This window comes from Centroberyx gerrardi, chromosome 11 (assembly GCF_048128805.1).
Source record: "Centroberyx gerrardi isolate f3 chromosome 11, fCenGer3.hap1.cur.20231027, whole genome shotgun sequence".
Lineage (NCBI taxonomy): Eukaryota > Metazoa > Chordata > Actinopteri > Beryciformes > Berycidae > Centroberyx > Centroberyx gerrardi.
The window spans coordinates 12,576,866-12,687,916 of NC_136007.1; the positions used below are offsets into that span (position 1 = coordinate 12,576,866).

Here is a 111,051-nt window from a genome sequence, read left to right on the forward strand (position 1 = left end):
GGGGGGGGCCTCTTTAATCTGCCCACCTGTCCCACACTGAATGGTAAATATACACAGGGATTTGCCCTGAGATCCGCTTGAAAGGCTTTTCGCTGGAGACTAATACTGGGATACAAGTTGTATGTGTGAATATTGTATATTGTGTGTATTACTGTGTTTGAATAAGTGTCCTTGGTGGTTTGTATGGTTGTTGGGTGGTGCTACTGTAGGAGAGAGTGGCAGTTTTCCTACGCTCGTCATGGTTTAAGTGTCCTCCACTGGGCTGAGAAAATAATGTGTCATCATCTCACGTTTATTTTTCTGAGTCCCTTTTCCATCTGCCTGTCATAGAAGCAGCACAGAGTCGATGTTCAGTACTTGTATCTCTGTCTGCTCTGGGTGTGTAAATGCTTGTTTGTTCTATTTCTGTGAGCTATGAGTGAGAGTTGTTTTTGCATTTTATGTGTCTCTCTGTTTGTTTATGTATAATATGTGCTTATTGGTCTCAGCTCTGCTCAGGTTTGTCTAACTAAACTGCCTTTCAACATCCTGCAGCCTGTTGAACCTGTTCAGCTCACAAACCCACAGGCCTTACATAGACACACTCAGGCCTTCAGAGTGTTTGTGTGCAACATCTGCTACTCAACACACTGCTACTACCAGTAAAACTTTGTGGCTGTCTGCATTACAAAATGATCAATTATTGTCTTTTTACAATCTGTAGACACAGGAGACACAAACATAAAGAGTTGACATTGTGACACGCCAGCAAAAATACAAAAAAGAAGTTTGGTTGACCTAAAAATATGTTGTTATAATCGGAATACACTAAGTGAGACAAGTGAGCACCATACAACAGTGTTTATTTTGTGTTTATGTCTTGTAAACATGTGATTCCTGGAACTGAGAATATACTGTGTAAAAACAATCATGTCAAGTATTCTCTGATTGATTTATGTCATGGAACACAGCAGTTTAACAGGTTTCTCCAGCCTAAGAATAATATGTGTGTGTGTGTGTGTGTGTGTGTGTGTGTGTGTACAGGTGAAGACGATTAGTGTGGAGGCGGCTGATGGATCTGTGTGTGTGGATCGGTGTGTGTGTGTGTCACTCCAGCCAGTCCATCTCAAGGCCATTAAAATAACATGAGCTTTTATCTGTTATGGGGCCTTTACTGTACACCAACCTATCTAGCTGTACATCTCTTCCCATTAAGGTTGAGAGTGTGTGCGTGTGTGTGTGTATGTGTGTGTGTGTGTGTTAGTGTGTGTGTGTGTGTGTGTGTGCCCATGGTTCATAAACAAAATTCTCTTCTGCCTCTCCTCCTCATCATCTCTTACGTGTGTGCCAATGTATACAGATAACATAGGACTTTCTTTCTTTCTTTCTTTCTTTCTTACTTCTTTCTTTCTTTCTTTCTTTCTTTCTTACTTCTTTCTTTCTTTATTTCTTTCTGTCTTTCAGAAACACTTTGGAATGGAGCACATGACTTGAAGAACATAATAAACCTGTAAAGGGATACTGTAAATGAATAAAGAACCACTGTAAAAAAGGCCAGTTGTCATTGTAACACTCAGTGAGGCTCGTATGTGTTGCTGACCTGCACCTGACATAATCACAGTTTCCATTGTTGTGAATTTGTCCCAACCCTATTCGCTTCGGCAGTAGCAGTTTGCACCGTCAGACAGAGTTGGCACATGCACGCACACACACACACACACACACACACACACGTAGGCACACAGTCACAGTAATGCTCTACCAGGGTGTGGACACACAGCTGTGTTATTAGAGCAAACCACAGGCAGTGCCAGCCTCCGCGTACCTGAGTCAGCCTCCACCTCTCTCTCCCTCTCTCTGTCTCTCTATCCCTTCCTTCTTCACCTCCCTCTCTTTCCCTCTCCCTCTTTCCATTCTGTCCTTCCCTCTCTCATGGTGACTAGGCAGGTAGAAAGTGGGTGGGTTTATCGGCGGCAGCTTACAATACATCATAATGCAGGGATGACAGCGATCATGAGGCTGTCAGGCAGGTAGTGAGACCGTCGCTGAAGCCGGTCGTCATCTGTGATTAGATGAACTGTGGTGGTCGCTAAAGCTCAAAAAACAAAAACAACAGGATTGCGACAGGGAAACGGACTGCGGATGTAAGCTGTTTCCCTTTCAATGGCAGCCGCAGCCACAGTCAAATAGCCTCATCCAGCTCATTCAGTTCACTGTCTTCATTACATCATTCAAAGAGCCGGTTATGAACTACCTGCCGAATAGTTGGATTACGTGTTGTTTTTGTGGTGCGCAGTTCTCAGTAGCCATTGTTTTTCAGGTGGTCGCTAGATTGGTGTTTGTTTCAGGATGCCGTGTTAAGTCATTTGAGGTGAGTGTTGTGTTGCAGCACTTTTTTTTTTTTTTTTTTTTGTTTTTCGCAGAAACGGTGCCGGGTAGATTCGTCAACACCAAGTGTTCGCAGAGCTGTAATGAAAAACACACAGATAGAGGGCTAACCAAATCCAAGCCTGACTCACCAACACAGACAGGAACATAATCTCCAGGGTTACACAAGGCTAAGCTCAGTAAATCAACAGACTTCCCTGGTTCCACTCCACATTTCACACATTGCAAAACTCCACTCACTGGTGGACAGTGGATGCACACTATGAACCTGTGAGGCCATGAGTCCGGCTTTTGACATTTGATCGATGTCATTCTTTACTTCCCTTTTCCCTCAGTCTCTTTCTGCTTATCTACTGTATACTACCCAGTGATAATACAAATCTAATTCAAATCTAATTAAATATATACATATAAACATTAACTTTATAATAAATTGTAATAAAACCAGTTTGTAATCAAAGATATGACCTATTCCAAAAACTGTGTGTATGTAGGCCTGTGTGCGTGTGCGTGTGTGTGTGTGTGTGTGTGTGTGTTCCCTCCGCTGTCGGCGCCTCACTTCCTGCTTTGGTTTCCATCAGCTGAAATTCATTGGCGTAAAGCCAAGGGCGGATAGTGTGTGCAAGCACGCACACACACACACACACACACACACAAAGTAGATTAGGCACCAACGACCTAAAATTATGAGGATTTATTTAGAGCTTAACCAAAGAAACTAGATTTTTAAGTTGACCTAATGAAATTACTCCTAGTGAAATAGATCTGAAATGAAATGATCACTTCTCATGATGAAGCAGAAAGTGCAGGAAATGGACCGTCCAATCAACCGGCAGTAAATCAGTTACAGGAACCGCCTGGAACATTACTCAGCTAGATATACACACCCTTTGACTCGCATCTCGCTCTCATCGCTCATCTCATCTTACTTCATCTCATATCACTTCATCTCATTGTACTTCATCTCATCTCATTTCATTTTGCTTCATCTCATTTTATTGTACTTCATCTCATCTAAACTCATTTTACTTCATTTCATCTCATTTCATTTTACTTCATCTCATCTCATCTCATCTTACTGCATTCTCATTTCATATCACTTCATCTCATCCAATTTTATTTAATCTCATCTCATTTTACAGACTAACTCACTGTCTCAGAGCTAATTATACAGAGTTGTGACAAATGTATCTACAGATGAAATTATTGGTCTTTGGTTCCCATGGCTCCCACTGCTCAACCTGATTGATTGCCTCATTCAGTCTTTCCAGTCTCAACATGTACAGAGGTGAGAGATGGAGACGGCAGCAAATTAAAGCTACTAATTTCACTTACAATCTTGTGCTTTTTACTTTATAAATAGCAACTTAAAATGCCCACAGATATCTATTTCTCTTTATATTCACATCCTGTTTTCTCTCCCTCTTCCCCATCTCTTTCCCTGCTTTCATCTCTCTCCACCTCCGCAACCTCTCCCTGTACGCCATATTCCAAGTATCCAGTCGTGTAAAAAGGATATAAAAGGCTGGAAGGAGGTGTGTAGTAGTTTATCTCTCTTTTTGCAATCTCCTGTGGGTAATTCCTCACTATTGACAATAGTCAGCAACACCTTTGACATTTAAATTTCAATGTTTCAGTGTCAGCCTTGATTTGTTTCTCTGCAACACACATACACACACATAGGCTACACACACACACACACATACACTCACTTATCCAGCAGAAACTGCCGGAAGGGCTCAGTGGAGAGTGTAACTGACAAAGATATTGATCACAAATCAATACACGGATGTTTAACACTGCTGTTAATGTCACATTTCCTCTTTTTCTCTTTCCCTCGCTCATTTGCTCCCAGTCTGTCCTCCAATTTGCCAATGCTAATCACAGCACCTCCACTCTACTCAAAATGTTTATGCCATTAACTGAAAAACTATATATACAGTATTCCATCAGTGCATATTATACATTTGTAAGCTCCTTTGTCGACAGATATGGGGCAAGAGGCTGTACCATGCCCATCTGATCCTGACAGCATGGCACCTAGGAAACACTTTGCAATGCTTGTTTTTCATTTGACGTGTCTATCAACATTTGACTGAACAGATGCATTCATCAAATGTTTAATGCGTGTCTGCTGACGTCAAAACCTCAATCTCAACTTCAAAAGAAATGTAGAAAAATTTATAAAATGTAATTACTGTCTAGTTTTCTCTGTATCCGTCTCTGTACAGATCCAAACTCAGCCATCCAGGCCTCGTATTCATCCAGGTCTGCAGCAGAGTTAGACTCAGAGCTTCATGAGGATAATGGTGAGGTTCTCCATGGTTACTGATATCTGCAGTAGCTACAACTTCAGTCAGAGCAAAGATTTCTGGGGGCTCAAGCCCTGGATATAATACATAGCCGTCATGCATGCAAAACAAAGAGTTAGTAGGGACATAGTGCAAGAAACTGTTGGCAAGAAAATGTAGTAAAAATTCACACAACAGATTGGTCAAAAACATAAACATCTTGCTCCCAACATGAGCCAAATAACCGACGCAAAACTTGGAGCTGCTGGACTGACAACAAACCACTCAGATCTGTTGTTTACTGGTAAAGAATGAGCTCATACACCTGGAAGGGTTTTATTTAATATAGCGCTAAATGTTTTAATAAAAGATGCCCATATCTCAGTAAAATCACCCTTGTTATGGACACTTTATTAGTTAGTCTTCCAGTCACTGTTACAGTAATAGAGCCAGTCCAGGATTTGTGTCAGTCTTTGTTGTCTTGTTTTGCCTGATGGCAGAGACTTGTTCATGCTCACTAATCTAGACTGAACTGTTCAAGATTATAGGAACAATATGTCTATTCTGTATTTGGGTGTATTTCCCTTAAACTTGTCTCTCTCGCCTTTATTTGACTTTACATTACATTAAACAGCGCATCCCACAACAGAAGACATTACATGGTCAGTGTTGCGGAACATGAAGTCTGCCAGCGCCTGTCTTTCTGTCTCCCCATCTCTCCATTACACTGTTCACTCTCCGTAGATTATGTGTTGTGCATAGGCAAGGGATGCATTTGGCCACAAGACAAGATAGTTAGTGCCAAACACACATACTTTCTCCTACAGAAAGTAACACACACACACACACACACACAAAAACAAGATGACTCATGAGATACAGTCATGAGTACATGATGACAAACTTAATTTCGCAAGAACTCAACGTTTGTGTAGCCGCCTACTCAAACTATGCACACTTTGCTCACTTAAAAAAACAAAAACATGCAAACACACACACACACACTTGTTCTCATTGTCTCTCACATACGCAAGCATGCATGTGCGCACACACACACACACCCATACACTGATTGTCGATCTTCACAATGATGAGGGCCAGGTCGAGATCAACAGGCACCTCCACCTCCTCAAACAGACTTTTTTCGTTTAACTTTCCTGTCCCTGGAGGGTCAACCATCAATACATCAGTGGGATAGAGACAGAGGCAACAAAAATGTTATACAAGGTTATAAAGACTCATACACAGCGGTAGAAATGAAGAGTTTGGTTCTAAAATGACTTATCCACCATTTGAAAAGAGTGAAAATGTTTGATAGCACAAAACCTAAACAGATTCTGGGACTCTGTAAAGGACCAGTTGGTTGACATGATGGCAATGATGAGATTTTTACAGACTGGATGCTCTAAATTTTAGAGATATACTACAATGAAAGTCCGGTTATGGTTTTTACCCAAACTGTAGCTTTATTTTACTGTATAACATTTTGGAAAAGCACTCTTAAAAGACACACAAATGCATGACTGGACATAAACTGTTAGTGTGTTCTTCTAGAAAATCACAGAAAGCCTGTGACTGTTAGTCAGCAGCACATACACTTAAGGTAGGCGTCTCCTTGACAACAGCATCACCCACTGGAGGAAGAGGTTCATAACAGGAAACAGCAGGGAGATCAGAGGAGAATTGTCCTTAAATGACTGCTGCTATCAGTTTGGCATGCAGTCCTTATGAAATAATTTACTCATACATGCCTCTCACAAACGAAAGCCATTGTGCCTGTGAAGACCCAGTGTAAGTGTTGACACTCATGCTCTGGGCCGGAGGGAATCGGCCCTCACATGATTCGTTAAGAGGCGGGCTGGTACTGAGAGGACGCACCTGATTGGTCACTGAGTTTGAATCATGCTGACATTCGGAGGCAGACAGCAGCATGACTGAACAGGCTCTTTAATTATAGATACTGATGACGTAAACACACAGACACACACACACACAAACACACACACATAAACACACACACACACACACACACAAAATCCCCCAACAGTCACATACTATTCTTTCTCCCTTTATTTTTCAGTGTTTGATTCTGTGTTTTGTTTGTGTATGCAAGAGTGATACGATTGTAACCACCAGAGGCAACAGATGCCTTGAGGAAATCAGGTATTTACACAGGGACAACATCAAACACCCCTTAGCATCCTCTAGAGGAACAATCACATCCCTCGCATCCCTACACTCACATACACACACTCATACACACACACACACACACACATAGACAAGCTATGCTAGGAAGTTTAGCCTGAGTATCAAACACAAGCATGTTTCTAAGAATGCCTGTGTCTGTGTACATGTGCATGTGTGTGTGTGTGTGTGTGTGTGTGTGTGTGTGTGTGTGTGTGTGTTTTGCTACCATACCAGCATACACTTGTGTTGTGCATCCACTTCACTGTCACATCCTAAGCTGTGTAACTCCTTCAGCTCTCTGTCTCCTTCTCCCTCTTCAGCCCCTTTCTTTCCTCGGGAAAGGCACAAGCAAACAAACAAACAAGCAATTACAAAAACAAACATTTTAATGGCTTTGACTTGAGTGCATACTCGTAGCGAACATGGCAATGTTTCATGTTAACAGCCAGCCGGTGCTTCCCCACCATTGGAAGGGAAGCACCGGCTGGCAACCACTGTTGGGACACTAAACAGAAATAGGGCTCCTATACACAGACACACACATACACACAAAGTAAAAGGACACAAATTGATATCATGAGGATGCGCCTACAGACAGGCACTAACCAGCAAATTTGCCAAGGAAAACAGCTTATTGAATCACAATACAGCACGTCTCTGCTGTAGAAAAATGCAATTAATCGAACCATTGTGCCAGTCTTCTGCAGAGCCTTGATATGTTCACTTCAGTGAACACAAACCCAAAGTGAACAGGCTTACAATGCGGTTTTCATGCCGTACACCAGATGCAACCCAAGGCTCTCTGTTATGCCTTTCCTGAAGAGTACTTTTGTTCCACAGATTTGCTGTTGAGTATCGGTGACTATAACCAGGGCTGGAACTACTATAAGATTCATAGATTGAACCCTTGCGCATTTGACTGACACATTTCTAGGCTCTCAGGTTTGGGAATCCAACAGGGGTCAACATTTAGCTGAATTAGGGGAAAAATTGGGGGGAACCATACTGTACTAAGCTGAGAAATTTAATAACAGCTGCTCAAGTGCAGTGTCAGCTGTCATGGTCTGCCCCTGTCTGCCATGATTTTGCCCCTTTCAGCTCTAGTGTCTGCCCTCTTGGCCCTAGCCCTTGTGTCTGCCATGGTCTGCCCCTGTGTCCTGGTCACCACCCCTTTCACTCCCCAGTCCTGCCATCCTCCTGCCAGCCACTAGATGCCCTTGGTCTTTCCTCCCTTCTCTGCTCCTTCCCTCCACACCTGCCTGTAATCAGCTCATCACCGGTCTCCTCACCTGCTTCCTATCAGCCACAGTATTTATCCCCAGTTTGCCATCCACTCTCCGCTGGATCATACATGCTGTTCATGCAAAGACTCAGCTACCATTCTGCCTGCCAGCCAGACTCCAGCCTCTGTCTCCAGTCCTCCTGCCTCGTCTGCTTCCCTCATCGGATCAGTTCAGCTCCCTGCTCTTTGGAACCTGCTCTGCCTGGCTCTCCTCAGTACTTTCCCTGTCCTGCCTTGGCCCAGCTTCGCGCCTTATCCTCAGCTCCAGGGCTCCGACTGCCTGCCCGGGTCCTTGCTCCAGCTTCCAGCTACCAGCTACCAGTACAGTAAATAAACTGTCTTTTGAACTGTGCTCCAGCCCCTTGTGTCTGTGTCTGCATTTTGGGTCCTCACCACACCTCACCGTAACAGTCAGCAACCTTAGATATGGGATATGTTACAATGAAAGAAAAAAAAGTAATGGAAATACAATTTCAAAGCATAGAAATGTGGATAAAAAATGATAAAAGTAATGAATATAATTAGCACCTACAGTAGACGGGCTTACGCTCTTAATACATGTGCAATCATATTGCTTTGTGAGTAATACTTAAATTATCAAAGTAAGGTGTTTTTTGATATCTTATTAATGCCCTTCATTTATTTTCCATTTGTATACATCACTTGTGCTTTGAATTGTGGACCATTTCTTTGGTAAAGTCTGCAAACTTACAGACGCTGAAATTCTGTATTGTGAGACAAAAATGGCTGCAGGGAAGATCCTATAGTTTCTGGTTTTGACATGAGACAGTCCTTCTCCCTCCTGGATTTAGTGCAGTTGCTCCCCAAGGTTAATATCTTCAGTTAAGTTCATCAGTATGTGAGTATCAAATAATTATTTGTCATTGATCCAGGTTCCTTTATTCATAATGTAGAACCTACACATTTGTGACAATGTACAGATGGCAGTAATAGGGGATGCAGAGATCAACATCAACCTTCATTTGATGCTAATTGTAGTTCAACTAATGATTTTCAAATAGAATTATAATCTTGCTGAGGTTTAATTTACTAATGGCCTGCTGAACGAGAAAATACTGGCCTAAATGATGGTGGAGAGGATGACGTGTTAGACATGGCTTTAATATTGTTGTCATTGCAATGAATGCTGCTGGTCAGAACATACCTGTATAATCTACATCTTTCCATACTTCCATTCTTTGCAGAGAGAACCGCCAGGGTCCAGAGAAGAAGGACTGATTGATAACACGTCACCCTGTAAACAGAACTGGCATCTAAAACATGGCTGGGATCTTCTGGGGGACTGACAGGGTTGTGACCTGTCCAATAAAGGCAAAAAAAGTAAAAAAAAAATAAAATAAATCTGCTTTATTTGATGGAATACAGTGAAGAAAAACAGAGATAATGGTTTGGAGAAAAAATGAAGATGACATATAACAGAGGTTGGGTTTGAATTGATGAGGCCCCTAGCACATGGTACTGTATGTGCTGTGCCCATCATGCCAGCAGGACACCAGGCACCAGGATGTACAGTAAGATTGTTAGTAAATTTTATCATTTTGTCATTAATTGGGGAGGAGAAGTGGTTAAGGGGAGGAAGCCTTGCACCATAAACACCAAACAGACCACTCATAATGGGAATGTCTTCATTTCAACAGTTTGTGAAGGGCAGTGGGTTCCCTGTGAGCACTGCATGATACACAGACATGAAGACAGCAATTGGGTTACAAAATTATGGATTCAGTCTTGATATAGAACATAGGAATCAAAATATAGAGTGCACTACTACTTAACTAAGCTAAAGTGCATTACTGTAGTGCACAGACGCTTGATGACTGTAGGTTCAAGACCCAGTTTCAGCTTAGATTAAAAAATAATAAGTAGCAGAAGTGTGTTTAACATTTTAAACACAGCTATATGAGACAAGGCCAAGAAAGAGAAAGTGGAAGCCAGTCTATCTGAATTTCATGAACACAAAGCCTCTCTCTCTCTCTCTCTGTCTCACACACACACATACACATACACACACACACACACACACACACACACACACACACAGACACAAATATGTAAATAAATGCAATCACAATGGCCACAGACAGAACAGGAATAATTTGCCATTTTACTTTCCTTGAACCAAATAACTCATAGATCTCTTGATCCAGCTATTTCAATATGAACTGCAAAACCGTTACACAATATACTGTAGATGCCAAATTGACACCAAGAAACTATAGTAAGCAAGGAGATTAAACTTTTGTCATTCATTCCTGGGTTTTTCCTGGCCTTTGAAGAGGTTTAAGTGGTAAAGTTGCAGGCATGGTGGATTTTACATGGGGATGGGAGATTGAAGACTCAAAGACTGTACAATCTCTGTGCAGAATAAAGCAGAATAAAATGCCCCTTCTGAAGCACTAATGCAATAAAAAGTCACAACATTAAATTATTCAGGAGACATATGTAAAAAGAAAAGAATATAGTAGTGTTTTGCATGAATTTTTAAGGTTCACATTTTCCTCTAGGTGGTGATAAAAACACCGGTGGGACATCTAAGGATTCGTGACCAATGAATGCAGGCAAAAATACATCAAAATCTATCTTGTTACAAAGCACAAATAGTCTTCCACAAATTTGTCAAAATAAACAAAATGCTGGCATGTAGAGATGTATTTCATTGTAATACATGAGCACCCCATCTGCACATCCAATCACACTTGGGTCCTGGGATGTGTAGTGGAGTATATGACATCCCTTAAACATCTTCATCTCCCTTGGAGTCTGATTTGTGTACAACTACATGTGTTCTACTGGTCTGAGCAGAGGCCTTATGACCAGTGATGTAATGATAAAAAGGTGGGTAAACTCCAATTATCAATAAGGCAATAAACCACCAATGTAAAGAAAAATCAATCAGATTTAAGAAATGCTTTTTTACACTTTTGACAATATGAATTTAATGTCATAAAGATTTATATTACCCAAAACAGGTGGGTATACTCTATCCGGCAAATAAAAAACTAGGTAAATCCACTACATCCCTGCTTATGATGCAGCCCACTGGTTCTATATCTTATATTTCCTTCCTGCTTTTTATTTTATTTTATTTTTTATCTCACCCACCTACTATCACTGCTTTGGGCTATGCAAGTACCAAATGTTTTTATAAAATTCCTTATCTTTGAGAGTTTTTGTGTTACAAAAGAATCACAAAATAGCAGTTAAATGTGCATTTCAAATACTCCATATATTGGAAATGCTACTCATCTCTGATGACCAAGTTTGTCATCCATACTAGTGCAGTTGCAGCCACGTGACCACTAGATGTCGCCCCGAGACCAGCGATGGCGTGCAGTGTGTACAGTGGACACCAGGTGGCTGGGATTAACAGGCTTTGGAGTCCTAGCTAAACCTGCTGCTGTATGTGCGCGCTCCTGTCCTATACAGGCCCATACAGTCACTGATCAACAGCTGAGGGTTCAGGGCAGCCACTATGCAGTACAACTGTTTCAGGATTGTTTCCCTTCCCTGCCACCACCACCACCATCACCATGATCCCCTGCAATGTGAGAGAGGAATCTCTGCTGGCCAAATCAGAAACCTAAACCTAAATATAAACATTCTCCATTTTAACAGTTTCATTCAATCCACCGTTGCTGCAATTAGACCATAACAGCACAGTATTTTTGTACACAGAACAGTTGTGAATGCTAATGAGTGTAACATATTCACCCAGACAGCCTCTTGATGATAGCGGTATGTCTGCCTGCCTTAAACCCAGAATGACTTCCAATATGCAGCCTAATGTTTTTCATAAACAATGACAGCAGTGGCCCAACTGCAGAAGTAGACTACACACAACCATGATAGGAAATCCCAAGGTCAGGGGTTTGGGGAAAAGAATCACTTGTCTCGGGAGAGAACATTTACCCACTCCATTCAAATGTACTGAGCAAAATAACCGGGATCATCTGGAGTGTAAGGAAATTATTATCAGGAATAGCAGGGTGCTGTGACACCTTCAGCGGCCGGCTGGGGTTTTTTATCATAGCAGTGCAGAGGTCAGCTGTTGCCTATCCTCTGGCCTACTGGATATCAAGGCTTACTCAGTAGTAGTCCAAGGCTAAGCAGGCAGAAGTGTAACAGCTACACAGCAAGTAGAGACGTGCAGCACAGAAGCAGACACAGTCCACACACTTTACACCACAGATCACAGCCATGCCCATGCTACTCAACGCATCTCTGTGAGTGCTATGTATAATATAGTATCTTCAAGTGCAGTCATGTGTATGTTCAAACCGAGAGGTGGTAACCCCCCTCTGAATAAGCTCTGTCCCATGGGAAAGACTGTGTTGTGTGTTAAGAGCACGGTGTGTGTGTGTATCTTTTAGCTGCGGTGATTTGTAGCACTGTGTGTGTATACAGCAGTCGTACGCCATATTCTTATGTCACTGGGTTTTTCAAAGCACATAATCCTTCTTATATAAATGGTCTCTTTTTTTCATCCTGGATGGGACATAGAGAGAGAGAGAGAGAGAGAGAGAGAGAGAGAGAGAGAGAGAGAGAGAGTGAGTGTGTGTGTGTGTGTGTGTAAGCGAGAGATGAAGCAGCTGTATCTAAATAAAACAGGAAGAAGAGTCAGTGATGCATGTTGGCGCGCGGAGCAGACAATGATGTTACAACTTAGTCTACCTCCGCCAGCCGGGCAAGAAGCTTCAGCACACATCTTGTTTGCATACCACCGCAGAACATAACACACAGGCTACATACAGGCATAGTTGTGATGAGTCATAATTCACCTCATAAGGACAGCTCATCAAGGCTCGGCCATTAGATGTTTTCCTAGTCTATTTTAATTTCTCTCAACACCATAAACGCCAAGTCAATTGTAGTTTAATGACAGCAATGCGAGCAGATGCACAGGACAGAAATACAAAAATGGATGCCTCAACTGTCTTAGGTGTTTCACAATTATTGAGCAAGGTTTGTCTGAGTCACATCTCGGTTCATTTCCAAGCCAATAGCACACACTGCACGATACAGGGTAATCTATTTTAATTGGGTTTCCTCTCCTGTCAGTCACATTGATTTTAACTGTACGGTGGCAACATTAATGCTGACGACTTTACTGAGCACGAGATCCCAGTGCAGACAACAGACTTTTGTTCTGCTGTTCCTACTAGTCTGCAGTAGTCTCAGTACAAAAGCCACAAATGGAATAAATGTGTATTAGTGTGTACATCACTTCCCAATTGCATTAGTGACAACGTGGCCTGCCTTTGAACACGACATGCTGTTGGTCTTGATTCAGAGGAATTTTGTTCTTATTAATGTTCACTGTGAACAAATTGATCTGATCCAACCAAAAACTTGGGATCCATTTCATCTTCAACAATCCATTTGAGGTTTTTCCTTACACACAATACAAAACGGATATATTAAAAAAATGTTTATTGACATCAGAAGCAATTTAAATTTCAACAATAAACAAGGCAATTTTTCTTATTTTTGCAATTACAGTGGTACTCAAAGAACAGTAAAACAACTGTGATACGTCAATTTTGATAACATGTCATTTAAAATAAAAACACACAGGAAAGGAAAGAAAAAAACACTCAGATCCAACTCAGGAAGGTTTTATGTGCTGTGCACCTCTAGCTAGGGTAAATACTGTAAGCCCACCCCTTTACACTGTACCAGGCGGGATAGTGGTCTAGGATCTACCACTGGAAAAATAAGACTGGCAGAAAGATACAGACACGATACTTTTGTAGTGTTAACTATACAAAAAGGAGAAAAAAACTGTACAGCATAAAAACAACTGATATACACAGCCTTAATTTTTTTTTTACTTTTTTTTCCCGGATACTAACTTATTTTCTTTCAGTAAGTGAAGTGTGTACAGGGGGGTTAAATGCTTTATAAACAAGAAAATGAGCACTGTATGTCACTCGCCATCTACTCGTCATCATCATCATCATCGTCATCCTCCTCGTCGTCATCTTCATCGTCGTCGTCATCATCATCGTCGTCCTTCTTCTCCACCACCTTGGGCGGGGCTTTTGCAGGTGCTCCGGCACCCACCTTACCCTTAGCGCGATATGCTGCGATGTCCTGTGATGAAGGAATTAAAGAAATTAAGTAGAAATTAGATAATTAGAAAACACTGTCCACATTAACATTTCCAACAACAAGTCTATCTAAACAACAGAAAGCAACACAACTTGAACTATTCTACATTCCCTTGCAGCATTCTTAGAGTTGCGTCAATACAACAAGTACCGGTTGAGCGTCTTCAAGGTAAGAGAACAGGTCAAGGTTTCTTTACCTTCTCATATTTCTCTTTCAGTTTAGCGGCCTTCTTCTCAAAGGGCTGCTTGTCCTCTGCCGCGGTGCTGTTCCACATCTCGCCCAGCTTCTTGGCAACATCTCCGATGGACAAGCCAGGGCTCTCACCTTTGACCTTGGGGCGGAACTCTGCGCAGAAAATGAAGAAGGCAGATCTGGAAAAAAAGAAGAGGGTGGGAAAAAAAGAATGAGCTTGTCATTTATGCAACGTGACATGTTTCATTTTGTGTCTTCGCGACATGACTCAGCTGCTTATGATTCAGATGTATTTTGTCCTGTAGACAGCCTCTCGCATTAGAGACAGGACTCTATCAAATGTTGAGTGTTGACAGGCAGTACTCACGGAGGTCTCTTGGGGGCATTGGGGTCCTTGAACCTCTTCTTTTTGTCTCCCTTGGGTGGAATATAGTTCTTCATCTCCCTCTCATAGCGAGCCTTGTCCTGCTTGGCCAGGTCCTCAAACTTGCCCTTCTCTTTGGCAGACATAGTCTGAAAACAGACAGAGGAACAAACTGGCAATTTGTACATTTGGTGGCAACACTGTTTGTTTCTTCCTGATGGAGGCGTTTGTTTTGAGTTTTTCCTTATTCCCATTGAGGGTCTGTGGTTGGGGGGTTTGATTTTCATTTATGCATTTCATAATATGGGAGTTTGAGACTGTAACTGGGCTATACAGATAAACTTGACTAATACCATGTATCTGAGTCATCTTGATTTACGCCAACTAGTGGTAAGTTTAGTTAACAATAATGTTACACAATGACATTGTCCAATTCCAATTCTTGAGGAACAAAATGATTATTCTGAATGTAAGAGAAACTAAAAGTTAACAGGATCTCCATGTCGATCCTTTTTTTCCTACCTTCCACCGCTCGGAGCACTTCTTGGAAAACTCCGCAAAGTTAACCGAAGCATCAGGGTGTTTCTTCTTGTGCTCCTCCCGACAGGTCTGCACAAAATAGGCATAAGAGGACATCTTCCCCCTCGGCTTGGTTGGATCTTTCCCCATCTTGATGGCAGTATCTAAAAACAAACATCGTTATTTCAATTAAGGGTTAGTTGATTAATTACATTAGCATTCTACATTATCATAATTACTGTACTGTTAGGTCTTCTTTGGGACTGGAGAGTAGGTGGATAACTGGCTGTGTGTGTGTGTGTGGGGCTAATGTACACTTAGGCTAAATGAAATGCATAAAGAAATCCATTTAAAAAAACAAATTCTGAAAAAAAAAAAGTTGTCAAACTTGCCCATGTACAGTAAATAAAATAAAAAAAGGTGGGTCAGCTATGTATTTTCAGAAATTATTTCCTTAAAAGACCATATTCCTGTATATCTGAAATAATTTTCAATACTTACCACTATGTGTACTACAAATTTAAGTTAATTTTATTTCTATTTATGTCAGCCTACAAGGGTGGGCAGATTTACTTTACTGTACTTTAACTACATCTCTGCCCATGTAACATGCCCTTATTATTCTATAGTGAGCACGTCATGTATTTCTCTCTATTGACTACCAATGGATTATAGCACTACTTATGTGATCCGCCCTCCCTGCTGTCAAACTACACTAAGTCAGGATCTGTAAATGCAGCCCACTAGAATAAACACGCCCGGTTCTGGTAGGGAATGATACGATGAAAATGACTTTATTTATTTATACTCATCGACACAATGCGTCTTGTGGCCTTTACATAAAACTCAGTAGTCCGTTGTCAATCCCTATTATAACGGTTTAAATAGGCTAAACCCATCGCTACGGATTTAATAAGGAAGTCATAATTACATATGTAATCTATTTTCCTTATAGCCACACGATCCGGTCCGCATCGCTTTCAAAAGAAACTGTGAAAGTTTCTAAAGTTCAAGTGCAGAGCATAAACCTTAGCCCTCTGTGGGACTACAACGGCGGACTTGGTAAAAAATGACTTGTCTTTGCAAAAATCCCCCGAAACCTGAACTGCAACAAATAACAGGCCTATCACGAATTCCCCATTACTGTTCATGTTTTCGTAAACGACTAGATTACACACAAAAAAAGACACACGTCAGTCATAAATGTGTTTATTTGGGAAAAAACACTTAAAACTGCCATTTGGTGTAATCAAACCTTCATATATCATTAATACTTTCTTTTCTTTCATTTCAGAAACAATTCTACATGATTTGCAAAAATCATCAAAATTGCGAAAATTTTCTATACATTTTCCTATTAACGTTAAATGCTACTGTAACTCCAAGTAGTCTGTCGACCGAAGTAGTAGTAATGGCGCATAGGCTCTCGTTGAGGAAAAGGAGGTCAACAACGACGGCAATATTTCTTCTTCCATTTTGTGAGAAAGCCTTCTTCATGAAAGAAAGTCCCCCTCAAATGTCTCCTCCCGCCTCCCAGTTCGCTTTGTAACACGACAAATATATCTAGAAAGCCGGCGATCTTGACAAAATATTCCCCCCGATTGATTCCTATTGCACTAGCCGCCTTGTATAGTAATACATTGGGTCTGTACTGTGTCTATGAGCGGGGTGTACTACTGACTTGGTTCCTATGAGCTCCTAATGGCCGCTTGTCTTCATCCACTAACATGGAGAATATGGCTCCTTCTCTTTGTGTCAACGCACAGCCATTGCACTGCATGCAATAGAGGGCAGAGCGACCGCGGCGACCACCTCATTTCAAACCGCGATTTAAACACTTTAAAATCATCGGAAAAATACCACGAAGGTGTCGTTGGAATCACGAAAGATTGAATTTTCTTTCGCCGTCATTACATTTTATAGTTGCGCGTTTGTTTCTCAAGAAAACATGGTTAGAAAAAGTTGAACTGAACTGCGCCTCTATGACTGGCTCCCCTATTTGCCTCGCTGCCTTGTTTCCTATGCGAATACAGTCAGCCATTACAGTAAAGCGCAGATCCTGAGGTAATTTTTTCACCATTTTATGAGGCGGTTTGTGAGAAATAAATACATGCCTGTACGTATTTTGAGACGGTGTTTCTTTTTCTGTGGTTTTCTATAAATTTTATATTTGTATCCAAATTCCCATGCTTCCCAGCCTTCACATGACATGCATTCAGCCTCGCAATGCACTGCAATGCCAATGGCTAGCTAACAGTCTTCTACCATTGTCGCTAACCGTGTTGAGCGCTGTACCCAGTTGTCCGCTAGACATTCCTTAATTTTTACACGATTTCTACCGTGTGATTCGTCGTAATTTTGTAAAAATGACATGGTTGTAATATACAAAATTATTCATATTTAACGAATTCAATGGTTTTCGTCGAGTTTAGTCGGAGTTAATATTTTTTCTTCTTTTTACAAAGCGTCTGGTCCACACTCCCAGGCAGAGTAATGTAACGTTACCTGGTTAGCGTTAGCTAATTTTTTTGTTGTTTTTTTTTGACGTTTTTACACGATGAATTTTTTGGAAACTGAAAAGGGTTTCACATTCGACCATAGCCGACATGTAGCCAAGATATTTATGAATGTTATCGTCATTTTCATCCTTACCGACACTTAAAATTTTCATGTGTGTGATACTTACCTAGGGTCTATCGCTGGATCTCAATGCTCTGCAATGGCTGTATGAGGGAACACTAGCGATACGCAGTGTCTTCAGTCCTCGACTCTCTAACATTACTCTCGGCGGGGCTCGCACGCTATTGGCTGGCGCACCGTCTAACGCCCCTCTGATTGGACAGCGGCTTTTCATTGTCCTAATATAAGACGATGTTCCATTGGTTGTCTTTTGTGAAACGTCACCGAACTTTTAGGAGGCGCGTGGATACAAAAATATTTCTGTCCGAGCACGCTGGAGCTAGTAGTAGTGTAGTGTGTTTGCCATAGTATTGAATTCACTATGTTGAGCACAGTGTACAGTAGGCAAGTTAAATGAATGAGACATCGCGGAGCGCGTGTAGTCAGTGAACAAGACAGTTGTAAAATGTGACGCTATTGTGTTGGTAGGCGATTCAGCACTTCACCAATCAGCACTATTGTCCATTCGCCCCAATCGACGTTAACTTTATTTGCAAATTATGCATTTGAAAATACATGATGACAACGTCGCGTTTTCAAATGTAAAAACATAAGCAGTGGTTGCTGAGTCCCATTTTAGGGTGGATATGACATTTTAAAGGATTTGGCAATCAGTTAGATTCAAAACATATTAGTAGCCTATATTAGTCAAGGGTGTGTGTTTTTCTTTTTTTATCAGCGTATGCCTTGTTTTTCCATTTCGTAGCCGAGTAATAAGAAAAACACATTACATTGACAAGCCAACAGTGTGATTTTTTCCTACAAGTAGACCTCTTAATAAGTTTTAGCATGCACTCATTCAGCACTGTGGCTCTGTGGGCTTTATGCTTGTCTTGTCTCAGCCTATCCAGACAAATACTGCAGACCTAGGTTCAGATCTTGCTAAATGCATTTTATAAACTACACGTATGCCTCAATAGCGATCATTAATCTTTTTATCAACACAGCAACAGTTTTTTTTCTCATTTAGTGTAGGCTGCTGTGATTATGGCGGTCATTAGAGAGATGATAATGATGATGGAGCGCTCATCCCCAATTAAAACGCACAGGCTGACAGAGATCCATAGGCTACTGTTGACAATTCAATGGATAAAGCAACCTTCAATTAGATGTGAGGAATTTGACAATAACGTACAGAGAAGGATTAAGGCACAGTAGCACGGTACAATCTGTATAGCTGCGTGTTGCAGCGCTAATGCTTTCCATCCCTAATTGGCCAATTGGAGGGACCATATGCAAAAAAACGTATATGATCGACTTACACCAGAAGCTTTTCGCTCTGTAGTTAGACACATTATCATGTGCAATTAAAAGGCAAGGGGGCTACATTTTAAAGAAAGAAAGAAAAACGGACCATAATGGGGAATCTATACGAATCCATACAACCTATTGTCAGTAGCCTTTATATAAACAGATAAGGGAGACCCGTGGGGATGTTCATGAATAGGCTATGGATTTTTTTTGGGATGTTAGAAGTTGTATTTAAGGTCTAGTTTCATCAGTTGTTGCCTTTTATCCTCTCTAATTGCGTTGAATCTAGATTATTTTACACTGATTGTCATACAGAATAGCAAACATAGCACATAAAAACTTTAACTGTGTTTCATATTTTCCCCTCCTGATTGACACAGGTTTAACACTCAATAAACTCACCTTTTGATGTTTTCGTCTAAAATATTGCATTCCAGTACAACTCATTTCACAGTGTTAAGTTGTCGAAACACAAACTTGCAGTGAACGGTAGCCTATACGCAGCCTACTCAAATTTTCGGGTCTTCTATAGGTTTAACTCAAGAGCAGCTCCACGGGTACAGGCAGCCTACTTGTGTGTTCTATAAATGAGCCCCAGTGACCATAAGAGTGAACTGCTATATGTTCAACATCCAGTAATTATAGAGGCAGGTGCATGTAGGCCCACCATGCTCTACATCCATGGCCGGATAACTGAATGAAGTTTGACAATCATACTTACTTATATCATCACTGAATGATATCGCTTAATTTTTATAGAATTATATAGAAATTAAGGCAAGATGGCCCACACAAAAATTACTTGCTTATTTTTTATTTATTTTTTTCAAAAGGTGTGTGTGTGTGTGTCGAAGTGGGGGGTGGAGGGGTGGGGGGCGGTAATGAACATGTCATCATGGTGAAATTAAGAAAAGGCTAATTTCAAGGTTTGCTAATGCAGGTATTAAAATGCATATATTGGAAATTGTTGTGTTTCGATTACGTCCCCGAGACATGCATAATCATATATTTCCTGAAGGAATAGTTAGTATGTGTGCTCCTGTGTTGCAGCTAATATAGAAACAAAGAAAAATGGCTGACACAGAGTTTATCCCTATCCCTGAATTAAGACTGGGAAGGCTAAACTGATTCCAAATGCCAATCACAACCCAGACTCAAGCCACATGTCTGCCTGTGATGCTGTCTCTGTCTCATTTTGCATCAGGAGATGCAATGGCAGAAAGCTATCCTGCACATGAGGCTAGAAGGCGACCAGTTTATGCATTCTAATGAGCGCTCCCTGGGAAAAATATGCAAATTCATTTTGTCATCAAGAGGAAAATAGAGGACAGGAGAGCAGCAGATACAGGAGGGGCTTAAGGGAGGAGGGCGCATGCAGGAGGAGGGATTGGGTGGTGTAAAAGGCAGACATAGGAAGAAGTGTGCGTGTGTGTGTGTGTGTGTGTGTGTGCGGGGGGGGGGGGGGGGGGGGGGGGGGGGGGGTACAATAGCAGGAGAGGCAAGCAGGAGGAGGGAGAGCCGGGCTGTTGTAGAGAGGGGGACATGTGTGGGCGTTCTTCACCCCCCCCCCCCCCACCCCCCCACCCCATCACCACCACCAAACAACTCCACCCTTTTTACTTCTTTCAAAGGCAAAAATAATAATAATAGTCAGTCAGGCTTTATTTACAATGCACGAACTATGAGCATAGACTGGAAGGAGAGGCTTGCATTTAATGTCTAAAAAGTCTAGCTGTGTTTCTTTTTGCTTACTGTCGCAACGGTAAGTAGATTTTGCACTTTGTTTTAATATATTTTAATCTGATTTCCCGTTCTAAATAATGGCACGCCATGTTTATGCTTAATTTTTATTTTTTACATTGGGCCTTATTAAAGGCCTAAGTGTTTTGATCTGATTAAATGCGAGTTTTCCCAATAATACCGGCCACGTTCATAATGTATTACCTCTGGCTTCCTGGGCAATACCATAGCCTACTAACATGAACAATAAGTTGCAGAAATGCTGCTGCAGTTTACTTGAGTTACCAAGTGGAGGCAGTAGCCTGCGGAACACATGTTTTCCGACAAAGGGGGAAGAAAAAGGCTGCTGCACAACCGCCGGCGAGCGGAAAAAGAACGTTTGTGACACGAACTAGAAGAGGGATGCACATGGAAATAAACCGCGAGTGGAAATTCATAAATAGAGCTGTATTTGGATGCATTTCGCCGATCGAACTCATAAAGGGAGACACAACATGAACTTAATTTCGGTATGTATCACTTTCATACAGTAAGACGGAGAGATGAGCCCGCGCCTGAAATTCTGTGCCCGTCTTTGTCATGTGGCTCTCTCAATCTCAGCTAATCTCAGTAGCATGCTAGCCACTAGGAACATAAACCAGTAGTTTTGCTAGTGTCTGTAGGCTTGTAAACCTCGTTAAAGTTAGCATGCTAGCTTTAGAGGTTAGTCATTAGTGTAATTAATGCATAGGCCAGTCACAAATTAGCGTTATGTTACTGATACGCCATCTTGCATAATCCAGTATTAGTGGGTCTATGAGTGTAGTTGTAACGTATTATGGGCAACACTAAAAGGCAGCATGGCCAAAGGAGATGTCTCAACACCCAGGTTGCTCCCCAGATTAGATTATTTGCTTCTCACTTGCTCTTGTCTCATGGTTAATTGTGTAATCCTGTCAATTTAGGCCAAATGTTTCCTCGTTTATCACGAACTTTACAAATTGTGCCTTTCTAATGGATGAATGACCTGGTGCTTCAGCTTAGTTTGCTGACTAGCAGTCAAGGTCCCACCTGTGTCACACTCATTTAGTTTGCTGACTAGCAGTCAAGGTCCCACCTGTGTCACACTCATTATTAGTAGATAATGCGACAAGTATCTCGAGATCTCGGAAAAACAAACTGTTATCTCGAGATAATGACATAAATATCTCGATATCTCGATAAAACGAATAAAAGTAACTCATTATCACGGGAAAACGGCATAAATAAAGTGTATCAATATATATTCTCATTGGGCTTCCATAGGATTAGTTTATGCAGAAAGTCTGTTTTGACAGCTGTGGAGCACTTACATGTGGGCTTGCTGTTGTACCACCATAGCTTGTAAATATGGAGACATTGAGTAACCTGCACTACGGTGTTATTTTCTCCTCAGCTCCTACGGAGGTGAGCCAGGTTGCAGTGACATGGTAATGTTTATTGAATGGCACCGGACAGCTTTGGACCAGAAGAGCATCAGTGGTTTGCCAATGACTGGTGAAGACACTGGTTTGGGGGCTGTGGCCCCACCACTGGCGGGGTATTTGGGAAAAGTCAGTTGAGCTCATGTTTTCCTCTCACTGTTGTCACTTGTGCAAAGCTGCTTTATGTTTGAAACAATACTGTCACTGAGCAGTATCGGTCCGAATTGGACTTCAAAAAAAACAAAAACGGAAATCTTTGGTATCAAAAGGCGAAAGGTTTTGTTGTAGGCTTAAAGCCTGTTGTCATGTGGATCTTGAGGCTTGTCAAAGTGCTGATACATAACTGAAACTCTGTGTACTACTGCAGAATGTGTTGAAACTTACTGGTAAAATGAGAATGGTGTACTATTACTGGTTTTATATGTTTTGACACTCCCTGATACTCTGAAACTCCATGGCACATGTGCCACTCTGTCTCAAACTCCCACTCACTGACATGATATGGGGAGATCTGCTGGTCAACAATAAAAAAAAATGGTAATCATTGAAACAAAGTTAATCAACACAATTTTCAGCAGTTCTTTTTTTAATTATCTTTTTCACCTGTCCGCTCTTGTGCAAGGTTAATCAAATCATTCCAATTCCCCTTTGTCCTCTTGTTATTGTAATGCACGTGCACAAGAGTATTTAAATGTGTGATGGAAAAATTTAATCATAAAAGCTATCGACAGTGGGGAAAAAGTTAAACTGAACTAAAATGTGACATTGTTGAAAACAAATAATTTTCTTCAATACATGATGGAAAAGTGGGCAGACTACAACTGGATCTGCAGAAATACCTGAAAAACAACTCATTTTTTCTGTTTTGGTATATTTATTCAAACAGTTCATATCTTTGGTTTAAATGTGAAATTAGTGAAAAATCCAATCCTTTTTTTGTAGAGGTATGCTGAGCGGGCTACTACCCAGTCACTTCTCTAAGTGGTCTATTAATTAATTATTAACACCATGTTTGTTTTCATGTTTTCCAAAGGTTCAGGAAAGAGCTGCTTCATTGGAATATTGTCCCTGGTGTGCTTCCAAGGGCTTGACCTATGCTTTGCGCTCCTACCGCATCAACTTCCAGGAGTCCATCATCCTCTGCACAAACCCAGAGGTCAGTCCCAGTCACTGACACACACACACACACACACAGACACACACCTTAATAGCCAGTTTCATATCATTTTATGCTAAATTCGCTCTGTAACGTCCATATTTACTCTCCCTTCTGTTTCCACCCAGTGCCTCTTCCCTCTGGTCAGCCGGCCTTTGGAGGATGTCTTGGCCAACCTTGTTCCTGTGGAGCCCAGCACTGGGGGCAAAAGGAAAAACCCCCCTGCGTTCGAAAATGAAGAGCTGATTGCACCCTCACCCAAACGTCTGCGATCAAATGGAGATGACAGTCCTATGCTACAAAGTGTCACTGACACACTGAACAGCCAAGCGGAGCCTGCCGACATAAAAGCTATCAGCAATGGCCAACACCCAGCACCCAAGACAGAGGTAGACAAGCTAAACGGGCACCATAAGGATTCTGATTGTCCAGTTACAGAGACAACAGCACAGGAATCGCTACAAGATAAGACTGAGAAGGCTGCTGCTGTTCTGGAGAAGGAACCAGAGAATGCTGCTTGTACAGATGGTCTTTCCTCTCCTATGTGCTTCGCCTCAGCTAGACAGCTAGACGCACATTGCTCATCAGAGGGCTTGTTGACCACTGATGGGGGCGTGCCAGTGCTCTCTCCTCATCAGAATGCCATTGGTACCTCAGAGGTGGAGGATGAAGAACTGATTGACTCACCTGAGGCGTCCTGTGGACCCTGCAATCTGGACTCCAGCCAGTCTGGTTTTACAAACGGGGTGGTTGATCCAACCGAAATCAATACTTTGTCACCTCAGCACAGCAAGCAACCAACGAAGATGGAACAAAAAGCAAGGACTGTGGACAGCAACATGATCTCCACATGTAAGAACAAAGTAGGAATAAAGTCAGAACCTGAAGATTTGTCCCCAACCACGATAATGATGTCAGAGGAGCCAGATGAGCTTGTATCTGTCCCACCTGGGCTGTTCTGGAGGAATAAGGACAACCTGTGTTGGCTGGACGCGCTGCTTGTTGCTTTGGTGAACTGTAAGAACCTGAGGAAGTCCAAACCTAAAGACGAGCCTCAGCAGTCATCTGTCTGGCAGCTGATCACAGAATACGACGAGGCCTGTGCTGACGTCGACGCCCACCAGCAGACTGGCACAGGTGAGTAACAGATAATCTAACCTGTCAGTATAATGGTAGTTTCAGCAGATTTTGTGAAGTGTCTGTGGTGTTTTCAGTATATAGAATGGCATATGGTACATGTCACAAGTTAGTCATTTTGAATCTCTTTTTTTCCCATGTTTTTATTTTTTTTTAAATCTCTTTGCTTCTGTGTTTTATCACTGTGCAAATAAACTAAACTTAAACATCACCAAGTTTCATATCTTTTTCAGCCAGATGACTCAGATTGTAGCTTGGCACTAAATGTGTTGGCTGTAAAAGAAGTACTTACATCATTGTTTGTGGACATTTTTAGATTCCACAATTCCACTATTTACATTAATTTAATTATTTTGTGTTATTATTATAGAACATAATTCCTGCATATTTGTTCAGAATTCACTTTCATGTGAAGTGATGTGTGTTCCTCATTTGAACTTGTTTCTCTCTGTCTAGATGGGGTTGTCAGGGTGCCAAGTCATGTGCTGCAAAAGGCTAACTCAGACCTGCAGAGTCTCAGGATGTCTATCTTCAAACTGCTGCAGCCCAAGCTACACTGCAAACTGGGTAAGATCAATAACTGAAGTACAACATGCCATGAATGAACCCAGTTGATGAAAAATGATCTTGGATGCTCTAGGTTAGTGTCTGTTTAGCACTGTTTAGCCTCTCATGCAACTGAAATGACCTTGCCTGTTGGTCGACTTTCACACCCACTCAAAACAGCAGCAGCCAAAATGGGGTGTAACCAAATCTGAGTATTGTATCAGGAAATGAACAGGTAATGCATTCTAAACGGATGCATGTTCTACCTGAAGTTGATCCACAGAATGCGATTGTTCTGTTTAAAATTCATTTGATTGAACGTGACAGACGAGACACGAAAGAAAGCATTAGATGCAGTTGTTGAGCAGCACTTTATTCGTTTTCCTCCTCTTGCCCTTCTCTTTCTCTGAACCTGTTTATGTAGAGTGTGGAAAGTAGCAGGCCCACAATTTCACAGAAAAGCAGAGACAGCTCAGACTTTTCATTTGCCAGTTCTCAGAACAGCACCATGCATCGATTTAACAACAAACAAGGTTTAAGGTTAACAGTAGAAAGAGTTAAGGGCTTACTGCAATGAATTTTTTTGAGACTACAGCTTGAATATAGAATTGGAAGAATGCATACTTTCCTTTCAGGTGAGAGGGAAAGAAGCAAGGTGAGGAGGAGACAGACGAAACGCAACACAGACGGTGTCCTACACAGCTGTCATAATACATTTCTTTGCACTATATTTTTCAAACCAACAGCACTGATAGAATACCAATGTTGGCTCTGAAACCATATGCAAATTGTTCCCAGCTACTGTGAGCAAGGCAGAGATGTCTGAACTAATGCTTTTCAACACAATGCACCCTGAGCCCCTCAAGCCGCCTGTGCATGAATATTAGATTTCATATAGCCTAATGCTACTTATTTGCCAAGCAGATTACAGTGATAAAAATTTTCAGTAATATAAAGGAGTCTTCATTTCTTGTTTTGGGAAGTTAACCCTGCTAACTGTAGTCTTATACACAAAGTTGAAGGCTTCATAATGGCTTTTAAAAAGGTAGTGTATTTCAACCTTTAAATTTCAACCTTTTAGTAGTTTTCACCTTTTTTTAATTACTATTAAATGTGGTAATTGGCAACCTCAATCAAGATGTAAAAACATCACGATAACAGTTAAGCCGTAGTGTGTAGCTCTAGCAGAGATGCACAAATTGAATGTTCATCAGAGACGTGAATGAGGTTTCCAGCAACCGAGTCACAACACGAGCAGAAGTAATCACGGTATATTTTGACATTCTTTGTCATCTCATTTGCAAATCATTAAGTCCTACTGAGTGATGAGTCTTAATTGACTATCTAAGGCAACGGTTGCACTCGTCGTTTCGAAGAGACTTTTTATCATCTGGCAACACCAGGAAGCATTAAGTGACAGATGTGGACATGCAAAAATCGTATTTTGCTCACATTGTGATGGTCGCAATACAGCCACAATGCACATACATGAGATGGAGATGGGAGAGCGGGGAAAAGTAATGCAGACACAGATGTAAATAAATACAGCCAGTCGCATAATAGCCATTTTCAGGTCAAGTGTGGATACGGATGCGATCTCTTAAAATCCAATCCTTAGAATCAGATGTGAGAAATCACCTTGACATGGTTATGTGTGTATCTGTAGCCGTGACGATGCTCTAACCGCTGCTCGGTTGTGTTTCTCAGGTCAGAGGGAGACTCCGGTCTTCGCCATGCCCCTCTTGTTCATGATGGACTCTTGGGTGGAGCCTCTCTTCCAGCTCACCTTCCACTGGGAGTTTGAGTGCAGTGACTGCAAAGCTGCCACCAACCTCAGGCAAGTAACAAAATATAGTATCAACATTATACATATTTTACTTTATAAACTAAAACATTTTGTCTTGAGCCTTTTTGGAAAACTGCCTGTGTGATTTGCCTTAGTTAACAAGAACCTTGACAGTTATATGAGGTTAAAAGCTCAAGAGGAATCATGTCGGGAGCAAATACTATATCACCCTATGGCAATTGGACGAGGGCACTCTCTGCCTCAGAGATAATTTTTAAGAGAAAAAAAGCAATGAACCGTCAAAGAAAAGTTTGTGTAATTTCCTTATAATCAATGGTCCTTTCCTTCTTCTCTAAGTACATTGGCTCGGAACATTTCTCCGAAAGTGACAGTGAACAGGGAATTGTTGATTCATTATAAAGCAAATTGGAACATATAGAACTCAGGAACGCTTTGCTGCTGCCTTGTGTCCGACTAATAGAAGAATTCTCCCCAGGATAATGTGACATGGTGGCGCTTTGGCACTGTAATATCACACATAACTACAAAAATGATAATTTGTGATGTTATTAATTTGAAATTTCACATACCTAATGGCTGAGCGAGTCTACAAATTTCATGTAGGCCTAATGGTGCAAACATATACATTTTTGGGAGAACCTGGCAGCTGGGTGAGATAGATGTTTCTGATAAAGATTTCCAATGTCTGCAGAGTAGACAAACGGATCACAAATTTTTGATCAGACAGCTCACTATTTCACACTGTGCATTTGTTGAAACTGTTGCGATATACTAACTGTTAATAATTTTTACTACATGGAGTGTACAGGTGCTGGAAATTTCTACATGGCTTTAGTTTTTGATTAGTTATTTACAAGGATGGGGAAGTACTTGAATAATAAATTAAGCACTTGAAAGTACTTTTGTGAACAGTGTTACTGGCTTAATCAGAAATCGGAAATTTGATCACTGCTGCACCAGCACAAGCAATTAGTTTATGATATGAACTCAGGTGTTTCTGTCCCTCTCCACCACTCAGTTCGCTCTCCGTTGCCCCTGCTTCTGCTTTTTGTTTGCTCCTGTGTGTATCTGTACAGTGAACACAATGTCTATTTAGACAACAAGACATTATGTCACTTAAAACTTGTGCCACTCTGTATGTGAAATGACACGATGTCTTTGAGCTCTAACTGCTGTCATTGAGCCGTATCAGATGAACAGATAAAGAACTACAGCTCTTTGATAAAAATAATGAAAATATTTGGACAGATCAACCATCTGTGACCTATAATCAAATACCTTTTGATGGCACCGACTTCTAGCAGTCTGCAACCCCCTAACTTTCCTGAAGTCTTTATCTTATTGTTGAGTTTTCTTTCCAGAGTTTTTTTTACATTTCAGTGTATCTCTAAGAGGATTTCACTCTGTTTTCAAGCACACTGTTGGCTAAATGAGTATAAGTAAACAAAAGTTATCAAACCTGCCTTGAATCAACATGTTCCTGCTACAGAGCTTAAAGACAAACATTAGTAACTTCTACGGTTATTTCTCTACTTTTTTTTTTACTTCTATTGTGCAATATGTATAGAGAAACAATCCCTAAATACACATACTATTATTTGGGTTTAACATATTAACACCATATTGCCGGGGGGAAATATGATTATTACCTTAAGTTTCTTTCTCCTCCCCTCATTTGAAAATGATTAACTTTTGAAAGGCTATATGAATCCTAAATATATTTCACGCTTTCCTTTCAGGGTTGTGAAACCTCTTCCCAGTTTCACAAATATTGTGCCTGATTGGCACCCACTTCACGCAGCTCACCTCGCCCCCTGCAATCTGTGCTGTAAGAAGAATCAGACAAGGACTATGGTGCTGGAGAGGTGAGGATGAAACTGTTTATGTGCTTATTGTGTTGAGTGCATGCAAGTCTTCACCTTAACTTATTGACAGGATTTTGAATGACTACCCTTTTAAGGGATTCATCATTTTAATATTTAGATTCAGTCACTTCAGTTCATGATGGAACATATATATTGTTTTTACCTCTTTATATACAAAGCTCTAACTCCACTGGATTCTGCTGCCGGTCTTTCTTGAAAACAGCCTTCCCATGCATGGAAATGCACCAAATTTTGCACACAGGTCCAGTCCCATGTCCAGTCCGCTACAGCAATCAATAAACCTACGAACTTTAAAAACCTGAAATAGATCAGTGATGCATCTTACAGACCTCTAGTTTTCACAGTGACTCTGTCAATATGTGAAGAAGCTTTGCTTCACTGCCACCTGTAGTCAATTTTGAGTCAGTCCACTCTGTTTTTATCAAAGACTGTAAAACTAATTAAACTTAACTCCTCCTACATTTTACATGCAAATGACACCAAACATGCTACACAGCATCTTCAGACTATCCCCAGTAAACGGTCCACAGGGATGAAAATATCAAACGAGCCTACTGCATGAAAATGTTTCACTATAAATGGTACTGTAAACAACCACTGTAAATTATCTTAATAAATGTCCAATTTTCAAGAAAATAAATTGCAACATTTTCCAGTCATTGTCAATGAAGTATATACGATTTCATAATTGTTTCTCAAAAATGTAATTTTTGACAGAATTGTGAATTCTGCCCTCGTGTAAACAATTATAGTCAATGGAAAATAGCGCATCTTTAAACATCAGTGTTTTTTCTTATGGAGCATTCAGTCTTAGTAAAAAAAAAAACAACAGATATTTCTATGTTGTCTTATCTTCAAAATTGAATTTTTTTAAACTAATTTGAATTCTGCCTTTTAGGGGAGGACAGTCGTAATGGTGCGCCCTGGTGTTTGCTTTAGTCTTACTGTGAAACAGCCACTTGTTAAGTAACTAGTCAGATGACAAGTTCATGACTTGCCAATTGCAGCAGAGGTTGTGAGATTGAGTCCTGGCCTGGGTGGTGCTGAACAAACATGGTTACACCTATTTAAGCTGTGTGCTGTGCAAATTTGTAACTTCTGTTTTTGAAGATATTCTAAGGTTTTATTACTTCTTTCTCCTAACTCTTTTGCCTCTTACAATATATCAGGCTGGCCCCGTTCATTTTTTTTTTTTTTTTTTTTTTGTAGGAAAAGTGGTCTTTAAGTTTCATTCCTACTGACAGCAAAAGTCTTAAATTGACCTCAAAAATACAAGCAGATACCCTTGTATGTCGGCATAGCCTATCGCATAAGGCACACATGTCTCTAAGTCTACCAAATTTCTCTTTCTATCTGTCTACCGGCTTCATGTTTTCTGTGTAGCTAATCACAGTAATGCAAACAAAGCGTTGAAAGCTTGACGTATTTAGCCTTGCCATATTGACGTGAACCCTAGAATTTTCAATAATTGTATTGCAGCTTTACTACTTCACCCCAGCAGTGTGATTTGACTGAATCAAAAGTGAATTTCACTAAACCCATCTGAGAGGATGCTTTTGTTGTCTTGCTCTGTTTCAAGGTTCTGCATTTAACGTTTTTATTGTGATGACACTTTTTTGACATGAACAAAAGAGAAAATTTAACTTGTGTAGTCACGTTAGCCCATTTATTTGGTCCATTTTACTCTTAGAAACCAATTTCGGTCACAAAATTAAAACTTAATTATAGTTGTTAAAGGACAGGAGGTAACTCCATTCCTTGTTTGACAAACTGCCCCTTTTGCAGACTGGATCCTCTATTTTAGAGAAACCTAAGTTAATGATTATTTTGCAAAATGGGTACATAGCATTTTGGAAATTAACTATTCACATTATTTAGAGATAGTCCTACACTTTACCATCAACTTAACCAAAACTTGCTGTGTGTCTTCTCCAGAGTGCCTCCTGTGTTTGCACTGCACTTTGTTGAGGGGCTTCCTGACAGTGATGTCAGGATCTACTCCTTCAACTTCCAGGGGAAACGCTACTCGGTTTCCATGGTTATCCAGTATGACCAACATCTCAAGCACTTTGTCACCTGGATTCAGAAACCTGATGGTTGGTAGCCTATATAAAAGAGATCTCTTTTTTTTTCCCAAGATAAGTTTTTCATGTGCTGCGTGTTATGAGTGTTTTTGTATGTGTACTTTATGTAACAGTTGATGCACTCCTATTCCTTACAGGATCATGGCTGGAATTTGACGACTTGAAACATCCACACTGTGCCACCCATGTAAAGCTGCCGGTTCCTGCTCAGGACATCCACATCGTCTTCTGGGAGATGGAAGACGACAACGAGCCAAGTGCTTGTTCTCCCTCGACCACGGTTACGGAATCTCCCCCATCCAAAAATGAGATGAACCACAGTCTTTCAGACAAAGACTTCATGGCAGATGAACTGCTGGCTCAGTCTCCAGACCAGTCCCTTCTCATCTCACAAAATGACACTGACATTGTCTGTGCTCTCACAGTATCTGGCGACAGCAGCAACATCATGGACACGACAGTAACGGCAGGCGTGGATACATCCATAGGCTCTACGACGATGCTCGACACCTTTGAGGGCCTTACCCACAACGACATTGTTACACTCACGCTGGTGGAGGTCAAAGACTCAGAAGTGAGGCCTTTGAATGACAATGACCAAACTCCTGATACCAGTCTTTCCAGCAGGAATGAAATTGTAGACTCTTCCCCTACTCCAGATAGCTCCTCCGCTGTAATATCCAGCGAAATGCCTCATGGCCCTGCCGTGCAGCTCCTCTCGACCCCCAACACATCCGACCCTGAAACTGTAGATGACTCATCCAGCGATCCTACATTTGTGCCTCATTCCAGGAGAGGAAGAGGTCGAGGCAAAGCCAAAGGCAAAAACCAAAGCAGACAAAAAGGGAAAAAGGCAGTGTTGGCAAAAGCAGCCCCAGCTACTTCACCGAGTGCATCATCCGAGCACTCGGAAATAATCCTTCCCACACAGGTGGCTTCTACTGCTCAGGATGATGACGCACCACCTGTTGAAACTACACAACAAGCCTCTCCTGAGTCTTCTACCGAAACCTCGCCACCGCCGATCTCTCAGAGGAGTCCCAAGCTGCCGCCATCACTGGACCAGAACGCCCGCTGGTCTTACCTGCTCAGCAGACACCCCCTAACCAAAGCTCACTCGTCCATTGCTAAACTCCCTCCCACCCGTACACCCACCTCAATCACACAAGTAAAGCCCACCATCCCTAGCCACTCTACGCCCAAACCAGTGAGAAGACAGCAGACCCCTGTGGGATACTTCCCCAAACCACCGCTCAGGAGAGAGGACAGTGAGGCCCTGCCGCTGAAAGCTGCAGAAATGTATGGTGCATTCAGTGCAAAGACCTCAAACACCTCAACTCCTCCTCAAACCCCTGTTCCATCCCCGTTGCCCTTTCAAAAAACAACTCCTATGGCCCTCCACGATGGCAAGCCAAAGGTGTTTCAACCTGTTGCCCCCATCCCCCAGAAATCCCTAATGACCACTACAGTGGTGTCTGACACAGCAATTCCTCCTCGTGGAGCGATGGGGCTCCCTAAAATATCCCCCTCCGAGAAACGTGGCAGCCAGTTAATGAAGGTTCCTCCTAGTCTCAACGAGACTGACGCCCTCAGGTACAAGCTCTTCAAGAAACTGAAGGCAAAGAAGAAGAAGCTTGCGAAGCTAAACCAACTGTTGGGTGACCAGGGGGGAGCTGGAGGGAAGGCCAGCCTCAGACCGGACAGCACTGACCTGAGCTCCCCCCACACCGTTACCTCCAGTACCTACGACGCCTCCACTTGTGGCGAGTTCTTCGCTGACTTGATTTCACCAGCAACAACAGCCAGCAACCTATCGCCAGACAGCACTGGCCTCCTAGAGATGCTTACCACTGGACAAGATGGAGGTAACCCCTTGGACTATGGGGGGAATGCTATTGGTGGGGCGTCACAGGTGAACACTGTTGCGGACGGGGGGGCCTTCACGACCAACAGTGACAACTTCCTGGAGGAGTTTCTCTCTGGCGCTGCCGCTCAGCAACAGACTGAGATGGAGACTGAAGCACTAAGTGCACTCGACCTTTTCTTTTAGCCTGTGGGGTGGGCGTTGTCTGCAAGCTGCAAGCACAGATGACATATTAACCTTGCTGCTATGAGGAAATTATGCAAAATTGACCATAGTTTATAACAAAGAAGCTACACTTCATCTTTCAGTCAGATGTGCCGGGCCTAAGTGGCACAGCTCCTCTTAAAGATGCAGTTTGAAAGTTTAAAGTAGTGAATTATCTCTATGTATTCATGTTACCATTAACTTGGAGGGATCCAACTCGTAAATGTCTTTTTCTGAGAGACGTGGTGGATTTGGTCGTGCAATTTGTGTGAAGCTAGTTAGCTGAGCCAGAAGACAATCATTTGGTAGCTAGCAACAGTGTTGGAGATGGCATATCTAAAGAAAGACTAGTCTACTGGAGTTGTCACTTAGCAAGAAACTTGTGAACTGCATCTTTAAGTTAACTGTTTATGTAATGGGCTAGTTTGGCACTTTTGTATGTCATTAATGGGTTGTTTGAGCCCATCATGTTTAAGGTGATAACAGTTTGCGTTGAGTTTTCTTTGTTTTTAGAAATTACTTGAATTCTCTGAATGAAATTCTAAAAAAAATGATGTAGGATTTTTTTTTAGTGTCATTAAATAAATAATTTGAATGTGTATATATTTTTTGTTTGTTTGTTTTGTACAAAATGTGAGAATGATTGTCATTGTTATAAAGCACAACTTATGTGAATATGTATGTAGTTTCTTTTGCAAACATGTTCACCTACCATCAGCCATACATCTGTGTAGATCAATTTGACTGAAGTCAGAGAAAATTACTCCAGTACCTAGATATATTTGAGTGACGATCATTAAGATTTTGTGCATGTTCCAAAGTCTTCCCACCAAAAGTTAATGTATTGATTAGCCCTTCTGGTTCTGGTGGTTCCTTCTTTTAGCTCATATCAACAAAGACATAGCGTCAGTTATGGCAGTTAAAGCCAAGAATATTTGTAGCATTGTAAATGCAACATGGTAATCATGTCTAAAACTTGGATAAGTTAAGGTGAAAAAAAAAAAAAGTACAGTTGCAAGTAGTTACACCACTTGTATTCAGTTTCAGTCAAAACACCAAAGTCAAAACACCATGTAGTCCTATGATTCAGCATCATTTCTATATTGAGTCTACTACAGATCAAAGCATATTTTAGTGGCAACAAATTTGCATTGACTATTTCAGGATACATCATCCATCCATCTTCTTGACAGCAGCCAGAAGACAACTTGACAATGATCAGGTTGCAGAAATTAGTCCAAGATGCTTTTCAAAAATGTAATCTGAGTAGTTGGTTTTGGCAGGATTACAGTTACATTTCAGAATACTAATTGAATTATTGATATTAATTTTCCAAGAGTTCATATTCTGAAAATGCATGTCATAGATGACAGCTTAAAACACTTGATTTCATCATCTGCAGCACTGGTAGCCATGTTGGGAAACGGTAAAACACCTCTTGAGATGGCTTAGAAGATGAGTGAAAGGTAAGATGAATAAGGCTTGCATTCACCTCCGTTAGCTGCACTGACCTTAACACAATTTAATTTAAAAAATCAAGCGAAGAAGTCTTTTTTTTCCTGCTCAATGAGTTTTGAACTCTCAGAGGGTTAAAAGAAACCGGTGACCATTTTCATGTAGCTTTATTCAATACCTGCAGTTCTTAAAGTGTGCATGGTTAGAATGGATAGAGTTCAAATTCACACTGATTCTTTGAACCATCTCAGATAGGGCAATATGATGAACAGAGGCTTGAATTTCCCTTGTCCTTGACAGTTAATAACATAGCTTTGTAACCCAACAGGAAATCTTGTGAAATTGGGGGAGAATGAATGAATAAAAGAAAAAAATGTTGAAAATTCCCTTTCACTTCCTTCTCTCATGGTTTAGCCAGCACAAAATGAAGCCTAACTAAAATCATTTCCAGAATAATTGCACATCTACGGTGTTGCTATGGAGCTGCAAGGTGCTGTTTGTTTTTCACAGGCAGGTGAAAGACTTGAACCAGGCAAGAAAAAGACAGGAATTGTTGCCTTTTTAATCAGGGGGAAATTCATATAGGCCTATGTGTGATTTCTCTTAATTCTCTCTCATTTTCTCTTGTTTCTCAAATAGAAAACTGTAATATAGTCACATGTAATCATAGGTTGTGCACTGGTTCCCAAAGTGGGGTCCTTGATGTTTTTGGGGAGTCCACAGGAAAGTGAGGAATAGTTCATTATTTCACTCAACAGCAGTGAGGACAATGAGAGAATATAAGAATGACAGTTTACTTGTCACTGCTATCTCCTAATCTTGGGGGTAGAAAAATTGCAAAACTGTACTAAACCCAACAACAAAATGATTTTCAAATATGGGGGGGGGGGGCTCATCAGTGGCCCTTGGCATGACAGGCAGTTGGGCATCATGATGCAGCCTATAAACCCTGTGTAGAAGTGTTGACGCGACACCTAGCGGCCGTTTCCTGGCAGTGCGCACCATTTCACTCTCGTGCAGATCCGGTTACGGTTGTTGCTGTTTTGCCTTTATAACGTCGCCTTAACAGACGAGGCACAGACAGTTTAGTGCATCATTAATTAACCCGAAAAAGAACAAAAATACAAGTTCCCATACCGGGAGTCGAACCCGGGCCGCCTGGGTGAAAACCAGGAATCCTAACCGCTAGACCATATGGGACTTGGCGTCGACTTCCGTCATCACGGCTTTTAAAGGAGAAGCTCCGCGGAAGTAAAGCTGTAAGTGAAATACTCGTATATCTGCCTGAAAACAGGGGATCTGTCACGTCTTCACAAATAGACAAAATAGATTTTGTCCCCAAGGACCCCCATAATATGGAAAGACTATCAGCTCACTGTCTTATACACTGAATGTACAACATAGGGACACATTCCTGTTACTGAGTTTCAGCGCCTTTTGCACAATCCACATCTCAAAAGCTTAAAAATCCTTCTCGTCTGCTTCTCTTTATCTCCTCGTTTGTGATTGGTATAGATTTAATAAGGGAAATCAATAAGGGATAAAGGCTTTTACCTGAAATCACCTCATCAGTCATGAAAAGAGTATTATGTGCATTCAGTGCTGTCTAATAATTTCTGGTGAATTAAATTATAGTGAAATTAAATTATTCCTTAGTAGGACAGGTGATCTTTGGATATAGGTATAACTGAATAGTCAGAGTCAGAATATACCAATCAATGCTTGGGAACTGTAAAGATCCAGTCATAACCACTAGATCCCTGGCCTTGCTTTGAACTTTTTTTTTTTACAGGGATCTACTGGTTTTGACTTGATCTTAATGTATATCTACAAAGACTTCCCATGCCATGCATTGACCTCTTCGGACTAAACTATTCCTTGTTTTGCAGGGGACCCACACAACCTCCGGGACCCCTGCTACATGTGAAGCTGAGAATGAAGAGCACCTTTAACTAATACTCTGTAATGTAAATTAACCTATGTCGGCCAAGCATGAAACTCTGTATGTGTGTGTGTGTGCATGTTTGTACCATCTGACAAGTGCAATCTCACACAGACACACACACACACACACACACACACACACATTGAGGAAGTGATGGACAGCTCGCGCACCCCCACCTCTGTATTTTTTATTAAGCCACAACACAATTTACATAAAGAGGAAACCACAAAGGAGTGTGTATGTGGGAGTGAGAGGTAATGGGGAGTGTATAGCGCCAGGGAGGGACAGACCAACTTTCTCCTCTCCAAGAAACATATATCCACCGTTTTGGACCTGAAAGAGAAGCCCATCCTCCTCATTCTCCTCCTTGAACTACAGAGAGATCATGGACTATGTGGTGGAAAACATTTACCTGCTAGTCATCGTCACCCTCATCAGTGTCCTTCAGAATGGTGAGAAAAAGCAAGAAACAATATCTGTTACTAAGAATATTTGTCAGTCAATCATATGTTTTTGTTGCTTTGAATCTCTAAGAAAGCTCTAAGAAATTCTGTACAATTCTGACGACATTACTGATGATTTCACTGCTTTTTATTTGTTTCTGGGTTTAAAGCATTCTTTGCCCAGAAGGTAGAGAAGGAAGGCAAGGCCCATAACGCCCATGCGTCTGCTTTTGAACGAGTGTCTTGTGCCAAGTAAGTGTGAATTCTCCACTTGTTGCTCAACACATACACAGCTAACAGCCTAATACCTTTGTTTATTCCCATTCTCAAGTGTGTTATGTTTCTCAGTGACCTGCCAACTGAAACATCTGCACCACTAAAATAATGAATGCTGTGTGTCATTTTTGTTGACTAGTCTTATATTTGCATACGACACATGCAAACTTTTTACTTGGCTTTGCATACCTCCCCAGTATCAGTTCCATCTAGAGGCAATGTTCAGTTGCCTGAACACTCCCAGCCAGGTAGAAAGTTATGCTACAGTACAAAGTGACACCAGCCACCAGCAAAATGGTGTTGATTCTACCAGCCAAAAAAAAAAGCTGGTAAAAGCTGCTTAGCTGGTAAAACAGTGAAAATGGCTGACAAATTTGGCAATCTATCAGCCAATCCGGAGGTCACAAGTGCTTCTGTGTCACTTGTAGCATACATGCCAACTGTTTGCTTAAGTGTCAAAGCTTTGACTTCTCTGCTCAGTACACAAACACTTGGGGTATAAATGTTCACCATATAAAATGTAAATCCACCTCATCACTTAGATTCCAGAAGTATGCAGTATTGCTTTGATTAAGTGTGCTTTGACTAATGAGCTAAAGCTAGAAATGTAAATATAAAATTATTTATACTATATTTCAGTTGATATGTAGACACCTACATACATAGTATATGTATTACATGTATAGTATATTAGTGTAATTCACTATGTAATACACTATGTAATACACTAATATACTATACATGTATTACATAGTGTATCTTTGAGCTTGCTATTAAGCCCCTATTATACAGACAAACCACAGTTCAGTGTGTGTGGGGCCTTGAGGGCTTCATCTCTTTGTCCATGAACACGACACCAACGTTCTTCCTGTTTTTAAGACAAAATAATTGAGCCACATCCTGTCTTGTAGATAATATCAGGGTTTCAAAGACATGACAACTTATAGCCTCAGAAACATGATGCAAACATTTGGTGGAATTTGAAGAAATGCCTGTAGGTGTGTGTGACATTATATCCCTCTTGTTCATTTCACATCATTTGCATTATAATTATGTCTATTTTTAGAGTATAATGAGCTCAGCTATCAAGTTCTCACACTCATGCTCTCAAAATAAAAAAAGTATGGTGAGTTTAGGGACTGATATGTGGTTTTGGGCAGTTTTGGACAGAGACAAGTACTAGCAGTCCTCTTAAAAAGTGTGGCGGGGACGGTTCCTGAATGACTGTCTCCATGGGAAGTGGTTTGAGGGACGCGGCTCTGTGCAACATACTGTACCGATTAGTGCAACAACCGGCTAGTGCTGACGAGAGCCGGCTCAGATTTTCCTGGCTTCCCATTTCAACATTAACTTACTCCTCCAGTGCTCAGAAGTAACACTGCACTTTGTAGCTCATGCATTGTTTTACTGTAATGATGGTCTTTATCTTTATGGCTGCTTCTGCACTACAGTTTCAAAACATGACCTAATAGACACGGAGCAAGGGCTTGGCATCAATCATGTCAGTCTGAAAGAGATCTGGGATTGCTTCATGGCTGCTTCTCGTTGCACATAACTTCCTTGAGATGAAGTAATCGTGGTTCTTGTTTGCGCTTCTCTCAGTCGTAACTGCATGGACGCCTATCCCACCTTCCTGGCAGTGATGTGGTGTGCTGGTCTGTGCCTCAGGCAAGGTAATCATTAATCAGACAACTGATAGAGTCATACTTTGGTGCTGTAAATAGCACCCACCCACACAATACCAATAGAGACGGTGAAAAGAGCATTTTTCCCTAGATCTCCTTTTTTGGCCAGAAATGATTCCTTTACATTTGTTTGAGAAAGAATAATTAAAAAAGAAAGGGCAACTGCACCAAGTCAAATAAGTAACACTTAAGTAAGGAACTGGCCACATACTGTATATGTATATTGTTCTACTCTTATATACATTGTCTATATTTATTTTTATGACCTCTCTTTTCTGGTTGTTTTATTCCATTGTGTTTTTATCTGTGCTGTGAAGCACTTTGAGTTGCATTTGCTTGCATGAAATGTGCTATACAAATAAAGTCTGATAGATTGATTGATTGATATAGAGGTTATATATAGGTTTCATAGGGTGATGCTTGTCTCTGTCATGTTTGAAGCTCCTGCTGCCTTCGCTGGGATCGTCTACCTTGTGGTCAGGCAGAAGTACTTTGTTGGCTACATGGGACAAACCTCTCAAAGGTAAATTTAAGGCCTAAGTTCTGTGTGTATTCAGACGTGATCGAGGTCTTACTTGTGTTTGTTTCTGTGCAGCACTCCAGGCTTCCTGTTTGGGAAGCGCGTCCTGTTCTTCCTGCTCCTGATGTGCATTGTGGGTATCTTCAACTACCTGCTGACGCGCTACCTTGGCAGCGACTATAAAGAATACGTCGACACCATCACCAACGCCGCATCTGCTCTCCTCCTCATCCCTTAGACCTGAGTGTGTCGAACGGCAGCCGCTGCATTTCCCCACATTTTTCTTTTACTTGATGAAAATGGTTGAGTTCAGAATTGGTATTCATTTTTTTTTTTTTAAAAGAGCATTTATTTGAGTTGGGTAAAAAATAAAATTTCTGATAAGTGCACATTGATTCATTGATTGTCTGCAAGCATTTGATTCTACAATAGGTCAGATTTGTCACCCTTAACCCCCCATACAACAGTAAATCAAGTGAATGTACATTTATTTCCTTTCCACCTTAAATAACCCTAACCCTTTTTAGACACATAACACATAACTTGCCTAAATATACTTCAATATAGGCATCATTCTTATTATGAGAAATATCTTGGTCAGTGCTTAGGGTTTCCATCTGGACCCCAAAGCAACTATAAGGTGGTTCCTGCGGTCCTTTTAAGGTGGGTTGATCTGACACATGGGTCCTTCCACTGCTGGCAGGTTGATGGTTATCATGAAGGACCGTTAGTGTATTGATCAAGAAGCTCCTCTTCAAGTTTTCTCGTGGAAGCAGACATGGATTCCACCAGAAACACAGCGGCTACACTCTTTTGCCTTTTGCCTCGCTCCGCATTGCACTGGTGGCTCACGTCAGCCTCAGCTTTCATGGTTAAGAGATGCGAAAAGAGATGAGTTAGAAGTAGCCACGCACACAGACACACACAGCAAAATGTGAATAACAACAATAGTAAGCATCATCATCTAGAGATATTTACCTTAAATTTCCGTTTGCTGAAGCCAAACCAGTGTGGGAAGTCAAAGAGGGCATCAGAATAGTACTTCAGGGTAAAGGAGGCGTCTCTCCATACAGGTTTGACGCTCCCTCTGTCTGTTTGTATATGGAAGTTTGTTCCGGCCCAGGTCTGCAATGCCTCGGTCAAGTCAATCTGGCACAAGGAAAAGTCACGTTCAGCACGACTATCTGGATAGATTACCATGAGTCATATTACAACAACTCATCACAAAATAAAATGAGCTCATTGTGTTTAAGAAGCATAATCTCCGCAAAAGAATAGTCCAAGGCAGGCTTCTTTGTTGCAAGCCCATACACTACCAGTCAAAAGTATGTTTTTCATTATTTTAAAGCCATTTTGATCTAAAGGTTTATGCTTAAATGCTTGAAATGTGTTTCTTAGACAAATATAAACAGTGAAGTTGATGCCTGTGTATGAATTTCTTTCCAAAGCCTTTGCCTCTCCATCAAGGCAAAGGGCGGCTACTTTAAAGAATCTAAAATATAAGATAGTTTTGGGTCACTGCATAATTGCATTTGTGTTATTTCACAGTTTTGATGTCTTTACTATTATTCTAAAATGTGACTTTTGACTGGTAGTATATATTATGCCCTGATTAAACAAGTAGGCGTAGCCCATATTAAAGGCTTTTTAACCTTAGCAAACCTTAGTGTGCCTTAGTGTGCCTTGGACTATTCTTTTGAGGTGATCAGCCTTCTTAAACACAAACAATGAGCTTCATCACAAAAATAACTCCAGGAATGCATTGAACAACACACACGGATGACAAATAACAGCGTTAGAGTATCCGAGGGTGGATTTTTCCTTTAAAGCGCTTAACAAACAAAACGAACTGGACACAGCTGAGTCCTTACATCCACTCTGTAGCTTTCCCCAGCGACAGAGGAGATGGTCCAGTCCAGCCCTCTCTCCATCTCCCACCTGACGAGGGGGTCGCTCCCCTCAATGGACACCACATACTGCTTCAACACTGATGGAGAGATGAGGATAATGAGGGGACAAAAAGGAGAGAGGGAGAGAGAGAGAGAGAGAGAGAGAGAGAGAGAGAGAGAGTGATGATGTGAGATGTTGTCAGGTGGTTTAAGCACTGTGGTTCCTTTGTTATTCCTCTACTCCACCCAGTGCAAAAATCCCTACACTGGAAACCAACATGAGTCACCCATACCAGTCTGCTGCCACCAACAGCCTGTGACCTACTTAAATACACAAATAACTACACATCATTTCAGGAAAAAAAACTTTAGTGTGGGCTGCTAGTATGGAACAACACGTGTCTCCAGTGTATCCAAATTATACAGTGCTTCCAATAAATGTCACCTCCGTGCACAAATATGTTTGCTCTTTATTCTTGGTATATTTTTTTTTACATATATCTCTAAATGTATTCTGATGGTGTGTTTTTATTACAGTATGCGTACAGAGGAAAAGTTACCTTTCGGCTCTTTTGCTGCCTTTTTGTCAGTGAAGAGTTTTCTTCGCAGGCAGACATCAGCAGATAAATCCTCTTGGACAGCAGACTCTTTCTGACGCGTGTATACTCCCATAAATTACTCATTTTAACGTTTCTGTTTTGGGAAAAAAAAGTAATTGCAAGTCAGTCAGACAGCTCCATAAAACTGGGCATACAAATATTAGAGTGTGAGGAGTGTGTGTGTGTAAACATGTCCCATCCCATGCAGTCCTCTTTCCTCTTTCCTTACCGTCCCAGCGAGTTGTGGAAAGCCACTGTCCCCCTGCAGGAGTGGAAGTCATCGATGAGCACCAGACTCTCCTCCGGGTCGCTCTGGACTCGGCAGCCCGAGCCGAGAGCCTCCACCGAGAAACCGGCCGGCGGGTTCCTCAAGAACTGCTCGAGCTCCGTCACGCTCATCTTACTGTCGGACACTTTGTTTATCGTCATGGTTTCACGCTTTCCTCCGCCGCTGCTGCAGCTGTTTGTTGGCGTGTGTCCCACTCCCGGCTCTGCAGCTCAGTTTTTCCTAACTTCATAACAGTGTCAAGTTAACCAGATTTAGAATGTACAACGTCCGGTCAATGTTTTTCAAACTAAAAGCCTTTTTTTAAAGGAATGTACCTTTCCTGGAGAAATACAAAGTACTGTACCAAAGAGTATACTAAAGACTATATTTAAGGAAATCTGTGACAAATTAAAAGAAAATGTATATTTGAAACAGATGTTCTGGACGTCCTCAATACGTAATTATTTCCCCCCAAAAGTGACAAATATTGTGCTTTTATTTTGAAGGCAAAACTACTTATTTCCAGTCTAATTCTAGGCGTTTCAGAGCCTGGCTAGAATGACACACTTCCATGAACACACAGCTCTTCCATTTGTTGAATCCTCACGTGACAGAAAAAAGTAGGCCTATGCTGCCTTCCAGCACTGTCAGAAAGATTAATTACGACTTCAGTAAACGTGAACGACCCAACAAAGTGGTACGACTGGAAAAGTGGGATTTTTCTATGACACCCGAACTGCTGAAATGTGGGGCATCCTGGAGGCTCAGTTGGCTGAGGCGGATTCCTTGTCTATCCACAATGCCCTGGCTTTGAACCTTTGTTGCCTGGGACCTAGTTACATGTCATCCCCCTCTCTCCCATGTTTACTGTCTCTCTCTACTGTAAACCGTCCCATGAATAAAAACAAATTACAAGAAAAAAAGTTGCAGAGATGTAATGTATATGAGGTGGAGAGCATGGGGGTCATGTCAACAACTGATAGTAAATGTGATGTATTTAATTATGTTGTTATATGGCTCTTTGTAACTAATTAGTAGCCTACTGTTGCGTGTTTGCCTTCACTATCTGCTGAACTTTTATTGCCTAAATATTTGTTTTTAAAAAATCAATTAGGCTACATTACATATTTTCTCTTCCTCATTCTGCCACTGCAGCACAAAGTAACTCTGTGCTGTTTGATTTCTAAAATATAATAATTTCTTGTTACTGGACCCATTTCCCTATTAGTTATTGGTTCATAGGACTTCTGAAGCTGGAATGTAGGATCTTATGAGGAGCACTTGAATGCAGCAGTTGGCTTACTCTTTGGAAACTGCAGCAGGCCTATACTTCACTGAAGCAGGCAGAACCTTGGACTCAAAAGGAAAAATACAACAACACCCAATTTCAGACATGTGACTCACCTGAGCACCCTGTGGTGCAATCCTGGCATTAATATAATGTGTATTTGTGTTTCGTATCAGCAAACTAGTTGGTATACTGCCAACTGGATCCATGCAGATCATTTGCTTCAAATGTTGGGCCAAAGTTCATATCAGAGGAAAGAAAGAAAGAAAGTTAATTTATTTATATAGCCTTTCATCACGAGCATATCTCAAATGACTTTAAAGAGAACAAGCCTATAGATCTAACTGATCAACAATCAATCACAGAATAATGTAACACAGCATGCAACAAAATAAAACACAAGGAAGCAAAACAAAGCACAAGAGAAACCGACGCTTCATCCAGTTGTGTGAGACTGAATCACAGTATCCCTCTGCACATAATTACACTTTCCAATGGGACAGGAGTTTCCAAGAGAACTGATGAAAAATAAGTATTAACCCTATAATACATTTTTTAGAAGAATCCAAATATCACAGCAAAACTAAAGGTAACTCTAGGAATATTGTATGTGATAAAAATAACATTACATACGATAAGGCTATAAAATCACTACTAACCACACACCTATAAGTCCCTATTTTTCATTTGGGTTTCTTCCTGTACAATTCACTTTATCCACACAAGAATGTCAACACTCACAGCCGTGGTTTCACATCCCAACCCGCCTGTTTACCTTTGGCGGCCAACGAGTTCATCTTTAGCCTCTGTGGTCATGAGACATTTTTTCTGCGTGTCTCCACCAGTCCCTGCACAAAGCAGAAAATATGCTTCACTTTCTTTCTTTTTTATTTTCTTCCTCATGTGAGACTGTAAATGATAACTATCCTATTCTGCATTTTAGCCTTCTGACAGAAGACTTTGAACATGGGATCAGTAGTGGAAAGAGTACTAGAATGTCCTACTCAAGTATTGTTACTTTGCTGATATTTTACTTAAGTTTAAGTAAAAGTACTGATGTAAAAATCGAATTAAGTAAAAATAAAAAGTAGCTGATTTAAAATGTAGTCAGAGTAAGTTACTAAGTTACTTTTTTAGAAAAGAGAACATTGTGATCTTTCCCACACAATTCTAAAAACACAATTCTTTAATTGGAAAAATTGGAAATGAAGTAAAGCCAGATTACTCTTCTCTTCTTTGCCGACTGACAATTTATGATGGTTCAGTTTCTGTTGTTTATGGAGAGCCACAAAATGTGTAACCTACTCTGTAATGGATATGATTTAAAATGTAGTGAAGTACAACACTTCAGTAAAAATGTACTTATGTAAAAGTAAAATTACTGACTTACTGGGGAACAAAATGGACATTCCTGGAAAACATTTGGCATCATGAATATCTGGACAGTAGGCTATTTGGTGGTTTGCCTCCATAGTCTTATTACATTGGATGTAAATGACAAAATAGATGTCTGATTCGCCTGTCTCACACACACACACACACACACACACACGCACACGCGCGCGCGCGCGCGCGCACACACACACACGACATACCCAGAGCCATTGAGATACACCCACTCTGCCTACTTGATTATATCACGTGGTGGCCACAAGAGGTCGCTAAAGCATTACGCACGAGAGGCGAGCACATCTTTGAGCTCTGCTAGCAGGGATGTAACCGATGTCACCATGTAATCTCCAGTATCTACACTGGAAAACCAGCACTTCAGGGAGCCATGTCGCTTTATAATGTTCTTTACGGATGCAAACTGGTCGCTGTGTTCCTCCTTTGGCTGGGTAAGGGTGAATTCCCTACTAAGGCAGCAAAGCAAGGCGGCTACTGTAGCTAACCAGCTAGCTTAGTAGAGCAAACAAACGGCGTCAGGCAAGACAGAGACAACACCGGGAAGTTAGGCGAGTAGGTCTTCAAAATAAAAGCGTCAACATTTTCCACAAAAAGAATGGGGGGGGGGGGACGGGGGGACGACGACGACGACTCAATTGTATTTTCAGTAAAAATGTATTCTTAGCTTTTGTTTTGGTGTTATGTTTTATTCAAAGCGTTACGAAATACTGTATGTTCAGTTTTATTTTGACCGGAAGTTGCCTTTTTTTTATTTTATTGTGGCTGGCTTGAAACACGCCCCGCACGGAGGCAGGACAGGTGGCCCGTGGGTTTTGTAAACAAGACGCTCAGTTAAGAGTCGTTCTTGTAATTCTCTAAATTGGCTAGTTTTTAATGAAATGTAGTGGAATTAAATGTATTCCTAATTTTGCGTGGGATCCTCTGGAATTCCCTCAAGGAACAGTTGCCGGTTGGAGAATGATCCATTTGAACTTTTCCATTAAAAAATAAGGTTTTCAGTTTTGGGAGCAGGGAGACTAATGGCCAAATATTTTTGGGGGGCCATATTCACCCTGCAATTTACCAAGCATTGTCCAGCATTTTAAAGAGTCCTGTCCTCAGTCTTTTGAGTCACCAGCACCGATTATCAGAGTCAATTCCATCAAGCATCAACATTTATGATCCATGCAGGACAGCAGTTTGGATGCATCTAAAGTGTAAAAATATTTTCAAATCATACAAGGGAAAGAACTTCTGCTTGGTGGTTTGTTCTGGTGGTTTTCTCCTGAACCTTTAAAATTGAAACATAAGTCAGTAAGTAGGCTAGATTTCCATTCTCTTGTATCATGATGATGTTTAGTTCCGTGATGGAGTTGATCTGGATCAGTTTAGTGACTGGCAGACAGTCTGAACCCTTCTACCTGCACCTTACCTTACACCAGGGGTTCCCAAGGACTCCCAAATAGATATACAATAGATCACAGACCCCCAATTGATAAGATTTTGTCCGAAGGAAGTCCATATATATGATTTAGAATTCATTTCTAGCTGTTCGGTGTGGTGATAACAAATCAAAATGGCCATCCTTTTGCATTCTGTCATTGTGCTAACTTTTAGTTAGTGAAGTAATAATGAAATTTAATAATTCCTCATTTCACTGGGGTGCTGCCAGACACAGGTTGGCTCCACACCAACTACTTACCTTTTATTTTATTATGATAACATTTTAGTATGATATTTTATTATGATAACATTGATAACATTATCTCTTTCATGCCTTCTTCAGGTTTTCATGGTGGAGACAACAACACTGGTCACTCTCATGTAAGTGCTGCCCCCAGATTCTTGTGGTGATTATTCTGCATCATGAGGCTCAGCAGTGTGTCTGAGTTAACCAGACTCCCCCTGTCTCCCTGCAGGCAGCGGAGCAGCACCAGCACACCACACACAGCCCTGTTGGTAAGTTTGGGATTACACTGCACATGGTTTGACATTTTGTCCAAATTGTTGTGCTGTACTATAATTGAAAAGTCTGTATAATCAAGGCCATCAGCAGTCATTTATGATAGTAAATCACTTTAACAGTGTATTTGATTGAGGTTTAGATTTCCTTGCCAACCCTTTTTACTCAGAAGTGGCAGCCATAAATAAAACAGAGTGTGGATAAGAAGGTCAATCGGACACTAAAATCTATGTGTATTACAATAAATAAATTAGAAGCGACTAGGAAGATTGGAAGATAACCAAATGAGCTTGAAACAAAGTTGGATTATCCTACTCTTAGTATGGCCTGTTAAACTAATACCATTACAAACACGTTTCGCAGCCAAGTTTTGTTCAAACCCACAGAACTTTATTTTAAATTCTAGTCAAGATCCCAAGGTTTCCAAAGAGACCAAATGTGTCATGCTGAATTACAGGGACGTGTATAAAATGGTGCACAAACATCTAGATTTTTTCTATTTGATGTAATGGTGCAGCCATAAAAATATGGCACCTTGGGTTTGAATATTTCACTCAGTATAAGCGTGTTATAGCTTCAGTGAAGCGTTGGAACGAGCAGATACAGAATATGTATGTGACATTATTGTACAGTATGGATTTTTTTTTTTTTTAACATTGCAGCTACTTAAGGGTGCAAGGGGTCAAGGAAACGGTTGACTAACAATTGTTCTGGCTGTCTGTGGATATGCATGGAAATTTATCAAACTTGTGGTATTTCATTTTGATTGCAACAAATCATTGTTTTTTAGCTTTCTCTGTGTGTCTTTACCTCTCCTCCCCACACCCCCCCTCCCTTCTCTTCACATCTTATTACTCTCAGGCTTGGAGCAGGTGGTGTTGGTGATCCAGAGTCAGAGGAACTCCTTCCACGCCCGGCGAGGTGGACAGAGGAAGGTGGAGATTCTGCAGCAGGCCGCCCAACTGGGACAGGTAACGTTAGTAACATTAGTAAAAAAAAAAAAAATCAGTAGTCGCTATGAAGGGTCCGGGAAAACCAAACCCACATGATCTGAACCAAGACTAAAGTTTACTTTCATTTTGATGTTTCATTTGATCTTCTCTTTTATTGTTCATTTCATTCTATTTCTTTTTCTGCAGATGGAGGGAAGAAATTGATCTTGGGGTTGGATTTAAAATGTGCGGGGGCCAGATGTTTTTCTATGAGTTATAGAAAATAGCCTTTGTTTTGTTTGGCATATTTACTTGGTAAGTCATCTATTGCTGTGGTACAGCAGTGTTACCAATAGAGGTCCTCCTCGCCATAGACCTCACCTGTCTGTGCTGAGGAGAAGCAAACTCTCCATCCTCACACACACACACATTTCTTAATGACCATGCCCCAGCAGGGTGCATGTTCATTTGGCTGTGAAAAGTAATTCGTTATAGACCTCAGTGAAATGAGGTGAGAATAACAGAGCAATAGACATACTGACATAACAGACAATAGTAGAGACAAAGAGACGTAGAATTGTTTATGTTGCTTTGATGGGAATGGGTAGAGTGAAGTGAACAGATGTCTGAAGAGAGGGAAGATTGGAAGATAAATGGTTAATTGTCATTGTCATGCACTAGTTACTGATCCGTCCTTCAACCTTCGTTTTCAGTTGAGAAATTATCCTCGACAGGAAACAAACATTAGGAGCGCTAATAGAAATGCGAATGGTCGAAGCTGATCAAAAGGTGCTCTTTGGAATCAGCGCTACAAGAATGGATTAAACATCAAAGAGGGTCCAAGGCACTTCAAAGCCTTAATTTCACAATGGCAATTGAATAGTTAAAAACTGGCGGGCATGTTTCAGTCTTCGTCAGACTGTGATCAAGGCGGGAAATTACTATTTTTATACCCACATCGATTTGAGCAGACTCAGTCTTGTAAGAATATAATCTTCAAACATAACCCACAGAATATGTGTGTTAGGGATCATGTGATGAGGACCCAAATGCAGGACACAGACAAGGCGGTGCCGGCAAGGAAAAAGGTTTATTTGCAGGGAAGGTGCAGGACTTGGCGTGGGCGTGGGACGAGGGAAGCGTGGCAGGCAGACAGGGAGACAGACAGACGGGTGATGATCCACGGTGGTTCAAACAGGCAGGCAGGGAGACAGGCAGGCGGCGAGACACACAGAGAAATCCTGGACACAGGAGAAACACGATGAGATGACAGGCACGAAGGAACACAAAAACAAACTTTGATATGATAGATACAGAGTGACCGAGAGTGTCTACCACAACTTAGGCGGAACAATCTGGCAATGAGTGGATGGAGAGCCGGGGTAGATATACTGTGGGCTGATGAAATGATGAGAGGCAGGCGAGCAGACTGGTGATGAGGTAATAGCCGACTGGTGTGCAGAACGAGCTGAGCTGGGAGCCAGGAGAACAGGGAAGGGAGACCACGCCCACACACAAACAAGACAGAGACAGGGGTGCACTGGGAACACAGGGAAAGGGAAACACACGGAAAACACAAGGGCTAGGCAGGGACCGTGACAATGTGAAACATCATTCCACTAATAGAAGCCGTCATATGCATTGACAAGGTGTGTGCATAGAAAGAATATGTACAAGAAAAGCAATAATAATGTCTGAGCAATGTGCATCTAACATTAGTCAGGACCATATGCTTTGTAGGCCCACCAGTCAATCAGTTGAGCTCATAAAAATATGGAATAATCAGTTTTCATTAAGTTCTGGATGTGAGGGTGACAATCCAATTTGTTTCCCTTTGGAGAAGCTGCTGCAATCTGTGACCCCCTCTGATATGACAGCCTCAATAACCAAGGATTTAAGCTGCTTTAGTTTAGTTTATTGAGTTTATTTATATCAGGGACCATGTACAAAATACATTAATCTCAAACAAAGAGAGAAGATGCTTTGTACCAGATTTAGCTGCTAGCTAACTTCCATCTGTAGTCCCTGTGCAGGTGAGCAGAAACAATAAAACACAGAGCAAAACCTATCATCTCCACTACACATGGAGAAACAACCTATTGACATCCACACAGGCATATGCGCGCACACACACACACACACACACACACACACAATAGAATATTTCATAGGAATAAATACAAAGCAGAATACAAATATCAAAGTATTGCATATATCCAAAGATATAAAACAGGTTGTCAAAATGTCAAATCAATGCTGCTTTCACATTGCAGTCTGTATAACACAAAGGTGGTGTTGCAGCTGCTAAAAGTATTTATCTCATATGAATGATTTGCCGACAACAAGGTTGGGGCTGTGATTGCAATTGCCACATCTATGATTACCATTGGTTTTTTTTGAAGCCGTGTTTTGTGGGCATGTCCGAATGGAGGTGGCTACACACCAGTTTATCCCCGCTCTAGCTCCTGGCAGATAAATAAAGGTAATTGAATTGAATTGAATTGAATAGAAGAAAATGACAAGCATGAAAAGGTGGCTGGAAATTGGTAGAATTAATTGAAAAGAGCCATTCACAGTAGAGGAGAGAAACATGATGGATGTCACCGGTGGGATGCATTTGGTACTTTGGTTTTTCTTTGTATCTACTTTAAAAAAAAAATCTTTGAGGATATTGAGAAAACTAAAGGAACAGAGGAACAGATGAGAAGTAGTGTTAAATATGATAAAGCCCATATACAATGAAATCTGAAGTACATGTTTTGAAAATACCTACTGCATCTTATGACACTACTGATGAGAATACAGCATCATAAGCGTCATAATTAGCCCATTTGGTTGTGTGGGTGTGGGTCTCTGCGTGTGTGTGTGTGTGTGTGTTGACAGGCTGTTTAGTGCTTTTGTGTTACTTGCACAAGGTAGATGTTGTTCATCACAGCTAGATAGACCTTGATTGTGGAGTGTTTTTGTGGATGAGGGCAGGTTGTGCGTCATGAGTTTTTGGACTGACGTACATTCAGGTGTTTGTGTGCTGAAGGCGCAGATTAAAGGTGGCAAAGGTTCATTATGCATTGTCACTCTGGCAGCCTGTTGTCTGACTGTCATCTGCCTGTTTTCTCATCAGGTACATTTGGTGATACTTTGGGTTTTTGACACAACAGGTTTACTGACAGATTGAAATGGGTTCTCATAATTGAATTTAGCATTTGACGGACAGCAACATGCAGGAGAAGCAACCTGAATGAGCGTAAAAATGTCACAATGATATTATGGCACGGTAAAGATTCATATTCAGACAGCTTTGGAAACTGTTTCCTTCCTCCCTGGTTTATTTCCTATGCAACAAATATGTAATGCATATAATGTAACGCAAGTCATTAGCTTTCCTTTGTGCACAAAACGCCTTGTTGAACTTAGAGCTCAGTGAATTGCTGCTCAATCTCTTTAGTTTTGCTGTGTTTACCTCCCTCCCCTCAGGTGCACACACACACACATTTGTCCTCAGCATTAATTATATTTATTAAAATGTAATGTTTCAGCAGACCTTGTTTTTTGCACTGTACTTTTCATATGATTATGACTGCAGGATGTGCTTTGATTAAATTAATATAAGTTTATATTATAAAATTCAGCTGTTTTGATTCGTCTAGGGAGTTCCAGTTGTTCTTCTTCTTCATGAACTGTCAGAGTATGAAGGAGATTGGAGTATCCTCCCTACTCTTCCTTAGTGAGTAACACACACACACATACACACATGCACACAGATTATAAACAAATGAATTAAATCAGATTAGATGAAACTTTAATGATGTCCCTGGCATCACTATCCATAAAACTAACAGGTTTCTTGTCATCTTTCCAGTCTCTCAGCCTTCTTCAGCCAATCAGCATCCTGGTTTTTCTTCTTGGAGGAGGAAACTAGTGTCACACTGGCTGCTCTGCTGCAGGTCCTTAACAGATACCATGCCCAAGAGGTGAGACATGCACACATACACACATAAACACACACACACTTACACACACGCTTGACAGGTAAACATCTTGTATATTCTGTATCAGTACTGACTTTATTCTTCTGTGAGCCATTTGCACTCTTTGAATCTGTTTGTGATCGACCCTGTTTTTTTTATTGCTACATCGATATACAAATTAAACAAGAGACACTAAGAAAATAACTCAACAACTTTCCAGTCACATCACTTTCCAATTCTCAGGAATGGTTTTTGGGCAGGCGTCTCCATGACGACGAGGCCTCCATCATCCACCATTATGCCTTCTCTGAAGACCCCAGTTCCTTTGGTTACCCCGACCCCGCAGCAGGCTGGGCGCTCAGCAAGCCTCTGCTGCAGAGGTGTGTGATGTGTGAGCATGTGTGTGTTGTGCATAACAGGTCCATCTGCAATATGTGGTAGCATGTATGTGTAAATACCACGCTTCTCTCTCTTTCTTCTCACTGTTCTCTTTTATGTCTTTCAGACTCGCTGAGCGGACCCAACATGAGCCAATGAAATCAGATTTTACTATTGACTTGAAACACGAGGTACTTTGGAACTTCTTTCAGTAGTTTTTTGTGTGTTTTTCACCCCTCTCCTCCCCTGCCTGAGCGAAGTATAGCCATTAGACTCATCACTAGAATTCAACTCTGAACCTGGTAAAAGCTATTTTCTGCTCCACCGCCAGCTTCATGTTCCGAATCTGCTTTGTACCTCCAAACAACTGTGCTGAAAAGCATCATTGGAGTCATCTTGCCTGCTGAGCTGAAATGTGGAGTGACATAATGATGACAGACAGTATTCCCCCAGTGACTGACTATGATTTACTATGCCCACTTTGCCCAGACATACTGTAGCAGATTTTGACAGCTCAGTTATTGATGCACCAGCTCTGCGTATGAGAGTGTGTGTGTGTGTGTGTGTGTGTTTCTAAGGTACACCAGATACATCAAAATGTGAGAATTTTAGTGTTCAATTACCACATTTTTGCACTGATTGCTCAATTCACTTGCTTCGGTTGGGGCAGTCTTTTTATGGAGATCATTTTTATGAAATTAATCCCACTCATTCTCCCAGTGTTCCATTCATTCATATTTTAGCATATCAGGCTAAAATATGTCAGCAAAGTAAAATAAAAAACAACACAAAACAACACAAACAATCTCATGGATTACCACTTAAAGGACTGAATTAAAGACAGATTCCTGGGAAGAAACCCCCTGCAAGGAACATATATGTAACCAGGATATTCTCCTCTATGATGATACAATACATGATTCATTTTGGAGGAATACATAATGAGGATGTATGACCATCTGATGTTTTTAATTGCTTATATGCAGTCTTGCTTTTGAAGCCTGCCATCATCTGTCAAAGAGCCAAAGAAACAACAAGGACCATTACTGAATCAAGTGAATTTCTCTCCACATTTGCATGATGTAATGTTTTAAAATTAATCAAAAATAAAAGGTTCACATAGATCAAAGGGCAAAGTAAAGCAAAGCAGGCAGTGCATGGTCAAAGTTTTAAAGTTTCCAAACTCAGCTCAGTCATTAATGCGCGGTGTTACTCATTAAAATGCATGGGACTGATATAATTGAAATGCAGTGGCACTTTACCTTTGAGCTCTCTGGCCCTCTTGAAATCCTCAACTGACTTAAGGGTAATACAGAATAATCCCTTTGCTCAGTTAGTCACCCCAGTGGTGTGTGTCTGTGTGTGTGTGTGTGTGTGTGTGTGTGTGTGTGTGTGTGTGTATGGGGGGTGGAAAGGGTCACGGAGGACAACACACGCGTACATACGCTCGTGTTATTATTTACTAAAAGTCCCACATGTGTGTATGTATGTGCGTCTGTGTGTGATTAGTACAACTCAGCCATGCATACGCACGTGCGTGCGCACGTGACTCCTAACACACAGGCGTGCGTGTGTACGTATGTATGTGTGCGCATCCTGCGACTGGACGTGTTGTTATGAGCTCTAAAACGCCGATAGCACACTCTTCAGATAAAAGCATGCTGAAATTCTGAGAAGAGTTTTAGTTTATGTAAAACTTGATCTCAACTTTCCTAAAACAGAGAACCTGACTAAAATTGAAAAAAAAAAAAACACGCGACTGCATCCTGTGACGCAGGATGCGACTGCACGCCTGTGTGTTAGGAGTCACGTGCCTGTGTGTTAGGAGTCACGTGCCTGTGTGTTAGGAGTCACGTGCCTGTGTGTTAGGAGTCACGTGCGCACGCACGTGCGTATGCATGGCTGAGTTGTACTAATCACACACAGACGCACATACATACACACATGTGGGACTTTTTGTAAATAATAACACGAGCGTATGTATGTGCGTGTTGTCCTCTGTGTCCCTTTCTACCCCCCATAGTTTGTGTGTGTGTGTGTGTGAGAGAGAGAGGAGAGAGAGAGAGAAGCGAGGGTTTGACTTAGTTCTTGTAGTATTCTTTTCATTACATTTCCTTACATACTTTCTCTCTCTTCTCTTTTTCTTTTCCTAGACTCTGAAATAAGTTTGTGACCCTTTCTTCAATACCTACGTTTTTGTGTTTTTAAAGAGAACTCCACTCTTTCATGTATATTTCTTGTTTGTCTAGATCTGCCAAAATGTCCGCTGTCTCTGAAAATTATTCAGTTTTTGTCCATGTGCTATGTCAGTATGGGAGTATGTGTTGAGGGAGAAAAATATAGACCGCAAAGTGAGTTTTGAAAGCCAGAAATCTCAGCACCTGCAAGAGTAATTGTAGAGTCAACAGTCCTATCAAACTCCTGAATATATATTGTCATTTTGTGCTGTGGGACAGTACATTTTTTTGTTGAAAAGTCATTTTTCCCCCCTTAGAATTGTTTGTAGCAAGGGGACTTTGGATCTATCTCCAACCCTAACCTATCCCCAAAATGACTTGTAGTACCTGCTGTGGTTCAAACATGGCTTTTATTTGGATATTTATATTTGGAAATTTATATTTAGATGTTGACTGACTGATATTTGGCAGTTTGGGGTTAGCAGTAGTACACAGGGGATAATTTTAGATGCATGTTATAACTAAAACTGTTCTAGCGTCTTAACATGCTAACATCTTAAACCCCCTATATTGTGGGAGTAAGAGAAGATATTCCAAATCCTTGAATCTGACTACCACCCATTAGGCTTACGTTTGTCTTATACTTATATCTGTCTGTCTCCCTCTTTCAGATTGCTTTGTATATTTGGGAGGAAGGAAATGGTCCAAAGCTGACAGCAGTTCCAGAGTTTTGTACACAGCAGAGAGACGACTGTGCTACCACATTTACAACTTACCTGCCCAACTGTGTATGTACAGCTTCATTTATTTACTTTTACATGGCTACACTTGTGGGAAAATTACATTTAAACAACTAAAGTTTAAAGTGTGTGTGTGTGTGTGCGTGCGTGTGTGTGTGTTTGTGTGTGTGTGTGTATGTGTGTGGTTTACAGCTATTATCCATCAACACCTGCAATACCTGTATGTGGTATCAACAACACCTGCCAGTATTTGTAAACAGCATTTGAATATTCAATTTTAGTAACATCTACAGACAGAATATAACATTTGACAGCCAACAGGAACATGAAGTATTTTGTTGGTAAAAGCAATTATTGATTGGGAATGAATACACACATCTCCTTTTACAAAAACAGGCATGATTAGGTTTTGACTGCTAGTTTACCTTTGTTTCTGACATTTGAGAAAGATGAAGAAAAAATGAGGAAGCTGAAGGCGATGGAATAGATGATTATCAAAACTTCAATCACATAATCAAGCCCAATTCTTGTATTTCATCATACATCCCCAGGATGTGATGGCAGACTGAGTCTGAAGGCAGAATTGAACCCAAGTAGCCAGCCAACACAGCGCTGAGGGAGGAGGAGGAGTCACTGCAGCATTTGGACATCATGCATTGTTCAATTAAGGCAGGTTGAGTTGGAACAAAGCAGATACAAAAGAGCAGCGTGCCACGGTGCAAATTGAGCTACTTATAAAGGCTGAAGAAGAAAGCCAGCTTGTGAAAACAACAGCCATGAAAAAGCATGGCAAATGGACACGCTGAGACCTGTCAAGACATCTGGAATATGGAAGGGAAGTGGATCAAGTCTCTGTTTTGCTCAGTATATGATGTTCACTACTACTACACTACTACTACCTCCACGTGCACGGTGCTTGCAAAGCCAGCACATAGTCTCTTCATGCCAAACTGCTCAAAATCATGGAAAATTCAAATGGTGACATGACTGAATACAGTGTCAGCTGGGAGTGGAAGCAAGTAGGAAACCAAAACAGCTCATGCCAGGCCCCTGCTTCGTCCATTTAACATTCACTTCATCTACCTCCAATTCCGTAGTTCAGGAGGGAGTGTGGCAAAGGTGACCCTGGGAGAGGCAAGCAGAACATCAGGATGCAGCCCACCTGTAGCCGGCACAAACCTCAGACTAGACATTGTCCTAGCAAGTGATCTTCATTCCATTGACATTGCCCTGGGAGCATAGAGGAGGTACAGGATTGTTTAGCTCAAGAAATACCAGGGGCCAGATGTATGAAAGGTGTGTACGCATAAAAAGTCTTGCTTTTGTGAGAGACGTGAGAGAGCGCGGACCTCACTGCATACTCTGCAGTAGGCGTATGCAGATTTGAAGGGAGAATGGGCTGATTTTGTGACGAAACGGTGAGGGAAAATTAAGCAGAAAAGCATAAAAAATTTGATGTTTTTGCTGCGTATTACTGTTCTTTCTCTCAGTATAATAGTCCACTTATGTCCAAGTTTATAGTGACATTAACGTTCAGCTGGTCTGTCCCGTCCCAAGTTGGCCAAGTTGAATAAGCAATTTTTTTTTCCTGCTGGTGTGATTCAGTATGTATTTACTGGTCAGCTCAATCTTTTCAATAATTTAGGCAGAGAGTTATTTACACTCTACCAGAATCAATTACATGTGAGTCAATCAGAAATAAATTGACCCTGCTTAACCATGCGCAAAGGCTACTTTGGAAGGCTGCTACTGGAAGACATTGAGAACTCTAGAACCAGATGCGAGCCCGTGTCTTAAGAGACCATGCTGATTTCTTGGCCCAGGATGCGTGTGATGCGCTGGGGGGTGGAGAGAGCGCTGGAGTCCCCTCTTCTCCTCCAGTGGCTCCAGTTGGCCTCCCTCCTATAACCAGACTGCTTCTTTTTCATTTCATTCATCATCATCAGTTGATTGCAGCAGTGACCAATAATATTGCTTTCCTTTTACGAATTTCTTCAATTATTTTGCAATTTGTAAAATTGTGCTTTTTTTTTTTGCATGTTTTTTTCTCTGTCATTATCTCTGGCATTTTGCCTAAAAGAAGATGAACGAGACCATTTATATGCTAAACAAGATAATTATGGGCATTTTTATACATTTTCCTTACACTGTGATTTATCATGAGAAACAGGTGTACTTAACTTTTTAGTGGGGATTCTACGCAAACCTCCATACATCTGGCCCCAGGCCCTCGTCCTCCAGAGCCAAGAGAAGGAAAAGGAGCGCTTGGCACTTGCTGGTTGCAGGGGCTTTGCTTGACAGTCACTGTGGAGAGACCTGGGGCTGCTAAGCAACAAAGGACAGAAGCTGTTACCTCATGACAGCAAGGAGGCAGAAGTCGCATCTCATCGGATCACTGGATCTGGCTGAAGAGGACCTGGCAGACCCGAGCGGACACTAAGGACACAGGTCTTGTTTGAGTGATGGGTCGGGGGTGTAGTCACAGGATGCTGCCTCTTCCAATGAGCCTTCTCGGAGTGTTGGTGGCTTGTCAACAAGGGACCAAAGAAGGGAGAAGGTAACCACTCAAGAAACTAATGAAGACCGACTCAGCTCTGTCCCAGTTTTGAGGGAAATGTGCCTTGAAGCTGGAGTAGCAATTTTAACACCAGCTGGCTCAAAGAAGACATGGGTAATGTTGTACCTGTCACATGAGCCAGCAGACATGACCCCTGTCTTATTTTAGATAATCGTTGGTGTTAATAATGTGGAAGTGTCTTGGGGTTTCTGCTGTATATTCCGCAAGTGGAGCGCACAGGGAGAGCTACAAATAGCCTGAGTCTAGTAAGTCTGTTGAAAAAACGTTTGGTGATTTTCTGAAACAAGTCAAAACACTTTAAATGGGAATTAAAAGTAATGGGATGTCTGGCCACTCTGACGTTATAGTCGGAATAATAATGCAGCTGTGTGCTTTTGTTTCACTTTATTTTACTTTGATGAAAGGACCTCATGTACCTAATTTTGCCGTCCTGATTAAATTTCAAGCCCATTACATTGCATCTACGCTGTGCCTCAGACTGTGTGTGTTTGTGTGATATATGCCTGTGTATTGGTGCTGGCACACTTGTCATTGTACCGTTGTATACCATGCATAATATGTATTATACTTTTGATTGCAGATGGCTGTTGTTTCTCTCCCTCTCTGCTTTAGGGAGATCCAGTGAACAAGGAAGACGTATTTGTTGCTGTGAAAACTTGCCAAAAGTTCCACTCCCAGCGAGGTGTGTGTCTGTGTGTGTGTATGTGTGTGTGTGTGTTATACATGCCAGTTTTGAGGGACATAGTTGATCGACTATTCCAATACTTTCATTCATTCTAAAGTTTTAGATTTCGTTAAGTCTTACATTTTGTGCATTAAAAAGGCCCAGTGAAGTGAAATACCACATTTTTGAGCTGTAGAGCAATGTAATGAACCATATGGCGAGTAGATGACACGGGCAAAAAAAGTCACAAAAAGCACCAGCACAAAGCAACCCAAACAGCCACAAATTGCTGCTAGTAAATGTAATGTAAATTGTTGATTACTCATGCTGCACTTTGATTGAAAATGAAAGCTACAGCAGATATAGCTGGAAAAATTTGACTACAAGCATATTTTGCAGCTGTTTTTTTTTTTACTGCCACTTACTCAAGCAATGAGTCACTTGCTGTCCTTGACCGTTTGAGACGCGCACACCCACCCTTCAACAATACTGCCACCCACATATTTCACTTTTACCAGAGGCAGTAGTCTCAAATAGAGCTGTAACTGAAACAGCTTAAAACACTTTATGCGATTAATTCACTTGATACAGTATTTACTCTGTCTAATTAACAAGGTAAGCTAAGGTAAATAAAGACATCAAACACTGCAAGTTCTTCCTCCCTCTTCTTTACAGTCAGAGGGAGGAAACCTTTTGGCTGTTATATCCTGAAGTGACTGTGTTTCTGCATTTGTGTGCAGATGAACTCGTGCGTCTTTGTGCGTAGGTGGGTTTTCCATTAAATCTAATCTCCAAATGATGTACTATGCCGCCCTTAACTAGTCATTTGCATTTACTCTGCTGGCCATTCAGCACTACTTAGCTAGACAGGTGAAAGCTACCTGTTTAAATTCACCACCTCATCTAGCCTGTCTGCTTAAATTGCATCCATTTGCATAATTATCCACAACATTCTGTTTGTTTTTAACAAGGTAAAAATGAGCCAGCAGTTATAGACTATTTTTTTTTTGTTTTTTTGTTTTTTAGCAGTAAACAACATCAAAGTAAGAGAGAACACCTATATAGCTTCACGGGTGAAAGAGAGCTCTATGATCCTGTTTACAACTTTGCAGTGTGTATGATGCTAAACTTTAAAAACTTTAATACGGCTCTAAGTTAAATCGAGCTGCCACAGCAGTGTGCCCCTTAGAATTTAATACATAAATTAGTGGTACTTGTTGGAGACTGAATGCATGGAGAGACGGTTCCATTTTTAGGGGATTAAAGGTCTTAGATGTTGACAATTTAGGCATTATTTGAACATTTTTATTTTAGCTGATTCTTGTCCAGACTGACTTTGCCACCCTGCCCCCCGGTCAGAGCTACTAGACATCTTCCATGGTTTGTTTACTTTATACAATCCTTTGGAGTTTACAGGTTTTGAGATGGAGACGGTTGTGATTATCAGGTCTGACAGCCACCAGAAGGAGGTTTAATAATTGTGATTCAGTGTACAGAGCTCCAGCTGTGAAGTTCAGTAAGAATGCTATTTGAAATTCAGTTTTCTTTCCCCCTCCGTGTCTTTACATCTTTATCCCTCTCACCTTTTCTCTCTCCTAGTGCCGGTGGTGAAGGCAACCTGGGAGAAAGATGCTGCGTTTCTGGAGTACTACAGTGATGTCACTGATACCTCCATACCCACAATCCATCTGGGAGTGCCCAACACTGAGAGAGGTTAGTTGATCAGCAACAATGTATATTGATTTTTATATCAACAACAACATGTGCTTTGGTAGTTTTAGATGCTAATCATATATGAACATTGTCCAAATGGAAGATGGCGGCTCGCAGATTGCTTACTTACCTTTTTGGGCTGGGTTGTAAGCACATTGCATTGGGATTTAACATATTGCCAATTTAAAATTTTGAAGTGTGCCTGCCTGGAGGCACGACCAGAACGGCCCAAACATCACTAGGGACACCTAGTCTTGTTTTATTAAATTTATGTATATTGTTCATGTTGTACTCCAACTCATCCTCTGTTGTAAGTTGATGTGGGAAGTTGCTGGAACTAAGAAAGTATCAAAATGTCATGAATGCCAAATCTCCTAGCTGCATTTACGTGAGCTGCCAGACATTGTAATTGGCAAATTTGAATTAATGTGATTATGCAATGGGGCATGGAGGAAATTATTAATTTTGGGTGAAAATCCAACATGTGGATAGTGTTGGTATGGAGGTATGTGCTCTACTGAGTGCCATCTAGTTTAAAAGTATTTTAAAAGTGCTGCAGAGCCACTTTGTGGAAAGCCTCCTGTGGACAGGTGTTGTAAATTAGCGTTTCGCTACAAACACTAAACACAGTGCATTTGGTCCTTGTGCATAAATGTATGTTACAATTCTAATGCTACTGTGATGTCCATGTCAAATAAAATAAACTTAACTTAACTTAACTTAACTTAACTTAACTTTCTTGTCTTGCTGGACTATATTAAAAAGTTTCATTACCTGAGAACAGAAAATGAAAAAGTATGAACCCCAGAATGGGATCAAGATAACCTCCACTCAGTCTAAATACCTAGAGGCATTGTGTCCAGTGTAGCAGCCCCTTTAGGGATGAAAATCTGTAGGCATAGGTGTCATATACACTTGGGACACATTCCTATTACTTTTTGAAATGTCAGATTCTGTCCCCACCGCTTTTTAAACCTTCTTTCAGCAATGTAATCGACTGTGCCACAAATTGCCTCTCAGCAGATATGAATGAACCCTCACCGACGTTTTGTAGTTAGTTCCCATCGAAAGATCTGCCACAGATAATCTGTGGTTCTCTTGGATAGGCTTTGTGACAACCCCAGCCAATAGGAATGCATTCAAGGTGGGACAAAGCAATTGCAGATTTAGCTGATTTGTGTGAGAAGTAAGTGACAGGAGCAACTTCGCAGTAACGCAGTAGAGCGAACCTGATCAGAGATGCCAAAACTTGTCTATTTATTTCACAGGTTGTGGAATCCATAGTGACAAAAATGACACAAAATAAATGTAGCCCATTCATTAAAGTAATAATTTTGACAATACCGTTGTTGTTAGAAAGGCCAGCTGGCTTCCATTATTTCAACAACAAAGCATAACAGAGGTAGAATACAACAAAGCAACATTTTTAATTGCGCTCTCCCGTCTTCCTCCCCCCTCAGCATTTTCTGTTACGTGTGTTTGGACGCACAGCGCTTACAATCATGCTGGATTCTTGTCGAGAGCGAATAGCATCCACTTAAGCCTAAGAAGAAAAAGATTATCTCCAAAAGACCAACAGAGGCTCTCTAAACCCTTTGATAACACACCACTTCTATAAAAAATACCATGAACTCTCCAACTGAGCTTCAGTATGACTCACAAAGCATTAAGCTGTCGTCGTTCTCCAGTGGTTTGTGGATTCAAAATGCACCAGCAACTTTAATGGGGAATGCCTCTGTATTTCATGGTAGATTATGCCAAAATGGATAGATAAATATTAATAATGGTCTTAGTCTGAGCTGCCAAATAATGGTTGGTTACCTGCCAAAGTGGCTGGTGGAGGAGTCATACCTCACACTGGTATGTGTGTATGTGTGTGTGTGTGTGTGTGTGTGTGTGTGTGCGTGCGTGTGTGAGTGTGTATGTGAATGTCTGTGTCTGCCCACACTCACGTCTGTGAGTGGATATGAGAGACTCCTGGGTAAAACCAGGCAGTCCACACATGGTGAAGAACTCAATTACCCAGTTTCCCCACGGAGATCATTAAAATTTCACCCAATCTAAGAAAGTGAATGACAGACTGCAGTTGAGAGTTGCGGTAGGTCATAGGCTGTGTACTGAGTCTGGACTTAAATATTGTTTTCCAGACAGGGGCAGCGGGAGGGAGCCTTAAAGGAGAAGGCTCTGCCCCCCAACTGCTTCGTTTCAAATGCATGGAATGGTAAGGAGCCTTGCATGCTGTGAAATGACCTAGTTCAGACAGGACACGCTACTCTGTGTCAGCTGACAGCTGCCGCACCTATCGCATCTCACTGCACTGATTTGGTGGGCTATTTACAATTTTATTTGCAATGTTCCCTGCATCTTATTTATCATGTGCTATGTATTACTATGTGTCGTCTTACTATGTTGTTATGCTGTATTACTGCAGCAGGGAGCTTCCCCAAGAGAAGAACCATACTGCCAACTTTCAACTGCCATCTCTATTTGTAAGAAATGGTTAAGCGATAGATAGATAGATAGATAGATAGATAGAGAGATAGATAGATAGATAGATAGATTTATTAAAGATCTGATAAAAGCACACAAAGCGATTTCTCAATTTAATATACACATGTACACATAGTTTTGTACTGTAGATTCATCAATATGATTTATTACAGATCTGTGTTTGTTTCATGTGTGAAAGCTAAACTTCAGAGTTTTTTTGGAAAATTTTTTTTGATTGAGCTTCTACAGCAAGAGCCACGCACGAAAATAAGCAATTACGTTATTTTGTCTTTGTTGTCCCATCCTGTTTATCTCTCGTCAAATGCTTTCAGTTCACTCCACCCACTGTTCCCCACAATGCACACAAGCGCACAAGGCTCCGTTTACATAATGAAAAGAATCACGACTATGAATGAGAGCTAAACAAGGCTTTCTTGTCTTCGGATTTGATTCTTGTTTTTGTGAGAATGCAGTGGCTTTTATCACTGGGATCGGCTGCTTGGCTGCCAATCAGAAGAGTCCAAGCAGTAATTGCTGCAATTCCTGTAGTGCTTCTCTCAGTCATTTCCTCACCGTAATAATGTCAGGTTGAGCAGTTTTTAAACTCTAAGATAAGATGGATTATTGAATGATCAAAATATCTAGTGTAGGAAGGAGGTGGTGTGGTATTTTTAACAGCGGTCCAAAATGTTCCCTTTCTTAGGCCCATTTTGTTGTTTGGTGGTGTATTTTTCTTATTCCTATTGATACCTGGCTGAACGTAGATGACTTGATATCACGTTGAGACATTTCCAGTGCGTTTGATAGCAGAACATTTTTCAGTTGTCTGAAATATCAGCCATAAAAGGCAGGTTTGGGTACGAGTCCCTCAGAATCAAAGTGCAAGGAACCTGCAATTTTTGCACCGACGTCCCACCATCATACAGAAATCCATCACAGAAGAGGCAGAGATATCAATTTTGCCACCGACAGTAGCTTCAATAGACCATAATGCAATGCAGCCACAAGACTGTGAGTTTTGGGGATATATATATATATCTGCCCGTACACCTACCTTTGACTGAAAGCAACAAGTTCATGTTCTCTGGAGGTTGTCGAAAGTGATTCTGAGAAATGTAGGAAACCACTAACTGAAGTAGAAGTAGACGAGGCAGGTTGAGGGAAAGTTGGTACACCAAAAAAAAGTAAATTACAGCACTTCGTCACTGAAATCCCGTTCACACTAAATAGTTGAACACCAGGTAGCTTCACCCAGGCCAAGGGCAAGTCACTGAAACAGAAAGCAGAATCACAAGTAACCACTTCATTGTCCTTGACCTCACTCTGTCATCCTGTGCTTGTTAACTAACTTGATGGCCCTCTTCTTTTCTCTCAAGCCACCATATTTCTCATTACACCCTCCCTTAACCTTCCCTCTTTAGATTTTTTAATGCCTCCAACTCTGCTCTCACTCTCTACTCTTAGACCGTCCACTTTTCAGTCCCACTCCCATCTCCACACTCCATCTCTGTCGCATCTCGTGATTTAAATACAGCGATAGCTTGATGTCATGTCATCAGTCAGCATTTAACTTTATACTGGCAGACACTTGAGTAAGCCTAGACTGATCAGGGTCGTCAATTCAACCTCTCCCCAGTGGAATAATGCTGCAATGATGGGAAATTGACAGGATATTGATTATTCTAAATTAAAAAGTCACGATGAGTTATTGAGTTGTTGGTGTTAGAGCCAGGACCGGAGCCTCAGCCAAGCGCATGGAGTCTCTGCTCTCTGCCCCACAGCCTCAGACTACTGAAAGCAGGGCTGGTTGATGATGCAGTAGAAATAGGAAGCCCGACGGCAGCTCCTCATGCTGTCCAGGTTGAAGTTGAATTCAGCCATCTGCTTCCTGGCTGATAGGAAATATCGCTATTCAAGGTTCAAGGGAGAGAGAGGGGGAAGAAGTCCTTAGTACTTCTGAATTTTAGTATTCACAGAACTTATAGTCAGCCCAGATTTGGTGGAATTAAAAACGAAGGCAGGTGCTCTGAGGATGGAGAAGTGAATGGATGGACAGACAAAGACAAGGGAGTTTAGCTGCAACATGGCGGTCACGATAAAGTCACTGCGCTCTCCAGATAGGAGGTAGCCTGGTTCCAGACTCCTGAATCGCATTTTCAGATTTTGTCAAGCGAGTCAGAGAGTCTGGTGTTTCCCTCGCCAACGGCTTGTTCTCGCTCAGAGAAACAATCGAGCCAATCAGCGCCTTTGCGGGCGGGACTAAAGGAGAGGACACCTACCAACTTAAGAAATCTATCTATGCAGTATTCTTGTATTCTTGTCTGAGATACCATTGGTCACAGCGTGAGTCTGTGTTACTCATTCTCAGTGTACTTTGAAGTCCATTTACGCCACAGGGGGACAGTTACAGTGTCAAAGACTCCCTCTCTCCTCTTGTTCTCAGGCTGATGGAAGTACACTGTCTGTCCTGTTCTCTATCCCATGCCTTTTTCCTCATTCTTTCGTATTTTTCCGCCTCTCTTTAACTCTCCGCTGTCTCGCTTTCACAAGCTGTGCTTTTGTTCACTTGCTCCCTTTCTCCTTTTAGTGCAGTGCCGCTCTCTTCATCTTACTCTGATTCCCGATCCTTATCTGCAGCTTTATATTCAAACCCCTCTCTTCCTCTTTTCCCTCTCTCTCTCTTTGGCAAAGAAGCCCCATTAACCTAATGCTCAGATCCATAATAGCACAGAGACTGTGATAAAGAATGGCTGCCCCTCTCCCTCCTTCTTCATTTTCTCCTCTCTTATTAATATCTACCCCGCCACAATTTCTTACCCCCTCTATCATTCACCCCATCAGTTCCATTGTTCCGTTCCTTTTGTCTGTCTTGTCTTCCCTGTTTTGTGCAGTGTTTCAGTATACTGGAGACTGTTCCTTTCTTCCTTTTTCCTTGACATGGACGTCTCATGAACTTCTCTAACCTCTCTGCACTACACTCTGTTTGTTTTTCCTTTTGTCTTCACTTGTCTTCACTTCCTTCCTCCATTGTTCTACAAGAAGTTTGCAAGGAGTAAGAAAATGAATATCAAAGGATGGATTTTTTTAGGTGTGTGTGTGTGTGTGCGTGCGTGTGTTTGATCAGGCTTGGTTCTTGAGCTTCAAACATTCGTGGTGACCCAATGCTTAGTTGTCAGGAGGGTTTCCTCTGTTTAACTAGTAACAAGAATCTAAGAGCTTAATATGTTCAGAGTGAGAAAACTGAAAGAATGTGCGTCCACGTCATCCTTCTGCTCCCATGCTGTGTTGTGCTTGTTGCTTTCCCTTTGGGGAGAATTGCCTTTTGCCTTTAAAATAGAGAGTATTAATGTTTATGTATGTCCATGATGGCAAGTTCTTGCTACAGGACACTTTATACTTAACACTTTCTTCTAAAGACATAATCAGTGGAAAAGACAATTGGGTTTAAAGCTAAAATAAATTCTAATAAATTGCCCATTCTCTCCCAACTCCATTCCCATTCAATGTTTGCCACACTTCTTATGGATGACAGCTCTGTTTGGCAATTATCACTAGCATGGGGTCTTGTGTTTTTTTATCTTGCCAGTAGGGGGGCAAGTTTCTAGAAATAGGTTTTGTGGTTTGGCCCAGGTGTTTTCTAGGGCTCCCTGTTGAACTGCATGTGTAAACTGTAGGGGTGCACCAATCGATCAGCCACCGATCATAATCGGCCGATAAACATTCCACATAGCTCATCATGATCGGTTTAAATTGCCCAATATCATGACCGGTTTAAACTGCCCAATAAAATAAACAAAAACATTAATTTTCGGGATCAGAAAAAAATCGGAATCGGCCCCAGAAAACCTGATCAGTGCCCCTACCTGGCCTGTGGCAGTAAGCTCTTGTAGACTTGACCCATTGCAGTTTTTCCTGTGCGTTATACTAAGTACCTGTTTCCTTTTTCAGTGCGGTTGTTGGAATGCTTTTTTGTGTGATTTAAATTGGTCATGGAAGTGTTTTCAGAACGAGCAGATTTATACCCAAGTTCCCCAGTTTCTTGAGAAGTTAATTGGTTCTACAACATTAGTTTGTTTGATAAATGTTTATGGTGATTATGGCGGGACATGAGGCAGCTCAAGTGCCTCTTGTTTTCATTTTGTCTCTACTTCATCTCTACAATTTAATATTGGTGGCCTACTAATTTTTGCCTTGACAGACTCCATTAAATTAAGGTTTCCTTCTGCTTGAGATAAAACTGTCATGCCTTTGTTTGGCTTTAACCTTAACAACAAATGAAATGAAAACTAGTGAACAACATCGATACTGCTAATGAAAAACAATATTGCCTAGGTACTCAATTCTTGTCCATGAGGTCCGGTGTCCTGCAGGTTTTTGTTCCTCCCTGGTGGTTATTGAACCAAATCTGGAGTGATCACACAATCAGTTAAGATGAACAGTTGTTCATTTTCCCAGACGTTTCCACCGTCTGTGTACTGGAGACTACAGCGCTGCGGATGTGATGCATCGTTCTCACAGTGAATCTTGGGGCTTCACAGTCATTCTCATGCGTCAAGTCACCATCTGATGCATCCTCAGCTGCCACCTTCAGGGATCCTTATCCATCCTCCATCCTTGTGTTCTTTATTTTGGAATTGTGCTTTGGAAGTTAGATTATGTAAATGTTTCATGGAGGACTTACAAGAACACATATTGAAAAAGAGCCCTTTTTTTTCTCTACCTGGTACCAGGTGTGGGGGAAATGGGGATCAGGGAGGAACAAAAACCTGCAGGACACGGGACCTCGAAGACCAGAATTGAGTACCTAGGCAATATTGCATTATTCACCCATACGTGACCACATGGCAAGTTTGTAACTCACACTCCACTAGCTGTCACTTGTATACTCTGAGGCATGGTGTTGTGAAAGATATATCAGAGAATGGCACACACCAGAGAATTGTGGGATAGACAGATCTCCCTCTCTCTGACACAAACACATTCTCATTTTCTATCTTTTTCATGCTTTCTTTGTCTGGCTTTCTCTTCTGCAGGGCATTGTGGGAAGACACTTGCCATCTTGAGGCGGTTCCTGAGTGATGCTGTGCCAAAGGCTGACTGGCTGCTCATTGTTGATGATGATACACTCATCAGGTAACTGGGTGTTTTAGTAATTTAATGCAACAAAAACGTATTGTCAAATTCCACTTTTGATTGAAGTTGCAGTGGTAAGCTTCACACAAACTAAAGAGCGAAATTCTGGAAATTCTTTCCACATTGCTTCTCTTTTATTGGTGTGATTTACTTAAAATAAACTGTGTCACCTTACAGTACAGAAAATACTGTAAATAGCTCTCACACTGTTTAAAACACTTTGAAAACTGTTTCAATTACCTAAAACACTTCTAATTGATGTGATAGTATATTACTTTCACTTCTGGAAACAGTTTGAAAACAATTAGATAGCTTTGCAGACATGCTGTAATCTCTATAAAATCATATTTTTGTGTTTGCCTGAAAGTTAAGCAAACTAATCACCAAAACTCACTCACCAGAACTGGCCTTTGGTCTTAAACAACAAAAATATATAATATAAATGGTAATGACTTTATCGACAGTAGTAATGTTAATAAAGTATATGTTATGATACACAGAAAGTCTTTGCTACTGCATATGCTATGGCCAATTTCCCATGTGCGTGTGTGTGTGTGTGTGTTTATCCCTCTGTCTGTTGATCCGTCCATCTGTAGTTTGCCCAGGTTGCTGAGACTGCTGCGTTGTTATGACCCCGGGGAAGCAGTGAGCCTGGGGGAGAGATACGGCTACGGCTTGGTCCACAGCGGATACAGCTACACCACAGGAGGAGGAGGGTGAGGCGGTGGGATGGAGGGTGGTAGTGACATGGGGTGGGTGAGGGGGGGGGGGGGGTGCAGTTATGGCACAAGACAGACTGATGAAGCTGCAACACAGGCAGCGATGTATCTATGATCTCCATAAGGCCGTGATCGTAATAGAGGGAGCAAGAGCTCAAAGGGCGCAAAGGAGAGTTACTTCATTCTCATGGCTGTGCAATTATCCAAGTAGCGTTTGCTAACCTGAAGTAACAAAAGGGATAACGTTGTTGAAAATAAAAATGAAGAATAAAGAAATAGCTCGCTCAACTCCAAACTCTTCTCGTCCCCTTCAGGGTGCAGACTCTTGTGCATACAGATTCAAAAAGGAAGGGATGTTCGCTCAACCAAATTAATTGCAAAAGTTTATTGTGCGCAGCAAGCTAAAAATGAACACGTTTCAACACTAAGCCTTCATCAGCGTTTCCCCCGTCATCAGTGTTGAAACGCTGATGAAGGGGAAATGCTTAGTGCTGAAACGTGTTTGTTTCTTATCTTGCTGCTGTGCGTACAACAAACATTTGTAATTCATTTGGTTGTGTGGACATCCCTCCTCCTTTTTTGAATCTGAAAATAAAAATGGACAAGAGAAAGTTAGTGATTGCTCATTCTGAAATGGAGGATGTAGCTAAAGTTAACGTTACGTTACGGTAAAAAAAATGTTTCCTGTGCGATACCGGTTTATGGTGTACAGAGCCCGGGAGTGACCATTGGGAGAAAAATCATTTATGTCGTGGCCACGATATATACTGTAACGTGCACACGATATGCAATTCGAGCTCTCGTTTTCTTTTTTCGTGTGCACGAGATACAATTCGTTCCCTCGTTTTCCTCTTTATGTGCGCACGAATTGCCAAAACGTGCCCTCGAAATAGTGATATCGTGCTCTCGATATATAAATACATGCGCTCTTCACAAGCTTATAAAGAGTTAGTGCACATATTGGTGATTATGTTTAAATGTGGCGCTGTCCTGGGTGTGTTGCAGCCACCTGATTGTGTTTACATGGCCTGAAGGTTAAGTGGCTAAATATGTTGCAATATTTGGGGGATATGCCTATTCAGTGTAAACAGACAATGGATATTAACATACCAAATCCTTTTAAGTTGCATTTTTTAACAAAATCGAGGGAACGAATTGTATCTCGTATAACGTTACAGTTAATCGTGGACTCGATATAACTTTTTTTCTCTCCCAGTGGCCACTCCCGGGCTCTGTAATGGTGAACAACCACCAGTATGGGCAGGTAAAAATTATATTTCCAGAAAGGTACTGATTTGGGCAGACGGGTCATGCAGTGAGTAGGGAGATCCATAAAGTTCCACATTATAATTTTGTTAATTTATGTTTTATTCGTGAAGACCCTTTTCATTTAACTTACACTAATATGATGCTATACTATGAATACTAACAATTTTGATTCTAAAGACAAATTCATACAGTAGTATTCATAAAGACTTTATGCCATGAGGAGTTATTCCATTTAAGAGTTTAAAAGTCTTTATCTATTGCATTTTTAAGGCATTGAATACTCTGTGTGTGTGTGGGGGCAAAAGTTACTCTGGAGTGGGTAGGGTCTAACTCCGAGGCAGTGAGTGTCTCGGAGGAGGTTAAATCTGACCCCAGTATCTCTGTGAGAGCAGCTGTGAATGTCGGTGGAACAGAACATCAACTTCCACTAACAAATGCCCGAGGTCGCCTCTTGAGGGTCGCCTCTTGTAGGCACGACAGAATAGTGGATTTGATATCAAAAGATATCACATCTATTTTCAGGTTTTCTATAATGCTTTATAAGCATTCTACTGTGAAGCCGAGCATGTTCAGTCTGTGTAGTGAGGATTCAGAAGTGTTCTCTAATATTACAGCTAACACCCCTGATGTTGTTGTTGTCCATGAAGATCTTAGAGAGGTGTTCGTTCTAGAGGTTGGCTGTACTTTTGACTACAGCCTAGAGGAAGCCTTTCCAACCAAGATGCTGAAATATCAACAGCTGGAGCAGACCATTTCACAGCTAGGCTACAAGTGTAAACTTTTAGTTTTCATATTTGGCAGCCTGGGTCATGTGCACAAGCTAGTTGTGAGGGGCTTTCAGATGGCTGGTCTCCCTAAGAGAAGGGCCAAGCAGTTAGCGAGGTATTGTTCAGTATCTGCTATCATTGGTAGCCGCCCAATATGGAGGAGGCGTTGCTTTTTATACCCATGAAGTGGATCGTGTCTGTTATCCTTCGACCTGCCACTGTTTTCATCCTGTGTGTATGCAACAATGTGGCTGCCAATTAGGCACTTATGTAACTGACTGACTCAATATCTGACTGCATTAATAGTGTTTATGTCCTTTGTATGCTTGTATTTATGTGGACATAAATAAATCTTTCATCTGTGTGTGTGTGTGTGTGTGTGTGTGTGTGTGTGTGTGTGTGTAGGATGGTGCTCAGTAGGGTAGCAGTGTCCAGGCTAGTCTCCAGTGGCTGTAGCTGCTACAGTGATGATGCTCCTGATGACATGGTGCTGGGCATGTGTCTCACTTCGCTGGACGTCCCCATCACACACAGCCCACTGTTCCACCAGGTAGAGTAGAATACACACAAGTACACACGTTTTTATCAATATACCTGTGAGGACATTCGCTGTCCGCTAACCCTAACCTCAAAGGAAAATCTACCCTTGGATACCGTTAATTTTTTATGTCAATGCATTCTATACTCGTAGGGCCCCTAGCGCACTTGGGCATGACCAACTGATTTTTGTTAATTTTGTGACCAGAGGTGCTGGCGCAGTGGTGGTGCACCTGTGGAGCAGTTATGGAAGGGGTTGGATTAGGAAGTAGGTATGGTGGTACTGTGGTGGTGAATTGAAAAAAAAAAATCGAGCTATCGCCCAGTGGTGCAAGTCATTTCCATTGTGGGTTTTTGTTGCACGTTTGGTTAATGCAGTGTGTTCCTTCCCTTAGTTCCTAATTCTTCCCCTGACTTCCCATCAGCCTTAGGAGCGCTGGCTTTCAAGGGCACTACTGAAATCCTTTATGATTAACATAACTTAAGCGCTCCAAATATTTCTCAGCAGGATTTAAAGCTTTGCAGTTTTTAAACTCCTCCATAAGAATCAACTCTCTGAGTTGTTGGAAGTCTATTGCCCTCTGTCCTGTGCACCAGCGAACAAACTCAACATAAGTCTGGTTATCATGTTTTATAAAATACCAAACTTTCTGGCAATAATCCTCAACGACCAACTCATACGCTCTGAGCACAGCAGCCATAGCGTGATGATGATTTAGGCGATCCTCAGCAGTCGATGCATACTCCTCCTGTAATTGCAAAGGTCTTAAGGCCACTTCAAAGTTAACGCTACTCGCTGAAACATACTGAAGTACTTGTCAACTTCTTCTTTGGAACCAGATGAGTGAGTTTGCTCACATCAAACTCAGAAGACACACCTGCCGGCACACAAGAGGTTGCACAAAGGTCTAACTCCCTCAGGTGCACTTTAGTCTCTTATTCAAGCTTTTTTACCTCTAACTCAGTAGCCAATTATTTTTGCAACATATTTCCAATTCAAGGTCATTTAATCTCACCGATTCCTCCAACTGCATATTTCCCACAGAGTCCAATAGCCATGCAGACTGCAAGTGTGAGGAGGATTTTCAGTTTTAAACACTGTGAAGTTATGTTATGTTAAGATTTATTTATTTTTACTCCATAACTGCATCTATGTACAATTTAAAATATGATGAAAAATGAGCTAAAAAGGCAAAAAAGTAATTTTTCATTTCAGTGTGACTAAGCCAAAAGCGAGCCAAGTACCCATGGGTGCCAGATCTTGGACAATCTTAGCCTTCCCCCTGTCTCAGATCCTGCTCTGCATGAATTCTGAAGGTTGACTCTCCTCACATTTGTTTTCCCTGAGCGGACTGGAAGAAAGAGAGAAAGACTGCCTTGTTCGTTATGTAGGCTATCACAACAGAATATTGATGTTTTAGAAAAATGTGATCCCACGGAGCAATGGTTGAATTGTTTTGCAGCAGCGGGATACTCCTGAATACATGAAACATGAAATCACAATGCTGACACACACACACACACACACACACACACACACAGACAAACCTCCTGTTCTTGTTGTTTCAGGCCCGTCCAGCTGACTACTCCGGCGCTCTGCTCCCCCTGCAGCAGCCCATCTCCTTCCACAAGCACTGGAACACTGATCCTGTGGCCGTCTACACACACTGGCTGCAGGACACACACCCACGAGACGAACTCTAGGAAGGGTGTGTGTTATGTACAGTATGTGTGCGTACATGTGTGTTTGTGTGTTAGAGCTGTGACTTTACTCCCAAAACTGAATTTGAACAAAATAATGGTCCAAAGAAGTTTGTTTTATGTAGAAAAGTTTGTTTTAATTTAGTTGTAACTTCGGTAATAAATTTAGTGAATAAAATTAAAAAAGTGAGAATGATCACTACATGGTATTGGTGCAGAATCACACCGACCATTTACCTAGTAGGCTTACATGTCTATAGGACAGCTGCACAGGCATGTCAGAATCAAAATCACTTCAGCTGCCAAATACAGAGAATGTTTTGGTGATACTGGTGCAAGAATCAATCTTTCTTCTGTTATATTTCATCTTGTACTAGTTGATTTTTATTTGGGATTTGAAAATAGACGTCTTGTATCAAAGAGGTCAATTTATGGCATATAAAGCACAGACAGAAACATAAAATTTATTTGTTATTTGTTTTGTTATTTGATCCCAGTAATATTATTTTATATCCTATGTTCACTTCAGATTTTGCATATGCCTGATGTGTAGCTTGTATGTGACGGTAAATACATTTTAAGTCATATTTTTCTTTAATGCTTTTTTTTTTTTAAGTAAATCCCATTGTGTGTGGAAAGTTGTGTATACATGGATTTTGTGCATATGCTCCATTTACCACTAGGAATGTGATTGTGTAAATGGGTCTAATGGAGACAGAGGAATTTTCAATGTTGAATTTTATTTTTGACCAGTGAACATATTTGAAATAAAGTGCCACTGTGAGTGTGTGTGTGTGTGTGTGTGTGTGTGTGTGTGTGTGTGTGTGTGTGTGTGTGTAATTGTAACCACAGCTGACTGCCAGGCCCGTTGTCAAGCCTGCAATTAACTGCAGGTGCTGGGTTAGGGTTCGGGTTATTGCATGTTTGTATGTGTGAGTATGTGAGTCTTGTATGTGTGCTTGTGCGTTGCTGAGTTCTTGATGTTTTCTTTTAATATTTCTTTAAAAATTGTCTTTATATTTTGGCAATAAAAGATTTATTGGCAATGGGCTGAATGTTTTCTTGACATCGGAGTTCATATTCAGTGCAGTGAACAAAACTTGTTTTTTTTTTCCAGACCACTGAAGAGACTATGTGAGGGAGCAGAGAATCACATGCTGTAGTAGGATGCTCACACACACACACACACACACACACTCTAATCATTAGTCACTCTCTTTCTCCACTTTGTCTCTTCCTCTCTCTCACACACATACACTCTCTCCATCTCTCTCTCACACACATTCACAGACAGAGTATCCTGCACTTAAATGTATTACCGCCACGTTAGTGGGTGAGCAGTGGTAATTAATTGGAACGCTGACAGATTGGTTTTGTGATCGGGTTCCGGGGGCTCAGGCTCCTCACAGCTGCACACACTCATGTTATCTTTCATCAATTCTGTTCTCGTTTCTTTGACTTCATCCCTCTCTCAAAATGGACTGTAGAAATTGTTTCTTTTGCAACTTCTGATGATGTAAGATTGAAAGAAGCCTTATAGGCCTTATAGTGATTACCACCTTGGCCTACTCGATAGGACACAAGATTTTCAGCTTTTCTTTTCCCTCTGCCTCTGTCTCTCTCTGTGTCTGTCATTTTTCCAGTCTTGTGACTCACACAGAGGATAGAATCCAATAAGTCATGAAGTGCCTTAGTATCATGTCACTGTGACATTAGTTGCTATAGCAACAGCGACTTTGGCTGCCCATAGTGACGATACGATAGTGACAGCTTCTCTTTGGAGGCCTCGCATGATGCTTGCCGGATGACACATTGTGATAAAAATAAATGCAGGATGTGTTCTTCCGGAAAGTTTGTCCCAGTATGCCTAAAACTATAAGGGAATGAGTGCTTGATTTTTTTTTGTTCTGTTTAATTGGTATGATTTGAATATGATTTGTCTTGATGTGTAGCTGCTGACAGTCAAGTGCTTGAGAAAAATGTTGAAAATAAAGGGATTGTGTGTGTTTGTGTGTGGGTATGACAGTGAGACAATGCCTTGAGCAAGACTGGATTCATTTGGTTTTGCTAATCTATCAGCCCCCTTTTGCTCCTATTAACTCTCAGAAAATAAAGTTGGCAATTTTAATTGAAGTTCCCTTAAATTTCTGATGGAGATGCAGCTGCAGGGATGGAAAACAGTGCTGCACCCGTCATTACACTGCTCTTTCATGTGTAAATGTAACATTGCTCACCTCACAAAAATAGATCTCTCTCTCTCTGTCACACTCTTTCATTCACACACACACACACACACACACACATACTGCCATCATTAATGCAGTAGAGGTTTCACAAACTCCCATTGTCTCTCTTTCGCTCACTCACACACACACACACACATGCACTTACACACACATCTCAACACATGAGATGCGTCCAGCTCTGTAGACCACAAACAAAACACTACAAAACTGTTTCCCATGTTGCCCTGTGGCCCTTTGGGAGGCTGTGATGTCTTTCTATGTTCGTAACAATCCCTCCAGTACTGCAATTTCCTGTTTACCATTATAGTGACCAGTCAGATTCAATAACTACGATCTCATTTGCCTGCTGCAAGCATATCAGAAAGGATTTAGTCATGGTTTGATATGGTATTTATTGAGTTTGCAAAATATGCCATATCAAATGTTCTCAATGCCATCGGCCTTCCTGAGTTTTTGAGAGGAGCGCACCTGTAACCTTTCAAGATGTGTCTTTCTTTCTAAATTTCGGACTAAATTTGTTTTACTTTCTACTGAAGTCACTTTCTAGCACAAGCTTACATTTGCAATAGAGAAAGAATGTACATTTGAAATAGAGAGAATGGACATAATCCATAATCAAACGATTTTCAGTCATCCTAATAATAATTATAAAAATTGAGACTGCTTATATGCCAACACTCCTGTTATTCTCCTTTATTTTAACCCTTTCTCCCTTGCTGACATTTATCCCATTAATCTCCCTTATATAAAAGCAATAATAATTGTGCCTCTGAGCTTTCACGACATGCATTCCCTGTTCTTGTTCAGCATTAATACAGGCACAACAACATGCAGGAAATATTGCCAGAAAAATAATGGTCTGAGTCAATCTAACATCAGAAAACAAGCATGCAAAACAAAACCTTTAATTACAGCAGTCGTACCTAATTTCATTAACAGCTATAGACATTGCCTCATGCTCTTACAAGTTAAGACATTGATATAAAGTCTCTCAGCGTGTGTGTCTGTGCATATAGGATACTTAACATGACCCTACAGGCTTAGGCAGCGGGATTTGCTTTTGAAAATGTTGATCTCAGTCCAGAGTTTCAGTCAGATCTCTCTCAAACATGAGTAGACAGAGTGGAGCAGCATAGAGGACCTGCTCACAGTTTTTATCCTTTTAACACCGGAGAAGATGCACCCAGCAGTACATGCCATCAATGGTAGAGTGACCATGGCCTTTAAGAAGGAAAGACATGGGGGAAAATACCCTCACAGCATATGTCCATGACCTGAATAATAGTTTTTAAGCCTCTCCTCTTGCCTTCTTCCTTTCCTTCCTCCTGCAGGAACACCGAGAGCTCCGACTCTGTCAGACCGATACAGAAAAATTAGCCAGGATCATTTAGAATTTGTCAAATCTGTCAGATCGCTGTCACAAGACGTTGCCAATAAAGTTGCTGCTGATTTCATCAAACCATACGAGTCATTGTGGAACGTGGTGTTCAATTCTTTAAGCATGACGCTGTACTATTTGGTTTAACATTGTGAGCAGGCTGGCAAATCCCACTTGTCATATTATTATCCCTCATCATCTTATTGTTTATTGCGAGCATCTTCAGATAACCACTGTCATTAGAGTGTACATCTATCAGTAATTGCTTAAGACTCTAGGTCTTTCGTCACAATGTCTGATTTATTGAACAGTTCTGCAAAAAGCACAAGGGGGAATATGAATTTCTTTGTTTGCATCTGCTGTAGTAAAGACTGTGCATCAATTTGACTCTGCCCTCCCACTTCTACATACTCTTGACAGTACATTAAGGGCAACATACACAACACGTACAGGATGAGCACTTTACTCGGTGATGAGAACCTGGAGCTCCACCCTGTGTCACATCCTCGTTCCAATCCCATGTGTCTGCGATCTGGGTGCATCTCTCTCTCTCTCTGTGTGCCTCGAGGAAAGGTTGACTGCCACCCACGAAGGTGTGCAGCGAGTTGACAGTGTCAAAAAAAAGTGGCTGCATCAGCTGATGTCCGTCCCCCAGGTGCCAGGACTCGGTTTAGCCTGTGAGAGTGACAATGCACATAGATTGTGTTGGGAAAAGTGCCCCTAAGATGGTTTGGGAAAAGTGCCACTTAAGCCTTATATCCAGCCATAACAGACGCATCAGCAAACTTGAATCCAACACACAAGTCTCTCTCCAACTCAAAAAGTGACACAATTTCCATGATTTTTCTCGAAATGGTCTCTGCTGTCATCTCCCTCTTGCATTTGTCAGCTAGTATTGCATAGAAAGTTCCCTCTGACTTCAAGCATCTCCTGCTATTATCCCAGCATGTGTTCCCTCTATGTTCATTAGCTGGTTGTTGATTGCGCCATAGTCAGAATTTATGCATTTATCTATAGTAATTGTGTTTATCCACTGCTATCTGATGAGCTGTGCTGCCTTCAGGCGTATAACGAGCCGTGTTCATGTGTTTCCAATCCTTACATCCACGTCTAAACTTGTCCTCCCCACCTCTGTCGCCAAAATGCCGACACATCTTACAAAATTCTGCATCGTTACTAACGCCGCACTCTTACAAAGTGATACTGCTGCTGCCGATGTGATGAGAAGCTCCTGGACTTGCAGCCGAAAACGGAGGAGACTGGATACTGTTTGAGTTTTGTCGGTGTTGGCAGCTCATCTCTAGCTGACAGGTGGAGTGGAGAGAGGGGCGGTGGTGAAGCCGGTGCAGGGGTCAGAGGAGGAAGAGGAGGTGGTGGTGGACGAGGAAGAGGAGGAGGGCACAGACGATGAAGACACCGGCTGGGGTTCTTGGCTGATTTCCACGCTGGCTCAACTGTTTTTGACCTAGTTCTTCTGTTCCATTTAGTTCTGTTAAAACACTTGTTTAGAGGTGAGTGCCACCCACTGTATTTTGGTTCGGTTGTAGATACGTTTTTATTTGAAGGTTTTATATTTAGACTAGATTCTACGCTGTATAGATAGCTCGGGTTTTGTTCTAATAAGTTCTTTGATTTGGCAACATTGTTGGTATTTCCTCCTTTTCTCCCACCTCACCTCTAAACAAGTGTTTCACAGCGCCTGGTTGTTTCACTGACATTTCCACAGTGCTTTGGAAATTGAATTAGATTGTCCTTGCTGGTGTTGGAGCACTCTGATGACTTCACTGCACATCAGTTTATTTTTCTGTCCCATGAGGATAAGACAGAGCAAAGTCCCACCATACAGGTTGCCAACAGCATTTAGTTTGCTTGTTCTCGCAGTCTCACCAGCTGTTTGTGGGTTTGGTAGGTGTAATGGAGCGTTGTGTATTATTTTATGGTGAAACCAGCCACTTGCCTGACCTGTTTGCCAGGCTTTATTCTCCACCTTTTCACTTAAAGATCAAAGCCTGCTGAGGCTAATTCAGTAGATCTCCCATTTCTAAGCTGATTTTGACCTGACTGCTCAGTGTGAGGTAATTCAGTTTTGATTATTGATGAACTGCTGAAATCTTGCACAGTTTTCAGAACTGGTGTGAGGTGTTTTGTCTCCTCTCCTAATTATTCTCAGCATTAATTCCCCCATACTCTAATGTCAAGTATTTATATTCTCTGTTTATATAATCATAATTCCCAGTCACAGGAAAAGAAAGCCATGATTTGTGTCACATTTGTAAAGGAGGGAGTGCTATCTTCCCCCCTATACAATAAAGAACTATCAAAGGCATTTATCCGGCCTGGTTTGGGAATAGAAGTGAGGAGGGTCTTACAAATCCAGAGAAAGGATCCATTAAATGCTAAAGCTATATTTCAAAGAGTCACGATAACATGTTTTTAACACTTCTGAATATCAATTGAAAGTGACTTATTTAGAAATGGTTTAGTATACAATGGTGAAAGCTTTGATGTACACCAGAGGAATAATTTATTGCATTTAAAGGACAGACAGATCCCCTCAAAGTTATTAACTCATTGATTGTGGTAGCAGTGATCCAGTTACTCCTCCTCATATTTGTATTACAGCGAGGGTGCAGCGGCTGAGGCTTGTTTATTTATTCATCAAGTGAATTATTTACAAACAAACTGGATCTTTTTCTGGCAAACAAACTGTGAAATGTGAAACGGCACTATTTTAAAATCATTTAGGCTGATATTTAGTCTGTGGTAATATGCAAGTATGATGAAAGTTTCATCTCTGTCTTATCTCTGGAAGTTTCAGCTCTGTTTTTTGTAATAGTGAAAATGAATTTGTTCCTCTCTTGCCAGGAGTTATTCCAGACATAAGTGGATTAGCCTAGTTAGAGTGCTTGCTAGTGCCTGTCCTGCAGTTGAGCTAATAGTGTATACTGTATATCCATTGCTCTCTACAGGTAGAGTGTGAATCATGATGTGCAGCATTTCCATGTACAAGTGCACTGAGTGTAGAAAATGTTGGAGCCATCCTGCTAATACTGAGTTGCACTGCCCTCTGCACAATCTACTGTATGTCCCATTTGTCTCAAGGCTCAAAAACCTGACTTTAAGATCATTTTTCTGCCATTGTCATTGAATAGATCAAAGTAGAGATAGATAGGAATGATTGGAAAAGAGAAGGGGATTATATTTGGGTTATATTTTAACACAGGATGTCACAGTTACATGAGACATACCTTATTCCACTGAGCCACTACTGAAAATGTTTCCTCCCCTTCGTCTACATCTCCGCTCATGAGCTAAGTGGATTTAAAGGTAAAAAAATCCACCCTAAAACACTTTAACACTGTCAAGAAAGCAGCTATTGGCGATGTACCTTGCATTTCTGGGTCCATTTTGTTGTTTGATGGTATAGTTTTCTTATTCTCGTGGATTAATGGCCATACACACGACGATGTGACATCACGTTGAGATACTTCCAGCACAGCTACAGCGGAGTTTAATAGGAGAAGAATGTTCAACTATCTAAAATGGTAACGATAAAGGTTTTGGTGTCAGTCCCTCAGAATCAAAGAGCGAGGGTTTCTTTCTAGACTCACCTTTTTGCACTGATGGTCAACAATCATACAGGGAGAAATCCATTATAGAAGAGACAGAGATAACTTCTCCACCAACAGTAGCCTCAATAGACCAGAATGCAATGCAGCCACAAGAGATTGTTGTGTTTTGAGTAAGGGGCGTGACTCTTGCTTTTTCTCGCTATTGCTCTCTCTCCACCTTCACTTTTATGTGAAGATGGAGAGACAGCAATAGTGTGTTTCAGGTGTGGGATAAAACCCAGACCTGAAACACTCAGGCATGTTCAGGTGTGTTCTCTGGAGGTTGTTGAAAGGCATTCTGGGAAAAGGTAGGAAATCACTACTTGAAGTAGAAGTGGACGAGGCAGGTTGAGGCAAAGTGGGTATAACAAAAAGTTGAAATTACAACACTTCATCACAAAATAACTCCTGGAAAGCACTGAACATCGCTGATTGATTTTATGTAACAGTGTTCGAGTATCCGAGCGTGGAATTTCCCTTCAAGAGGTGAAACCAATGAGGGATCACAGCTTTCGCCTGCATTCACCTGGTCACAGTCTATTTCACGGAATGAACAGGCGGTCCTATTGTGTACCCATGACCACAAAGACTTTTAGACCATCTGGCTCAGTTTTACTGAAGTCACAAATGTGGGCTTTTCAGTCGTCTCATACACATCCACCGATGCGAGAGAAGAGCAAAGGGAGAGGAGCGCTCTTCATCACACCTCTGCGTGTGACGTATTTCAGCCTTTCTTGTGACCCGACCGGCCTCTTCGCCCGGCGGCCGGCCTACATGAAACCACATCCTTTCCTTTCATTCTGGGACACACGGCTGAGGCAGAGAGGGCTCCAGCAGAGAGACGAGAGACAGCAGCACATCAGTGTGACACAGAGGGACGGGTCAGACCGAAAGATAAACAGACCGAGACAGACAAGAAAGGAGAAGGAACAGAAAGTCGAGCAGGCATGGCACACACAGGCGGGCACTGAGCGCACAATGTGGACACACACACACACACACACGCACACACACAGGCGTCAGATAAGGGCAGTTATCGCCTGACTAGATTCCAGCTGTGAGTACAGAGAGCTGCGCTGGTTTGTAATTGTATTTTCATGGCTCTTCCAGCCTATTTTCAGTGATTCTACACGGTACTCATGTTGCATTACCTTCAAAGTTCTTTCTTGTTTTTGTGGCCTTTTCCTCTGGTCTTTATGAGCATTTGAAACTTTTATTTCTCTTCACCTGTCTCTTTGATGTTCTGCTCCCTGTCTGGGGGTGAGAATGAATTATAATCTTAATGGACCATGCATGATCATTGTCTTTATGTGGTTGATGTTTATAATAATGCTTACTTTACAGTTTCCAATTATCATAAATGCCCCATTTAACAACACTCTTCTTAACTGTGTAGCATCTCATATTTTAGAAGCACTTACTATTCCACCTGACAGTGTTTGGTGCTTACAACATTGTTACACCATATCACACCACTGCTACATGCCAGGTTTTGCATAATAAACTAGTTTGACAATATTAAATGCCCACATATGGTTCAACATATGCCAGGAGAGCTTTTATTGATTGAGCCATGGTGGTTATTATTATAGGGCAGGCTAATTAAGCGTCACCTTTCCTCATGTTCCCCAGCCTGTCCTCTCCGTTGTAACCTTCCCTCTCTTCTGACCATGTCTTCTTCACTTCTGCCTCAGCTCCATCTCTGTCTCTCTCTGCGTCAGTCAGCAGTGTTTCACCAGCACAAACTCTCTGTTGACATGGCAAAGACACACTGTGTTCTGAAGTTGAAACCAAACTTCATCTCGGCAGCAGAAGAGGCTGAGGAGCAATTAGCAGACTTGCCAAGAGCCAGTCATCTGCTACGAGTTCTGATCAGACTCTTAATTCAGTTATAAAGGGCACATTGTGCTCTTCTTATTCATTTAGATGCAAAATTTATACGCAATCTGTGCATCTGTTAGGGGCTTGTTTTGGATTGCCGTGCAGAATCTTATTATGTCCGTTGCAACCGTGAAAGGAAGCAAACCACTGATGTTTTTTGGGTCGCTTTGTTCTGAAATGTCTTGATTAAGTAGTTTAAAACTAAGTTCAGTGAAAAGTTCCAGCATAAGTGTACATGGTTAAGTTACTTGTGTGCATGTGTGTGTGTGTGTGTGTGTGTGTGTGTGTGTGTGTGTATGTGTGTGTGTGTGTGTGTGTGTGTATGTATTTGTATGTTTCAAATGATACTTAGTTGATTCTTTCCTCCATAAACTAAGTGATAGAAATTGGCCTAGTTATTTAATTGGATTAGTTAAGATGAGAGGCTTTATAAGAAGAAGTCACTGTAGTTCAGGTTATGTTCCTGCTAGTTATAAGGAAAAGACAAGAGAGTGTGATATTGTCATGTGATGTAAAGGGAAGCAGATTTATGTCTAAGATACGTGTTTTTTGCCTCTTGCAAGGGCATCCCAAAGAATTTCTTTTAACTGACTGTTTACATAAAGGTTAGATAAATAAACAGATAAGATTACAAGTACAGTTATAAATATTACATTTATTTTTCACAATAGAATCATGAAGAATAGTTACCAATATAGCTGACTCTCATAGCCCATGTATCATACTCTATCCATGACAACCTGGTCTTCTCCTCGTTTATCCATCTTTCCCACAGAAAGGACAGCAGGGACCTAATGGAAGAAATTCAGGCCTATTTAACAAGCACAGAATGAGGGGGAGTAAATAAAGTTTTGCTCCCAAATGTGTTGTTTACCTTTTGAAAAATGGGACACCTCCACTGCACTGGTTATAGTCATGCAAAATTTAGCTACTGCTAATACTAAATTAATGTAAATCACAGGAGCATGAAATTATTTGTGCCAGAAAATATGCAATGTTTTGCAATTATCCCTATGACCCTTATTAACAAAGTGTTAGCAATGGCAATATTTAGCTGATGTTTGCATGGTGATTACCAGAGAACAAAACATTTTGCTCTGTTTCTTTTACTCTCAGGCCAAATAATCATCTGAATGTCACATGAATAAAACAGGAATTATCCTTTAAAGCTCTAATCCATGACTGTAGTAGCCTATGCTGCCTCCACTTGAAACACTGTTTCACATACACACCCCAGCAGTGGCTTCAAATATGAATTGAATTATCAAGTTCAAGTTCAAGTTTATTTATATCGCCCTTCACCACAAGCATGTCTCAAAGGACTTTACAGACAACGAGCCTAACTAGATCTAACTCATCAACAAAATGATGTAACACAAACTTGAGGAAGCAAAACAAAGACTCACAACAGCAAGTTTTAGCAAGACCTAACAGCCTACTTATCCTTAGACCCTCAAAGCATACAAGGAAAAACTTCCAAGAAAACCTTATTAGGAATAAATGGAAGAAACCTTAGGAGTCAAAGAGGGATCCCCCACTGGGACGGCTGAGCCTGCAATAGGTGCCGGGACAAACAGTGGAACGGACAGTAACATGGACGACGACATGAGAAAACTGATGAGACAGAGAAACATAATGCGGCAGAGAGATCTATCTATCTATCTATCTATCTATCTATCTGGTTTAGTTGAATAACTGACAGAAACAAGTGTGCCGACACATGAAAATGCTGCATTTGATGATTCTCCACACTCGGCAGTATGGAGGGCATCGCTTTTATTTGAAATTTCTATTTGTGAATGGGATTTAGGCCTTAGTGAACCATCAATGTCACAGACAGTGCCATGAATCTTAATAAGCTGGATGTTCATGTTTAACTTATTCTGTGTGCATCACCAACAGAAAATAGAGCGAGAAGAAAACAAAAGGGGGAAATGTGTGAAAGAAAGGATGAATGAATGGGATTAGCTGTAAAAGAAAGGAGAATAACATATTTTGATGGCAGAGAAAGCCGATAGGCGTGAGAGAGCAGGCTGTAATCTGTGGAAGAAGAGTGAGGAGAGGGAAATGGAGAAGTTGTGTGTGGGTGTGTGTGTGTGTGTGTGAGAGAGAGAGAGAAGGGGGTGAAGGGAATGGACAGCTGAGAGGAGGAAAAGGATCAGGGTGTTCTTATTTTGTAAGGCTCTGCTACTTCCCTAATAAATACCTTGAGCTCAGCTAATGCCGTGTCTCATCTAATGCTTCCTCTACCTGCTCAGTACCTGCAGTGCCTCTGTCTGCCCACCGCAGACACCAGAGTGCCATTTGGAGGCAAACTGAACCACTGACATTGCATGAGTGGATACATTTTTTTTGGTTGTTTGGGTGTCCAGTGGTAGTCTAACGCCTAACCGTCCCCGTGTCAGTGGCATGCTTCATCCTTTGAGCTACACAGGACCGAAAAACGACCTCACTGCCGGCCTGCTGTCATGTCATATTTATTTATCAGAGGTGGGGACTCGAGCAGGGCCGGCCCTAGGATTTTGGTGGCCCTAAACAAGATTTTGTTTGTGGCCCCAAAACACTCCCAGCGCAACCACCAAATCACACACACCGCTCATATCTGAATGAACACACACACACACACACACACACACACACAAACACACAATAGAGATGGACAAATTAATTAACAACAAATCTCTTACTTTATTTGAAAACAATGTATATTAAAAATATATTCAAATTTGAGAAGTTAAGAAACAATTAACAATTGCAAAGTATTCAGCAGCAGCTGCAGTCACGTCAGCGGAGGGAGTAGATGAGTAGCCTGAAACTATTTCGGGCAGTTTGAACACTAACACACTTTACAGATCAGTCGATCAAAACAAGAGAGAACACATAACAATTTAAAGATATGAGGTGTGTGTGTGTGCGTGTGCGTGTGTGTGTGTGTGTGTAATGGATGGTTTAGTGGGAGGTAAAGGTAGATTGTTCTAGTCTTTTCTCTGTTCTTTTGTCCTTTCCGTGTCTCCCAGAGCTGTACCGCACCGTGCGCTAAAGTGGGGCCGTGTGTTATTCCTTGTCAAAAAGCTTGCTTGGCTCAGCTCCCATGTAGCCGAACACGCAGCTCACTATCACAGCTTCAGCGCAGCATGTTGGACATGCCTAATTGATTATCTTCTCCTCTCACTCTTATTGTTCTTTGTTGCTACAGATATTTTTCATTACTGAGTTGATGAATAATAAAAGACATTATCTTGTTCCTGCATTGCAGAGTTAAAAGGTATTTTAAAAATACACAGTATGTACAGATAATAGAAGCATCAGAGAGAGAAAGAAGTTTGTGGCGACAGGGAAACCTGGTGGTTAGAGACTCTGTCTTGTAACCAGAAGGTCACAGGTTTGATCCATGCAACAGCCAATAGCCAACATCTAGAATAGCCTCAGCCTCATATGGACTCATTAAAATAATTGTAAAATTTTGTGATACACTTCATGCTTAAATTCTGCCTGACTTGTAAGCATTATACACTAATATCAAGACTGTAGCCCCAATATCTTGCAGAAAGACTTCATGATGACAGGCAATGAGCTCACTCTGGTCAAACTAATCTCCCCAGTGTCAGTCGACCACCTGAGTCTAATTTACCTGGAGCCATATAGCAAGTATAAATCGTGGCAGGATAGAGTGAAATATTAATGAGCCCAAGTAGAACCATCAAGCGATACAAAATCCACCCTAAAACACTTTAACATTATTAGAACAACTGAAAACTAGATTCTTACAGATTGAGGGAAAGTGAGTAAAACAAAAAAGTGAAGTACTTCATCACAAAATAACTCTTGGAATGCACTGAACATCGAACATTGATGATACATAACAGTGTAAGAGTATCCAAGCGTGGAGTTTTCCTTTAAGGCACAGAGAGGAAAGGTCCTTTGGTTGGAAAGTCAAGCGTCAGCGCTGCAACTTCTCATAGTGATACACTAAGTATGCCTGTTAATAACATGGATTAGAGAAAAGTAGGTTAAATGTTGGGGTGTTACCATGAAAGAAAGTGCACAGAGTGAGGCGTTATTGAGAGACATCTGTGATCCATGTGGCTACTGAGATGTGAACAGAAATACTGAATTGATCGTATTCGACTGCTGCTCCAGACTTCTCAAACAGAACTGCTTGTGACATTTAAACTGTGGCTGAAATTTACCTAAACCCTTACGTGATCTGAATGAGAAACAACTGTCATACTGCCAGTATTGCTGATACACATGTGCTGCGTCTCTCTCTCTCTCTCTCTCTCTCTCTCTCTCACCTCTTTCTCTCTCCCTCTCTGTTCCTCTCTCCGTCTTTTTGTGTCGTTTATGTGTTATTGAGATATGAATGAGAGGAGTCATATCCCACTGATTCCATTCTTCTTCTCTCGCTCTCCTGCTGATCTTGGGGTCTTCTGTGCCGCAGAGCGCACACTCTGGATCAGAATGGATCGCTCCAGGGCTCGGCCTCCCAGGGAGTGACGCTCTCTCTCTCTCTCTCTCTCTCTCTCTCTCTCTCTCTCTCTCTCTCTCTCTCTCTCTCATCAGCATTTTGGGTATTTATTGAGGAGGAGGCTCCAAGGGCTACATGAGTCACAGTAAATGTGTGAATAGGAAAAATGTACATATTCTGTTCTGTGGTTGGTTGAGTGTTGATGCGTTAAACGTCCATCTAGTTCGGCCGAGATGTTGGAGTCTAAGGAAAATACTTAAAGAAAAAGACACACGGCAAACTGACAGGATGACCAAAGATTTATTATTTGTTACAGACATTAGTCATGGGACGATATATCGAAATTCAATATAGCGCAATACAAAACTGTGACAATACATGTCATGGGGAAAAATGAATTGCAATATTAGCTCAGGCACAAGCTCTCCACTGAAATTATATTATTTGCACTTTGTAATGACATTTTAGCAAGCCAATGCCATTGCTAGAAAGATTGTGGCTCAGAAATAAACATAATTCTGCAGAGTCATTGAAGTTTTATTTATTACATCGTATCGTGGTCATATTGAATTTTGAACCCCATATCGCGTATCGAATCGTCCCATCCCTAGCAGATATTATAATGGAGAAAAAAAAATATTGTGAATAAGAAGAAGAATGATTAAGATTAATAAAATTGAATGAAGAAATTGATGTCTGATTTATTTTAGAGGTAAGTGGGTGCTCTACCGAACACGGCACCCATGTGTAAAATGATGCACATGTGCCGGAACATGCTTCCCTATCACAGTTAGGCTTATCACCGTCAGTCCAAAAACTGGTAATAGATCTGTGTCGTATCAGCGAGCATTAGGCAGCCGACTAATCTGAGTCAATTATTCATCAAAAGACATTCATGTGCAGAACTGTAGCCCAGTGGAGAGCAGACACACTGTGGGCAGACACACTGTGGGCAGACACACTGTGTAATCACCCGCCATGGATGTACTGTACAGGGTCAAAAGGCAGTGAGAGATCCTTTTGTTGCTGATTTCCCCTCATATTAAGTGGGAAATGTGTGGACTTTTTTTACATTTTCACCCCACGTCCCCCACGCGATATGTTATATATTACCGTAACATATGCACCTGAATTAGGGATAAGCAGGCTAGTTTCTCTGTTTGCAGATAGTAGGAGATAGGAGAGGCTCAAGTTGCTAGGATACTTTGGTTTTGAGTTACAGGTAACTACTGTAAGGGTATATGACTGACAGTTTAAACTAGATTGTCAAAATCAATGTGGCTGCTTCCAGTGCTGATAATAACTCACCATGATTTGGCCATCACAGCTGATTATTATCAAGATTGGATTGAGTCTCCTCTAATGGAGTGTGGTCCCTGTGGACAAGTAATATGATTCAGCTGTGAATAATGAAGCTGGAAAAGCAATAGACAATGAAGAATTGTGGGATTATGTAAACATGCTGCCAACAATTTCAGCATGTTGGGAGGAGGGGGAAAATGGATTACTAACAGTTATCTTCTTCTCTTTTTAATTAGTTTTATGATGAATAGCCCTAAATTTGAGCAATACAAAAAATATAACAGGGAAAAGTAACAGTGTTGCTGCTGCCAAGGCTGGAGAGGATTGCTGGGGAAAAATTGCAGATTGTGGAAATGCAGTAGGCTAGTAAGAAGTAGTGCAGAAGTAAATAGGCTTATCACTGCCCAGTCATTAAGGCACAGTACTTTATACTTTTCACTGATTCAATTTTGTGTCATCATGTTGAGTCTATAAGAAGATTCTCTATTCACTAAGTCCGTCCGATGTTCAGCTGGGACTGCGGAAGATGTGATGGAATATGCAATCTACTGCTTCAGTCATCCTCGGGAATCATATGGAAGAACTTCAGCCAATTTAACATGCAACAGTACATTTCATTCATTATTGATAATGATACTCAACTAATGTAACCTAGCTGCTATTTGATGTGGGCAAATGGCGCTACAGACATGTATCATATCTCTGATCTAATAAATCATCATGGCAATCAAAGTGGTTCTGCTGGTCTCTAAACACTGTTGCCCTGCGAACAGCTTTTCTTACTCTCTGTTAATTCAGTAGTTTCCCCCTTACAGTTCTTTTTATTATTCGTCTCATTCATTTCACTGCAATGTTTTTGTTCATATCGGGTCTTGTAGATGGAATTTTTGCAATAAAGGTTATTTTAAAAAGTCCACAGACTCCTTTAGGAGCGGTGACACCATTTTTCCACAGAGCTAATTGGTGAGGAGGCGGGCGTTTTATCCGTTTGGATCCAATAGCCTGAACATAACCGGCTCCGGAGCAAACCTGTTAAGCCCTAGCCCTAGCCCTAGGAAAAAACGCCTAAAATAATATACCCAAAATGAGTCAGGAATAGCTCCTCAACCATAAGGCTTATATGCATATTTCTGGTCTCTTTTGATAAGTAAGAAGCTAAGGAATATGAATCCATTGTAAGTAAACCTACACTGAACAAAAATATAAACACAACACTTTTGGTTTTGCTCCCATTTTTCATGAGTTGAAATAGCCCGTTCTTAGTCTTACTCTTTCTTTGACCCGAGAAGTTTGTTCAGACAAGGCTCCTCTGAAAGTCAGTTCAGAAAATCTTCAATGCACTTAGCCACTAGATTCAAAAACACAATTCCTGCTTGCATTTGTCTCAATTCTAATTTCCGTTTCCATAGATTTGTTTGTGTGTTTGAGATGCTAATTTTTGTGTCCTTGTATGGCACCAACCTTTATCCTTTGGGATTGTTTAAGTATTTTCCTTATTTTTTTTGTTCTTTCTTTCTTATGTATATTTCAGGCAATAGGGTTGGATTGCATGTTTTCTCTTGCCTTTTAAGAACTGGTTTCTCCTATGTTATTTCTCCGTGTAGATGGATAGAATGAAGCCAGCTGGGCTCTACGTCCTGAGGAGCAGGAGTGAGAACCATTGCTCTATTAACGTCAGATGTTAGGCACCTGGGAATTTTTTGCCTCTAAATGCCGATTTCTAATGAGTTTTGAAAGAGAAATAGTGTCAAGTTTTGCAGTGCTTTCTTACTTATTTATGTTTTTTAAATTGGCTGCTTTCTTCCAATTTTTACATCGGTATTGATAAACATACCCATTTTTTACCAAATACACTTCATGCATACCAAAAAGCTTCCCTTTCACAGAATACTATCACAGAATACCAACTAAAAGGTTCAGAATAGCTGGATGTTTTCATGGCCGTCTTAAGGGAAAGTGCAGTAATGGTTTGGGACCGGCGGCCTCATCTCTTGCAGAATCTTTTTGTGGTGCTGCCTCTGCCTCTCTGCAAATATTTCTATGCCGATATGTTTTTTATTTTGGTCACGTCATCGATGAATAAGATAACCAATTCCAATTTTGGTTGCAGTGCTGTTCCTGAAATGGAAGTTGTTTTTTACGGCAGCTTTGATTGTTTGATTGTAACTATATACGAGTATTTTATCTAAACAAAATGAAGTATAGCTATCTCACCCTTGCCCTTAAAGTGTTTAATTTGATTACAGTCACTTTCTTGAGCATTAAACCTACATTTTGGATGAATTCATGAATAGGCTGAAATGCGAAAACAGCAATATAAAAATATTGGTTCACCAGCCACACTTTCTAACCCTTTTTATTAATAGTGCAGAGGAATTGAAAGCCATATGCAACTGATTGCTCCCTCCACTCCTTTTTGATGGCACAGACAAGCCCATGAGGCAACAACGGAAAACCTTTTGGGGGTTTTAGAGGCTGTGGTAAGTAGTTTAGCACCTACAATGGCAAAATGACCTCTTTTTGCTTATCATTTCTTTACAGCCACCTTGACCCAATGAGAGTGGTGAAGCTCTTGTCTGTGCTGTGCACAGTTAGGGTTTCCCTCTGAAGGACAAAACCAGATTATTGGAAAATGTGTGAAAGACACATTTAGTGCTTAGTTGGTGAACCTTGCACAGTAAGGCATCACAGAAGTGGATTTCTAAACTATAAATGTTCTGCAAAACACATGCCACAATAATGTCTAACTGACTGCTTTCACTTTTTAGCAATCAGCAACAGTTTTGCTTTGGCAGACAACCAGTAATGAGCCCATATTATCTTTGTCAAACAATCTGCCCAACACCGGCTTCAGCAGAAGTGCCACAAAAAAAGTGCCGTCTTTTTCCAGCATGTAACTGAAATGATGATGAAGACTAATATCCTTAGATTCCTGCCCCTCAGGGGGTTTGTGCAGGATTATGGAGGTTAAGATTTATTTTTACATCTTCATTTACACCCCATCTGGCCACATTAATTCCAGTCCTCAAACTCTTATGATAAATATGGAACGTGCACAAAGTAGGTGTTCTTCGAAATGGTGCTAGTCCCAGATCCCCATCAAATCACCAATAGATCAATAGAAAACAAATGAAGATTCACACAAAATTCACCTCTGCTGTGTCTTTTATTGCCTGTCGATGTTTCAGTAGTTTATCAAGATGTTTCTCATGGCAATAAAAGACACAACAGAGGTGAGTTTTCACTGAGTTATGTTATTTTTACGATTTCTATTCATTTTAGTTTTATTTAATTTTGTGGTGCTAGTTTTACCTCACTTTTTCTTGTTAATTTCTACTTAATTTTAGCTTAGCTTTTTTTTTTGTTTTTTTTAGATCAGCCATGCTGGTTTGGAGAGTATTGGTAGACCTGTCTTGTGTAGATACTGACAGAAAATTGACTGACTTGAATGGCTATAATATTAAAAGCTGCTCTAGTCATTACTAATTCTTTCTCCCCTTTACTCAGTATTGATCAATTCAGGTTTATTTTGTTCAGTTAGTTTTGGAGGCAGAGATTTTAGTTTCAGTTTAGTTTATTTTTCAGTTTACTAAAGTGTTTTTTCAAGCCTAAGTGTAGGCTATTTTTTTTTTTGCACACTGTGACAAATGTCTGATGAAGTGTATTGATGAGGGTATAAAGTTATCGTATTGGGAATGAATGTAGTCAGTGGAAGTTCCTAAGAAGTACAGTGATACAATACTCTGTGTGTGTGTGTGTGTGTGTGTGTGTGTGTGTGTGCATATTCATTTAATAAATATGAATAATCAAAGCCAAATGTTAGGCCTAAGGCTTCAGTTTCCAACACCAATTAGTGGAAGATAGGCAAATAAATTGTATTTTGTTATGCTTCTAATTTCTTCACTTTGCTTTGCAAAATATTTGCTCACGGTGTGATGATGATGATGATGATGATGATGATGATGGTGACGATGATGATGGTGACAATGATGATGATGATGCTTCCTTTGCTGTTGGATCAGCATGTGTTTGTGCATGCATTAGACTGAGAACCAAAGCCTTTCCAAAGTCACAAATAAATAACAGTAAAAAGGCTTTGATGCGTGTATCACCAGTGAACAAATTAAACCAAACCAAACTTGCACAACAAAAGGATGAAAGACCGTCATGTCATCATGGTTTTCACCCTATGGTCACTTCTTATCAGTGCTGCAGGTAAACAGTAGCTTGCAGCCCTCCACCTATTTACACTATGTACAAGGGCATTACAACAAACATGAAATAGCTCATGTAGGATGCAACCTTTGACATCATGTACATATCAGATTTGTATCATGTCATGGTCAGAACTACGTTTCCAAATGAAGTGGAGGCATGTGAAATGTGTTGTTTGTTTATTTTGGCAGGATTAAAATCATTCTGTATGCTTACATCAGGCCAGTTATGAATGGACATACTCCTGAAATAGACACATTGTAAAGGGTTTCAAATCCATTTGATCAAAAGCTAATATGCTTTAGTTGAGCGGTGAACTGAATTCCACTGCGCCTACGTGCTTTACATTCAAACAAAGGATGACTGAGGTAGTCTTTTGAATCGTGGATAATAAGCAATTAGGAGCATGACTACTGTCTTCTGCTCTCTGAAGTTCATTATGATGAACAGATGCTGATCAATGCAACTGTTCTCTCTTTCTCCCTCTTTCATGAGAAAGAGCCAAATAGTTTCCCCTTTCAGCTCCCTAATACCTCATCATAAATAAACATTGGTTTACATGTTTGTTTCTGTTATGCCTTTAACCACAAACACACCTCTGAGATGTGTTCAAGTACAATGCACCAGTTTAGTCTGTTTATCCGCTGTGTGTGTGTGTGTGTGCGTGCGTGCGTGCATGTGTGTGTCTGTGTGTGCGTGCGTTCATGTGTGTACCTCCAAATATATTCCAGATTGCAGATGGCGATGGCAATAAAGTGAAAGTTTGTTAAAGTTGATTTGGCTGCTTTCACTCTCTATGTTAATTCTGTCTGAGCTAACAGTTGGTGCCTGTTGTTGTTTTCACTGATCTCTTTAGCTCTTTTGAGCCATCTGATGTATTCACTGATACTGATCAGATGCAGTGTGTTTCCCAACCCATCCAGTTCTCTACTACCATTTGGCTGACGCTCATTAGTTAACCAGCAAGGCTACAAAGGACACCACATAGTATTTCAATAGAGGACATAATGGACGATATGACACAGTCAGTTTGAGTTATGGGAAAAACAAAAGGTTAGAAGTAATACATTATATTTACTCTTGTAATTATAATTGAGTTGAATTTTTTTGTGTACTTGTGCTTTTTGAGTAGTAAAAATATCACTTCTCATGATTTTTTTATACATCAATCTTAAATATGGCATCAAATTCTTCCCAAATGGTGGTTCAGAAGTCTCTGCATGGGCAAAAATGTGTTGAGTCCCCACATCTCCTCTGCACCCACCCACACACTCCTTTTATCACAATTGGAGGACTGTTTGGATTTCTTCGTGTAAACCAACTGCAGAGAGCTTATCACACAGGATCTGCACGACATGTGCAATGAAATACAGGAGGCAGTTGGCAACACAACATATTACAGCATCCAGGCCAAATCTGTCAGTCACATTATGAAAGGATCTCACATTTGCATCTAAACAAAATGCAAAATAAATGTCAACACAGGACATAGCACTCAAAATAGTATTAGTTCACTATCTACTAAAGATTCTAAAGGTTGTAAATAATTCTTGTTTGTTCTTTTCATGTTTGTGCTTATTTGGTACGACTTGTAATACCAAAACTTGAAATCATGGGTTGATGTAGGTGCGCCGTTTTTTCTAATTGCATATGCATTTATGGGTGTTCCAAGGCTGAGGCGCAAAATAAAGGGAGGGATTTATGGCAACTGGCAGCAGCCATCTATATTTAACCGTGCCTTCACAAGGTATCCATCCCTCCCACACCTGTCACCTGCGCCTCAGTCAGTGTCTCCTGCACTTGCTCCTCCAAGGGAGTTAAAGAGTAAATCAATACTAAATAATACAAAATAAAAACCACACCCCAATCAATGATAGCAAAGCAGGTGTTTTCAATCAGCTGTCAAAGGCAAAAAACTTATTTTGACATCGCTGACTGCAGTGTGGCCAGACGTACAACATGCTTGAAAGTTTCAATCCATGAAGAGCAGTGCAGCAGCAACTTTCTGCCCTTTGTGATTTAGTGTTGATTTGCTGATCTTTGGTGCCAGGTGATCTCACCTTACACAGTACAACAGGTGGTGACATGCAGGTTTTCATTCCAACCATAGACTACAGTGATTTCACTGGTTAGCACACCTTCAACCAGAGGAACTGATCAGTGAAATCAGTTGCTGTAGTATTTGGTTGGAATGGAAACCTGCAGACTCTCGGCCCTCCATGGCACATGGTTTGACACCCCTGCTATAGAGATATTACAGGAATACACCAGGACAGTGGGTTTTGGACAAAGTACTGCTGGTCCATCCTACTAACTAGTTAGACCTAATTGTATTCACCTTGCATCCCAGGTGTAAAATAGTTCCTGATTAGATGGCAAAAATCTAATCAGATTTCTATGCTTTATGAATTCAAGAAAGGAATCCATCAAATTCACATTGTGTTATGATATGGAACGTATTTCTTTTTTGGATGTTTTGGTGAAAAAAGTGGGAACCTCTTTACATACTGAAGTATATAAAAAGGAAACTGATAAAAATACTTTTCTACAATTTAGCAGTTATCATTAAAAAGTTAGCATTAAAAAGAAGTCTACCGTATAGTCAATTACTGAGGATTAAACGCATTTGTAATTCTGATGATTCTTTTGAGTCACATGCTAAAGATCTTTGTGATAGTTTTAAAGTGAGGGGATATGGGGATGCATTGCTGGACAATCATCTTAATAAGGTACGCCAAGTTCAGCGATCTGATCTACTCAAACCTAGTTCCAGAGATACCTCTTCTCAGGGTCTTGCATTGGTGTCTACCTATAGTGAGTAGATATTGGCACATATTGGAAAGTGACTCTCAAATTGCAAGTGCATTTCAAACTCCGCCTAGATATTTTTATAAGAGGTCTTCCAACTTACGCGATCTTCTAGTGAAGTCAGATTTGCCTAAGAGGCCCACTCACTTTCTGTCTCAGATCCCTAGTGGAAATTTTCCTTGTCATAATTGTATACACTGTTATTCTATGATTAAGGGTAATCAATTCACCCATCCGAAGTCTGGTGTTGACATCAAGGTTAGAGGCAGAATCACATGTAACACTAGATATGTGGTTTACCTGTTAAAATGCCCATGTAATTTATATTATGTTGGGAAAACAAAACGAGAGTTAAAAACCAGGATCTGTGAACATAATTGTTCTATTCGTAATCATGATGATAAATCATCGGTGGCTAGGCATTTTAATAGTCATAACCACAGCTTGAGTGAACTACATTACATGGGCATTGAGACAGTGAATATGCCACAGAGAGGTGGCAACAGGGACAGAATCCTTCTTCAGAGGGAGGCGTATTGGATACACTCCCTTGGTACCCTCATTCCCAATGGGTTGAATGAGGAGATTTCATTTGTTTGTTTCTTATGAACAATTAATTCCTCCCTTTCAACCTGTGAACTGCATCTCCCCTCTCGATTTCTGTTGGTTTATCTGTAACAATTTTGTATCATCTGTTAGCCTTGCTTGTTTACCTAGCCGCAGCTAGTTAGCAGTTTTCGCTATTAGCCCTGTCTTGTGGGCTTGTTTCCTGCTAGTTAGTAATTCCTGCTTACTTAGTTACCCGCAGCAAGCTAGCACCCTGTGCTAGATAGCCTTTTGCCTAAAGCTATTCAGTCTAGCCCTATACTATAGTGTCTGGTAGCCGTTAGCACAGCCCAGCACCCTCTAGCCTTTTACATAACGTTACTTAGCCTAGCTTTGTATCCTAGCTTGACTAGTGTAATAGCTTCTGGTAGCCGCTAGCATAGCCTAAGCTCCTAGCCTCAGCTAAGCCGTTATTTAATCTCCTCTGCTACCCTCATCAACGTTGGTAAGTATGGCTTCCTGTTCTGTCTGTTCCTTACTTTTAGATAAGCTCACTCTATTAGAGAGTCGTGTCCGTCAGCTTGAGGATGATAGGTTAGTCACGTTAGATACGACGGGCACTCCAGATAGTTTACGGTCCGGGCTGGCTAGCAGCCCTGCTAGTGTTAGCGTTAGCCAGGACTCCCCAGATAGCGTAGCCCCTTCGGCAACGGGTGATGAGTTTATCCCGGTCCCGAGGCGTCGGAGCGCCCGCATGAGCCAGCCGTCTGTTGTACGGCCCGATTTTCAACCGCTGCCCCCGGTTGAGAATCGTTTTGCTCCGCTTGGTAGTCCCTGTGGCCGGCCTGCCGCCCCGGCTCCTCGGCCCCGCTCTAAACCACGCATCCTAGTTATAGGTGACTCCATAACCCGTAACATTAGGCTAGAAGCGCCAGCCGAAATAGTCTGTCTACCAGGGGCCAGAGTTCCCGACATAGAGGCTACTCTTAGGGTGCTGACAAACAGGCATAGACATGTGGATAAGGCACACAACAACCAGGCTAACCAGGCTACTCATGATAACATCGTAGTACATGTCGGCACCAACAACACTAGGATGAAGCAGTCGGAGGTCACTAAACACAGCATAATTAGGACATGTGACCTCGCCAGCAAGATGAGTCGGCATCGCTTAATTGTCTCTGGTCCCCTCCCCGTTACGCTTAATGATGATATCTACAGCAGATTAGTCGCCCTTAACCGCTGGCTGGCCAAGTACTGTGAGCAACAGGGTTTTATGTTTTTAGATAACTGGCCCTCCTTCTGGGGTAAACCTGGCATGCTTAAGACTGATGGCATACACCCTACTGGGTTGGGTGCCCACATTTTGTCTAGGAACATGGACAGGTGCTTGAGGCAGGCATGACACACTCCCCTAAAGCATGTTGGGTCGCAGGTTGTTAGACAGCCTGCTAGGATTTCACCTAGTGCGGGTTTGGAGTCTGATAGCTCAGGTAGCTTAGTGTATCCAATCTTGACTGTGTCCCGCCCTCGCCATGCCACCTTTTGCCATCGCCGAGCCAAACATTCTCAGCATAACCTTATTCATATCAACCCTTCTGGCTGCAGCATTGACGCTACAACGAACTCTATTGCGTACTCGCAAATCAGCACTGTATCCCTTCCTCGTCTCTCCTACCGTCGTCCTCGGCCGCCGCATGGAACAAAAAATAGTAACGTAATTGAGATTAAACCTATTCGCATTGCTGAGCGTCCCGAACCTACTAGCAACACAAAGCGCATATGTCTCGGATTCATCAATATCAGATCACTCGCTAACAAAGCCCTGCTGGTCAATGACTTAATTAAAGAACATAGTATTGACATAATGGGATTATGTGAAACCTGGCTAAAGCCAAATGATGCTCTTCCATTAATTGAAGCTTCCCCCTCTAACTTCACCAACTCGCATGTCGCTCGGACATCTAAGAAAGGTGGGGGCGTTGGCCTAATCTTAAATTCGAGTCTGAACCTTTCTCCAGATCTAAGTAACAAACTCTCATCTTGTGAGATGCTCACTATGCGCCCGTCCATTCCAGTTAGCATGGGCCTCAACCACTCTGGTATCCTGCCTTTCTACCTAATCATCCTTTATCGCCCTCCTGGGCCCTATTCATCTTTTTTAGAAGAATTTTCCAATTTCCTCTCTGACCTTGTAATTCGTACGGATAACATCCTAATTATCGGTGATTTCAATATTCATCTAAATTGTGAAACTAATCCACTTAGCAAAGCTTTTTCGTCCCTAATTGACACTTTTGGCTTTACTCAGTTGGTTCACGAACAGACCCACTCTAGCGGCAACACTCTTGATCTGGTCCTCGCTCGTGGTATTAACGTGTCAGACTTAGAAGTTTTGCCGTATCCACCGGCATTATCAGATCATTATCTCATTAAATTTCAAATTGCTCTGCCCTGTCGGCATTCCAATCCAGTTGATACCTACAGCATCCGCCGTATTGATACTTCGACAACTACAAAACTTGCTGATCTCCTACCTAAAACTCTTGCCTCTCTCTCTGAACGAATTGGTTCCCTCGACGAGTTCACGGATAACTTCAACTCTATTCTAACTGACTCGCTTGACTCTGTTGCGCCCCTACTCATAAAAACCCGCCGTCTAAAGAAACCGTCGCCCTGGTTCACTGATGAAACTCGTGCACAAAAACAGGCGTGTAGAAAGCTAGAACGCAAATGGCGGTTATCCAAACTCGAGGTCTTTCGACTAGCTTGGAGCGATAGCCTATTGACTTACAAGCGTACGCTCTCCGCCGCTAGGGCCTCCTACTACTCAGATCTTATTAACACTAATAAAAATAACCCGAAGTTTCTATTTGACACGGTAGCAAAACTTACTCGTAAACCCTCCCCTGTAGCGAGCTCTCAATTTACCGCGAATGACTTTCTTAATTTCTTCAATCACAAAATTGACTCTATTAGAGATGAAATTAGCAATTCTTTACCCACCGAGGGCGTTGATCCCTCTCCTAATCGTGCATTAGCTCCATTAGAGACCACCGCCGTACTCTCGCAATTTGAGACTGTCTCCTTAGACATCTTCTCTAAATTAGTACTTTCCTCTAAATCCACAACCAGCTTATCTGACCCTCTTCCTGCTAAATTGGTTAAGGAACTTCTCCCAATATTAGGCCCCTCCCTACTCAATATCATTAACACCTCTCTCTCCACTGGCATTGTGCCCTCGTCCTTCAAATCAGCCATAATTAAACCTCTGCTCAAAAAATCCAACCTTGATCCGGATGATCTTAATAACTTTAGACCAATCTCCAATCTCCCCTTCCTCTCTAAAGTCTTGGAAAGAATAGTTTCTACCCAACTAACTGACTACCTCTCGTGTAATAGTCTCTTCGAACCCTTTCAATCTGGTTTTAGGTCTCTACATAGCACTGAGACTGCTCTCACAAAAGTGGTAAACGACCTACTCCTCGCCTCAGATTCCGATTCTTCTTCTGTTCTTATCTTACTTGATTTGAGTGCGGCATTTGATACAGTCGATCATAATATTCTCTTAAACCGCCTAGCGAGCGACGTTGGCATCCGCGACTCTGCGCTTTCCTGGCTAAATTCCTACCTATCTGACAGAACACATTGTGTCTCACATAAAAATACTATATCTGATTATTCTAAAGTTAACTTTGGCGTACCGCAGGGCTCCGTGCTCGGACCTTTGCTTTTCTCCATTTACATGCTACCTCTTGGTGAAATCTTTCGCAGTTATGGTATTAAATTTCACTGTTACGCGGACGATACTCAAATTTACATACCAATTAGACCTGACGACCGCTTACAACTTTCAAACCTAGAATTATGCCTAATCGCTGTCACCAATTGGATGTCACTAAACTTCTTGCGACTAAACGCCAACAAAACTGAGATGCTAGTTGTTGGCCCAAAAACCCAACTACCTCTTGTTTCAGACCTTACTCTAAATTTTGGGGATTGCTTAATTACCCAGAGTCCCACAGTTAAAAACCTTGGCGTTACGTTCGACTCAGCTCTCTCATTCGATGCTCACATTAAGGAAATCACTAAGATAGCATTTTTCCATCTACGTAATATCTCGAAAATTCGCTCCCTACTAAACACGGCGGATGCTGAAACCTTAATTCACGCTTTTGTTTCATCAAGACTCGATTATTGTAATGTCTTACTCTCTGGCCTACCTAACTGTAGTATTAAAAAACTACAACTTGTGCAAAATGCTGCTGCCAGAATACTAACCAGAACTAGAAAATTTGACCACATCACTCCTATCCTAACCTCCCTTCACTGGCTCCCAATTCAAGCCAGATCTGACTTTAAGGTGCTTCTGTTAGCTTATAAATCGTTACATGGGCTTGCACCATCATATCTATCCGACCTCATCATCCCTTATATTCCATCTCGTGCCCTCCGTTCGCAGGACGCTGGCTACCTTATTGTCCCTAGAATCAAGAAAAAATCAGCAGGCAGTAGAGCTTTCTCCTACCGAGCTCCCTATCTCTGGAACCAGCTACCTCTTACAGTCAGGGAAGCTAATTCTGTCGAAATCTTCAAATCTAGACTCAAAACCTATCTTTTCTCGCAATCTTACGACCTACCTTAGCACCGCTGGCCTGGGCTCGTCACAGTCTTCTCTCTTACCCTAGCCTAGACAGTATTTATATAGAAATTTGCCGTTGGGAACATAAGCATAGGGATGCCCTCTGGCTACACTGTGTCTAATCACTTCCTATCTGCTGTCTGTATGAGCGTGTCTGTGCCCAAATACGTCTGGGTCTTGTGCTGCTTCTGCACAGCTCTGTGTGTGTGTGTGTGTGTGTGTGTGCGCGGCTGGTTTTCTCCTCCCTTTCTCAGATTCCTCTGACCCTGATGGTCTTCGGTGCTGGCCTTAGTCCCATCCCTAACGCTGCTCCCACCTGGATCTCTCTCCGTGTGTTCGTTGTCTTTGTGTGTACCTGTCTCCTCCCCCTTTCTCAGACCCCGGTGCAGTGCAGTGGTCGCCAGTGCATGCCATAGTCCCATCCCTGCTGCCGCTCCCACCCGATGTGCTCTGACTCCGTGTGTTCTGTGTGCAGCTGTCTTCTCTCCCCTTCCTCAGACTCCGGTCCAGTGCTCCACCTGCCAGTGGACAGGTGTCGCTCCCGCCGGTCGTTGGCGCCGGCCTTGGTCCTGCTCCCACCCAACGTGTCTGTCTTGTGTTCTGCTGCTGCTGCTTCTCCCCTTACTCTCTCCCCCCTTCAGACTCCGGTGCAGTCCAGTGGTCGTCAGCGCCGGCCTCGGTCCCTTCCACATCCCTGATGCTGCTGCCCCCCGTGTGTCTCTGACCCTGTGTGTTCTGTTTGCAGCTGTTTCCCCCCTTCTTCTTTACGTGTGTGTGTGTGTCTGGGTGTGTTGTGTGTGTGTACGCGGCTTCCTCTCCTCCTCTCTGACTCCAGGTCAGTGTTCTACCTGGCAGTGACGGGTGCTGCCCTGGCTCTTCGTCGTCAGTGCTGCCTTGCCCTTCCTTTCCGCTGCTCCCTCCTGGACGCTGCTGCCCTCGCTCCTTTACTGCTGGCCTCAGCCCCCCCCCCACCGCCGCATGCTCCTCCCCTTCTTTTGTCTCTCTCTGTTTCTCTTGTCATCATTGTTGCCCATGACTCTGTCAATGTTTTGCCCGGCACCTATTGCACGCTAAGCCGTCCCGTGGGGGGATCCCTATCTGCCTCAGCCCACCCAAGGTTTCTTCCAAATTTTTTCCTGGGAGTTTTTCCTTGTGTGCATTTAGGGTCTAAGGCTGGGGTGCCGGGCAGGTTAGGCTATATAGAATAGGTAGATTGTTTGTCTCGCTAAATCTGCTCCTACCTACCTTGTGTTTTTCATCATGCTGTCCTACAAAATTTTGTTTACCACTGATTGTGTTTAGTTAGACCTAGCTAGACACACTCTCTGTAAAGCCCTCTGAGACATGCTTGTGATAAAGGGCTATATAAATAAATAAACTTGAACTTGAACTTGAACGCAATTTGTGTTGTTTTTTTGTTTGTTTTTTATCTTTTGTTTTCGATCTTCTATTTTGTATAAATTGTTTCATGTTTTAGTAACCTACATCATGTGATTGTGACTCCCCCTGCTGGGATAGACCTGTTGTGCCAGTTGTGGACATCTATAATTAACCCCACCTGTCGATTGTGAAATTGCCAATACACACGCTGAAGAAGGGCGTCTTGCCCGAAACGTCCGTGTGGCAAATAAAAAGTCAATTTGGAGTGTTGTCCTAGTTTTAATTTCTAAAAATCTAATCAGACAATAACTTGTGTGATGAGTGCCCAGAATCTCATTGCCCCTCAGTATGAATAAAGTTTATTTAATTGAACTGAAAATGAAAACCAGCTGGGCTTTGAAAATCTCTGCCATAGGTGATAAAAAAAAAAAAAAAAAACAATACCATAAAATAGCCTGCAAATGATTTTTCGTTCGGGTCTTTATATAAAAAAAAGTGAAGCCTATAAGCCTGTTTTAGAGTTGTCAGCGCCAATAACTTGCCTTCAAGCCTTGGAGGGCGTGTTTGCATGCCAACAGGTAATCCTCTGGCCAGGTGTCAAGTGGGTGTAGGGCAGTGTGTCCAATCACGTGCCTGGAGTCTGGTTTTCCCTCCAACCAAATACTATATACACCAGCTGATGTCTTTAATTAGCTGCTCCTCTCTGCCTGGAGGTGCGGAACAGACTCCGTGGCAGTAGGCCCATGTCAGTGTTACGTCGCATTTCGCTAGATGGGGCAGGTGACTGCAACCTCTGCAAATATTTTACTATGCTTCACAGAGAGAGAATTGTATTTTAGAAGCACCTTATTAAAACTGGTTGCCTCTGTACAGTCACATGAAAATATAATGTACATAAAAGTAAACCAAGGAAAAAGCCAGTTTGTATCAAATATCCACAAGAAAACAAAAGCGAGAAAAAAGAATCGAATCGTTTATCTCGCGCGCCCCTATGAGTGTGTGTGTGTGTGTGTGTGTGTGAGAGAGAGAGAGAGAGAGATAGAGAGATAGAGAGAGAGAGATACCGCGAGCTGGCTGAGTTTGGTTTTGGAGAGTCCACAGTCTCAGAAGGAAAGCAGGGGAAGGAGGATGATGCTGTTTTTGCGCACAGACTCGATCTTACTTCTATTGCTTTATCTAGTGGCTTAGTTTGCTTTATTTTTTGTAGTCAATGCTCTGACATCGGACCGACTGCGACCAATCCTGACATATTTGTCCACTGGCAGGTTCCGCACGGGATTTCTAACCGTGGACGTTTAACCGGACCATGAGCGCAGGGAAACTTCTGAGCCCCGAGATGCACATATCACTCATCTGTTTGCTCATCCACTTGACCCATACGGAGATCAGAGGTAAACAAAAAAATATATACATATAATAAAATAGGATGGGTGCGTTATAAACAGCTTACCAAATGTAGACACATTTGGGTTCCTTCACGAAAAATCGCCATAGTATTCCTGTAATATTCCTTTGGACTTGGAGTGCACCTGTGGCACTCATTAGTGTCTTAATAGTGATCTTAACATACTTCATGGCATTTTCTTTTCATCTCTTATTGTATCACTATAACATTCCCAAAGTCTTAAAGTTTTACTGTCATATTTAAATATTTCATTATAGGATTACTATTTCTCTTAAGGGTTGATCTGCTTTGTGCAATCAAATATCTTTGTCACACACTGGTGGTTTACAGGCTCACAGTAGTCAATATGCTCAGCAGGCTATTGCACACACAGTATTAATACTAAGGAATTCTTTGCCAAAACACAGGGATTAAAGCGGTTTCGTTCTGGTCTATGGATACATTGCAATCTTAGCCCATTTTACTGCACAATTCTGGACTTGACTGAACTTTGACATCCTTAGTGGGAGAGTCAGTCCTCCTCTAGACATATTGTTTACATTGCAGTCAAAATATGAGTGTAAGAACAACCCAAACTTCACACCTGAGGGCTGCATGCTGAGGTTAAACTAAAGATAGCCTCGGCCCTGCTGAGAGGGAAATGATTTTGTCAACACCATGTAGCTATTTGAGGTGGACAGCAGTCGGTCATGCTTTGGAGAATGTCCCAGATGGAAAGCTCTGCGCAGTTTGGGGTGAAATTGGTGTGGAATAGACTTGTAAAATAGTGTGTGTGTGTGTGTGTGTGTGTGTGTGTGTGTGTGTGTGTGTGTGTGTGTGTTTGTGTGTGCGAATGTGTGTCTGTGGGACCAAATGTCCTCACAAGGATAGAAAGATTACAAAAACTCCTTCAAAGTGAGGACATTTTGCCCATCCTCACTTTTTCTAGGGTTAGGGCTTGAGTTTAGAGTTAAAGTTAGAATTAGGATCAGGTTATGATAAGGGTTAAGGTCACAATGGAAAGTCCCCACAAGTATATTAATGCAAACCTGCATGTGTATGTGCTCTGTAAATGTAATTCTGATGGCATTTGCTTTGCTCTCTGATCATACTAGGTTACACTACACTAGGTTAAAAATAGACCCAAGCCCAAGACCCTGTTATGGCTTTTATTTTGTTCAATGTGGCAATTCTTTGGCTGAATGTGGCTTGATGCCAAATTAAATCCAAATAAAAATGACCTTCTGGTAGACTGGCAAAGGCAGAAAGGAAGGTAAATAAGCGTGCAATATTAAATTCCTGTCCTTTGCCTTTGTTAGATATCCTAGAATCGATCTGCAGCCCTTTTCCAGTTGCTACTTTGTATCCCTCTTTGGCAAGCACTCGTCTTAATTCATTCAGAGGTCCAAAATGTTGTGAGTGTTATCTTGTGTTCTGGTCGGCTTCTTCTGCAGACTCCACCTGAATCTGCTGTTGGCTTTCTTGGCTGGGTGGGATCCTGCTTGACTGCTTGGATCTGAGCGATAGAGTGTCTTTTACGTATATTGCTGTCTGAAGTGGAAGCTATGCAAATTGGCTTTCACACTTCGCCGATTTCCTTGGCTCAAATCTGAGATTGATTCTATTACCAACATTCCCTTGTACCTGTTAATAAAGCACAGAAATCAATTTCTCATGAAATTTCTACCAAACATGGCATATCGCATTCAAAGAGAAATCATATTTCTGTATCAATAATCGTTTCTGTATCAGTGACTACAATGACACAATGCACATCAAGTGTTTTGGCACATGAAACTATGTAGTGCGTGCTAAAGGGTTTCAGGCATAAGGGAATCATTTATAATAATCAGTATGCCGGCTAAATCCAATTCTTCATTAATTAAAGACCATTAAGATGCAGGGGGAGAGAAGGAGGGTCAGAGAAGCGGCTGCCTTGTGTGTGTTGTCACACTGGCTCATCTGCATTTTATGATGAGAAAGAGTTGATCAACTGTTATCCCAGCACTTTGCAGCATGTGAGCGGAGAGGACAAAGGACTCATCATTGAGTATAGAGCGATGGCTCCACCACAAGAGAGGGATAGAGCGTTAAAATCCATGAGATTCTAGTTTTTCTTGATTTTGGCGACACCTTTGGTGATAAGCGTTCATTGCTTTGGTGTGTTGCACTCGATGTAAACATTTGCCCAACATACACATAAAGACAATGCAAACTGTGGCTGATAAACAACAGTGAAACCTGCCAGTCCAAAAGAAAAAGAGCCACATCTGCATTACTCCTCATTGTCCCGTCTCATGTTTTAAATCTTTGGAAAGCAATGCCAATGTTCACTCTACTTTTCCCTCAGAACTCACTTTCCTTTTCAGCACACCTGTCTTCCTCTGAGCGATTAATCTGGTTCTTTTCCCTTGGATTTTCTGTTGATGAAGTTTGAGTTTCTGTGGGTGGCGCTCTCTTTATCTGATCAGTCATGGTGGCTATCGCTGCTCATGCTAACTCTAAACCTGCTAAATCTTCTTCTGTTTATTCCAAACCGCTGTTACTTCAACCAGAGAAGTGAACCTCATCACTTTCTGTGTGGCAGTAGACAAAACTGACATTTATTTACATGAAAAAGTTGCATATTATCATTTTAAGGGAACCTTGATGATATATTTTGTGGGATGACAGAGCATCTCTGTTTTCCAAGAGATTCAAAGGATCTTAATCCAGGATTTGTTTTTTAACCTTAAGGCTAAAAAACCATCTGCTATCCCCACAGTGACATGGCCGTCTTTATATTGAAAGTCATTGCAGAGCCTCTCATAACTAGTAAAATCCTGATGCAGAGAGGAACATCCCTGCATTCCTTCCTAATTGCCTTCTTTCTTCTCTAGTCTTTATAAGCTTCACCAGGTTTTACATTTTAGTAAATAATAATGTTTCTGCTGATTTTCTTATCAGCTCTGTTGTTATGAATGACCTTCAGCGTAAGACACCCACTCCTCTATTGCCAGCTTGATGACAGAGATAAAGATGCAGCGTTAGATCACAGCGAATAGACAAATTGAATTATTTCAGCCTGAGGAGTAAACATAAATCACTCATGGATACGCGACAAAATCGATGAATTTTAGATCGTTTCAACAGCTGCCCCAGAGCCATATCTGCTCTTTGAGTGGACAAACCACTCTTCAGTTAACACCGAATTATTGACCCTGAAAAACTGATTTCTTAACCCTGGATAGTTTTCTGTGTATGTTTTGTTGGTGATCCTGCACATCTCAGACAAGAAACATGTTCAGTACCTTTAAAACCAACCAAACACTGCAGTGTCTCTTTGTTGTGGAGCGCTCCGGGTCTCCGTGTACTTTGCGGTCGTTTTTGCTGTCGCACACAGCATGCTGACTAACGTACTATTGGTGGAAACTCCTTCTTTTCATAGCTCAGATCCTGCAGCCAAGGTCACATGTGAGTGTGTACGTGCGTGCCCGAGTGTATGTGTGTGAGTGTCTAATTAAAAAAATAAGAATAATGCTACTTATTCCTATTTGAACGCTACACAAAGTGTACTTATTGTAAGTCGCTTTGGACAAAAGCATCTGCTGACATAATGTAATGTGTGTGTGTGTGTGTGTGTGTGTGCTGGTGTACACATGGATGCAAGGTCGGGAACTCTCGCATACAAGCACAACTATGCTCACTGTGCAATGCCAGTCTCAGACAAAGCACTTATTTTCTTCTTGCTGTGTTCGAAGTCACTGCATGTGTTCATCTTAGAATGTGTAAAGAATAAAACTTTAAATAAGAGAAAGAAGCTGATGAGAGCTGGCTGGGGAGAGAGACAGCTGAAGAGACCGAGATCAAAGCAGAACTTCGACTTGTTTCAAAGTGTTTTGTCCATGTAGCTAAAAGCAGAGGCCTGTTATGACTAACCAAGAGTAGCCTTTTAGAAGATCATGAGTGCTTTGTGTTCAGAGAAATGTTGCCTTAACTTGCCTACGAACCACAGTCACCACATTACAGTTAGCAGTAGTCACATAGGTCACACACTTCTGGGACAAACAAACACAGCTCCCACTGGCTTTTAAAATGTTATGAAAAACTGTGGATTTTGCGACCACTGTGCCACCCAACTTGAGGTGCGATATGCCACTTTGGTAATATGTTTTATCCCACACAGGCAGTGAACAACTTTGAATATTTATGGAAAGCCTTGAACATACCTGAATTCATATCAGAGTATATTTCACAGCAGCATTGTGCATAAAGTGATAAAATTGCAGCCCCAGGGTTCAATATATCAAACAACTGATTTTATACACAAATGCTTTGTATTTATAAAACCCTCGATCTGACTGCCTCTGAAGAGGAGTCAGTGCGAGGCAGATGTTTGCTTGAGCATTTATTATTGTTTACTGTGGCTTTAAAATTGATAGAGCAGATGTTCCTCTTCTGCATTACTCGGTGAATCCAGACTATCCTACTAAGATTCCCATGATACAGTAACTTTACTATGTTGTCTCTGGATTTATCTGTTTCCATAAACCGCTGCTTTGTTATGAAGGTTTTTGTTGTCTTGTCATCTATACCAAACATTGCATGTGTTACCTTGCTAATATTATCTTAAAGAGTTTTTGGAAGTGACTAGATGCACAAAATTCAGAATTCACAACATACATATAAATATTTAATTGGTCTGAATCATCAGAATATTTATAAAGGTATAGAGAGAGAATTATTATCCTTTCATCTTTCTCTCAGTCACAGAATGAGGATGATGTGACAAAGCTGTTTATCAGAAAGAGTTGGAGGACAGAGACTGTTCAGAGCCTGAATAGCTTCAGGGAAAGGTTAGAGAGGAAAAGCACAAAGAGCAGCGACCTTAAAAGCTTTTTGAGCTTTTGAGGTAAGAGACGGAGGAATGCAACCTGTCGTCCTGGATGCAATCTGGACCGCTCTCTCCAGTCGTTTCCTCTCCAAGAAGGTCAGACTGCCATGCCACACTGTCTAGAAAAAGGTTAACACACTTTCAAGGGCTGACCTATAAAACTGAACCATGGCACACACAATTTCTTAAAATGCCTCAGAACATATAACCTCTGATGTGCTTTTTTCATATCAATTTGAACACTACTCCCCCATTTCAAATTAGCAGCAATCATTGTGCCTAGAAATTTGTACCGGCCACAAAGTTCAGAAAGTCCAAATGGCTCGTTTAGAGGCTCGGTTTTCTAATATGGGTTGTGTGGATTTAGTTGGCGGCCGTGTGTTTTGATACTTTCACGATGTGTAGATAGCACATCCAACTCCTTAAATCAAAGAGGCAAGGGACGTCCTGTTATGGGACAATATGAGACCTTTAACTGAATCATCAAGAGCTGTACAGTCATTGGTATACAAAGACTATAGTCAAACTGAAGAAAAGACACATGCTCACCCGGTATAAGGCTTGGTTGCGGTGCTGGAGCTGGACAATTATAGACGTGAAAAAGGCATCCGCACTCTCAAAATCCGTGCAAAAATCATTATACAAGGAGTATAGGAAAGGAGAAGGGCAACATCCTTGAGGAGCAGCAGTGTTAAGGCTTGGAGAACTTATCATGAATTCTCACCACTTGCTTCCTGTCCTGTAAAAAGTCTACAATCCAGCAGGACATCGCCAAAGAGCCTCTGGGGAACTATTAATTATTATTATATTATTAAATGCCGAGCTATAATCCACAAAGAGGACTGTAAAATGTGTCTTCCACTGAGCTATTCTCCCTATAGGCAAACTGGTGCCGGTCTAGTTGAATATCAGTCAGGTACTTTTGCCCCAGGCGTTCCCAAACCTTCATTATTATTGAGGTAAGGGCGTCTTGCTGATAGTCATTTGCGTAACATTTGTTTCCAGTGCGACATTTTCTTCATTTGACTCCTCAAAGCTTGGTGGTAGTGTTGAATCAAAGAGAGAAGAGAGAGCAGGGAACGTAGAGTGAGAGAGCGAGAGAGATAATGAAAGAGAGTAGAGAGAACGGAAAAGAATGTGGGTGAACTTTGATGAGAGCTTTGTCTTCAGTGTGTACTGCAAGAACAGGAAGAAAGAATAAGTGAGCGACCGGGGTGCTGCTGGGTACTGAGTGCTGTTATTAGAGGAATAGGACGGTAATTTATTGAGAGAGAAAGCAGGCCCGGCTCTGGCCTTTTTTTGCTGCCAAAGGTGAGATTGTGGATTGCCCACACCCTCCTACACACACACACACACACAAACACACACGCACACACACTGACACACACACACACACAACCCCCTGCCCAACTACTCACATAACACTGTTCATTAACCTGTAGGCATATAGCCAAACGTATGCAGGCTATCAAAAGCACGACACTGGAGCGCCGGATGTGATTTGGCTTGCAGCATCAGAAATCTGCCCAACATATTTCATGAGTGACCGTGGAGGGGATTTATATATTAGTAATTAGCCTGCTATAAACATTTATACATGCTGTTAAATAAAACAAGTACAGATGAGCAATAGATTTATGCTCTCTACCATGCATGCAATAAAACTGCCAGTTAAGGCTTACTAAATTCCACAAACACCATGCAGTATTATAATATTTCCTTTCTTCTATTTTCTATTCCACAACCGCAACATGTTTCCCTTATGCCTTATTCCACATGGCTCCCAGCCCATAAGTGGGGTAAGCCTGTGTACACCCAGGAAACTACGAATGGCTCTGTTCTGAATTACATCGCATTGGGTATGATCTTTAAATCCCCAAATGCCAGAGGCGTAATTTAATAAAGGACAAATGCATGCTTTGTATAGTTTGGTGTTAAGAGTGATATCCAAGATCTTTACACGCCTTCATCTTCTTCACAGCTCCTCCCAAAGCCCCACCTGCAGATTCTGAAAGAGACTGAACGCCTTCCTCAAAACTCATCATTCATCTAAAGTAAAACCCAGATATTTATATGCTCTACAATATGATAATTGACACATCCCCTCTGTCTGAAGTGTACAATTTGGGTACAGTTGGAGTGCTGACTAGCCCCTGCTGTGGTGTAGCGGCTGATTCAGATATTTTTCCGACAGGCAGCATAATGTTCATTCGTTAGGGTCACCTCGGTCGCAAATGTATCCACAACACAGTCAGTCTGTTGTTGTTGGCTGAGCTTATGAGAGGGAGAATGTACCAACACTAATTTACAAAGTAAAGTTGGCAGGGGGAGAAAAAAGATCACCTCATGATGTGATGAACTTATGATCTTCCCACAAATATACGCCTGTATTTTTCGTTTTGCGTGTTTTGCTAGACTCACTGCCGCAGTATCACAAAATGTTAAAATCCATTCTGATTCACACAGATTTCTGAATCACACACCCTGGGTAACTGATGGCGCCCTAGAAAGGAAATTGGATCAAGGAGATGCTGAGTTGTAAGAGCTGTAAACAGAATATCTTCAGTCATCACAGAGAGCGTGAGAGAGAGAGAGAGAGAGAGAGAGAGAGAGAATATCTTCAGTCATCACAGAGAGAGAGAGAGAGAGAGAGCTGTGTTCACTCTGCTCACAGGCAGAGGTGGAGACAGATACGAAAATGTGAGAGAGAAATATTTCTCCAAACTCCAAAATATGTGTAATTTCGAAAAACTTCCTCCTGACAAAAAACTCTTTTATATCCTTGGAGAAAAACGTGAGTGTGCCACACTAGCTGCTGTTTATATAACATGCTGTGAAAACCTGAGACAGGAGAACTGACCGAAATATTTTCAATTTTTTCCTTTGTGTGTGATTGAATAATTGCAACTTTCTATTGTTCAATTATCTTTTGTTGTTATTATTGCTACTTTTTCTTGATTATCACTGATTTGCTTTGGCAACAGATACTGTTGTATTTAATGCCAATAAAGCTCATTTGAATTGAATTGAATTGAATATATATATATATATATATATATATAGAGAGAGAGAGAGAGAGAGAGAGAGAGGTGGGTAAGACGGTCGGTGGATTGGTCAATAACTGGAAAAGAGTGTAAGGTGCACAGTATACTAACAATGAAGTCAAAATTAATTGAAATACAAACACCGTCAAATACTATGAAGCATACAAATGTACAGTATGTATACTCAGTGTGGCTTTGCTTTGTTTATTTACATTCCACTCCAGTGGAGTTGGAGGACGATTTATGAACTAAATGTAATCTGGGGAAACCAGAAATACCAGTGACCAAAACTCAGAGAACAATAATAACGACATGGTTGTGGAGAAAGAGCAACAGAGCAGTTTATTATATCTTTTGCTAATAGTCTAGCCTCTGAACAATTCATTTTAAAGTGTTGACCACAAGATGTTAACGCTGAGATGTAAACAAAGATAATGAACCAGAGGAGGAAACACAACCAATCACGTGATATTTTACACCAATTGCAGACGGTCACTCAGTGGGTTTTGGTGTGCAAATAATTTTGACTTTCTTAGGCCAGCAAGCCTGTGCATAAGTACAAAGCCACTGCAGGCCTTCGTCTTTTACGCTAAGGTGCCCTTTTGTCCATACTGCTTAGAATACTTTTAATTCTCATTCCCAATATCTCACTAGGTTGAT

General features: G+C 41.4%; 5 protein-coding genes and 1 non-coding gene across 6 annotated transcripts; 3 read left to right on the plus strand and 3 right to left on the minus strand.

Annotated features, from left to right (window-relative positions):
• Positions 1-13,561: 13,561 nt before the first annotated feature.
• Positions 13,562-18,111, minus strand: hmgb1a (high mobility group box 1a). The gene is made up of 5 exons (XM_071911820.2): positions 18,021-18,111; positions 15,338-15,498; positions 14,819-14,964; positions 14,456-14,630; positions 13,562-14,241 (listed from the first exon to the last, which is right to left on the minus strand). Exons 2-5 carry the CDS (start codon positions 15,482-15,484, stop codon positions 14,086-14,088), a joined length of 624 nt encoding a protein of 207 aa, XP_071767921.1. The 5' UTR covers positions 15,485-15,498; positions 18,021-18,111; the 3' UTR covers positions 13,562-14,085.
• Positions 18,112-21,391: 3,280 nt separating this feature from the next.
• uspl1 (ubiquitin specific peptidase like 1) lies at positions 21,392-33,731 on the plus strand. Its single transcript, XM_071911794.2, has 9 exons — positions 21,392-21,513; positions 22,419-22,575; positions 23,480-23,602; positions 23,731-24,739; positions 25,196-25,306; positions 26,993-27,122; positions 28,832-28,957; positions 30,914-31,074; positions 31,200-33,731. The coding sequence occupies exons 2-9, from the start codon at positions 22,450-22,452 to the stop codon at positions 33,110-33,112; spliced, it is 3,699 nt and encodes a 1,232-aa protein (XP_071767895.2). The 5' UTR covers positions 21,392-21,513; positions 22,419-22,449; the 3' UTR covers positions 33,113-33,731.
• A 1,982-nt stretch (positions 33,732-35,713) lies between these two features.
• On the minus strand, positions 35,714-35,785 carry trnae-uuc (transfer RNA glutamic acid (anticodon UUC)). Its single transcript has one exon. It is a non-coding gene; the product is annotated as a tRNA-Glu (tRNA).
• Positions 35,786-36,770: 985 nt separating this feature from the next.
• On the plus strand, positions 36,771-39,843 carry alox5ap (arachidonate 5-lipoxygenase-activating protein). Its single transcript, XM_071911811.2, has 5 exons — positions 36,771-36,982; positions 37,144-37,225; positions 38,852-38,922; positions 39,376-39,457; positions 39,530-39,843. The coding sequence occupies exons 1-5, from the start codon at positions 36,916-36,918 to the stop codon at positions 39,690-39,692; spliced, it is 465 nt and encodes a 154-aa protein (XP_071767912.1). The 5' UTR covers positions 36,771-36,915; the 3' UTR covers positions 39,693-39,843.
• On the minus strand, positions 39,812-42,451 carry medag (mesenteric estrogen dependent adipogenesis). Its single transcript, XM_071911795.2, has 5 exons — positions 42,172-42,451; positions 41,904-42,036; positions 41,326-41,441; positions 40,433-40,603; positions 39,812-40,317 (listed from the first exon to the last, which is right to left on the minus strand). The coding sequence occupies exons 1-3, from the start codon at positions 42,369-42,371 to the stop codon at positions 41,436-41,438; spliced, it is 339 nt and encodes a 112-aa protein (XP_071767896.2). The 5' UTR covers positions 42,372-42,451; the 3' UTR covers positions 39,812-40,317; positions 40,433-40,603; positions 41,326-41,435.
• Positions 42,452-45,196: 2,745 nt separating this feature from the next.
• On the plus strand, positions 45,197-73,587 carry b3glctb (beta 3-glucosyltransferase b). The gene is made up of 15 exons (XM_071911812.2): positions 45,197-45,336; positions 46,671-46,708; positions 46,804-46,843; positions 47,709-47,818; positions 51,427-51,503; positions 51,639-51,750; positions 51,991-52,127; positions 52,253-52,316; positions 54,974-55,090; positions 58,233-58,302; positions 59,884-59,997; positions 67,521-67,620; positions 68,217-68,336; positions 70,781-70,925; positions 72,482-73,587. Exons 1-15 carry the CDS (start codon positions 45,276-45,278, stop codon positions 72,614-72,616), a joined length of 1,440 nt encoding a protein of 479 aa, XP_071767913.1. The 5' UTR covers positions 45,197-45,275; the 3' UTR covers positions 72,617-73,587.
• The last annotated feature ends 37,464 nt before the right edge of the window (positions 73,588-111,051 follow it).

Coding starts and splice junctions, on each gene's coding strand:
- medag (XM_071911795.2), bottom strand. CDS start 42,371: ATGACGATAAACAAAGTGTCCGACAGTAAGATGAGCGTGACGGAGCTC. Junction 42,037..42,171: donor TTCCACAACTCGCTGGGACG/GTAAGGAAAGAG, acceptor TTCCCAAAACAG/AAACGTTAAAATGAGTAATT.
- alox5ap (XM_071911811.2), top strand. CDS start 36,916: ATGGACTATGTGGTGGAAAACATTTACCTGCTAGTCATCGTCACCCTC. Junction 36,983..37,143: donor CATCAGTGTCCTTCAGAATG/GTGAGAAAAAGC, acceptor CTGGGTTTAAAG/CATTCTTTGCCCAGAAGGTA. Junction 38,923..39,375: donor TGGTCTGTGCCTCAGGCAAG/GTAATCATTAAT, acceptor TCATGTTTGAAG/CTCCTGCTGCCTTCGCTGGG.
- hmgb1a (XM_071911820.2), bottom strand. CDS start 15,484: ATGGGGAAAGATCCAACCAAGCCGAGGGGGAAGATGTCCTCTTATGCC. Junction 14,631..14,818: donor AATGCCCCCAAGAGACCTCC/GTGAGTACTGCC, acceptor CTTTTTTTCCAG/ATCTGCCTTCTTCATTTTCT. Junction 14,242..14,455: donor TGAAAGAGAAATATGAGAAG/GTAAAGAAACCT, acceptor CCTTCATCACAG/GACATCGCAGCATATCGCGC.
- b3glctb (XM_071911812.2), top strand. CDS start 45,276: ATGTCGCTTTATAATGTTCTTTACGGATGCAAACTGGTCGCTGTGTTC. Junction 51,504..51,638: donor ATCCTCCCTACTCTTCCTTA/GTGAGTAACACA, acceptor TCATCTTTCCAG/TCTCTCAGCCTTCTTCAGCC. Junction 58,303..59,883: donor AAAGTTCCACTCCCAGCGAG/GTGTGTGTCTGT, acceptor TCTCTCTCCTAG/TGCCGGTGGTGAAGGCAACC.
- uspl1 (XM_071911794.2), top strand. CDS start 22,450: ATGGTAATGTTTATTGAATGGCACCGGACAGCTTTGGACCAGAAGAGC. Junction 25,307..26,992: donor CAAGCTACACTGCAAACTGG/GTAAGATCAATA, acceptor TGTGTTTCTCAG/GTCAGAGGGAGACTCCGGTC. Junction 27,123..28,831: donor AAAGCTGCCACCAACCTCAG/GCAAGTAACAAA, acceptor CTTTCCTTTCAG/GGTTGTGAAACCTCTTCCCA.